The sequence below is a fragment of the Polypterus senegalus genome, chromosome 4, assembly GCF_016835505.1.
Source record: "Polypterus senegalus isolate Bchr_013 chromosome 4, ASM1683550v1, whole genome shotgun sequence".
Lineage (NCBI taxonomy): Eukaryota > Metazoa > Chordata > Cladistia > Polypteriformes > Polypteridae > Polypterus > Polypterus senegalus.
This window is the reverse complement of record NC_053157.1, coordinates 80,993,442-81,137,620: the sequence shown is the minus strand read 5'-3', so window position 1 is coordinate 81,137,620 and position 144,179 is coordinate 80,993,442. Positions and strand designations below refer to the sequence as shown.

Below are 144,179 nucleotides of genomic sequence, written 5' to 3'. Positions count from 1 at the left end.
GGAGTCGGAAAAGCACACTAGAATAATAAATCTCATGATGAAATCTCAATCCCAAAATGGTGACAACACATCTATTCTGATACCGTGAAAGTGAAAGAGATTTTTTCATGTAAAGTACCAGAAGAAGAGACATGACAATTTAGCATTGGTATCTAGCGAAAATCAAAACCCTAAATCGTTGCTAAAAAAATGTAGAGCAGAAGTTGTTTACTTGAAGCACTAACTAAATAAACATATGTTAATCTTTTGTTATTTGCCCCGTGGTCAAGTAAAGATTTCCATGGGGAAATGTTGGGGCACCAACCCGGTCATCCCTGTTTAACCAAACCAAACAAAATAAACAAAAATGGCTGCTATGGGCACAAAATGGAGCATAAAGGTCTAAAACTAAAAGGGGAAACTGTCAGGCTTTGTAATCCCCAAAATTTCAGTCACAAGGTAGAAGCTCCATTCCGAAGTGAGTTTTGCTCACTGGCGTTACTTCTAAACTTTGCCTAATGCAGTTCAAAGTCACCATGTGTTGGAGCCTTTGAATAATGGGTGCAAGTCAGGAGTCAATTCTGCACAGTCTGTTCTCTGTATTATGGGGTGACAAACAGGCAAATATAATAATTTATACTGTATATGTTTTGGATAGCACAATGGTGCAGTTGTTATTGGTGCTGTTTCCTGGAATCATCCATCCATTTTCCAACCCACTGAAGCGGAACATAGGGACACGGGAGCCAATCCCAGCCAACACAGGGCAAGAACCAATCCTGGGCAGGGTGCCAACCCACCGCAGGAAACACACAAACACTAGGACCAATTTACAATCACCAATACACCTGACCTGCATGTCTTTGGACTGTGGGAGGAAACCCACACAGACACGGGGAGAACATGCAAACTCCACGCAGGGAGGACCCGGGAAGCGAACCCAGGTCTCCTAACTGCAAGGCAGCAGCGCTACCACTGCGCCACCGTGCCACCCATCATGGAATCAGTATTTCAGAATCAAATTCTATGCCTAGTCATTGATTTTATGGAGTTGGCATCTTCTTCCCATGTTTTCATCAGGATTTCCTCAATACGCTGTAGTGGAACTGAGTCTTCAGCATGCCCCAAATCCCCAAACACGAACACAAAAAGAGTCTCACGTTCAAATAATGGAAGGTTTATTACAAAATACCTGCAAAAGTAGCACAAGCACAGGTTTTCTTTCTCTCTCTCTCCACAATAAACTCTCCTCTCACCATCTCAATGCCTTCTTCCATTTGAATGTTGCACATCCTCCCAGCTCTGACTCGCCTGGATACGAGAGTGCAGTCCCTTTTATTAAATGCCCAATGAAAGCACTTCCATGTCATACGAAAGTCCCATAAATTGGGGCATGCATCTCCCAAGAGCGCCCCCTTGAAGCACTCATGGTCCCCAACAGGGCTGTGTTGCTGGATTACATCTCCCATCATTTCCTGTTGTTTCCAAATGGGCACTGGTATGGAGGGCTGCTACCATCTCTTATCCTGGGGGAATAACTTATCCCCTGATGCATCTTTTACAATTGATGGGCTGTCTGAACATCCCTTCTGGTCATCTCTTCTAAGTCTGACTCCTTTCTCTGTCCTGGATGGCCGGGATGCCCATCTGCCTGCTCGGAGCCTCCAGTCTGAATAAGGAACCATCCCTTTTCTGGACAGGATGCCCATCCAACCCATGTGGCACTGTCAACACCCATTTTCACCCCACACCCCAAAGATATGCATGTTGGGTTAATTGCCAGCTTTAAACTGGACCTGTATCGGTGTGTGTCTGAGTGTGTCCCATGACAAAATTGCACCATCCATAAAGTTTGTTCTTGCTTTGGACCTAATGTTGCCAGAATAACTTCCAGTAGTCAGTGTCCCTGAACTGAATCAAGGAGGATGTAATGTTTTATTTATTAAACGGTTGTACAGATATTTCACATTTAACTGCTGTTATAGATTTAAGTTCATTTGCATTCAATTCAGACCAACCTTTCATTGGGTGTACTCATACACACATCCACAGGGTGTGCTGAGAACTGTAGTCCTCTGGGGCAGCCCTGCTGGGTCACATCGGTGTTGCAAGGAGGAATATTTTGTTTTATTTTGTGGGGCTTCCACCTGACCCAGGGATTGCTTCCTCTGTGCAATGGTGTAAAAAGGAGCCACCTCACATTTTTCAGGGAGTCAGAGAGGAAGATGACAAAACTTGCCTGGAGGAGACTGGAGGAGGATAAAAATATTAAGAACTGTGAATGTGTTGTGGAAAAAGAATCTGTGAAAGGCATTCTGTATAATAAAAGAATACTTATTTGAACGCAGGGCTGTTGACTGCATGATGGTATCTGAGGTTTGGTGGTCAAATGCCCCTTAGTAGTCACAGGCATATCTCTCTAAAACAGGTTATTTAATTTCAGAATTGGCATGTGTACCTGAACAGTTCAAAAGAAACAATGTTATTCATAACACATTTGCTAAAAAATATAGTTAGTCTTCATATTCAAATGATACCTGAAGCAGTAGTGTGGTGGAGCAGTGGACTGTGTAGCTGCCTCAAAGCTCAAATGTTTGATTCCCAGCATTGAGTTGCCAGTACTCCCCTACATGTTTGGATGAGTTCATCCTCTAGACCAAGAGTTCCCAAACTTTTTTCGGCTGCAGACCCCTTTACCAAAAACCTTTAAAACCGTCTACCCCCTAGTCATTTACTTTATTTACTCAAATTAATACATTTGTACAGTACTCGATATTAAATATTTCACTAGATATCAAACTTTTCATTTTAACCACTTGTAATTAATGATTGAAAAAGATAAAAGGACTAAGGAATATGGTATTATCTTGTGCAACATTTAATATTGAAACCTGCACTAACGAAAATGAAAGCAAAAAAATATGAGCAGAGTTTTCTTTACATTTTTGACATTTATGAAATAAATATGTAAATTCAAAATAAGTACAAATAGTCCAAGCTGTACTGTCTGCATTTCTTTTTTGGTTCAGTCATATTATTATCTGAAGAAATAAAAACTTTTATTAACAAACAATTTCGACAGCCCCATGATAAAAAAAAAACAATAAAGTATGTACTTACTTGATACAGAAGATTTTTGTTCAAACTCGAATAAATAAACTGTGTCCTCTGATTTTCTTTTTCGTAGTACTGCTCCTCAATAAATAATTATATTCAAAGTTCAAATCACAAATAAGTACTGTACATGTCACATCAAATAAACCAATTTATAGTATTTTATGAAAGCATGACTGTACAAGACTGATAGATTCTGCTAAAATCGAATATCCGTCGTCTCATCCCACCACGAACAAGTGCGGACATGCAACAGTTTTTCATCTCCGCACTTGCTTTAATACGTTCGATAAGACAATGCACGGACATGTTTGTGCTGCATGTATTTTCATGGATTCTTACGTGTGGGTCTTTTAATGACACATTTTACCTTTTCATTCGCAAGTTTGGTATGTAATGTGTTTTTATCAAAAAAGTGTTTTTTTGAATTATTTTACTTCTTAATTGGATACCTATTGGAATCATAGATATTTTGAAGTAACAAACAAATAGCAGTAGTAAAGGGGTCTATTTTTGCTGTTGACGACCCCCACATTTTTTATTGAAACTATCAACCCCTAGAAAGTTCAAATCGACCCCAGGGGGTCGATATTGACCACTTTGGGAACTCTTGCTCTAGACACTCTCTTTATTCTCCAACTTCTCAAAAATGTGCAGGTTAAGGTAACTAATAACTGTTAGAGTAGTTGTTTATCTGCCTTGAACCTGAAGCTATTGGGAGCAGTTTTAGAATTCATTTTGTTCAGTCTTTACAATTTTCAATTCTTGAATGTGCCTGTCATCAAGACCACCTAATCTAATTCCGGGTCACGGGGCCTCACACAAGAATAATCCACAAAGGGCTGATTTTTTTTTAACCCACTCTCACATGAAGATACAGGGCAGTTTGGTACTGGCAAGTAACCTAACCTGAACATCTTTGCAGATGTGGGAAGAAACCCACCCAGCCCTGAGGAGAACATGCAAGCTCCACGTGGACAACATTTCGGTGTAGGATTCAAATGCAGAGTGCTGTATCTGTGAAGTATAAGCTCTCCCCTTTGCACCACCAGGCTGCCATCAGCCAAATCTGCACTTTTAAATTAAATTTGCTATTTTATAATTCTACTGTATATGCAGTATCTTTTATAGAGTGTTAAGCATTAAATAATAGGGAACAGGAAAATCATGGCAGGAGAACTAAATGATAGATGGACAAATAATTTTTTAATTTTTAGTTGATATTCAGGGCCTGATATTTTCACTTATATCTCTTGGCACCAGAAGGTGGCAGCAAACACTAAATCACAACCCGTGAAATCTGTCAGGGTAGAGCTCGCTCTGTTTTTTTTTTTTATTTTGGGAGATAAATTCCTGTGCGATGAAGTCATTAACTTGCAGTTATTAAGGCAGCCATATGTGTCGGTACACTTCAGTTCACATGTTGCTACAGAAATTTAAGTCTGTGAAAATGCCTCGACACAGACAGATACCGACTCACAATTCCTGAAAGAACACATGTTTAATTTCTTCTAGGCTTTACAGCACTACACAAATCACTACAACTGCTCACAGTCCTTTTCTTTTCTCTCTCTCTCTTCCTTTCCTCTATTCTTCTGCCGCCTCCACTCTTCTCCTTGCAAGCTCTGTCCTCTACCTCCTGACTCCAGCTCACTGAATGGAGTGAGGTGGCCCCTTTTATACTGCACCCAGAAGTACTCCAGGTGACCCAGATCTTCTTCTGGTAGCATTTCTGAATCTGAGTGTGGCGGAAGTGCTGCCGTCCAGGGTTCTGCAATTGTACAGGCACCCCCTGGTGGTGTCCATGGTCCAAAACAGGGTTGAGCGTCCAAGCTCCAATCCCGTGGCCCCAATGCAAACCACTGGGGTTGCCCTCTGGTGTCCTGGGGGACGTATTGTCTCTTTTGGTCTTTCCATTCCTCAGGTGTCCCAGCTGGGGTCTGCCACAAGTCCTTAAGAGCTCCCACTTTATTTTTACAAAATGATATGTCATTAATGAAAGATGCTAAACACTTTTAAAACACTCTTCATAAGCTCATCTCTGGCTTTCCAACTTTATCACCTGTAAGATATTTGCTTAACTTTGGTCATTTGTGCTCACTATTTTGAATACCCCATTCCACTATCTACTTCTTTTTAGCTCACATATCCAAATAAACAACCTTTATTTTATTTGGGACCTTTCCAAAGGTCCAAAGGCATTTTATATAGATTTAAAGTGTGTAAAGAGGGAAAACTTTCTAAGGTCACCTTAGATAGACCTATAAAATTATAAAAAAAGAAGGAAATCAAAACAACACTATAGAACATAACGTAAAATAATAGAAAGGCAATTCTTTGCTCATGGAAAAAAGCAGAGATTTTCAAAGCCTTCAGGAGAAACATCAATGATGCTGATGGTCTTTTCTGAGACTTAATCCACTAGTACTCATGTTGTAGAAATATAAAAAAGACACATTTTGCATTTATAATTTGGAAATTGTTTTTCATACAAAAATTCAGATATAAAAAATAATACCAAATGGTGTTCTTAAGTAGTGAATATGAAGAAATAGACCTAAAAAGAATAAACTGGATGAGATTAGGCTTGATTTTTAGCAGTCTCACCACATGAATCACTTACCCTGCATTAAAATCCCGTGCCTCATTGTCGGTGTGAACTTTATATGTTCTGTCACTGTCTGAAATAATTTTTCTTCCTTGTTCCCAAAGATGTGAGCATCAGGTTAACTGATGACTCTGAACGGCCAATACAGTTACTGTATTTGGTTGAGTAGACCGTGTGATGGACTGACATTCTGTCCAGGTGTATTTCGCTGTCTTGCACCCAGTGTAGACAGGACAGACTCTGATAGCCTGAGAGTGCTATCTACTACTGTATATAATAAAACACTAATAGTCTACTGTGGTGGGTTGGCACCCTGCCCGGGATTGGTTCCTGCCTTGTGTCCTGTGTTGGCTGGGATTGGCTCCAGCAGACCCCTGTGACCCTGTGTTCAGATTCAGCGGGTTGGAAAATGGATGGATGGACTAATAGTCTATGTGTGTGTGTCTGGTCCCTCTGAGCTGTCTGATTGGTCAGTTTGGCTTTGGTGTGAATGGTCAGTTTGGCATTAGTGATGTAATCGAAAAGGGAAATGCGAGTTTGAGACCTACGAGGATGAGTAGAAACTTAGAAGAGATGCCAAGAGTCACCTTCAAAGACAAGAAGTACAAAAGTGGACAGGACGTAAGCAAGGCACCTCGAAATGAGTCTGAGAAGTGTAGGAAAGAGTGTGATGTATGGTGTCCACTCAGAGGAACACCAATAAATAAAGGATATGGAAAGATTAACTTGGTTAATTAATCATCAGTTTTGCTTTTGGCAATACTGGTAATTAATCAAATGATTTGGCAAAAGCTCCTACTTTATTTACCTACAGTACTTTCTCTGTTGTACGAGGCAGGCCTTTAGACTTACAGCATATCAAGGTAACTGGAACATAACTAATTTTAAAAAACAGAATAATACAATCTATTGATCAAACACAAGGATTATAGAAATATGATAAATGTATATATACAGTGCTTCCAGAAAGTATTCATAGCTAATCACTTTTTCCACATTTTGTTATGTTACAGTCTTATTCCAAAATTGATTAAATTCATTTATTTCCTCAGAATTCTACACACAACACCCCATAATGACAACGTGAAAAAAGTTTACTTGAGGTTTTTGAAAATTTATTAAAAATAAAAAAACTGAGAAATCACATGTACATAAGTATTCACAGCCTTTGCTCAATACTTTTTTGATGCACCTTTGGCAGCAATTACAGTCTCAAGTCTTTTTGAATATGATGCCACAAGCTTGGCACACCTATCCTTGGCCAGTTTCACCCATTCCTCTTTACAACACTTCTCAAGCTCCATCAGGTTGGATGGGAAGCGTCGGTGCACAGCCATTTTAAGATCTCTCCAGAGATGTTCAATTGGATTCAAGTCTGGGCTCTGGCTGGGCCACTCAAGGACATTTACAGAGTTGTCTTGAAGGCACTCCTTTGATATCTTGGCTGTGTGCTCAGGGTCGTTGTCCTGCTGAAAGATGAACCGTCGCCCCAGTCTGAGGTCAAGAGCGCTCTGGAGCAGTTTTTCATCCAGGATGTCTCTGTACATTGCTGCAGTCATCTTTCCCTTTATCCTGACTAGTCTCCCAATTCCTACCGCTGAAAAACATCCCCACAGTATGATGCTGCCACCACCATGCTTCACTGTAGGGATGGTATTGGCCTGGTGATGAGTGGTGCCTGGTTTCCTCCAAACGTGACGCCTGGCATTCACACCAAAGAGTTTAATCTTTGTCTCATCAGACCAGAGAATTTTGTTTCTCATGGTCTGAGAGTCCTTCAGGTGCCTTTTGGCAAACTCCAGGTGGGCTGCCATGTGCCTTTTACTAAGGAGTTGCTTCCGTCTGGCCACTCTACCATACAGGCCTGATTGGTGGATTGCTGCAGAGATGGTTTTCTTTCTGGAAGGTTCTCCTCTCTCCACAGAGGAACTCTGGAGCCCTGACAGAGTGACCATCGGGTTCTTGTTTACCTCCCTGACTAAGGCCCTTCTCCCCTGATCGCTCAGTTTAGATGGCCAGCCAGCTCTAGGAAGAGTCCTGGTGGTTTCGAAGTCCTTCCACTTACGGATGATGGAGGCCACTTTGCTCATTGGGACCTCCAAAGCATTTTTTCTGTAACCTTCCCCAGATTTGTGCCTTGAGACAATCCTGTCTCGGAGGTCTACAGGTACATGTGTTTTCTCAATTTTTTTATTTTTAATAAATTTGCAAAAACCTCAAGTAAACTTTTTTCACATTGTCATTATGGGGTGTTGTGTGTAGAATTCTGAGGAAAAAATTAATTTAATCCATTTTGGAATAAGGCTGTCACATAACAAAATGTGGAAAAAGTGATGCACTGCGAATACTTTCCGGATGCACTTTATGTTGACATATAAGACAGAATGCAGGCAGACTAGACAGACAAAAATATCACACAGAGAGGCTATTTACTAGCTCTTTAGAGTTCTAATTTAGTCTCTAAAGGTCATGTCCTATGTTGTGTGGAGTTGTTGCTTTGTTGCTGCTATGAGTACAAGTGGAGCATTGTTTTCGAGAGACCGAGAGAGGAGTCTGAGTGTCTGGACTTGCAAGTATCCTGGATAAAAATTAAGATCCAGGAATTTGATGACCTCTTGGGCACAGCCATCAGTAGTATGTCTGTCTGCGGAGAGAGTGTCAACCTTTTTGAGAGGTTTACTTACCTTGGCAGTGACATTCATGTCTCTGGCGACTCTTCCTATGAAGTCAGTAGATGGATTGGGAGAGCATGGGGAGGTCATGAGGTCACTGGGAAGGGGTGTGTGGCGTTCCCGATATCTATGCAAAAGGATGAAGGTCCAAGTCTTTAGAGTCCTGGTGCTTCCTGTCTTGCTATATGGTTGCGAGACATGGACACTATCTAGTGATCTAAGACGAAGACTGGAGTCTTTTGGTACTGTGTCTCTCCAGAAAATCCTTGGGTACCATTGGTTTGACTTTTGTCAAATGAGCGGTTGCTCATGGAGCTCCGAATGAGGCACATTACCTGCATTCTGAGAGAGCGTCAGTTACGGCACTATGGCCATGTGGCGTGCTTCCCACAGAGTGATCCAGCTTATAAGATCCTCATTTTTGGGGACCAGGCCAAGGGGTCGTCCACGTAACACCTGGCTGTGGCAGATAGAGGGTCATTTCTGGAGGGTGGAAATGGACCATGTGTCTGCCTGGGGGGATTCCGAGATGTTTCTTCGTGTAGTGGGTGTGGCAACGCACTGTACCAGTGCATGCTACCGAACCTGACTTAATTCTGCTTGCATTGAAACACACTCTTTCACTTTGCTGCATGATCCTTTATTTGAGGAGTTCTGTGATACTGCTTTCTCACCTTGCTATATGATGTTAGGCCATTTGGTGTGTCTTCTGCAAGTTCATAAGAAAATCATTACTCTTTCAGAATACAACAGTTTAGATGCTGAAGTTCCCATCTTGAAGTGATGGACGCTTCTCAGCATTTTCATCCCACTGGCCCATAGCTTTGGTTTGGCAAACTGGATCTCAGCTTTCAGGTTCACAAAGAGAAGAGTGTCAGCTTTAGCTCCTCAAGGAAGAGCGGCTCATAGCTTTTTATTTTTAGGAACAGGTTTCAGAGGTTTTCAGTCATTTTGTAAAGTGAGAGCAGAGCTACCGGAAGTTCCCTCAGAGTTTTCTTGAGAGAGCCACCTGAAAGAGCCAGAGAGTGTCCAACATTCTCCAGAGAATATTCCCAGGTGGGATGAGTGTTTCTAGTTTTAACGAAATATGTCACTTCTCCTGAGTGGATTAAAGTCACTTCCAACTACAAAATCAGTGTTTCCTCAGAGGTTGGTTATACTGTTCAGCAGAGTTGTCATTCATTGATTTACAGCTCTTTGTTATTTTTTGTCCATTTCACGTCTTTTGGCTCAAAATCTGGATGTTTTACCACACTATCATCTTAAATATTGATTACATGATGGTGTCATACGTGGCATCAACACTTGAATACATGCCAAGAACAGGCTGTAGTTGCAGTATAGACAACAAATCATAAAATAGCAGTGACCAAAATAACAGTAAAAGGAGCAAACATAATTCAAATAAAAAATAATAATGTACAAATCCACATACTGTACTAACTAACATCACAGACATACCACTAATTAAATCCAGGGCTCCATCCATTTTACTGAAGCATAGAGGCTGCTAATTTCTTATATGATGATGACACAATGTTATTGCCAGTGGCCAACCCTTTAGGGTGTCTTACAACCCCACTCTTCCCTTCCACTACATTAAATCATTTCTATCTGCAGTCTGTACAAGTCCCTCCATTGCAATAGCAAAACAAAAAACAGAACATTTATGTCAATAAAACCAAGAGTAAATCACAGTGACAATCTCATCTCTGACTGCACATGTCTTTAGTATAAGGAATGAAAGGCAGGATGTCTGGAGAAAATTAAATGTTGACTCATCTGCTTGAGGATACCAGTGAAAATTAAGGGGAAGTGATCCAGGATTGAAAATGGGAACCATTTCTTAATAAAAAGGTTATTTGAATAATTTACAAAATGACATAGCTAAAGCGCATTCTGCAATGGCTTTTTAAAATGCCTTGAAGTGATATTGTGATGGCTCAGCTAATGTACTAGCTAATCAAATGAGCCTAATGTATTAAACAGCCCTCTTTTATATATAAAATTCCCCATTTTATTTTAGTCTTTCCCCTACCATTGAAACTAATGTGAAAGTCTCTATAATCTCAATTACCTTGATCAGTAAAACTGCAATAATTTTTATTGTGTGTGCTTTTGCCTGGAGCTCATGTTCTTATGTCTTATGTTGACTGGCTGCTGGGGAGGCAGGCTAAGGGCTTAACTGAGGGCAGAAAACAAGGAAAGGGATTGACGAAGTGCAGTAACCTGTCTTCTGCAGATCACCTGAACAGAAACCTGCCAAAAACTCCTCCAGCTTTCTACACTCCCTCTTGAAGGGCCACAGTGGCTGCAGATTTTCATTCTAACCCTTTTCTAAATCAGTGGTCAGTTTTCACTGTGTGACAGAGCCACTAGGGGGCATGCCAGCCACCCAACCCGACACAGACAGATGCAAGAGGCACACTTATAAAAACACAAATGTTTTTTTACTTCACTCCGCTCATGTGGAACGTCTTCCCCATCCCCACGAGCCCACAACATAGTCCCACAAGCAAAATAGCACACAATAGAATTAATTCCTCTTCTTAGTCTTTTTTCTTCTCCACTCCTCCTTAGCAAGCTTCATCCACCTTTCACCTGACTCTGGCTCCCTGAGTAGTCTCTGCTGGCCCCTTATATAAGCCACCCAGAAGTGCTCCAGGTGCTTGTTACCCCACTTCCAGCTGCACTTCCGGGTATGGCAGAATAACCGCCTAGAAGGGCTCAGGAACAGCTGCAGCACCCCCTGGTGGCACCCCTGGATCCCAAAACTACATGCATCTCCCATGAAGCCCTGCGGGAGTTGGAGGCACCACCCATGGGGGCCACCATCTAGCATCCTGGGGGAGGTATTGTGCTGCCCATGCTTGCTCCCCCGGTCCTCTCTGTGAAGAGGCATCCCAGTCGAGCAAGGACCCCGGTTGTCTGTGACAATTGCTATTTAACTTCTTTTCCCTTCATTTTAATAGCCATGTTTTTAAGGATTCAGTCCACTGAATTGATTCTTTTCTTCATTAAATGGAAGCCAAACAGAAATGAGATGTGAACAGAGACACCAGACGATCAGCTAAATTGAGCATCAAACTCCAACCAGATTCAGTCCAACCAGTTTCTTAATCAGAAACAGATTTGTGTTGTTAATTAAACCTGTTATTTAATTCCATGTCTTATTGCTGCCACAGCAGACATTTCCAGAAGTGTTGATTTTCTGTTTTTCCTAAGAACACCATCAAAATGTTTTGTTGACCTGATCAGATCAACCTTACTGAGACCTTCACTTTTTTTTTATTTTCAGATACTGTGTGATGGGCACAGGTAGCTGGTCATATGGTTTTGTGTTTCCTTATTGTTTGGCTGCTAATTAAGGAAAAAGAAACAACTACAGGGTCTGAGTCAATTCAAGAATAAATAAAGCAAAATAATTTAATTAGCAGCAAAAACTGGTCACTAATTCAGAAGATGGTTAGAATGAAAACCTGCAGCCACTGTGGCCCTGAACGACTGGAGTTGGACACCCCTGACTTAAGCTAACAGCTCAAGGACTTACTTTGAGATGTAAATCTGACACTGCCTTTCAGTAATAACATGATTCCCACTCTCCCAGCAAATTCATTCCTACAATTTTCACTCTCTTTCAATGATTTACCTCTTTGCGCAAAGCAAATAACAGTATTCTGACCAGCTACTTATTATAAAAAGTTAAGAGTTGTGATTCAATTAAATATGTGTTTAATTCTTTAATAAACCGTAGAATTCCTCTTGTAAATGTGAATTTAAAGGTGGTATGTATACCTTTTTGTGGATCCATCCATCCATCCTCTTCTGCTTTTCCGAGGTTGGGTCGCGGAGGAAGCAGCTTGAGCAGAGATGCCCAGACATCCCTCTCCCCAGCCTCTTCCCGGGGAATCCCGAGGCGTTCCCAGGCCAGCCGGGAGACATAGTTCCCCCAGCGTGTCCTGGGTCTTCCCAGGACTTTTTATGGATATGCTTTTATAAAACCCAGAAGCACTTCCGGTGTCCTGATTCTGTGACTCATGCAGAACAGAGATATAGTGTATTGATTATATATGTCTTAACCAAGCATTTATTCAGATGTTTATGGTGATACCAAAAATGCAAAATAATCTGAAATTCCACCTTTCTTGATTTTCCATTTTGACTGATTAAACAGAATCAACTTGAAAAAGGTATTGCTTTGTTGTTAACTAAAATGAGAATGTTTGCACAAACAAGTGTTATCAGGTGTGGCGGATGGCCAGGACCCATGCCCAGCCAGGACAGCCCTTTGGCACTGGATCTGGGGGAGCAGCCATGGGATGCACATGACGTCCCCCGGAACACTTGGTGGCAGCCCCTCTGGGTTGCATCAGGGCCATAATTATGTTACACTGGAGCTCATCCCTGTTGGGCTCCATGGCCACCGCCAGGGGGAGCTGCATGGCTTAATGAGCCTGTGTGGGCGGAAGTGCAGCCTAATTAGGCCAATTACCACCTGGAGTACTTCTGGGTGGGCTATAAAAGAAGCCTGCAGCCACTAATCAAGGCGCCAGAGTCGGGAGGAGGAGGACGACGACGACAACGAAGTTGCCTGGGAGAAGTGGAGGATATTTCTTTGGTTTTGGGTTGGTGTTCTTGGGACTGTGTTGTGCCTGTGGGGGTCACGGGGAAAATGTGCCCCACAGGTGAAGAAAAATAAAAGTTTATTTAATTTTATACATGCCTCCGGTGTGAGTCTGTGTCGTATCAGGTGCCTATATAGCTCCTTTGTTACACAGGATAAATCTTATACAGTGCCCTCCATATTGTTTGGCACATTTTTCCTTGATTTAGCCCTCTGCTTTGCAGTTTACAAGTACAAACCAAACAATTCAACCGTGATTAAATTGCACAATGCTGACTTTAATTTAATGGTATTTATTCTGTCACATCATATAGAAATTGCAACACTCTTTATGTGTGGTCCCCCATTTCAGGGCACCATAATGTTTGGAAGAATTGGCATCACAGGTGTGTTTCATTGCTTCATAAGATACCTGGGCTTACATTTTCCCTTTGGAGTCTGTAGTTGTTCTAAATGAGGACAAGAGCTGTGCCAATGAAAGTCAAAGAAGACATTATGAGGCTGAAGTTCAAGAATAAAATCAACAGAGACATCTGTGAAATCTTAGGATTACCTAATTCAACTGCCTGTATTATTATCAAGAAGAAAAAAAACATTGCAAAGGGACTGGTAGGCCAAGGAAGACCCCCACTGCTGATGAAAGATCAGAGACATTGTTCAGGAGGCAGATGTGTATGTGTTAAAGACTACTAAGTGCAGAAGATTTCATGACCAGAAATAACAGGCCATACTGCAAGATGCAAACCACTAGTTAGCCACAAAAACAGGATGGCCACATTACAGTTTGCGAAAAAGTACTTAAAAGAGACTGCAGAATTCTGGAAAGGGTTTTGTGGACAGATCCTGTATCAGAGTGATGGAAAGAGCAAAGTGTAGAGATGAAAAGGAAGCATACCACCTCATCTGTTAAACAAGGGGATGTTATGGCTTGGGCATGTATGGCTGCCACAGGTACTGGCATATTTATCTTCATTGATGAGCTCTAAGGTGTATAGAGACATCTGATCTACTCAAGTTCCTGTAAATACACCCAAACTCAGTGGATAGTGCGTCATCCTACACCACTATAATGATACGAAACATACTGTTAAGACAACACAGGAGATTTTCAAAGCCAAAAAATTGGAAAATTAATGTCAAATTCAACTGAACATGCCTGCCATATGCTGAAGAGAAAACCTAAGGGGACAACCCTTGAAACAACCAGGAGCTGAAGATGGCTGCATTAGAGGCTTGGCAGAGCATCAACAGAGAAGATACTCAGCACCTGGGGCCTCATGTATAAACGGTGCGTACGCATAGAAATGTTGCGTAAGAACTTTACCACGTTCAAATCGTGATGTATAAAACCTACACTTAGCGTAAAGCCACGCACTTTTCCACGGTACCTCATACCTTGTTGTACGCAAGTTCTCCACTCGGTTTTGCAGACTGGCGGCACCCAGTGTCAAAGCAGTGCCACTGTTCCTGTGTGGTCACACCTTATTTTCCTGATGCGTCTTTATAAATACACTGAAACTAACCACTGTGGAGAATGGCCGTTTATCCCGGCCAATACCCCCAAGCCGCCAGGTGGAGTCCTCCTTGCAGTATGGAGGTCCCCAGAAGACCAGCAGGGCATCATGAACAATGTAATTTTTAACGCAGCCCTGCTGGATGCCGTGGGGGCCACTAGGGGATGCTGCAGGGAGGAACAATGGCTATTTTCTCACGACCGGAAGTTCGTCATAGGAAGAGCGACGGGCTTCCGGGATGAAGAAAAGAACTTGTACCTGACCTGGAAGTGATTGAGAGTCACATGGACTGGGGATTAGGAACACTTCCGGGTCAGGGAATATAAAAGGACTGTGAGAGCTCCCAGACGGCGAGCTGAGCTGGGTGGAAGGGTGGCAACGCGTCTGGGAGCTGGAGGATTGGTTTATTGTGATTAGTATTTGTATTTATGAGTATTGTGGTGGAGAGTGTACTTTGTGCACTGTGGAAGATTAATAAAGTCAGAATTTGGACTTTTATTTGGTGTCTGGAGTCGTGGACAGGGGTTCAAGGGAGCGAGAGCGCCCCCAATCTACCACACCACATATTGTTTATTAGTGTAACGCTTCTGATTGTAATTACGGTAACTTGTAACAATTTAATGGTCCAGGGAATAGCCATAGTATTCCAAATACCATAACTGCTTTAGCGTTGTTACTCTAACTGCACCTTCTTCTTCTTTCAGCTGCTCCCGTTAGGAGTTGCCACAGTGGATCATCTTTTTCCATATTACTCTCACTGCACCACTCGGAGTATTTATATCACTGTATCTGAGTGTGAATCTCAGCAGCAGCTGATCGGAAAGAGAATTATCGGTATACAGTTTCAAGGACACGCTGTCTCAGCCACTGCAAAACGTTTCAAAGCCTTTCCTGTACAGACCTCGCGGTTCAAAAACAGTTTCATCCCAAGAACTTTAAATGCACTCAATCAATTGCACCTTGTAGAACTGTTAGTACTTATAAGTACAATCACCCCGCTGTAAACTTGCACTACAGTTAAAATATCTCACAACCGGAGCCACTTTATAAAGCGCGTATTTACATATGATGACAATATCATTTTTAAGGTGAAATGCAGCAAAATATGTTTATTATATTATACAGATAAAACTTTAACTTCATTTAAATAATCAATATTCTTCACTGGGACTGTCGTGAAGGATAGAATAATTAAACATGTACTACGAAGATATTTCAATGTTCCTTAAACGTTTTGAAGAAGGCTTAACTTCTATTACAGAGCGGCTTAACTTCTATTACAGAGCTGATTGTATGGTGATTGGGTATTTGGGGAAAGAAAAGCAAGGACTGCAGTGGCGGCTACGCCAATATATATTAAATATAAAACAGAAAGAGAAAATAACAACACAGCTAAAAACGCAGCGACAAATTTCGGCAAAAGTTAAATGCTTGTGTCATGAGCACGAGGCGGCTATGCAGTGTCTGCAACTGACGTAGCCTTCCACCATGCATAAGCTACCTTACTGACATTGGTGGGCGAAGGAGCCATCAATTCTTCCTCTACCCAGTGCCACCACAAGCCTAGAGATGCCCCTGAGTACTGCTGCAATAAATTATTTCATCGAAGGTCGCACACAATCACTGCGCCGTGAAACTCATGTTTAATGACGTGCTTTAACTCCTATCATCATAAAAATGATATCACGTATACATCTCAGTATTTTAGTTATTCAGAGAGCTGTAATATCACAAATGTAATGGATTCTGTGTCCAGTTGGAGGAAGAGAGCCGGTTTAAGAAGCAAGTAGTGATTCACACACATAGAGCACATAGACGATCAAATACAAAACAAAGCATTTAACGTGCTACTTTAATTACGATGTGATTTGAGAAACTGGTTAGTTAATCGATTTTAATATGAAGTTTATGATGTTCTACTTTAATGACAAAATAAACTACGTGATTAAAGTGGAAATGTCGAGATTGAAGTTGACATTTCGTGCTTTTTCCCCACTGTGTGCCTTTTTTTTCTCTGTACCCTAATAAGCTTTCATATGACACTCAGACAGTGAGCTACAACTCGCCTTTTCACGGCGACTTTGATATGTGACTTCTTTTTTATTTCAGGTGAACGTGAGCTTTCAAGTTTCTCCAGCACGCTATGTCACTCGATCAACTTCATTTTGTTGATTATACCACGGTTTATTTGAACAAATAGTATGTTTTTCCTTTGCCTCCACTTGGTATTCGCTGAAATTCTTATATTTTCCCCCGTGCTTTTCCCATTGTCTTTTCACAGAAGGCTGAGCTTAAGGGCGATTTATATTCATTTGCATATTCAAAGAGGCATAATTTTATGAGGAGTTGGGGCGTTACATAAAGCGTGTGCACGAGCGTTACTGTTCACGCTGATCGGGATTTATGTAGCGGAAGAACGTGGAAGTTGGAGTATGCACAGATTTCTGCATCTGGATTTTTCTGTGCGTAAGTTTTTGTGCTTACGCCATGTTATAGTGCAAGTTCTACGCACGCCGTTATACATGAGGCCCCTGGTGATGTCAATAAATTGGACACTTCAAGCAGGCAGCACATGCAAGGGATGTGCCACAAAGTATATATAAATTCAACAGCTACTGTATAATGGAACTATCATTGCTACGATCCAAACATTATGGTGCCCTGAATAGCGAGAACAATGAAAAAAAGGTGTTGTCATTACTACATGGTGTGACCGAAATGTATGCAAATACCCTTAAGTGAAAGTTTGCAATGTGCACTTTAATCACGTCTGAATTGTGTGATTTGTAATTTTAAACTGTGAGGCAGAAGGGTAAATCAAAGAAAAATGTGTCTTCGTCCTAAACATTATGGAGGTAGTATAACGTTGTACATAACATTCTCAAACTGGCTTAATCTATTTCAGGGTCACAGGGAACCTGAGCCTATCCTGGCAACTTTTGGCACAAGGCAGGAATCAGTGCTAAAGAGAGGTATTAATGTAATTGCATCTGGGTCTGTGTGTGGGCTATGTTGATACTTTAACATAAACAAACCTCTTCAAAATAAAAAAGAAATAAAAGTCTTGGCACACTTCATTTTATCAATAAAAAAGCAGACATGCAGTATGCTGACTCTTTGAATCCTTCAGAATTTTTGATCTTCCATATAGTCTCCACACTGAGATTAAAGTCTTCCCACACACAAAGAAATCCTGACAAGTGCACACATGACTCTGCTTAAATTCTTCAGGGAATTTCCAAATAGCTCTCACTTTATTTCTATCTGTGATCTAATTAGTCTAAGCAAATAAAGACAAACTCCTGAAAAGAGTTGACAACAACCAAAATGCTTTCATGCTCTGAGATCTTAAATATCATAAAAAATATAGACTGTTCTCAGAAAATACCAGCACCTAGAATCTGTTTGATTTTTCCAGATAAAACTTCATCAGGGACAAAGTAGCATGTCGGGACAAATTTGAGCCATAAGATCACTGAGACTAAAGCTTCAGTGGTAAGCTTATGGTTTGAGGTCAGAAACAGCACCATTGAAACAATGAAAGATATTTTACACTTCTCATTTATCATATTCAATTTCAAAGTATAATATATTATGTGCTACAAAAAAGACATTACTCTCTTTGGAGGCAATGAGGGTATCCATGCTAACATGAAATGACTGTGGTTGTACTGTTTTAACATTTAACATTTTGTAAGAGACACTGCACCCACACTGCTGGAAGCAATCAATCTGCTCTGATATTACCTTACATGACTGACTTGTCTTGTTTTACAGTTTATTCATGCATGTGATATTTTGCAGTGAATAAAGATACAAATACATGCACTCCTTTAAACACACCCATATCACCCACACAGAGGCAAGCCAAGCTCAAAATTAGCCAAACAAGCCCAATTAGACCTAAACTTCACAGAAAATGATGCTTACTAACAAAAGAAGCTTCAAGGTTCAAAGTTGCTTTATTTGGTCATCTTTACACAAGAAAGCATGAAATTTGCCTTCAGGTTTTCTGTGGTGGCGACAAAGCACCGTGATGTCCCTACACTGATGGAGTAAAGGCCAGAAGTCCACACGACCGTCATCATCAAGTCCTTCCATGAGACCCCTGAATACAATGAGGACTGATTGAGGTCATTTATGTTAGGTAGAATGCCTAGAGGGGGCTGGTGGTCTCGTGGCCTGGAACCCCTGCAGATTTTATTTTTTTTCCAGCCATCTGGAGTTTTTTTGTTTTTTCTGTCCTCCCTGGCCATCGGACCTTACTTTTATTCTACGGTATGTTAATTAGTGTTCTCTGATTGTAATTCTTACTTTGTCTCTTTTCTCTTTCTTCATCATGTAAAGAAATTTGAGCTACATTATGTGTATGAACATGTGCTATATAAATAAATGTTGTTGTTGTTGTTCTCAGTTACATCTAATAACAGGACAGAAAGAAATGAAACAAAACAAACAGACAAGACAGGTTAAAGTACACAGTCTAGAAATAAAACAGTAGAAACAAAAAGAATGGAACAGAGCAAATATATCCCTATAGACAATATGGCTTCCTTACTGTGACCACTGAGCCCCAAACAGCACAACACAATGACTCCTAGACACTGCAGGTTTAAAAATAAGTGGTTTAATTACCTCAGAATACCTTGGCAGGTTAGATCCTTCAGTGTACTGCCTCATCCAAGAAAGTTGGAGCCAGGAGAGGAGACAGGCAACACTCGCCTGGGAGGAGCAGAGGAGAAGAGAAAGAAAAAGATGTAATGATATTGCTGAATATTATTCTGTTGAATAAAACTTTGTGTTTTGAATCTGGGACTGTATTGGTGCAATCGTGTCTGGGGTTTGGGGCTCTGTAGTGCGCCATGTTGATCACTATCTATCTATCTATCTATCTATCTATCTATCTATCTATCTATCTATCTATCTATCTATCTATCTATCTATCAGAAAATGACTCCAGACAAATGCAAAGGTTTAGGGCAGCCACACACATATTATGTCCTGGCTGCAAAAAGGTTGAAATAGAGTAAGTTGTTCAGAAGTCTATCTATCTATCTATCTATCTATCTATCTATCTATCTATCTATCTATCTATCTATCTATCTATCTATCTATTGTGGACTATGGCCAATACCCCCAGACCGCCAGATGGAGCCCTCCCTGCAGCATGGAGGTGCCCGGAATGCCAGCAGGGAACTATGGACATTGGAGTTTTCATCCACAGCCCTGGTGGATACCACAGGAGCCCCTAGAAGGCGCAGTGAGACTTTTGCATACAACTCGGAAGTGCGTCATAGTCACATGAACAAAAAGACCGACGTACTTCCGGGATGAAAAGAAGACTTTTGGATCTGACCCGGAAGTGCTAAGAAGTCACATGGACAGAGGTTCAGGAGCACTTCTGGGTCACAGACTATATAAAGAACTGCGGGAGATTCCAGAGTTGAGCTGAGCTGGGTGGAAGGGTGGCAACACATCTGGGAGTGGAGGATTGTATTGATTTGTGATTATTGGTATTTGTATGAGTATTGTTGAAAGGAGGGGGCATTGTGCACATTATTATTATAATAAATCCATTATTTGGACTTTTATTTGGTGTCTGGCGTATAGTCTGAGGGTTCAAGGGGACGACAGCACCCCCTATCTATCTATCTATCTATCTATCTATCTATCTATCTATCACACAACTGATTATGTGGAGGTAAGATGGAAGTTTTAAAGGCTGGTGGAGGAAATTATGTTGTTTATGCCAGAACCAGTGATGTCATCAGAGGCCCTGGAACCTGACGGGATTTCCCAGGAATGGTCTGCAAGGAACTGAGAAAGACAGTCAGCACACTCCTCCACCCCCTGGTCTGATGTAGCATTACAGTTACGCCCTTTAGCTGCCTCCCATTCACACATGTGTGACACTATCTATCTATCTATCTATCTATCTATCTATCTATCTATCTATCTATCTATCTATCTATCTATCTATCTATCTATCTATCTATCTATCTATCTATCTATCTATCTATCTATCTATCTATCTATCTATCTTGTTTCCACAACAAACATTGGCTGTATTAGAGTCATTTCCATTTATAGGCAATTGCTCTGCTGGTCAATTATATTTAGCATCTCAGTTTCAGTTTACTGCTGCATAAACATCATTTTTATCATAAATGTTTATATGTGAGAAATTCATACCTATCAGGTATTATTTTTAAAATAGTACTGGTTGGGGGTCTTCATTTTCATTTACATAATAATTCTCTTTCATTCATACTTTAAAAAGCACTCAGATTCCTGTCCTTCCTTTCCATTCTGCCTCGCTTCATTCCTTTCACTTACAGATCCTTAAGTTGCTATTGCCCAGACATCCATCCATTATCCAACCCATTATATCCTAACACAGGGTCACAGCGTGGGTCTGTTGGAGCCAATCCCAGCCAACACAGGGAGCAATGCAGGAACAAATCCCTGGGCAGAGCGCCAGCAAACCGCAGGACACACACACACACACACACCAAGCACACACTAGGGACAATTTAGGATCAGCAATGCACCTATACATATCTTTGGACTGTGGGAGGAAACTGGAGAACCCGGAGGAAACCCACGCAGACACAGGTAGAACATGCAAACCACGCAGGGAGGACCCAATGATGAAATAACAGCAAGCCAAATTATTGAACTAACACAATCAAAAAAGTAATCCCAGTTCAAAATACTTAAACAGAGATAAAAGGTCAAAGAACCAAAAAATCTTAAACAAGACGGTTATAAAAACACAAGGGCAAAGTGCACTGACACACATGAAACACAGTTAATGTCACTTTGGTCTTATAGGAGCAACCAGTGATTCATGTAGTCATCATGTTCTTCCTCAAGGATTTAATGGGAGCACTTGGGACAATTAAATTATCAGGGCTCTAGTACCACAACAAGAAAGAAAGACCAAGATAAGTAACTGCAAAACTGAAAAAAGTCAGTCATCCACACTACTATGTTTTTATTTATAAACACAGATATAGCGTGTTGGACGATGACTGACTGACTGACAGATATTTATCTCCGTTTTTCGCCTTTTGTCCACACTACACCAGCATTTCCAAATGACAAAAATGAATACTACTGAAAACATTCTCCTGATGCAGGTACTTTTAAAAAATGCTGACACGGCATTTCAATGTTCATGGGCGAAAACAAAGATTTCTAAAAGCATTGATTCCATCTTGCTCTTGTTAGTCTGTGCTTATTACATGACTTTTTCCTGGCTGGATTCTGGTCACTGAAAAATCTAATTCCCTAACTGGTCACTCTTCACAGATGGAAAGCACATTCTGACATAGCAGGCATAGAAAAGCTGCTTTCTATGGCATTGGCCTTGTTGCTTACCTGAATGCCTCTAAATACAGTAGTGTTTTGTGTAATTTTCAGAAATCGTGTTCAAGTGGCCAGTCACAGTGCAGGATGGAGTCACCATTTGAATATGTGCTCAAATTACATGAGCACATTTGGTCCGATTGACATGTCAAAAAGTGGTGCTCAGACTATACACGTACAATGTACTGCAGTTGCTACAAAATGAATTTTGGAAAATTTGATGGTGACAACAGAAAATCGTCTCATGAGACTCTACAAGACAGCTGATTTGAAAATTCTGACATGACAGAAATTCTTCTGATCATGCAGCAGGTCAAACGTAAGAAGCAATCACAACTACAAGCAATCACAAGCTAAAATTCAGGCCAACTCACAAATGAAGTTGCCAAAAGCGTCCAGTGTCTGCGCGTGGGTGTATTGTTGTTCAGCATCCACAAGAGGGCTATAATGTCAGATTACAAAAGGCAACAACAAGCACAAATAAAGATGGTTGTAAGGGCTGGAATGGCTGATGAACAAAGGCAACAGGATGCAAAAAGAAAAGCGGAAGTAAAAGATAGCGTATTCAGTGAAGGGGGGGTTCCTATATGCACGATGTGATTGAAACAGATGGACTTACCGTTGTACGTTTCGTGTTTTCCTCCATGTGCCTTTCGACGTGCTATTAAATATATATTATGCAGGCTTGCCCACTTGCCCACAGTCTAGCAAGTAGAAAGGCATCATATAATTGAACTGAACTGAACAGAGTGTCCACAGTGCCTATGATGTCACACTTGATATGCCCGTTCTTGACGTGCCCATTTCAAGCAGTTTGCCACGTGTACAAATTAAATCACTTGTATTTTTCATTTCGCTAGTTGGCATGTACAACATAATGAAGAAAAATTTTAACAGAATCAGGAAAGAAGCTGACAGAGGGGGAATCAAACTCGGGTCCTGGGAGGCTAGCAAACCCTCTTTATAGCTGTTAAGGGAAATTCTTTTTTTATTTGACTCATATTATTCCTGCTCCCATTTTGCTGTATTAAGGCAGATTATTCAAATGTTTAATGGACTCGAATGAGACTAGTGTTCCCTCTATCATTCCTTTTTATTTACTATATTTTTGTTTTCAGTTATACTTTGTCTGTTGCAATGTTATATGGCATTTTGCTATAGGATTCACAACAGCAGTGCTAAAGCGTGTGATGGTTCATCTATTGGAATGAAAAACACATTGCATATTATTACTAATGCATTGCATTTTCATTCCAACAGATGGCACATTGTAAGAATTAATGACAAACATGCCCAAAAGAATGCAACTGCCTAATTGGACAGAAACCAGTTTATATTATGGAGATTTTACATTGGCAGAAGCGTGAGTATGGGAAGCATTTTGTAAGCTTTGAAAAAAAAGGAAAATATGGGTAATGGATAAGATTGTGCCATCTTTACTAACATCTGTTCTCAGAACTGAAAAGAAATCCCTAGAAGAACTTTGACGTCAGAAGGGCAAATGCTGCTATAACAGAAGAACTTATCCATTGTGTAATCTGCACACTTATGTTTCTCCCTCCTCCATGATAAAGAACCGATAACACCATATGAATGAATATTTTGGACAAAATACACAAATATAAAAATGCAAATACTTAAATGTATTGCAAAATGTGACAATAAATAAATGATATATAACAATACAAGAATGATATGTGTACATAAATTAAATGAGTTATGAAATATATGTTACGTGTTTCTTATTTATTCATGCATTTTTGAATTCATTCTTCATTTATTTATTTATTACAATGACACCACGTGCAATATCAAATACTTTTAATGCATCTCACTGTGGGCTCCAGTCATTGTTTTGCTGAAATTCTGTTTTGGTGTTTTCTATCATCTTTTTAGGACAAATCCAAAGACATTCCTTTTGAGTGACTCACAATCACAGCAGCGAGGCTAAATACTGAAGGATTTAAGAGGGTCAAGTCAGACTTAACTGTTAACAGGTTCTCTCGACACTGAAGTTAAAAGATCCACTGCAGCTCTGGGGTGAAGGCTTCTTTGAGGTATGTGAAGTAATGTTCAGTCAACCAAAATGAAAGACAGGAATTTTGAAGCAAATCAAGCAAACATTTCATTATTTTTCTCTTCTGCTTTTCAGGGAAAGTGATAATTAAGCAAAATGAAAATCATTGGGGCTGTTGCCATTGTTTGCTTTCTGGATTTCTGTGGCTCTGTAAGTTTTTTGGTGTGTTGTTAATATATTTGTTGTTTAAATAAAATGCCTGTGAAGCTGCAACATGTAGTAGATTTGATCAAATAGTAGTAAATTTCATAGATGTTGTGCTTTAAAACGAATAAGGCCAAAATCTGTAGGTTATATTTCTAAACTCCTCCGTTAAAACAACGACTGGAATTAGCTCCTCAGCCAGGGTCACAGAGTTGTGTAAATGGTTAGTGCTGCTTTATCACGGTTTAATTCCCAGGCTGGTATCTTTGTCTGTGTTCCATGCCATTCTGAGTTTACTGGTGTTTTCTTGTAAAGCTCTTGGTGCAGGTTGTATGGTGCTGTGATGGCCTGGCATTCCTTCCGGGGGTGCATTCCACCTTGTGCTGGATGTTGTTGGAATTGTTTTATTGACAGCTTGATCTTCAGACAGTTTCACTCCATTGTGTTGCAATGCTTTACTTTAACATATACTGTATTGCTGTATCTTGCGTAATGTTGCTTTCTCTAATACAGTTAATCCAATTGAAGGTCACAGTGCTGGGTGCCAGTTCATCTCAGTGTCCACTCACATAAAAACCCATTGGACAAATTTAAAAGCAATAATTAATTTAACCAGCATGTCTTTTTGGGCTGTGGGGGAGAAACTGGGGTATCTAAACGAATTTAAAAGAATGTGTAAACTCCACACAGATGGCACAAACTAAGGATTTTGGATCCTGGAGGCAGAACCGCTGCACTATGCTATTTTACATTTTACTAAACAGAAGATCAAGCTGGCTATGGACACAAAGTTTATTTATTTCATGGTAAATGTAAACAGAGCGTTCAAAGGAGGAAATTAAATGATATAAGTCTGAAAAAACACATCCATAATTATATTAAAGCTTCACTCTACAGAAGGCAATTTACTTCTGTTAAGAATACAAATGGATGGTCAATAATTACTCATACTGTTAAGTGTTTTGTGGACATAAAATCAGAACGGTTTACTATTGCCTTAAAAATAATCAGAACGGTTTACTATTGCCTTAAAAATATGGCCACTGGGTTCAGTTCCTGGTCTGATTACCATATTTGTGGAGATTTCATGTTCTCCTTGTATCCAAAAGAGCTCATTTTGAATACTATAATTTCCATTCATATGCCAGGCTATGCATTTTAAGTTACCTGATTACTTTAAAATGGCAATGAATGAATACAGCCATTGAAAGGTGTCCCATTTAGGACTGGTTTCTGCCTTGCACTTTGCCTTTCTAGGGTTGGCTTTAACTTTTCATGACCCAGTACTGATAAAAGTAGATTTATCAAATGTGTACGTGGTCATTTCTCAAACAGGATATTCACTTGCTCACTCACTTCCAGTATATTTTTCCTGGTAGTATAGTGATAGCATGCTGAGCTGCATTGATTAGCCCAAAATCTTTTTGGAGAATTTCCAGTTACAAACAGGTCAGTCAAGAGATATAATCTCTAAATTCTTGGTCTACTCCTCTGTCTGCTCCCAGTGGGCTGTAATAAGTACAACCCTTGTGGAAAGTGAGCTTGTTAAATACTAACTAACAATGATCAAACCATCTCAGTTGGCTCTTCTTGATTGTGTGTGGACATAGACTAGACTCCTTCAGCACTGTGTCTCTTTGGAGAATCCTTGTTGCTGGTTTGATTTTGTGTCTAATGAGTGGTTGATCACAGAATCCCAAATGAGACACACTACCTGCATTGTGAGGGGGCATCAGCTGCAGCACTATGGCCATGTGCCGTGATTCCCCAAGGGTGATCTGGCTCACAGGAACCTCATTGTTGAGGTCCCAAGTGGCTGGACCAGGCCAAGGGGACACCCACATAACACTTGGCTGAGGCAGATAGAAAATCATTTCTATGGGGTGGCCAACTGGGATCCCAAGCTGTTTCGTCATGTAGTGGGTGCGGCAACATGCTGCACATCCAATAAAAAAGGATGAGTCCAACAAATATGTAGAGAACTTTTGGGAACTTGAACTTGTCGTCTCATTAGTTCAAGCATTGTGAAGAGCTCATGAATCCAGTTGAAGATGAGATTAGAGAGTATTAGATTCAAAGGATTGTCAGAGGACTTAGCTCCTACTTCTTCACCACCAACTGCTATGATATCCATAGATATTGTTGGTTAATCGCATGATCAACTGTACTCTCACTCATGATCAATACCCTTTGGTACCTGAACTCCTTCACTGGAGAAAGTAAGCCACAATTTTCAGGAGAGTGCCACGACCTATGATTAACAGAGGCATATTCTCAAAATAACTGGCATTCAGCTTTGAGCATCTCTAGTATGCATCTTCTCCAAAGTCTCTTACAATTGTAACAGATGAAATTTTAGATGTTGGATATCATTTGGTAATGGACTTATCCAACACTTAGATGTAGAAGTTGTTTCCCAAAAGATGGTACATTTAAAGGCTTTTGATACACCTGCTATGGTGGTTAATGGGATGGTCCAGTTGTTAGCAGTGTTGCCACACAGATCCAGTGATTTCAGTTCAAAATTTGTTGTCTGTTTGGACGTTTCATGTTCTCCCCATGTCTGCAGTGTTTTTTCTCTGAGACCCTTTGAGGTTCTCCCAAATCTAAATGTGCATGTTAGATTAACTGCTGATAATAAATTGGTCCCTTGTGAGTGTGTGTTTTTGTTTGGGCCTTGTGATAGACTGGCATCCCTCCAACATTAGTTGGTTTCTGACTTGAGCCCAATGCCTCCAGGATAGACTGCAAATCTCACTTGGATTAAATAAGTTTGAGAATGTTATGCTATGATATCAACTATAGACAAACCACAAAAGAAACAAAGAAAATTCATAATTAAAAAACTTACAATAGCACTCACTTTATTCTGCCTTTAGATAGCAGAGGTAGTTTTTAGATAGATAGATAGATAGATAGATAGATAGATAGATAGATAGATAGATAGATAGATAGATAGATAGATAGAAATTTTTATGAGACTGATCAGAAATAAAACGGTCAAAAAATAGCAAAAAAAAACTGGGAGATTGGCAACTGAAGCTTAGATGCGAGTCAAAACTCAAGGTCAAAAAGTTCAGAAAACTAGATTGATACCAAGAATTTCAAAATAATTTCTTAAACAGCAAAAATGCATGCAAAGATAGAGTTTATCCACAACAGGGATACATACAGTAAGTGTAGAAACGGAGACTTTTTAACCCATTGAGAATTAGCACAGGGATCACAGATTATGTAACCATGCCCTCAGCAATCATGATGGTATCCCAGATGACAGGTACACAGAATAGCAAGTTCCACAAAAGGCAAACTACAACAACAACAACATTTATTTATATAGCACATTTTCATACAAAAAATGTAGCTCAAAGTGCTTTACATAATGAAGAATAGAAAAATAAAAGACACAGTATGAAAATAAAATAAGTCAACATTAATTAACATAGAATAAGAGTAAAGTCCGATGGCCAGGGAGGACAGAAAAAACAAACAAAATCTCCAGACGGCTGGAGAAAAAAATAAAATCTGCAGGGGTTCCAGATCATGAGACCACCCAGTCCCCTCTGGGCATTCTACCTAACATCAATGAAACAGTCCTCTTTGGATTTAGGGTTCTCACGGAAGGACTTGATGATGAGCAGCAGTAATGGTTCAAAATAAAATGATAAAATCCAAGTAAAATGTTGAAACATAATATTGATAAGAGAAATAGATTCCTTGGTGTGGTAGAAATTCAATATCTTATTAAAGAAAGAAACGTCCGCTCACAGGACAAATCAATTATCAGGCAGGAGAAAAGCTGTTCAATGTGTCTTTTACTATAATATCTAATAATTTTATTTAAATAGTTATAATTTAATATTAATTACTCCTCAGCAAAATGCCGTAGAGGGAGTATTCTTCAAAAGCAGTCTGTTACAGCATGATCATAATGGTCAGAGAAACAAAGAATAGAGATTTATTTTATAAACTGTTGAATTTACATACAGTGTCAATCAATGCATTCATTTTACTCTGGTTGGTTCATTGGTTTACACCCAAATGATTTATATAAAATAAAAGTCTGTTATATTATATTCTTCTTATACCCTTTGAGATGAGCCATCACCTTTGAAATTTCTGTGCATACAAAAACTGTCCATTTTCTTTTATAGGACATCTGTTGATTTCTTAGTCATCTCTTAGTCATCCTTCAGTATATTTTGTATATTACATCAATCTTTCTTCTGGTACATTCTTTATTTACTTGACCATCCCAGTATTTTTCCTAAACCAATACTTATATTTCAGTGTACATTTTGTAGTTCACTTGACCTATATCTGGTTTCCTGGTGTGTTGTAATAGGTTACTGATATTTATTAAATAAATATTTAATATCTATTAACTCTTTATGCTATTTCTTTAAGATGAATGCCATGTTACCCTAAAATTATTCTTCCACATTGGTAAAAAAACAAATCTGGAAAAGATTTTGATTATACACTATTATCAATAAACAGAGGATGAAAAAAAAATTAACTCCGGATACACTGGAGGCATCAATGACTGTTATGAGCACTCAGAGTCCCAAACATGACAGATACAAAAATGCCCACTGGGAGAAAACCTAATCATAAAGCCCAGGCTAGACAAAAAGGGCTTTGATGAATCTTTAAAAAAAAACATGTTTGAAAAAATGCTCTAAAACAAAGGCAAGATTCGTAGAGCACAAAGGGCAAAGGAACTGCCTGAAACAGTGTGGCAAACCAAAATGAACAAAGTCCTAAAACAGTACTGTATATCCAAAGCAAAGTCAAAAAGCAGAGCAGAATCAAAATACATTAACTAGAATAAGCACAGAAGAATCACTGGACTCAAAGAAACACTTGCAAGCACATTCAAAATGAACCGCCAGGATCTGCAGGAGACCCCTTGGGGGACTACCCATAAAGACACATGGAACATTGCACAGGCATAGAGAACAAAGCCATAATAAAATTAAAGCAACATTAATATAAAACAAAGACTCAAAAGTGAAATTAAAAATGCACAAAAGAAAAATTTGAACCCCAGCCAGGGGAAGATACCTGGCTGAAATAGAACACTGGCTTTTAAAATAGGCCTACACAAGCAGTCAGCTTAGCTGCACTATCAGGAGGTTACCAGGAACTCAAAATTAAAAAAAAATGAAAATAGGATAAATAGCAAATAAGTTTGATATGATAAAAACACCAGAAGAGCATTTCAAAACTTAAACAGAAAATATTTAATGAAAAACAATTAAAGACAAAAAGAAAGAAATCAACAAAAACACTTTCATTAACAAAAATATCATATTTAATAACTTTAAATTCTTTAAAAAAAATCCTCTTATTTTGGTCATTGCTATTCCTAACAATGACCTTATACTTCCTTAGAAGGCTGGCATCCTTCAACATCTGCAATAAGATGCTGCAGATGTTCTATCAGACGGTTGTGGCGTGCGCCCTCTTCTACACGGTGGTGTGCTCGGGAGGCAGCATAGAGAAGAAGGACGCCTCACGCCTGAACAAACTGGTGAGGAAGGCAGGCTCTATTGTAGGCACGGAGTTGGACAGTTTGACATCGGTGGCAGAGTGACGGGCACTGAGCAGGCTCCTGTCAATCATGGAGAATCCACTGCATCCACTGAACAGGATCATCTCCAGACAGAGGAGCAGCTTCAGCGACAGACAGCTGTCACTGTCCTGCTCCACTGACAGACTGAGGAGGTCGTTCCTCCCCCCACTATGCGACTCTCAATTCCACCCTGGGGGGTAAACGTTAACATTATACAAAGTTATTGTCTGTTATACCTGCATTTTTATCACTCTTTAATATTGTTTTTAATCAGTATGCTGCTGCTGGAGTATGTGAATTTCCCATTGGGATTAATAAAGTATCTATCTATCTATCTATCTATCTATCTATCTATCTATCTATCTATCTATCTATCTATCTATCTATCTATCTATCTATCTAAACTCTTCCCTCTTTCTTTACTCTGGGGATAAGAGGAATTGTTAAAGTATCTGAAGTATACAGAATTTAAATATAGTCTATCTATCTATCTATCTATCTATCTATCTATCTATCTATCTATCTATCTATCTATCTATCCATCTGATGTATTTTTGTTTTCCCTTTGCAATTTGTCTCTGGTCATTTTCTAGGCTGGTTTGCTACTGTATGATGTTCTTCTATAACCTGCTTTGAGGTGGTTGTGCTCTGTTAAAGATTTGGAAGATGACACAGGCTTTGAATGTCAAGAGTGTGCCTCACCCCAGCTGTATTTGTATGCTTTCTCCCTTTTTTTGTTAAATATTTTCAATTTAAACCAGAGCTAGCAGGATTAGGACTGTAAGTACAGTCAGGCTCTGAGGTGGTGTAGGTGTTTGGGGTGGTCCATAGCTCTTGACTGTGGCATTTGTAAGCTTACTTTCTGTACTTTCTGCCTCTTTCTTTGCACTTGTCTCTTTTAGACTTGAATTCTGGAGAGATTTTGTAAAACTGAAGTTAATTGAGCTTTTCTCTTTGAAATACCTTATATTAGGATTTCTCCTTTGGTCTTTACTCTTGTATCTTGGTTTATGTTGTTGGGATCAATGTTTTGGCTTTTGTTAATTCATTATTTCTTTGTTTTATTCTGTGATGTATTTTGGTCTTAACGTTTTCATGAAAAGAGTGGTGCACCTAAAAATGATCCTTTTTGCATCATTCGTGAAGAATGGACATAACAAAATTCCTGACAGCATGAGTTTGAATGAATACCCAACTTGAACAACAGCAAATAATATTAAATTGCCAAAATTAATCAAGCTGCATAGTCCAAAATATTAGATATTCAGTAATATGGTTTTAGTAAAATATTGTTTTTTTTTCCTGCCAACAGTGTGGCTCTAGGGAGCTTAAGCAACTTGGCACATCCATGATAGAATAAAAAGGGTGAGATTTCTTGAAAGACTTTATTGGATGTGCCTTGTTGTAAACTGAAATATGCACAAAGGAAACTTACAGGTGTAAAATCAAGACAATAAATAAGAAGTAATGATTTACAAAACAGTTCAGAGCAGACAGTATGCATTTAACAATAAGACACTTACAAAGATTTCCAGGGATGGACCGTGACGAGAGAGAGAGTTGTGCATAAACAGAGATTCAGATTGCTGCGTACCACGACTAAACGGACCCAGGGGTAAACATCCATCCATCATCCAACCCGCTATATACTAATTACAGGGCCACGGGGGTTTGCTGGGGCCAATCCCAGCCAACACAGAGCGCAAGGCAGGAAACAAACCCTGGGCAGGGTGCCAGCCCACCACAGGGCACACACACACACACACACACACCAAGCACAAACTAGGGATAATTTAGAATCGCCAATGCACCTAACCTGCATGTCTTTGGAGTATGGAGGAAACAGGAGCACCAGGAGGGAACCCACGCAGACACGAGGAGAACATACAAACTCTACGCAGGGAAGGGGTAAACATACCTTAAAAATACGTTTTGGACGTGACTGAAATAGAAGATAAAGGGGGTGCCTAAGTGAGACACAAGGGGTGCATTTTATTTAAATGTTAATTATGGGACCTACATACTTTATATGTTCTTTATCGGCATTTATAACACCACTATGAGTGTGGGATGTGACTGATAGGTGTGTTAGTAAATGACAAGACAAAGGGGGGGCACAGTTCAAGAAATAACAGTAGGGCAGAACATTGTTAAGTAAAGTTCTCACATGCACAGCCGTGAAAAACAGAAAAAACAGTACTTGCCTTTTTTGGGTGGGACATTCCTTTCATTTTTCCTTGCACAGGTATTAATTGGTTTAATTAGCATCATATTATTGATCATTTGCTGTATTAGTTATTTTAGTTTTTATTGTTTCATTTTGAAGAACCTTCCGTGCTTAATTTTTAATTCCATGCAAATTGAACTTTGATAATGGGTTCAAACATTTGCTGTCAGATTCTGATTCTATGATGTTCAAAACATTGAGAAAAGTTGATTTTAGCATGGTGTGTGCGCCTGTCGAAACTTATGAACAATGATAACTTCTGAAAAAATGGACCTACCTTTTTCAAACATGTCTGTCTTGTTACAGGCTCCAGACCTGTTGTTTTTGGTCCTGTCTGGTCCCGTACTTATCTCTCTATCCTTCAAAAATGTCAAATGATACCTGACAAAGAAATTGTTTAATTTAACCAGGATTTTATAATTCTTTTCTGCTCAATCATAAGACTAGGCCTATTGATTTGCAAACTTTTTGCACAAGTAGTTTTTGAGATACATAGTTTATTTCAATTACGTGTACACACACACAGAGGCACACAAAGGCACACGCGCTCACACATTGAAAACATATTATAAGTGAAGATAGCTGACCTGGACACCAATCCATCTGTTCAAACATTTACAGTGGAAAACAAGGAATAATGCTCAAAAAGTAAATAATACATACCAGAATTATTAAACGAAAAAGAAAATGTCTGTCTTGGCTTTAGGTAAAAAGATCAGTCACCATCTAAGTATTGCCTTTAATATAAAATAGCCCAAGCAGTGTTTCTTGTCACACTTCCACTCAATAATTTGATGGCTAGAAGTACTCAAGGATAGTGTGTCACAGAGAAATTCTGCAGCATTATTCTTAATTGTTCATACTGTTCATTGTGTATTGCAGTGAAATATCCAAATTCCATGGAATCCAATTGCTGAATAAGGTGTATTTTTGCTTAACGTCTCAGTACATCCATAATGGCTAACACGATACAACACCCTAGTACTAAAACCACACAGAAGTAGGCAAGTAACTGTGAAACATCCTGGCATTCTGTGGCTTTGGGCAGCCTGGACATGGGCAGTGTAGTGCTTGGGCAATAATAGGCCTTCGATCTACAGTGTGGTATCAGCAAAAGTTGAGCCCAGAGCATTGTCCTGGCAAAACTCCATAACCACTTGTTTTTAGCAGAACTAGTTTTCAGGTTGTCTGCTTCAGACATTCAGGTCCTATACTGGCCATTTTAATCACTGATTTTGTGATTATGGTCACTTAACCTGAAGCTGTTGTAAACATAGAAATTACATGTAAACAGGAGCTGTTGGAATGTTTTTTGTGATATAAATGTGATATCTTTATACACAGTATAATACACTACCATTTCTGTTTGCTTGTCTGTCCAGGATTTTAAATCACCTATAACTCACAAACCGTTTGACTTGAAATACAAATATACTACGTGACGTCTACTATCCGCTTTCGAGGTGATGATTGACCTCCAAGGTTATTCCTCTTTTTTATTTTTAGTTTTTTTATTGTAGAATCAACTTTTGGCAGTGGCCAGCAGGGCAGCCATGCAGCGCATGTGTATGGGTGCCGTTCTCATCCCTACCACCTTCCTCTACCTCTTCATATCTTAAATCATTCTTGAGGCAGATTGGAGACTTCAGCGCCAGCTTAAGTGAAAAATTTAAGAAAACATATTAAGTAATTGCAACAGAAACACTGACTTAATCAATTTTAACGCGAAAAGATGTCGACGAAAGAAGAGAAGAAGTGGGCTGCTAGGGTGGAGAAAAGAGGAGCTGCTCAGGAAGCAGCAAGCGCATCAGCCGCTGAGCAAACGAATGCTAAACGACGGAGAAAGAGTATGAAAAGTATGAGTGTTCAAGTCAAGTGTATTCACTGCACGTTATCATGCAGTGCGCTGTTACTGGTATGACATAAAGGGTGTTTGTTTTATATTGTAGATCACAGTTTGTCCTCACAATAAAATATTTTTAATTAAACACAACATTATTGTCTGACTTCAATCTGCACACTCAAAAATACTCACTTGTATACTTCTGCTTTATTTTTTAGCAAATACAGAATGTATTACTAACAATAGTTTTAATGTCAATAAATCTATTTCCACCTTGGATTATTTTCTACCTTTAGTTTTTTTTTTTTCTTGTGTTTGCTAATCTGGTTAAATATTATTCAAGCTCAGATTCAGGTGTCATTACTAGTGAAAAGAATGGGACAATACAAAGCGTTTAATAATAAACAGAAGCAGGCCTAATTTTATTACTGATTTCATGGAAGTGCATGACCCACAACAGTTCTCCAGGCACACATTGGCACACAAGTTGGTACAAAGATGTGTTAGCTAGCACTGCCACATTATATCTCCAAGAGACAAGGTTTGAATCATGACCTGGACACTGCAGAGAGTTTGCATGTTCTTCCCTTTTTCCACATAGGTTTTCTCCAGAAATATATTGTTTCCTAGCACATCATAAATGCAGATCAGTTAACTCATTAACTCTTGAGCCTTGACTTTCATTAAGAAAATGGATGGTATAGGTACTGAAACTGTTGCAGTATACAGCCTTATACTTTCAACAAAAATGCTTAAGCAATGTTTCTGTAGTAATCATAATGCATACTGCGGCCACTGTGTCCTGGGGTTACAATAAGGTCGAACTCCATCCTACATGTTTAAAAAGAACCTAATTTCTACTCCAATACTCCCTTTGATGAGTGGTGCAAACCCCAATACCACATGCCCATCCTTACCTGCTTACTTAAACAGGAAATTATGGGAAACCCAATTTATGATCGTCATAGAACTAATTAACTAGGTTGTGGTCTGTGATTGGGCATATTAGGGGGCATGACATGAAAACTGAGTGAAGCGGTGGAAGTACTGAATAGAAGGAGGCTGTTGCTAATTCAGATTTTGATGTTGTAAGGAATAATTCTGCCACATTATTTTTGATTTATGGGTAAGAACTAATATTCTTATTTTCTTTGATGACCTTATTCTTGTGTTTTTTAGATTCACAATGTTCTTGTGAACAAGGTTTTTGATGTCTTTAATGTCACAACTATTTAAGATGTTGATGCATAAACACATCTTTCTGTGGATTTAGTCAAGGGACCTCCACGTAGCCAGGGTTGTGCTTGTTTCTATGACTCTCGGTTTTTGCCAGATTTGTAACATCTTGATTATTGTTTTTTTTTTTGTTTCTTTTCTAGTTTTGACCACTGCCCACTTTTAACCTCCCTTTGTTTTGTGACTAAAGGATCCATTTCCTGGTTTTACCTTCTTGGTGTTTACCCTCTCAGACTTGGAATTCTATGTAAATGTGGTTAGGTCCAAGTGCCTCACAGGCTAACCTGTATTGATTGCATGCATGGTGTTAAGCTTGAACAACACTCAGGACAGTATCCTGCTGCCATCTATTGGATACAATAACATCATCCTGCAAAAACAATCATGAATGTTGTTACTTATTTTGCCATTCTACGGTAACTCATCAATATTAATGAATGATTTAGATCCTTCAACCAAAATACACAATGGTAAGTAAATGAAAAAATGTAAAGCCAGTTTTAGAACAAACTTAAACTGAACTATTAGTTGAATCAAGTGATAGTGATGAGAAAGTGATGTTTTGGCAAAAAATTGTCCCCAAAAGGTTTTTACCTGAAATGAAGGCTATTAGGATTCAGAGGATAGGCAAACAGAGTATATAGCTTTATTGCAATAAAACAATAACACAGACTCAACCCAATTCAGCCAAATCAGACTGAGCCCCGAACAGTTCAGAAATCAAAGTTTATATAATTATTCCTTATCAACTTGACCTTGCTCAAATGAGCTAATTCGCTGTTCTCTCTGACTCCCCTCTGTACCTGTCCAGCCAATATTTTAAGTTCTCATGGGAACCATTATTATCTCCTGACTTCCTTCTGCAGCTGGTCACTGGTATTTTTACTGCCTATTGTTCATCTTTATTTTCTGTTTTGCTTATTTTGATTGGTCTCGGCCAGGCAGATGTTCTCTTCTTCCATTTTTGGGCTTTCTCTTATCATTTCCTTTTCCTTGGCCTTCAAGCTATTTTATATTTGGTGGCTAAAGCTAAGCTTTAACACTAGAATTACCAGAGCCTACGAAAAAACTCGTAGATCCGTCCCACCTTAAATCGCTTCTTAAAACCGTTCTCACCTCTCCGCCAGCCTCCTTTGTCCTGTAAATGTGCCGATAAAAACAAACTGGAAGCAGCCGGCTATTCCATCCCCCCACCGATATGGCTTGTGCCTTTATTTAAGCATTTGCTTGGCAGGCCTGACTTGCATTAATATCTGCACTAAGGTTAATGCTTATATATATTTTTTTCTACATTTATTTATGCTAATACATGAATATACTAATTTGATTTTTCATATATTACATCATCTTGACCTTGTTGTTATCAATGCCTTTGTGGTTCTGCTGACTCACTATTCCAGCTGGCTTCTCACGGGCCTACCATGAGCATTTTTCTGTATTATGTCATTGGTATGTTCCTTGCTTCCTAGCCTTCAAACAACAGGTGTTCTTATTCCCCCTTCTTCTGTCCTTGATAGTTTCTGTGTGTCATTCTCTTCTTATTTTGTCCTTCCTTTCCCAATATTGATAATTTAGCTTCAAGCCTAAACTAGAAATCCAATATGACTAACATTTTTTATTTAACTATTTGCTTGACATATCTTATTTGCTTAACATGTCTAATTTATGTTAAATCTAATGCTTCAGAAGCTGTTAATTACTTTTATGCTAATACATAGATTTTTATTTTCCATAATTGGTCATCAGATGTTGACACAGATTGTCAAATTGATGCATACAACGTAATATGCCTGGTGAATTTGGTCACATGAAACTTAAATGTGGTAGAAAAGCAAAATTGACTGCAATCAAATAGAATGACAACAAGTACAACAAATTGTCAATGTTTGTGTTAGGGGAAATGTGGAAGTGATTAAATCTTGCACTATGGTAGTGTACAATAACACAATAGGCATGGCATCATGTGGATCAGGCACTGGCATTCTACCCTCTCATGCGCAACCAACAGAAAAAATGTTATAAGTAAAGTGTGCAAAGAAATGTGTCTACTGTCCCAATTATGACGTTGAGCTATGCATTGTCGACTGTTTCAAAACTTGAAGGACATGTACTAAACCTGTATCAGTACAACACTGGACGATAGACTTCTTACTGTATTTATGTTGATATTTTGGTAAGTACAACATGGTGTCTTTACAGTGGTCATCTCAGATAAAGTAAATATGTGCACCATATAAGCAAACTCTTCTGCTACACATTCTATTTGTCTACCATCTTTCCTTCAGTTTTTTAATTTACTGTTGTTTTTCCAATTTGTTATGATATTTGAGTCCCCAATCTAAAAAAAAAAAACCTTCAAAGTCAAAATTAGGCCTCAAAACTCCAGTGAAACAAAGTAGAAATAAAGTAGATCAGGCTATAAAACTTAGGAACAGGCTTTGCTGCCTGCACATCCAAAAACAGCCAAAATCCTACATTCCAGAAGAGGTATCTGGGAGCCTATGAAAACCCATGGACCAAAATAAAAACTACATATATAAGAATAAATATAAACAGATGGTAAACAAAGGAATGGGGAAATTTGCAAAAAATAGAAAACACAAAAATGGAGATGCAATTGTAACAGGTGGGATTTGCTCCTTAGCAAATCCTAGCCTTAGTAATAAGCTAGAATTAATAATAAAGATAATTTCAAAATCAAAAATAAGTAAAATGTTGGAGACATGATATTCAGGCTGTTAAGCCTTCATGCTACTTCTTTTCTGTAAACCTCCTTCTGAGATTCATCATAACTTCACCCAGTTTTTCTGTTTGATTAACTTGTTAATTAACAGCATTTTCCAAAAACATCATGGCAGTCTGTTATTACATTTGTTAACACTGAAGTTATACCATAGTTATCTATTATCCTATCATAGAATACAGCATTTCAGAGGCTGCATTTGTATGGAAATCGAAATGGGAGATCATCATGGACACAGATAAACACAGTTAGGGTTGCACATTTATTATAGTCTCAATCATCAGTAAAAGGCTTGGTCTTTCTATAAAATGCAGTACCTGGACAGGTTCAGGTCATGGTATGTTTAGGGTGTTCATACTGCCACAACAAAACACCAAGAATGCTGAAGTTCTGTGTTTGTCATTCTTGTGAACAATAAAGGTTTATTAGGGCCTGAAATATCTGTCATCACAAGGTTGAGTGGCCAATTTGAGGTGTCATGACACAATACTGCTCAGAGAATAAGTGAGTGCATGTTAGAGAAGCTAATAAGTAGAAGCAATTGCGGCATGACTAATGAGGGTTAAAAGTTCATATACATATAGAAAACCGCATGTTGGGTGATTTCCTATACTAACAATATGTCACTAAGTTTTAGGCTTTTGAAAAGATCAGGGACCTCATTTATAAATCTTTGCTTGGATTCCAGAGTGAATATATGTACATGCCAAAAATCCATGAAAATGTATACGCTGATAAAAGTCACATTTATAAAACCTGACACATTCACATTTTTACACAACTTACCCTTTAGAAATCACAGTCACAATGTAAATATGCTTAAGGGAATGCTCCTCAAATGCCACTCAGAAACATCCATACATGGAGCATGCTAATCACCTCATACATATGCAATCACAATGCTGCAGAACTTCATTGGCTGGTAGAACAGCCAGCCACCTGATGCATCAAAATTAAAAAATTTCTGGCTGTGCTCTGCAACTTAAAGCACAAGATCATACACAGTACTATAGCACCTCTTCTCTGCATTCTGCAGGTCAGGGAAATGCTTTAGCGGGTAGCCAGTATAACCTGGCTCATATAATGAGATGATCACTGTTAAAATTAATAGAACACGTGTGGAAGAATAATTTTAGGGTAACTTTGCATTCACTTTTAAGAAATAGCATAATGGGTTATTAATGTCAGAAACCAGATAAAGGTCAAGTGAACAACAAAATATACACTGAAATACAAGAATTGGTTTAGGAAAAATACTGAGATGGCGAAGTAAATAAAGAATGTACCAGAAATAAAATGTACTGACGAATGACTAAGAAATCAGCAGATATCCTATAAATGAGAATAGACAATTGTTATATGCAGAGAAATTTCAAGGGTGGTGGTGCAACTCAAATGTATAAGAAGAGCCAGAATATAATATAATAGACTTTCATTTTAAATAAATCATTTGGTTATAAACCAATGAACCAACCAGAGTAAAATGTGTACATTGATTGACATTGTATGTAAATTTAGCAGTTTATAAAATGAACCTCTATTCTTTGTTTCTCCGACCATTCTGACCATGCTGTAACAGACTGAATTTGAAGAATGCTCCCTCTTAAGACATTTTGCTGAGGAGTAAACAAAAGATACAATGAACAGCTTTTCTCCTGCCTGATTACTAATTTGTCCTGTTACAGGATATTTCTTTCTTTAATAAGATGTTAAATTTCTACCACACACCCCATAAGTAAGGGTTCAGTCAGTTACCTTTGCAACAAGCCAGCCACTGCTTACAATACCATCATGTCTATTAAAGCTACTGTCCCTCAAACTAAATGAATCATGGGCTGACCCAAGCCATAGTGCCACAATGATTGTTGGTCTCATCTTGGCATAATATATGACTTGTGCATTAATGGAATGTCACTGTTCACGGTTAGCAAAAGCAGCTTCATTCTCGATAGGTGCTCTTATTGCAATTTCTTCTTCTTCTTCTTTCGGCTGCTCCAGTTATGGGTTGCCACAGCAGATCATCTTTTTCCATATCTTCTGCATCTTGTTCTGTTACACCCATCACCTGCATGTCCTCTCTCACCCCATCTATAAACCTTGTCTTAGGCTTTCCTCTTTTTCTCTTTTCTATCGTTAACATCCTTCTCCCAATATACTCAGCACCTCTCCTCTGCACATGTCCAAACCAATGTAATCTCATCTCTCTGACTTTGTCTCCCAACCGTCCAACTTGAGCTGACCCTCTAATGTACTCATTTCTAATCCTATTCATCCTTGTCACACCCAGTGCAAATCTTAGCATCTTTAACTCTGCCACCTCCTGCTTTCTTGTCATTGCCACCGTCTCCAACCCGTATAACATTTGAGCACAGTAAATTCCTCCGATTACATTAGGAGAACTGGATACTGCTGCAAATTGCCTATTTTTGTTGGAAAAAACATGTTTGATCTTCATGCATCCACTTCGTACGAAAACTAGATGCAGTGCCTTGCTGTTTGGTTAATGACTTCCAGCACTTGCGAGTACTCCATTATTGTGAATTACAAGTTATCAAGTTGTATATATTTCTAGCCATCACAAAAAAAACATTATAACAGGAAACTGTGAAAATAAAGATGAAAACAAAGAATCATGTTTGCAGTTCCAGGGGACTCCCTGTTTAATTTCCAGGTTGTAAAAACTGAAAAGAAACAAAAACAGGTATTGTACTTTTGTGGAGAAATCTTCAGTAAAAAACCAAAGGCAGAAAGGCAGTCAGAATTTAGACTTTATTGCACAGCATAGGAAACAATTGCAGAGCACATAAAGCCTGTCTCAGTTCATGAAGTGAGACCTGAACATTCGGTGAGACCCAAATTTATTACAATTCTTATCACAAAATGCCCCCCTTTTCATGCCAGTTTCCCAACATCTACTGTATAGGTTTTCTCATGATGATGACCTCGCTCAGCACCTTTTCTCATAACAATCACCTGGTGGTGCAGACCTTCTAATAACAATACCCTTGCCTCTATGGATTTCTCCACAACAATCTTCTTCCCAGTAGACCTTCTCATAACAACTACATTGGCCCGAAGGACATATTTTTCGCCTGGAGGTGAGCATCACTTGCTTACCCCACCCTCCAGTGGAGTCAATCAGATCTTACAATCAAATTGGAATCAGAAGGACCCACATGAAAACCGAACTGCTCAAGTAATATTTCAATTAATGATTACTTGTTGCACTAGCATCCCTTATGGCTAGAACAATAGGCAGCTGTGCCAGTAAGTGGCAGGGCACTGCTTCACTGATAAGGGTCAAGCTGCGGAGACCCCTGACATGGTGCTTTCTGGCTACTTGAAAGAATCGAAAAAGACAAGCCTTTAACAATTGATTCTATTAGCTAACTAATGTGTTCTGCTGCAACGTTATTATTTTTAGAATATGCAAAGAAGCATTGACATATAAACTTAATGTAAAAACCTGCGAATGCAGACAGCAGTGCTGTTAAGTCGTGGTGTGCAGCTGTGCACTTGTCTGACAGAGGCTAAACTACTGCTTACTTCATGGCATCTATGCACAGGGAAAGGTCCCTAACCTTCAACAATCAACTCATTAGCCCCTCTATAGCTCAGACTAGATATCGTAATGCATGTTATTTTAACTTTATTGCTTTATTGCACAAAGTATTGATGAGCCCTAATAAATCTAAATGCCATTTAAGTGCTTATATGTTTTATGCACTAGCCTAAGAACATGCCTAGTACTCACACAGGCAAAGGCCCTGAATGCAGTTTGTTCAGTCTTCTGTCAGTGAGAAGCTCAGTACTTGCATTCTCAAAGCAAAATCTGCCTGCTTGCCTCTTCAGAGAACATAATGACCTTGAATCACAGAAATTCAAAACAAAGCAAGCAAAAAGACAGGCAAGCTAGGCTTTTCGGCTAAAATAAATGGTGTTGCTTTAAAGTGGCCTTAGGCCTAGACTTTTCATAGCTAATAGCACTAAAACTAATAATTAAGCATATTGACCCTGTGACAGTGAGGCTCTGATCCACCTCTTGAACCCTCAGGTATCACGCTGGACTCTAGGTGCAGATATTACTAGTTTTCTTTTACGTGCACCAAGCACCCTCCTCTGCACACTATTCATACCTCAAATAAACTATTAAACACAATTTCAGTTATCACTCCTCCTCAAACTGAAACTTCACCCCTCTACCTCCCAGCTCAGCTCAGCATCTGGATTTTCTCTGTGTCCTTTTATATCCCCTGACCCGGAGGTGTTCCTTCTCAACAGTCCACAAGTCCTTATTCCTTCTGGGTCAGGGTAAACAATCCATATCTTCACCCCGGAAGCACGCCGTCTCTTCCTGTCCTGGGATTGTGACACACTTCCGAGGTATAGGGCACATACAAGTCCACGGGCCCTCCTATAGCGACTCCCAGTGGCCTCCACGGTATCCAGCAGGGCTGTGCATAAAGACTACAAAGTCCATAAGGCCCTACTGGAATTTGGGGCCCTTCCACACTGTCGGGAGAGCTCCTCCTGGCGGCCTGGGGGTGAGGACCGGAACTTGAAGCCGGCCATCCACCACAGTTCTCCCCCCTAAGCGAAGCCCACTCGGGCGGAGCGTCCAGCCCTGTGAGGGCCATTCTCCTCCAGGAGAATGCGTTGGTTGGAGCTTGGCTCTTCTGTCTAGGTCCCCCAGAGAACCGTGGGGGAACGGTGCACCTTCTGTCCCCCCAAACTCCTATCCTCTGAGGACAGCATCGCCACACGTGTCCCATCTGACGACAATTGTAGCACCGACGCAGCCCTCCTGGTGGCCTTCCTCCACAAAGCTGAAAACACCGGGGAAACTCCGTCATCTCCACCCTTTCCTCCGCCAAGGGAGGTTTACTGGCCGTCTCTGCCCTTTTGTCCATCTTGTCAGAAGACCCTCGATGTCTTTTGGGGATCTCCTGCTTATTCTGGGGCCGGTGCACAGCTTCAGTCTCTTTATTGGGAAAAGAGAGCCCCTTTGCCGTTTGCACGCCCGTTGATTCACATTTATTAGGAGACGGTGTCATTAGCACCGCATCGCTCCAATGAACAGTACTGTTCAGCTGCACCGGTATGAACGGCGATTCCCCCGGCCCTCCTGTCACCAGAGACAATCCGCACCTAAGACCGGTCGGGGTCTTGAGGTCTGCACCGCTCCAGAAAGCCATGTCACACACATGCCCCGGGTCGATTGCTCCTTAAATAGGCGGCTGATTGTCGACAACACCCAGCCACCTGTGACAACCCTTAATCGAAATTCTCAACAGTACCAGGTTCAAGGTGTAGGTTACAGCTCCAGCAGATGTCAAAGTGCTATGATTTGATAAGAGTTGTGTCTTCCTGGAAAGCAAGGTCCAGAATAAACAAGGATTTCTATTTTCTGCGAGAGGTTTTATAGTTCAGGAAGCAGAGGGGGCGGAGCCAGTGATGTTGGGCGCAGACATTACATCATTAATCTTCTTGGGTGTTCTTTTTCATTCAAAACAAAACGGAAATTGTGTCAGTGGCAGTGTCCTGTATTTTTATACAAAGCAAAGCCTGTGAGGAACTCCCAACGCTCATGCGCATGGCAACATAAATGAAATGAATTCAGTTTTAGTAATGTTTATTCACTTTGCTGTGCCCAGTTTGATTTAGACAGATGGAGTTATCCGATTGGATGAATATCCTGTTTTTAGAGTGTGTGCGGTTAGTGAAAATTTAATTAAAGGAACTGGAAAAGGGAGGTTCAGGAAACAAACCAGGGTCTGTTACATGTAAAGTCCATACAGTTTTTCATTTATGCCAAGAAAGACCTAGAAGAAAGTCAGAAAGTCAAAAAATGATTAGAAGTCAGGTGTTCCCTAAAATATTTCTTTTTTGCCATTAGTTGAGACATTAATTTGCTAGTAATGTTCAGAGTGCAGTTAGGAGCAGTATCAAATGGAAAGTGCTCCTAGGGCCTTAAAAAAAGAGCAGAAGTATGTGAGATGAAAGCACAGTGTGGGATAAGGCAAATTCAGAGTTGAAGGTAAATTGAAAAGGGTTGATAAGGGAGAAAGGGAACTAGCAAAAAAATCAAAGGACAATAATTACCTCTTTAGTCTTGTTTTATTTTTTATTTATAATTTTCATGTTCCATTATTATAATTGTGTTCCTTTGCATTGTTTTCAGCACTTATTCAGCTTATCCAAACTGATATCTGTTGTTACCATGGCCTTGATGGAAATGCTTATCCATGCTTTAATCTCATCACATTTGGATGATCGCAATTCCCTTTTTACATGTCTGAATAAAGCTGGTTTGCCTTGTCTTCAGACTGTTCCAAAATTCAGCTAAAGGGCTTTTAACATGTTCATGCCAAATGGAACCACACCTCCCCAATTTTACACTCTCTACATTGGATACCGGTGGAATTTAGGATCCGGTTCCAAATTTTGCTACTCACTTTTTCTGCATGGTCAGGATCCTCAATATATCACCAACCTCTTTAAGCACTACACCTTAGGTCATGCTTTGGGATCTGCTCAATTAATTCTCCTTTCGGTTCCTTGTACCACACTAAAGACATGTGGGGGTCGGACTTTCCAGTCCATTGCTCCAAGGTTATGGAACAGTTTTCCACCGACAATCAGATCAGTAGAATGTATTGAATTGTTTAAGTGTCAACCTAAATGTCAATCTAAGATGCATCTCAAGAAAAATAATCTGGACTCCTCTGTTTTTGACAATTTTAGACCAATATCTAAACTACCTTTTTTAAGTACAATTCTAGAAAAGAAATAGAGACAGCAACAAATAGAATTCTGGAGCTGGAAGGTGGAAGTGGTGTGTTTTAGTTTTAGTCTTATAAATATACACTACAGGTATTATCAAAGCAAAACACAGTGGCTAGCTCAGCTATCTCACACCGCTCTAGATTTCTGGGTTTCAATCCTAGGCCAATCACTGTTTATGAAAAGTTCAGATGTTTTCTTCAGGCGTGCACCATATATACCTGCATATAAGTCGGGTCTTGAACAGAGGCGTAGCTAGGGTTTTCAGCGCCCGGGGACAACTGAAGATTTTGCGCCCCCTTCTGTTTGCCAAAATGCAATGGGGAAGGGAAAGAAAATTTTACAAAATGTATTTAAAATGATAGCATTTTAAGAAAAAAATTTCATATAAGTCTCCGAAAATGATAACGCTGCCTAATGTTCTTTAAAATCTAAATCTGTCAGTTTTTGTAAGAAAAAAATTGTTTTCCACATTTAAAAATGATTTTAAAGAAAGTATATAGCAAATTATAAAGCAAAATAATTATCTATACTAATAAAAGGCAGTTCAGTGTGAGTTGGGTGGTGGTCGAAGGCGGGGACCTTGGCGGTCTGATCCTCGGCTACAGAAACTGGCTCTTGGGACGTGGAATGTCACCTCTCTGAAGGGGAAGGAGCCTGAGCTAGTGCGTGAGGTCAAGAGGTTCTGGCTAGATATAGTCGGACTCACCTCGATGCACTCCAATGAGGAAGCAGAGCCTGGGGATTCTGAGGTGGGCTCTCCCATCTCTGGGACTGAAGTTACCGAGGTGGTCAAAAAACTCCTTGGTGGCAGGGCCCCGGGGGTGGATGAGATACGCCCGGAGTTCCTTAAGTCTCTGGATGTTGTAGGACTGTCTTGGTTGATACGTCTCTACAACATCGCATGGACATCGGGAACAGTGCCTCTGGATTGGCAGACCGGGGTGGTGGTCCCCATCTTTAAAAAGGGGGACCGGAGGGTGTGTTCCAACTATAGAGGGATCACACTCCTCAGCCTCCCTGGAAAAGTCTATTCGGGGGTTCTGGAGAGGAGGGTCCGTCGGATAGTCGAACCTCGGATTCAGGAGGAACAGTGTGGGTTTCGTCCTGGTAGCGGAACAGCGGACCAGCTCTTCACCATTAGCAGAGTCCTGGAAGGTGCATGGGAGTTTGCCCAACCAGTCTACATGTGTTTTGTGGACCTGGAAAAGGCGTTCGACCGTGTCCCTCGGGGAATCCTGTGGGTGGTGCTCCAGGAGTATGGGGTACCGGACCCCCTGATAAGGGCTGTTCGGTACCTGTACAACCGGTGTCAGAGCTTGGTCCGCATTGCCGGCAGTAAGTCGAGCCCGTTTCCAGTGAAAACTGGACTCCGCCAGGGCTGCCCTTTGTCACCGATTCTGTTCAGAACTTTTATGGACAGAATTTCTAGGCGCAGCCAGGGTGTTGAAGGGGTCCGGTTTGGTGGACTCAGGATTGGGTCACTGCTTTTTGCAGATGATGTTGTCCTGTTTGCTTCATCAGGCTGTGATCTTCAGCTCTCTCTGGATCGGTTTGCAGCTGAGTGTTGAAGCGGCTGGAATGAGAATCAGCACCTCCAAATCCGAGACCATGGTCCTCAGCCAGAAAAGGGTGGAGTGCCCTCTTAGGGTTGGGGGAGAAATCCTGCCCCAAGTGGAGGAGTTCAAGTATCTCGGGGTCTTGTTCACGAGTGAGGGAAGAATAGAGCGTGAGATCGACAGGCGGATCGGTGCGGCATCTGCAGTGATGCGGGCTCTGCATCGGTCTGTCGTGGTGAAAAAGGAACTGAGCCGTAAGGCAAAGCTCTCAATTTACCAGTCAATCTACGCTCCTACCCTCACCTATGGTCATGAGCTATGGGTAGTGAGATCGTGAATACAAGCGACTGAAATGAGTTTTCTCCGCAGGGTGTATGGGCTTTCCCTTAAAGATAGGGTGAGAAGCTCAGTCATCCGGGAGGGGCTCAGAGTAGAGCCGTTGCTCCTCCGCATCGAGAGGAGTCAGATGAGGTGGCTCGGGCAGCTGATCAGGATGCCTCCTGGGCACCTCCCTGGTGAGGTGTTCTGGGCATGTCCAACCGGGAGGAGGCTCCAGGGAAGACCCAGGACACACTGGAGGGACTATGTCTCCCAGCTGGCCTGGGAACACCTTGGGATTCTCCCGGAAGAGCTGGAAGAAGTGGCCGGGGAGAGGGAAGTCTGGGCCTCTCTGCTTAAGCTGCTGCCCCCGCGACCCGACCTCGGATAAGCGGAAGAGGATGGATGGATGGAATAAAAGGCAAAGCCCTCACTGACTGACTGACTCACTCACTGACTCATCACTAATTCTCTAACTTCCCATGTAGGTAGAAAGCTGAAATTTGGCAGGCTTATTTCTTACAGCTTACTTACAAAAGTTAAGCAGGTTTCATTTCGAAATTCTACATGTAACGGTCATAACGGTCAATAACGGTCGACAACGTCCGCCATGTTGAACTTTCTTATTTATGGCCCTATCTTCACGAAATTTGGTAGGCGGCTTCCCTGCGCTAACCGAAATCGATGTACTTATTTATTTCGATGGTATGACGCCACTGTCGGCTGCCATATTGAACTTTCCAACGTCACCAATTTTCCAACTTCCTGTGTAGGTAGAAGGCTGACCCCATCTTCACGAAATTTGGTAGGTGGCTTCCCTGCGCTAACCAAAACCGATGTACGTACTTATTTCGGGGGTATGACGCCACTGTCGGCCGCCATATTAAATTTTCCAAACATCACTAATTCTACAACTTCCCGTGTAGGTAGAAGGCTGAAATTTGACAGGCCCATTCCTTACAGCTTACTTAAAAAAGTTAAGCAGGTTTCATTTCGAAATTCTACGTGTAACGGTCATAACGGTCAACAATGTCCGCCATATTGAACTTTATTATTCATGGCCCCATCTTCACGAAATTTGGTAGGCGGCTTCCCTGCACTAACCGAAACCAATGTATATACTTATTTCGGTGATATGACGCCACTGTCAGCTGCCATATTGAACTTTCCAACAGTCATTAATTCTCCAACTTCCCGTGTAGGTAGAAGGCTGAAATTTGGTACTTATTTCGGTGGTATAATGCCACTGTCGGCCGCCATATTGAACTTTTAACGGAAAGCGATGTACGTACTTATTTCGTTGGTATGACACCACTGTCGGCCGCCATATTGAACTTTCCAACGTCACTAATTCTCCAACTGCCTGTGTAGGTAGAAGGCTGAAATTTGGCAGGCTCATCCCTTACAGCTTACTTACAAAAGTTAAGCAGGTTTCATTTTGAAATTCTACGCGTAATGGTCATAACGGTCAACAACATCCGCCATGTTGAACTTTCTTATTTATGGCCCGATCTTCTCGATATTTGGTAGGTGGCTTCCCTGCACTAACCGAAACCAATGTACGTACTTATTTCAGTGGTATGATGCCACTGTCGGCCGCCATATCAAACTTTTCAACAGTCTTTGTTACTTATGGGCCCATCTTCAAGAAATTTGGTACACAGGTTCCCAACGCTAACTGAATCCTACTTACGTACATATATACGTCCATAGCCTGCAGCTCGGTCACTGTGTGAGGTGGCGTTGGGTCACCCATCCCAACGCTTCCCACGTTGTTGGCTGCTTGCCTATATAAGACCGTCCTTCGCTCCGGTCTCTACATTCCCTTCCTTGCTTCGCCACGGGATTCACGTCTCCCTACTGATAACTATAGCCTTTTTTATTAATCCACGGCTTCTCCGCTGTTTTATTGTTTGTTTATTACAATTATAGTTATTGTGTAGGTATTTTAGACTTACTTTACATTGTTCAGGTACCCATTTCCTTTATCGTTCCAACCGTACCCCCATTAACATGTCTATCAAGGTGATCACAATCGATCAAAGAACTGTCACTTACTGAGTGGTTTCCATGCCCGGAGATGGCACCTACCTTTTCCATTCTCTTTGTTACATATTGCACGGCCATATCAGGCTCACTTTTGATATCCGGAGGAACATTGTGTCTTATGTATTGAATGACTGGGACAGGTTCAAGGTGTGGACTGATGACGGTACAGGAGATAATTATACTACACAGGAACACTATGAAATGTTTAAGTTCTTCACCTATGGTTCTGCATGTGAGTTGACGGCTGAATTGTTCGGTTGTCGCTTTCAAGTGTACCGAAATGGCCAAATATTTTACACCTTTCGACAACCGCCAATGCCTCTTAAACATCTTAGATTCACAGGTGACGATTTCAGTAGTGGACACTTTGATGTTTATGAATGTTTAAACTCTTAAAAGCTGGATGTGATTTTATCGATGAAACCGGTTGTGTGTTTACAGCGCTTGACAGATGCCGAATGTCACTTCAACACAACAAATCCTGCAAATACTGTCGTAATTGAAACAAACCATGAAACTCAAACCGATTATGACAGCAGCAATCCAAGCTGTGAGATTACTGTTCACATGGCCAACTGTACATTGCATGCTCAAGAGTAAGCTCAGCGCACAGCTTGGTCATGTTACAATCAGAGGGCCGAACTGACAACATGGTATACAAAGAGATCCTTAACAAATAATTATTGGCATATTTCCCCTCAGTTTAAAAAGATTTAATTTTCTTCTTAATAAAAATTTTAATGCAGTACTTCGCCGATGCGAAGCGCGGGTATTTTGCTAGTATATTTATAAAAACTGGATTACTTACAATTTATTCATACAAAAATATGATGTGGAAACGTCTAGACTTTTGCAGCCATCTACTAGAATACTTCACCACAGCCCAATCAATTTTCTATCAAACACATAAACATAAATCACTTGGCACACAGAAATGGCGTTTGCAACAACTTAGACAATGATACATTAATGCCTTATGTCAGTCGCACAACCTGTTTAATAACGTCAAAAATCTTTTTGGGTGGGAGTCAAGCATGTTAGAGTAGTGGAGGGGATAAATTATTGTCTGTTGAGTATATAGAACTAATACGTGCTTCGAAATCAGAAAGAGACAAAAAACATAGGAAAAAGATATCCTTATACTGATGGAGTGATGGACTGAGTATGCAAATGTTTTTTATTTACTTTTTAGTGCATTTAAGAATGGAAAACATTTAATTCTAAAATATCATATCATCAATTTGGCGCCCCCTGGATGCTGCGCCCGGGGACAGATGTCCCCCCTTGCTCCCCCCTAGCTATGCCACTGGTCTTGATACCCGAAATATCAACTTATATGCCTGTTCAAAAATACACTTTTTTTTCTTCTTGCTTCCTCCAATCTCACTCCAGTTTCTCAGACACATCGAATTTTGTTACAGCAGGGCAGTTACGAATTTCTTTCGCCACTTCAACGACTTCAAAACCAGCTTCATATTTTCTTCTGATCGAATGCTCCATCGTAGATAAAGGATGCTCTTACGATAAAGGTGTATGAGGGTGTGAGATACAAAAAACACAAAACAGTGCAAACATCGCTTTGGAATAGTTTGGGTATTACCGTGTGGTCACGTAGGCTCAATACATAGAAAAAAGGCAGTGTGCTCTGTGGTTACTCTCTCAGCATATCATAATCTCTTGGACTAAATAGAGTGAGTCTTCCGCATTCGACTTATACGACCAACATTATAAAATGCTGGAAATTATACAGTAAAATCAAGCCATGACTTATCCGCGGGAGAACTTAAATGTGAGTATATATGGTTTGTGTTTTTCTCAAGGATTTCCAAAACACATGCATGGTGGACCAACAACTGCAAACTGACTTTATGTGGTTGAATCATTTGGTGCCACGTCAAAGACTGTTTGATACTGCCTGAATAGAAAAATCTTGAATTACGTAGATCTGGACTTGAGCAGTCAAACAGGTCAGTGAATGTTGTATTTTCTTGTACTTTATAGGTTCCAGATGATTGTCAGGCAGAGAAAGAAAGGCTGCAATCTCAGGTGAGAACTCTAGAAGACAAAATTCTAAAGCAACAAGCTGAAATTGACCAGATCCGAAGCGATAAGACAAATCAGATACCTGGAGCAGAAACCACCGACAGCTTCATTGATCTTGGAGGCAGAGCACAGTTTACAGGTTGGAATGTCAACTTGCAAGCAGAAAAAATGTACTTTGACAAAGTGGTGAAAAATTAAAGAAAGGATATGAAAAATATCTGTACACATTCTGTTTGGGAGAATGAGTAGAATTTGTGTCCTCTTAGTTAAAGCCTGAATTATACTGTATAAGCCGCTAAAGGATTTAACGTACAAGTTTAGTTTGAACAGTCCAATTTTTTACAATTTGGTTATGACTAAAAATAGTTCAACAACAGTTAATCTGACAAAAAACATAAACATTTACAAAAAACATTCCAACTCATATTTACTGGTCTAGATATTAATATTTAGATTAGAATGAGAAAAACAAATAAAAAAGAAGTCCCAAATGGGCCTACAATATACCCCACTCCTAACTAGTGAACTGATGTGAAAGATAGCTACTAGCACATTTTAAGATAGGTCTGAATTTATCAACATCATTGCTTCCCCTGAGAAAGGAAAATTCCCAGGAATTTCTGTTTTGGCTTCTAAGGAGAGCTCAGTTTGAAATGTCAGCAGGAATCAAAATACATTCCAGACTATAGATGTGAAAAACAGAATGGTTCCAATTAAAAACAGCAGTTTAGTATTATTAGTTTTCTTTACTAAATTGTGAATTTTCGTGGTCATTTCTGATTATAGAAGTAAAGACATGAGCACATGTGCATTTCCCAGTATTATCGTTCAGTGTATTTAACCATTACAGGGGCAATGAAAAAGATGTGGGTGGCACGGTGGTGCAGTGGGTAGCGCTGCTGCCTCGCAGTTAGGAGCCCCCAGGTCCTCCCTGTGTAGAGTTTGCATGTTCTCCCCGTGTCTGCGTGGGTTTCCTCCGGGTACTCCGGTTTCCTCCCACAGTCCAAAGACATTCAGGTTAGGTGCATTGGCAATCCTAAATTGTCCCTAGTTTGTGCTTGGTGTGTGTGCCCTGTGGTAGGCTGGCGCCCTGCCCGGGTTTTGTTTCCTGCCTTGTGTCCTGTGTTGGCTGGGATTGGATTCAACAGACCCCCGTGACCCTGTAGTTAGGATATAGCGGGTTGGATAATGGATGGATGGATGGATGGATAAAAAAGATGTTAAATCTCTATAAATACTAAACAACGTTCAGCTATTTGTTTTTAAATGTGAGAGGCAGAGGTGAACATTCAATGTCATACCTTAATGCACAGACACTGAATTTCTAGCCTAGTGGTCTTGTAAGATCCCCTGCACCCAACATCTTGTTCTTTTTGAACCAATGTTGAGTTTCCACTACTTGTCTGTTTTTGGGGGCAGGCACTGTTAACATTGGCTTTAATAGATGGCTTTTTGAGGTTATTTTCTGGAACACATTCAATGTTTTCTGGGCTGCTTTTCTGGCAAAAAGTTTTAATTGTGTGATGGGCGGCCATGGCCCATGCCCAGGCGGGACGCCCCTGCTGCATATGTTCCAGGGGAGCAACCATGGGCAGCTCAATATCTCCCCGGGACGCTTGGTGGCAGCCTCCCAGGCCGATGGTGATTCCCCAACCTCCCGCAGGGCTCCATGGGAGATGGTGTCCTCCACAGCCTGGTTGGGAGCTGGGGTGGCTGCTAGGAGGTTCTGCCTGGAATCAACAGCCCGGCTGGCTGAACAAGTCTTCAGCCCCACCTGGAAGGGCATTTGGGACCAGGTGGTCAAGCACCTGGAACACTTCTATAAAAGGGGCCAGCCACCACCACTCGGTAGCCAGAGTCGGGAGGAGGAGGACTAAGCTAGAGGAGGAGTGGTGGCAAGAAGAGAGAACTGTTGTGGGTCTTGTGTGCTTTGGGACTGTGTATTGCCTGTGGGGTTCACGGGGAAGACGTGCCCCACAGGTGAAGAAAATAAAAGTTGGTTTATTTTTATACGTGCCTCTGTGTCCATCTGTGTCAGGTCAGGCTCCTATATAGCGCCTTTGTTACAATTGAAAAATATCTAATTTGCATAAAAACATGTTGCAAAGGACCCCCGTTATTCCTTTGCTTTATCATATATACTAGTTACCCATTTCATTTAGCTTTAATAAGATGGTACTCGCTGTCCCTTGTTTTTGGAGCGTACATTAATTTTTTTTGGGTGTAGCTGGTTTTATGTCCTGTGGTGGGCTGGCACCCTGCCCGGGGTTTGTTTCCTGCCTTGCACCCTGTGTTGGCTGGGATTGGCTCCAGCAGACCCCCGTGACCCTGTAGTTAGGTTATAGCGGGTTGGATAATGGATGGATGAATGGATGGGTTTATGTCTTTTTTCAAAAGCCCTTATGGATAACTTGTCTTTAACAATCAAGTAGCAGTGGTCAAGAGGTCAAGCATTGTTAACTTTCGATTACTTCTGATTCAGATTCTGTTGTCCTTCTCCAATTTTATTTTCAGAGCTGATGATTTGAAGCCCACTGGATTACTGGGGGGTGGGTATTTACTAAGTAACACTTGTCAAGCTAAGTGACTGCATTAAAAATTAAATCCTTTTGTACATTGTGATGTAGCCTATGAGTCACTGTCTTGCACCCAAAAACATGAGGCTGAGTCTCAGTACTTTAGCAAAACCAGCTTTATTCAGCTTGAAACAGGAACAGCACGGTTATTTATTCTCCTATACACATACACAGCAATCAGGTAGTGTCGTGGCCAGGTTAGTGGCCAAGTATTACTGTCCCCTGCATTTATAATGTTCCTTCCATCACCCATTAATGGCAGGCAAAGCGCGAACGAGATCGGCTCAGATTTCCTTTTGCTGCAAGCCACTACAGCGTTGGGAGCTAACTGATAGGCTGTCTTCCACAGACATAGTAATCGTGCTTTGGGACGCTCTTCAGCGTGTCTTCCCGTTGGGGGGAGTCCCAAAAGAGTTCAGGAACCTTAAAATATATTGTAATAAAGAAAAAATAAACAGGCTTTCATTCCAACTTTTATTGACTACTAGCCAAAACACCTGCCATTGCCTGAGTGTATCTGTAGAAAGAATTAAAGGAAGAAGGTAAAGGTTTATAATTTTTTCTGTATGTTGACTCTGTTGTTGTTATTGCTGGCTGTCCCATCCTTTATTAACACTGCCTCTCTATCAATGAATCTACTCTTGTGAGTTGAGAATTTGTTCTTTTTGGGTCCAATTAGATCCCAGAATTGCAGCAACTCCTTGCCTGGTTGTATCAATGAATGTTGTTATGTCCTTAAAATTGAAGGTAGACAGTTTATAGTGCTTAAATCATGAAGAAAAACAGATAAAGCAGGACTTAAACGACTAGCCCTTGATTCTTCTTTGTGTTGAGCTGCAGTTCCACTCTCAATTATGCCTCACCAAACACACTCTCTGCAAAAGCGCACAATATTTTTTTTATATTATAGTAGATAGAAGTATCACATGGTGTTTTGAGAATGTGTTCTTTTCAGGTCTAACTGGATTCCAGAATTGCGGTAACTCCTTGCCTGGATGTAACTATGAATAATGTCAAATCTGACTCATCCTCATCCTCTTAGCTCAGGATGGACAGTTTGTACAATACATCATGAAGACAAGGTGACAAAGCAGAAGTTAAACAACCGCCCTTTGATTCTCCATTGTTTGATTCTCCACTTTTAATCAGGCCTCACCCAAAACTCCCTTTGCAAAAGCGCATGATACTTGCTTGTATTTTACAATAGATAGAAGTAGCCTGTGGTGTTGACCGAGTAAGTAATGTTAAGCTCTTGTCATTTTGTTTGCTAGTCTGGCTTTAGTCTGTTCAGATGCTTCACTTTCTCTAAGCCAGCAGGAGACACTGGTGTGAAAACTGTAGCACACAGGAAAAAAAAAAAAAACTACCGGGACCCTCACTGTCAACATTTTAGGTTCTAAAGAGAGCAACTATTCAAAATCTGGTCCGGTTCAGTCAAAGGCTGAAGGATTGTATAGGTAACATACAGAAAGACAGACATCCTGTTCTTTTATAGATAGGTGGATAGAGAGAGAGAGAGACAGACAGACAGACAGACAGCGGTAGATAGACAGAGAGAGACAGACAGACAGAGAGAGAGAGAGATTGATAGATAGAAAGAGACAGAGAGAGACAGACAGACAGATATATATAGAGAGAGAGACAGACAGACAGACAGAGAGTGAGAGAGAGAGATAGATTGATAGAAAGAGACAGACAGATAGATAGATAGATAGATAGATAGATAGATAGATAGATAGATAGATAGATAGATAGACTATATTTAAATTCTGTTATTGTCTTTGTGAAAAATGTACACAAGTATAAAGTACAAGCTGGGACTCTGTAGCTAAGCTTTTAAAATAACTGTCACCCACACACTTCATTGGTCCAAAATCTGCACACCTCCATCCAAGAGTGCCGTTTGGGGGTGGCAATTGGGGCGACCACCCTAGGCCCTCACGCGCATAAGGGGCCCCCTTTTGATGTCTCATTCGAGCAGATTTGTCAAGTTATATTCTCCAATTATATTTTGATAAACTCCACGTTATCTTGCAGAAATTTAGCTGAATACTGTAATGAGAAAATCCGGTGTATGTTATCATTATTTTTATTAAATTCGCACACAAGTTTGTAGTCCACACATACCGGTAACAGCATTTGACGTAACCGGCCCTGCTTGGTGGGGTTGATCAGCCCTAGGCCCTGCACACCCCTAAGGCCGTCTCTGCCTCCATCTTAAACTGGAGTGACACAGTGAAGTCAAATGAGTGGCCAGCCCCTGCCCTGAAATGCAAACATCAAAATGACAGAAATCTCTATAAAAATGGTGTCACAAGGACACCACAGTAATCAATATAAGTAATAAGAAAAACATGATTAATAAAGTGTAAAAATTGAGAAGAACAACATCAGCAGATTGCAAAGTTCATTTTCTCATCTCCACTGCTATCCTAACACAGTAAGTCTTCACTATTACTTTTGTCAGGTTAATTACCCTATAAGCCCATACCTTAAAGAAACACTTAATCAGAAGTTGCCTCTCCTTCAGCCCCCCCATTGATCGTTTATCTTATATAATGATTAAATTTTTACCATTTTCTTATGCTTGCAACACCAGAATATTTTTTTTTTTCTGTTTCAGACTGTTCTCAGATTTTCAATGAAGGGAATACAAAAAGTGGATTTTACAAGATTCGGCCTTTCCAGTCAACAACTGACTTCACTGTGTATTGTGATATGACGGAAGGAGGAGGATGGACAGTCATCCAGCGACGAGCCGATGGCTCTGAGAGGTTTGATAGGTCTGTATCATGATATATGACCCTGAGATGTAAAACTGTAAATTAAAAGGGATGAAAACATCCATCCATCCATTATCCAACCCGCTATATCCTAACTACAGGGTCACGGGGGTCTGCTGGAGCCAATCTAAAAGGGATAATAATAATAATAATAATAAATGTTATTTATATTGCACTTTATATTTAACAATCTCAAAGTGCTACAAAATAAGAATAAATTAACAAACAAGATAATCTATAGAAATAATTTAACAAAATGCCTTTCTAAAAAGATAAGTTTTTAGGTTTCGTTTGAAAGCATCAGCCGACTGTGGGGCTCCCAGGTAGTCAGGGAGAGAATTCCACAGCCTCGGCTCCACCGAAGAAAAGGCCCTATCACCCATAATGCTAAGCTTAGTTCTGGGAACTTGAAGAGTGTTAGTATGCACAGAGCGGAGGATGCCTGAGGAAGTATGAGGGATAAGGAGTTCCTGTAGATACAGGGGAGCAGATCCATAGCCTCTCTGCATCTGCCAGGGTAAGTGTTGGACGAAGTTTAGCAATGTTCCTGAGATGGTAAAAAGATGACTTACAGAGATGTTTAATGTGGGTGTCAAAAGTGAGTTGAGAGTCCATTTTAACACCCGAATTGGTAACAGTTGTAGAAAGAAGAATGTTTTGACCAGAAAAAGTGATACTGGTGATGGTAGAAGAACGAAGATGGTGTGGTGTGCCAACTAAAATGGCTTCTGTTTTAGATCTGTTTAGCTGAAGGAAGTTGAGCCTCATCCATGCCTCTATTTCCTCCAAACAAATAGTCAGTGTATATGTTGGCAGAGGAGCAGTAGAGGAGGTGGGAGTAGTCCTAAGATAAAGCTGAGTGTCATCGGCATAACAATGAAAAGAAAAACCATGTCTGCTAATCACACTTCCAAGGGGGAGCATGTAAATGATGAAAAGGATGGGGCGCAACACAGAGCCCTGTGGAACACCACAGGTAACATTATGGGTGTGAGATTTTGCGCTGCCAAGTGCGACATACTCAGTTCTACCGGTCAAATAGGATGTAAACCAATTTTGAACATTTCCTGAAAGCCCAATGGTGTATTGCAGACGGTGAAGAAGAATATTATGATCAATTGTATCAAAAGCAGCTGTCAGGTCAAGGAGAATGAGTAAAGAAGGAGAACCAGTATCTGGTGACATCAGAAGGTCATTTGTGACCCTGACCAGGGCTGTTTCGGTGCTATGGCCAGGGCGATGAAAACATTCTTGGCATTAAATGTTTTTTGACTACTCAGAATAAGACCAGGGGTGTTTAAATGGATAGGCTGGGATGGGCAGTGCATTGAGGACTCATTGTAGGTAAGGTCTAAAATGTTGATGTTTATGTGTATAGTCTGCCTAAATCTGCATTTCAAGTGCCATGTCACATCAGTAGAAAATGCAAGGGGTTTTACTGGGGTCATAGAATCAGGCACAAATTAGTAAGACTAGAATGTGGTCAACATTCTGCACAGCTCAGCTCACTACGATCCTCTTAGCCTTTTAAATTTCTGTCTTCCTTTTAGCTGATTTCCAGATGTCTAACCCATTTGTCATGGCTGGGCTGCATTAAGCGAGCTCAGTGATTTACTGCAGCTCACCGAGACAGATGACAGCTCAGGCAGGGCTGCCTTGTTCTAATGAAACTCAACACATTCCAAACAGGATAAAAAAAATAATAACACTCTTACGTGAGGACACACCTGGCTTGATGACTGAATAAGTGCAAATTCCAAAGATCTACTGTATATCTTAAAATAGAACAGATTACACCATTCCTACATATTTGAAATGAGTACTTTGACAGGCTGCTGTCTTTAATTTTATTAATTGCCAACATAAAGTACTTGATAGACTCCCCCTTTTAAATACATGTGCTATATAATGCTTACAGCTTATATAAAATAAAACAAAGTTTCATACTCATCCTGACCTTAAACCCATAGGTTTAAAATACATCTCTGACGGGTAAATTGATTGCTACTACTACTTAGAAGAGCTTCCCAGAATTCCTGTAAACACAGCTTTGTATAATTCATCCATCCATCCATCCCCACTATATTCCAACTACAGGGTCACAGGGATCTGCCGGAGCCAATCCCAGCCAACACAGGGTGCAAGGCAGGAAACAAACCCCAGGCACGGCGCCAGCCCACCGCAGGGCGTGCACACACACACACACCAAGCACACACTAGGGACAATTTAGAATCGCCAATGCACCTAACCTGCATGTTCATGTCATGCTTATTGTGCTTGCCTGGACAAGCCTTATGCTATTTTCTTAATATTTGGCATTTTTTAATATGTAACCTCATCTAAATAGAGTAGGACTAATGAACAATGGTAGAAAAGCAAACCATGCCTGTTGTATTTATAACTTTTATCCCAATTTACAACATTTAGTTCAAATTTGAAGGGTCAGTTTTATTTCACTGGTAGTAGTTGCAAGGAAGCAGGTGCCCGCCAGTAAATTACTAGATGTCTGAATTTAGCTGCAATGTGTAGAAATAAGTGGAAAATGATCATCAAGTATTTCAAAAGAAGTTTGGACTTCTTTTTAACATAGAATATCTACTGACATGTGAGTCACCGTCTTGCAACCCAAAACACAAGGCTGAGTCTCATTACTTTAGCAAAACCAGCTTTATTCAGCTTGAAACAGGAACAGCACGTTTAGTTATTCTAGCAGGATCTACCACTCTCCTATACTCAGACACAGCAGTTAGTGGCCAAGTAATACTGTTCCCTGGATTTGTAATATTCCTTGCATCCCCCATCAACGGAAGGTGCTCATAGTGGGACTGCAATCTTTTAGGATTTGTTTTCAAGGTGAGTTGCTATGGTGCTGGGAGCCCACGGTTGCCCCAGCAACTGATAGGCTGTGTTCCACTGACGCGGTGATCACGCTTTGGGATGCACTTTGGCATGTTGTCCTGTTGGGGAAGTCCAAAAAGAGTTTAGAAACCTTACAATCTAATGGTTCTGCCACTATTGTAGTTTTTGCACATAGAGAAAAAAGTTTTCACTTTACTGATTTTCCAGAAATTAGTTAATGTGTAGGAGACTGGGGTTCACCTCTCTGCATGGAGTTTGCATGTTCTACACGTGTCTGCATGGGTTTCCTCCAGGTGCTCTGGTTTCCTCCCACAGTCCAAAAACATGCAGGTTAGGTGTATTGGTGATTCTAAACTGTCCCTAGTGTGCACTTGGTGTGTGTGCCCTGCATTGGGCTGGCACCCTGCCCAGGTTTTGTTTCCTGCCTTGCGCCCTGTGTTGGCTGGGATTGGCTCCAGCAGACCCCCGTGACCCTGTAGTTAGTGGGATATAGCGGGTTGGATAATGGATGGATAGTTAATGCGAACAACTGGAAACTCATTAATAATGTTTAATTTTGTATGCTTCTTTTAACTTGTCAGAAGCTGTAAGCATGATGTGTGTTTGTGGCTCTTGTAATACACATTCTTTTAGTGTAAAAGCCATAGGGCCTATTCATTTAACTTGCCTTAAAAACTTAATACAGACTGGCCCTTGATAGTATTGGCCTATGTAACATAAAAACACTACATTTTAGTAGAACATTGAGATTCCTTTTCCTTTACTCTGTCATAATCAGAGCTCTAGAATGTTGTGAAAGATAGTGACTTGGATAATGTAAATATAGAATGTCCTGATAGGCTGGGTGGTCATTTAGCCTGGTTGACATAACTTTGTATTCTTGAACTACAGAAAAATGTGGGATTCTAGAGGTGCATTTTCCACATAAAATCTTTTCTTGGAGTTTTCTCCTCCTGTCATCTGTAACTGTCCAGCAATAGAATAGGAAATGGAATCAGGAACATTTTAGTGGCTCTCTTTTACTGTGACATGGTGGTGTGGCGGCTACTCGCAGCGGCCTCTCCGGACTGAGATAGTGTTTTTATGTAGTATTTATTATTTTTTTTTCCACTTTTTCAGTAGTACATGGATTTCAGAACAACTAATGTCCATGTATATCAAGGTGAGATGCTTCTCTGCTACCGATATTCATATAAAAACATAAAGAATGATATGCGGGATAAACTGTGCGACCTCAGTCTGCTCCAAGAACTGGACCTTCAGCCCCCGGCGTCGCCTGATACAAATGGCTGAGGGAGAGGCACGCAGAGGCAGTGCATGAGGAGGCGGAAACGCGGGAAGCGAGCAGGAGTCGGTGTGAGGCTAAAAGCTAATCCCAGCCGACCGGCATTCCTGTCCATATTACTTCATAATATCTGCTCCCTGGACAAAAAACGGGACTGCATTCGACTTCAGCGAACTACCCAGCGTAGTGTGACCAGATGGGTTCAGCTATAAAGGAGGACACCAACTGTCAAAAAGGAGGACAAAAATTACAAAATATATTTTCCAACTCCAATCAACTGCTAACCGCTGTCCGTTGTGCCGTTGGGCGGAAACAGAATATAAAACAGTGTTGTGGCTACTTGATGTTACAATTGTTGATAATGTGATAATGTAACATAATGTCACGCGGTGATGCATATGAATGGAGGATGTCCGAAGGCTGCTCATTCTCGGTATATATCATATATAATTAGTCAAAAACGGTTAACTCTGTTCGTGATTCTGTGAAAGGAGGACATTTTAATTAATTTTTGGAATGCCTGGTGGACGGAGGAAACCATGTTAAAAAAGAGGACATGTCTTCCTTTTGGAGGACGTCTGGTCACCCTAACCCAAAGTGAGTTTAAAAACTGTTGCGTCTTTGTTTTCACTGAGACGTGGCTTAGTGACAGAGTTCCGGACACCGCCATTCAGCTAGATGGGCTAGCTGTGTTACGAGTGGACAGGAATGCTACTCTGTGCGGTAAGACTCGCAGTGGTGGACTGTGTGTTTATATCAACACGGAATGGTGTAGTAACTCTGTGCTTGTTTCTAGCTACTGCTCACCGCTAGTGGAGTTTGTGATTGTTAAATATAGACCTTTTTATTTGCCTCAAGAATTCAACACCATCCACATAATCGGAATTTACATACCTCCCAGTGCTAAGGAAGCACTCTGGGAACTGTACAGCGTCATCACAGACATACAGAACACACACCTGGATGGACTGGCTATTGTCACTGGAGATTTCAATCATGAGAATCTCAAGTCAGTGCTCCCTAAATTCCATCAGTTTGTGGACTTTGCAACGAGAGGGATGAACACGCTGCATACGAACATTCCTGCTGTGTACCAGGCACAGGCCTGCCCCCACTTTGGAAACTCAGATCACATCTCTGTCATGTTAATTCCAACATACAGACCGCTCATCAGACGTACCAAACTGGTTCTGAAGCAGGTGAGAACCTGGTCAGCAGAAGGCATCTCTGCTCTTCAGGACTGTTTTAAGTGCACTGACTGGGACATGTTTAGAGAGGCTGCAACCAACAGAAACTGTATCAACTTGGAGGAGTACACATCATCGGTGACCAGCTACATCTATAAGTGCATTGATGATGTTACTGTCTCCAAGTACATCGCTGCATGCCGCAACCAGAAACCGTGGATTACAAAGGACGTGCGTGTGCTACTAAAGACCCGGGACTCTGCCTTCAAGGAAGGTGATGAAATCCCAAACTGCGCCATCAGAGTGGCAAAGCGCGCACGTACCCAGAGAATCCAGGGATTTTTTCTATACGACAAAGACGCACGGAGAATGTGGAAAGGCATCCAGGCTATCACTAATTACAGGACAACACCACCCACCTGTGACAGTGATGCCTCCCTTCCAGATGAGCTGAATAAATTATATGCACGGTTTGAAGCACAGAACAACATGGTAATGAGGAAGACCACTTCTCCTCCTAGCAACCAAGCATTAAACCTGACTGTGGCCGATGTGAGAAATACTCTACAAAGAGTCAACCCACGGAAGGCTGCAGGACCAGACAATATTTCTGGCAGAGTACTAAGGGAATGTTCAGACCAGCTGACAGATGTTTTTACTGACATCTTCAACATCTCCCTGAGCACCACCATTGTCCCAAACTGCTTCAAAACCATCACCATAGTTCCCGTGCCAAAAAAGTTACAAGTGTCCAACCTCAATGACTACCGTCCCGTTGCACTCACTCCCATTATCATGAAGTGCTTCGAGAGGCTTGTCATGAGGCACATCATAATCCTGCTGTCCCCCTCACTGGACCCCCTGTAGTTTGCTTATCACCGGTACCGTTCAACAGATGATGCAGTAGCCACCACTCTCCATCTGGCTGTTGCTCATCTGAACAATAAGGACACATACGTTCGAATGCTGTTTATCAGCTCAGCATTCAACACGATTATTCCTCAGCAGCTGACAGAAAAGCTGAGCCTGCTGGGACTGAACACCTCCCTCTGTAACTGGATTCTGGACTTCCGTCAGTCAGGATTGGAAGCAACATCTCCAGAACCACCACACTGAGCACGGGAGCCCCTCAAGGCTGTGTTGAGTCAATTATTGTTCACACTGCTGACTCATGACTGTGCAGCAACGCACAGCTCTAATCACATAATAAAATTCACCAATGACACGACTATGCTGGGTATCATCAGCAACAAAAATGAGTCAGCATACAGAGAGGAGGTGCAGCGGTTAACGGACTGGTGTAAAGCCAATAACCTGTCTCTGAATGTAGACAAAACAAAGGAGATGATTGTTGACTTTAGGAAGACTAAGAGTGATCATCTGCCACTTAACGTTGACGGCTTAACTGTGGAGGTCATCAATAGCACCAAAGTCCTGGGTGTCCACCTAGCAGAGAACCTCACCTGGTCTTACAACAACAGCTCTTTAGCCAAGAAAGCCAAGCAGTGGCTCTACTTCCTGCGCAGGCTGTGAAAAGCCCATCTTCCACCAGCTATTCTAACAATATTCTACAGAGGAACCATAGAGAGCATCCTGAGCAACTGCATCACTGTCTGGTTTGGAAATTGCACTGTCAGGGATCGCAAAGCCCTACAACAAATAGTGAAGACAGCTGAGAAGATCATCAGAGTCTCTCTTCCTTCCATCATGGACATTTATACCATACGCTGCACCCACAAATCCACCAACATTGTGAATGACCCAACACACCCTTCACACTCACTGTTTACACTCCTGCCATTGGGAAAAGGTACCGAAGCATTCAGACCCTTACCACCAGAATGTGTAACAGGTTTTTACCCCAAGATTCCTGAGCACTCAAGGACCGATCTGATATCTGATATATGTGTTCTGCTCTGCAATGTTGCACATGGTTGCACATGTTTGCACATCTGACTCACATGCACCTTGTTATACATCATGTGTCTTTATGTTATGTGTTGTGGATTCTTCATTGTCCTGTGTTCTATGTAGCCCCATGGTCCTGGAGGAACGTTGTTTTGTTTCACTGTATGCTGTACTACTGTATATGGATGAAACGACAATAAATACTCTTGAATCTTGAATCTTGAAACTGTACTGTTATGGCCTGCCAAAAGGCCTAGGGGTGTATAAATAGGCTGCACACAAGTGAGAGAGTGAGGGAGACAAAACACAGAAAAAAACTAAACCAGCTAAATAAAAACAGACTCCATTTATTGTCAAAAAGAAAAAAAAAACTCACAATATGTAGAAACTTACACAAAAGAGAAACAAGGCAGGAGGACAACATTAACTTAGCTATCTAGCTGCACAAAGTTTACCCAGCTAAATAAATACTATCTACATTTATCACATATATGGCTAGCTTACAACAATTACATTTATTTAATAATAATAAGAAAAAAAAACCCAAAGCCAGGCCAGCCAACCCTAACTCTTCATATTTTGCTCTGTCCTTCTCCTCTCACACTCTTTCTCTAACCTAAAACTCAAACAAGCTTTTATAATGTACACCTCACCAACAACCCAGGTGATTTATTAACAATGGGCAATTAGGGCAGAACTCAGTTAAGTCATCAGCACCAAATTAGAGTGTAACAAAAAGATCTAGAGTAGGGCGTAACAGTACTTACTAGTATCTGTGTTTATATATATTGTGATGTGTGAATCCCTGTCTTGCACCCCAAAACACGAGTCTGAATCTCAGTACTTTAGCAAAACCAGCTTTATTCAGTTTGTAACAGGAACAGCACGTTATTTGTTGTAGCGGGATCTACCACTCTCCCATACACAGACACAGCAATCAGGCAGGGTCATGGCCAAATAATACTGCTTCCTGCATCTATAACATTCCTTCCATCACCCATCGACGACAGGCACTTATAGCGTGAATGCAATCGACTCGGATTTGCGTTTTTCTGCGTGTCATCTCGTTAGGCGGAGTCCCAAAACAGTTTAGAAATCTTACAGTAAATTCATAAAGTACATATTTAGACCCTTTCACAATTTTTAATAATTTTGTTATTTTGGAGCCTTTTGATAAAATCATTGAAATTAATATTTTCCCCGCATTAAGCAACACTTATTATCCCAGAATGACAAAGTGACAATAGGAATTTTTATGTTTTGTAAATTAATTAAAAATAAAAACTGAAATATCATATTAACACAAGTATTCAAACCCTTTACTCAGTACTTAGTTGAAGCCTGTTCAGCAGCGATTATAAGTCTTTTCAGGTGTGACGCAATGAACTTGGCACACCTAGATTTAGGGATTTTTCTGCCATTTGTCTCTCTAGATCCTCTGAAGTTCAGACAGGTTAGATGAGTACCGTCAAAGGGCGTTGTAACCACAAGGGGGTGCTAGAGAGCCCCAAACCACAGACACAGCAATACAACTCACAATGTATAAATAAAACAAAGGGTTTTTATTCCACAATACACCTTCCAATGAACACCGCTCCAACCATTAGCCACAATTATACAATACAGTAACCCAACGATAAATCACCAATCCTTCCCCTTTCTCTCCATTGCTGAGTGTTGTTCTCTGCCTCCCAGCTTCCTTTTAAACCAGACCAGGGATCCGCTTCTGGTCTCCTGTCCAGGTTGTCCAGAGCATTTCCATCATGTTTGGAAACCAGTGCAGTCCTCCCCTGGCAGTTCCCTCTAGTGGTGCCCAACAACCTCAACAGGGCTGCATTTCCGGACTCCAACTCCCATGCAACCATGGAAGTGTCCTGATCAGGTTTAGGTCAGAGGGACACTGCCACAAGTCATGTGGGGGGATGATCTGCTTGCTGTGCGCCTGGTCTCCTCTTCCTTCCTTTATCCTGGCCAGGATGCCTGTCCTTCCTCTCTGGCATTTACAACAGTTATTTTTGTGGTATCTCCAGAAATGTTCGATTAATTTCCAGTGTGGGTTCTGGCTGGGCGACTCAGGCACATTCCCAGAGTTGTCCCAAAACCACTCCTATGTTGTATCAGTATCAGAATCAGTGAAGTGTTTATTCATCTCTGCAACAACAAAAACAACATTTATTTATATAGCACATTTTCATACAAATGATGTAGCTCAAAGTGCTTTACAGGATGAAGAAAGAGAAAAATGACAAAATACTGAAATAAAATTAGGCAATACTAATTAACATAGAATAAAAGTAAGATCTGATGGCTAGGGAGGACAGAAAAAAACAAAAAAACTCCAGACGCCTGGGGAAACAAAATCAAAATCTGCAGGGGGTCCAAGGCCACAAGACTGACCAGCTCCATCTAGGCATTCTACCTAATATAAATGATCTCAATCAGTCCTCATTGTATTCAGGCTTCACATGGAATAACTTGATGATGACGGTCATGTGGAGTTCTGGCCTTTAATCCATCAATGTAGGGACATCATGGTGCTTTGATCAGGAGGTGGTTGCGCAGATCACCATGGCATAAAACTGGAAAAAGAACAGCAGAGAAAGTAGGGGTCAGTATGGATTTCGGAGCCACCATGAATGATAATGATAATTAAATGCATGTACAGAATATCAGGATTAAACTAAAATGAAGCTATGAGAAAGCCATGTTAAAATAATGAGTTTTTAGCAGTTTTTTAAAGTGCTCCACTGTATTCGCCTGGTGAATTTCTATTGGCAAGCTATTCCATATTTTAGGTGCATAACAGAAGAAAGTCGCCTCACCACTTCATTTAAGTTTAGCTCTTGGAATAATAAGCAGACACTCATTTGAAGATCTAAGGTTACGATTTGGAGTGTAAGGTAAAAGGCATTCTGAGATAAAAGATGGAGTGAGATTATTTAAGGCTTTGTACACCATAAGCAGTATTTTAAAGTCAATTCTGAATGACACAGGTAACCAGTGTAGTGACATCAAAACTGGGGTGATGTGCGCGGAATTTCCATTTCCTAGTTTAGATTCTGGCAGCTGCATTCTGCACTCGTTGCAATCGAGTCCTGAGAGGAGTGCGTTACAGTAATCTAGTCAACTGAAAAGAAAAGCATGAACTAATTTTTCAGCATCTTGCAATGTTATAAGGTGTCTAACTTTTGCTATATTTCTTAAGTGAAAAAATGCTGTCCTAGTAATCTCATTAATATGTGATTTAAAATTCAGGACAGAGTCAATAATTACCACCTAAATTCTTTACCTTCATCTTGACTTTTAATCCTAATGTATCAAGCTTATTTCCAATACCCTCATTATATCAATTTGTGACAATCAATAAAATTATTATTTATTTATTTGGTTTGAGAAAATTACTACTCATCCATTCAGTGATCTACTAATAAAACTTCACTTTGGAGTGGTCCAAGGTGACTTAACCGAGACACATCTTTCTTGACATTACATATTTAGCAGAAGACCGGTGAATCCTTCATATTAACAAGGATTTTTACCATCATGGCAACATGGCACACTGCATAAAGATGAATAACTGATCTACTTTTGTTTTGTAAGTGTTATGAAGACCCAAAGAAGTGTTTGTTAAGGACGTTTTATATAAAAGTAACTATGTAATACTGTAGATGCATTACTGTGCTATTCCAGTCTGTGTGCTCTTTTGTATTGGCAGGTTTCTTTTCTTCAAGTATTTTAATTAATTTAGTGATGAGGGCATTTCAGAAGCTCCACTGTAAGATACTACTCCAGCTGGTCTCTTTTGATTTGCAGCTTTTTAACTACATATTACTATCTTTATTGTGTATGGTTTTAAAACTCACTTGTCATATTTAAATTCTATGAACCACGTAAATGAATGTTTAGTCCATGCACTAGATAAAATGCAGAGCAGACATAAATAAGAAACTATTTAAAAAAATACAAACAACAAAGAGAGTGTCCAACCTAATAAACTGTAACTCTGTTTCCCAAATTGCTTGAGGCAATCACAGTAAAATATTTGATTGGTGTAATTAGAGGAAATCATTAAAATATTCCACTGCCCTACTAATCCTGAGGGCACATTTCCAGTAACTAAATTACTAAAAGTACTCTTTGTTATATTGTGACATCATTGCAAAAGCAGGCACAACAAAAATGGTCAGTATCTCTGTAGTGTATTTCTGCAAGGACTCAGAGCATACACAATGATTCACAAATGCTGAACCGTAACAGAAAAATACAAAGAATTCCAAATCTACAGACGGGAACAAATTTGTTGGTACCTGTTTTATCTTGGTAGAGTAATATATGTGTTGCTCTACTTTCCCCTATTGTATTATTAATATGTAGCCTTAGAATGCCTAATCTCACAGACTTACCACTGTTTATAAGATATTATTTTATATAACTTATCCCCACCTTCCCTTCTATATCTATAACCTCAGGCAATTAGATGTAGTAAAAAGACAAGCAGGAGTTAAGTTACACATAAAATAATGTATTACTGATAATATTCATAAATAATAACAAAATGCAAAGTACATTTGAATATTGGCAACCATACAACCTGATTAAATGGTGATGTGTAATTCAGGTGGCACACAGACTTGCAGTTACTTAAAATGTCTCTAGTTAAGGCATCGTTGGTGCTCAGCTTTCAGCCACATGTCTGTTCAATATGGCTGCTGAGCTGTGCTCTTCATTGTGTTGTCTTCATCATCACAGGTTAGCAAGAGAGATGCTTCTTCATCATATGTGGGTCAGAGAGAGAGAATGTGGTTGAGCAAGCAAATTTATAGGTTTTCTGTCCAACTACCTACAGCCAATAGGATATCATGGTACTTGAAGGCCTCTGAGACAAGCCAATTCCAAACAGCCATACCTCAGACCAATGGGTGAAATAGAACATCTTATCTCCTGCCACCCCCAAGACCATATATTACGCTAACCTGGCTTTGTGTGGGGGATGGGGGAAAAGACTTTAGCAAAGAAATGCTCATCAAACTGGTTTAAGACACATCCCCCAAATCCTGTCGTAAAATTACAAATAAAAGTCGTAAACATGGGGGGGATAAACAAGAATGCCTCTCACCAAGGTACCACTAAATTACATTGGGTTTGCCTAAATTATAAATAAAGACATACAAAACATTTATCAAGTTATATGTAAAATCTCACATCACAACAGTACCCTCCATGAAAAACAAAGAAGCCATAATTGTCTCTGAAATAACATAAAACTGACAGAAGTAATTGACACCCATCATTGTTTATTCCATTTTTCACAAAAAGCAGACTTTGTTTGCTTTAGACTTTTTGATTCACCAGAATATCGTTATATATAATACGCTACCCCGGCTATTCGTTTGTCTGTCCAGGATTTTAAATCACCTGTAGCTTGTAAACTGTTTGAACTATTGACCTGAAATTCGGTACACGTATATTACATGATGTCTACTATCCGCTTTCAGGGTGATGATGATTGACCTCCAAGGTTATTCCTCTTTTTTATGTTATTTTGTTATAGAATCAACTCTTGGCAGCAGCTAGCAGGACGGCCATGTGGCGCATGCGTATGGGCGTCCTTCTCATTCCCCACCTCCTTAGCCGTCATAACCCTTACTTCTTCATATCTTAAATCATTCTTAAGGCAGGTTGGAGACTTTAGTGACAGCTTAAGTGAAAAATTAAGTAATTGCAACACAAACACTGACTTTTTTATGTGAAAACGCGAAAAGAAGCTGACGAAAGAAGAGAAGAAGTGGACTGATAGAGTGGACAAAAGAAGAGCTGCTCAGGAAGCAGCAAGTGCATCAACCTCTGAGCAAGCAAATGCTAAACGTACAGAGAACGGTCAAGTCAAGTGTATTCACTGCACGTTATCATGCGGTGCGCCGTTACTGGGTTCAAATAATAACAAACATGAAAATGGCATTGACAAAATGGGACCCTTAACCCAATATTTTGTTGCACAACCTCTTAATGAGACTTCTGCGTCTGTTAACTGGGAGTTTGGTGCTCTCTTCCTGAGTAACCTACTCCATCTGTGTCAGTTTTGAAGGGTGCCTTCTGGAGACTGCATGTTTCAGGTTTTTTCATAGATGTTTGATAGGCTTCAAAGCAGGGCTCATAGAATAGTCCAATGTTTTGTTATTCTCCATTCTTGGGTGATTTTGGCTGCGTGTTTTGGGTCATTATCCTGTTGGAGGATCCATGACCTGCGACTGAGACTGAGCTTTCTAAAACTGGGCAGTACATTTCACCCCAGAATGTCCTGATAGTCTTGAGATTTCATTGTTCCCTGCACAGACTCAATGCCAGGTATAGCAAAACAATCCTAAAATATAACCAAGCCTCAAGCACCAGTAGGTATGGTGTTCTTTTTTTGAAAGCTTCATTTTTTCATCAGAGGACATAGAGCTAATGTGACTTGTCCTAAAGCTTCACTTATGTCTTATCGGTCCAAAAGACATTCTTTCAGAAGCATCGCAGCTTGTCATTTCAGCAAATTTCAGTCTGGCTTCTTGATGTTTTTCTTTTAGCAGTGGAGTCATCCAGGATCTTCTTCCACTGAGCCCACTGTCACTCAAAAAGCAATAGATGGTGAGATCAGACTCTTATGGACCTAGATCTTGGAGTTCAGCTTGTAATTCTTTTGATGTTGTCCTTTAATGTTTATCTACCATTCTCACTTCCTTTCTGCGCTGTTGAACACCATACTACTTTAGGATGGTCTTAGCTTGTCTATCATTTTCTTTCTGGTCTCCTCAGACAACTCTCTCATTTGCTTTCTCTGGTCCATGTTCAGTGTGGGACACACAATGACACCAAAGAGCAGAGTGGCTACTTTTCCCACATTTAAATAGGCTGAGCGACTGATTGCACAATTGGAAACATGTGTGGTGCTAATTAAAGAAAGCAGCTAGTTTGAAAAATCACTCTAATCCAATTATTTTTGATCTTTTATAGGGGTACCAAGACATGTGTCCAGGCCATATTAGAATAAACAATACTTTACCTCTTTTCATTCTTTAATTTACTTGATGAGGTTTACATGGGACAATCTCTTTAATGACTTTTCACGTCTGCATAAGCATACATGGACTCTCATATCCATACCAATAAACAATCAAGGAAGGTAAAGTTCTGAAGGATAAATATCTGAGGCATACATGTGAATATCTAAATATCAAGGCCAATCTCTTTTGAAATGAGTGAAAGTCATTTAGACATTTCTGCAAGTATCTGGACCTTGACTGAGATTCCTTCTTTAAATAAAGTATAACTTGTGTCTCTCTGCAACACAGGTCCTGGAATGAATATAAGGAAGGCTTCGGAAATCAGCGCAGTACCCGAGGTGAATTCTGGTTAGGAAATGAAAAACTGCACCATCTAACAAAGCAAAGTGAGTACCTGCATGGGTTGTGTCTACCTTTACCAAGCTGATATTTCATTTTGAAATAATGTACTTCTGGTGAGCTTGCAGTCAGGCACCATCCTTAGTATTGTGGAATCATTGTTTCCAGATACACTGCGGTGGGCTGGCGCTCTGCCCAGGGTATGTTTCCTGCCTTGCACGCTGTGTTGGCTGGGATTGGCTCCAGCAGACTCCTGTGACCCTGTAGTTAGGATATAGCAGGTTGGATAATGGATGGATGGATAGATGTTTCCAGATATCAAGGCAGAAGCTCAGAGTTTGGTTTCCAGTACTCTGAGAGATGTCTCTGTCTGCACGTTCAGCCTTAGCAAAGTGCAGCTTGATGGCTGGGATTCCTATTTTATTGACTGTAGTTTTTCAATAAGACAATATAAGGATCACAAAGTGCCCAGATGCTACCAGGAAGTAGTGGCATCGGATAATCAGAAGACTTTTAAGATGATTTCTAATGGCAAAAATGAAATAGTGAAAGAATAAATGCTGTATGCTACTCTTGTGAAGAAATATCAGTTAAAGTGGGAGATAGTGTGGGTTAAACCTAAGCTGAAGGAAAGTGAGGCTATGAAAGAAGTAATTCAAGGTGTATGAAGTTGAAGTTTAGCAAGTAATGGGGTTAAAATTTTGTTCCAAAGCCCAAAGAGCTAATCTTTTTGGTTTTATTTGTTTCTCCATCATTGTGAACTTTGCTTCTGGTGTAAGGTCACATAGTGATCACATTTTCTCCTTTATACACTTTATTGTGTATATCTTAATAAAATGTCTAAAATCCCATACACACTCTGTGATCAGATACTTTAACAATTCCTCTTATCCCCCACATCTGTAACCTTAAGCAACTAGACAGAGTAAAGAAACAGGGAAGAGTTTAGATAGATAGATAGATAGATAGATAGATAGATAGATAGATAGATAGATAGATAGATAGATAGATAGATAGATAGATAGATAGATAGATAGATAGATAGATAGATAGATAGATAGATAGATAGATAGATAGATAGATAGATAGATAGATAGATAGATAGATAGATAGATAGATAGATAGATAGATAGATAGATACTTTATTAATCGCAAGAGGAAATTCCCATACTCCAGCAGCAGCATACTGATAAAAAACAATATTAAATTAAAGAGTGATAAAAATGCAGGTATAACAGACAATAACTTTGTATAGTGTTAACGTTTACCCCCCCGGGTGGAACTGAAGAGTCACATAGTGTGGGGGAGGAACGATCTCCTCAGTCTGTCACTGAAGCTGCTCTTCTGTCTGGAGATGATTCTATTCAGTGGATGCAGTGGATTCTCCATGATTGTCAGGAGCCTGCTCAGGGCCCGTCGCTCTGCCACGGATGTCAAACTGTCCAGCTCCATGCCTATAACAGAGCCTGCCTTCCTCACCAGTTTGTCCAGGCATGAGGCATCCTTCTTCTTTATGCTGCCTCCCCAACACACCACCGCGTAGAAGAGGGCACTCGCCACAACCATCTGATAGAACATCTGCAGCATCTTATTGCAGATGTTGAAGGACGCCAGCCTTCTAAGGAAGTATATTTGGCTCTGTCCTCTCTTACACAGAGCATCAGTATTGGCAGTTCAGTCCAATTTATCATCCTGCTGCACTCCCAGGTATTTATAGGTCTGCACACTCTCCACACAGTCACCTCTGATGATTACAGGGTTCAGGAGGTGCCTGGGCCTCCTAAAATCCAACACCAGCTAATTGGTTTTGCTGGTGTTCAGTTGTAGGTGGTTTGAGTCGCACCATTTAACAAAGTCTTTGATTAGGTTCCTATACTCCTCCTCCTGCCCACTCGTGATACAGCCTACGATAGCAGTGTCATCATCAACTTTTGCACATGGCAGGACTCCGAGTTGTATTGGAAGTCCGATGTATATAGGCTGAACAGGACCGGAGAAAGTAAAGTCCTCTGCGGTGCTCCTGTGTTGCTGACCACAACGTCAGACCTGCAGTTCCCGAGACGCACATACCGAGGTCTGTCTGTAAGATAGTCCATGATCCATGCCACCAGATATGAATCTACTCTCTGTCTGCTGTATCCTAACTACAGGGTCACGGGGGTCTGCTGGAGCCAATCCCAGCCAACACAGGGCACAAGGCAGGAAACAAACCCCAGGCACGGTGCCAGCCCACTGCAGGGCACACACACACCCACAAACCAAGCACACACTAGGGACAATTTAGAATCGCCAATGCACCTAACCTGCATGTCTTTGGACTGTGGGAGTAAACTGGAGTAGCTGGAGGAAACCCACACAGACATGGGGAGAACATGCAAACTCCATGCAGGGAGGACCCGGGAAATGAACCCAGGTCTCCTAACTGTGAGTCGGCAGTGCTACTCACTGCGGCACCGTGCCACCCATCATAGGGATATCATATCAGCTTTATCTTTAATAAAATAATAACAGGAATATAATTGTAACATCTGGGCCGGGGTGAAGCCTTGAGGAAAATGGACTGTTGAGTCTAGCGGAGATCGTGGAGAGCATCATGAAGGACTGCCTTCTGAGATATGATTGACAATAAAAGGAAGAGAAGGGGTGGTACCCTGAACAGGGGACTGAGGAGGGTATCACTGCAGCCTGGGAGAAAGGTATCGCTGCACACAGGAGCTGAATGTCAAGTAGTAGGAGCAATGTTAAGTGGGAGGGACTACAGTGTTGAGTAGGAGGGGCTTATTTTCTGTCACCAAAGTGCCTACATGAACCAAATGAACTATTACTTACGAATAGTGTTGTAAACCCTTTTTGAAGCTATTTACAAAAGGTAAGTTATCATTTAAAGGTATAAGGCTTTCAAATCTTTGCAATGTAATGTTTTAGAAAACTAGTGTGATTTGATGTGGTTTGACAATCATTTTGTGATTATTTCTATATTATTCTAGGCATCATTGTATTAGCTAACATAATTAGGAAAGGTGAATGAAGCTAGCTTATTCACACAGTTTGGTATCATTTGGAGGGACTGGGAATGGAGGTAGGGATTTCTGGACAGTCCGGAGGATGACGGACAGGTGTGCAAGATGGATGGATGTGTAAGGAACCAGAGTTTTTCTTTGATGGAGTTTCTCAGGGCCATAACAATGATGGGTTTATGGATAATTGTAAGTAGTTTGCTTTACATTCATGCATTTTTCTTAGAGTGTGTGGTCCCCGGCCGGGGACGCCCAGGAGGACCGGAGGAGGGCTTGTGCCTCCTCCAGACTGTGAGGGGGCGTCCGTCCTGGTTATGTAAGGGGCCTCGGGTAAAGGGCTTGGAAGCCCAGCCCTGTAGGGACCCGTGGCCAAATGCCTGCATATCCCTGGAGCCTAGCACTTCCGCCACACCAGGAAGTGCTGGGGGGATGACGACAGGGGACACCCGGACGGCTTCCGGGTGTGCAGCCGGCACTTCCGCCACACTGGGGTGTGGCTAAGACTGATTGCCGGGAAGCAGCTGGAGCCCATCCGGGTTCCCATATAAGGGGCCGTCTCCCTCCAGTCAGCAGTGGATGTCGGGTGGAAGAGGACAGAGCTGGAGAGAGGACGGGAGGCGGCCAGGAGAGAGGCATAGAGACTGTGTGGCCTGGACAGTTGGGGGAACAGTGCAGAGGCACTGGGGGTGCACGTGAGCCAAATTGTACATATTCTTGTAAATAAACGGTGTGTGGTGAAACTATGATGTCCGTCTGCCTGTGTCCGGGTCCCAGTTCACAAGTGTTACAAGTAAGTTGTTCTGTAATCACTTCTTCGTCCTACGTGTCTTCTTTTTCCTTCCTTATGGTGAGGTCACTACAATACATTTTAGTTTAATGCAGAACTGAATCACAATACTAAATTATGCAATTGTAAGTTTCAGATAAGATAGTTATTTCAGGTAAGGAGTAAGTTATGAGGTAAGGAAGATTTGAAGGTAAGGTAGTAATAGTTACTGATCATGGTGCCAGAGAGTGGTGACGTGTTGTGTGTTGATTAGCACATGCAAGTAAGAATTTCTTTGTACTCTAGAAACAACAATGACTCTATAAACCTATGACTTAGATCAATGGACTCTTTTATAATGCTGAAAGCTTTGATATGATATCTCAGTTCTCGCATTCTAACCATTTTCCTTAGCTCTTGTGTTTTAATGTACATGTAATCCATGAGCCAAACTATTACTTTATGGCAAAGTTTTCAGTCTGCTTTATCACATTCTTTTTAAACTACACTACAGTTGTCTGTTATTGTGTATGTAGTCTTCATGCTCATGCAGTTGCTGTATGTGTGTGTTGCTGGTGAAGGTGTTGTGGATCTGGTGATGAGCAGCATTTAGTAATTTGCATGAGAGATCATTTATGAATGTGAATTGTGAAGTGGTGGAAAATGCTCAAGAATGAAGGTGAAAATGAATTGATAGGGTGAGGCTGTAGGATGCTTTTTGTGCTAGTTCTTTTATAATTAAATTAGACAAATACACTCAGATATAATGCTGAAATTTCTAAATTTGAGGTAATTCCAAAAATTGGGAGGGATAACATATACTGTAGCAAATAAAAGCAAGAAAAGAAAAAAATGCAAAAATTAGAAGTGCAAAATGCAATGTGCAGATAAAATGGTTAATTAATAAATGCCAAATGGGAAATGACAAACAAGCCGTTCTATCTAAAATGTATTTTTAGTAGACTTTGGTTAATATTAAAGGGATAATTTGGAATTCCAGATCATCATCTTCACAGATCCTTCCCCTTCCTGACAAAAGTGATCACAATTGTATGAAAAGCCTTAATACTGTCTTTCCTTTCTAGGAAATTACAACCTGAGAATTAATCTGGCGGATTTTGAAGGAGAGCAGCGGTATGCTGTTTATAGTGATTTTAAAGTTGGAGATGAAAAGGTAAGATGGCAACTAAAGTGATTGTTTAGAATTTAGAATTTCTTGGCCCTGATAGACTTGTGATGTAGTTGTTGTAGTGTAAGTGTATCTTAAATTAGAATAATCTGCCATTCAATTTTAAGGCACGCTGATTTGTATAATTTTGTATAATGCAATGCCTTTGGAACATGAAATATTTCAAATGGTTCATCAAATGTGTTAAAAACATCTCAGGTAAGTGGCTACAATGGAAATAGCTGTTTGCTGTTTACTTCAGCTGTTGTCAGGGTGCTGCTAAACGTAGAAAGCAAAGATGAACTTTATGAGTGCATTTGGGAGAAATTCAGTATTTACTGAACTGAAAGGTCAAATGAAGTTTCTTTGCTGATTAGTTGGCCACAACCTAATTCTGAAGGATTAGGAAATGCAAGATGGTGTTTATACTACATGTACATATTAAAAGGACAATTGGGATGCCTCGTTTTAATTGTATTTGTGTGACTAGTTTTCAGTTCTCGTATGTGCTCAGGTCACAAGTGACTACAAGTGCCTCTGGATTCCTCATCAGAATATCATGCATCTGTCACTCAATGCTTATATAGCAGCAGGTCCAGAGGTGGCCTTAGGGGTGTGTGGAGCCTAGGACTTACCAACCCTACGCGGGCCCGGTTGCCTCAAAAGCTGTTGCCGGTATGTGTGGACTGTATAAACTTGCGTGCAAATTTAATAAAAATAATGTTAACATACACCGGATTTTCTCATTACAGTATTCAGCTACTTTTTTGCAAGATAACACACAGACTTTATGAAAATATAATAATATAATCTATTAAAAAAGTGCACCATGATCTCTTACACTCATGGCGTCGACAGCAATACAGCTAAACCAGTAATAAAACGTTGCTGTGCGTTCCACTACCAAACAGTTCCCGCACTATTTCAACTAGGCCTACTGTAGCAAACTGAACCAAAGACTCAACTAAGAAACGATGGTAGGCTCTCTGGACACAACTGAGTTATAAGCAACAAGCCATCAGTTGTTCCCAAGTCAAAACAGAAGCAAACCCAGCGACTAATGGGCTATGCCTATTTTAGGAAGGCATTATACTGGCGACCCTTTTCAGGCAATGAAGGTGGACTATGGAATGTTTTCAAAGACGTACATGTACGGAATTTGAACTTGAAGAGGGATTTTAAAAGGGTTCCTCTTAGAAGCATCTCAAATATATATATGCTGGAGAATATAACTTGACAAATACACTCGAACCGGGCACATGGACCTCAAATGCGGGGCCCCCCACTTGCCACGCCCAAACGCCGCTCTTGAGCAGGACCATGAGTTTTGGGCATAGAGGTGAGGTTGCATGCTCATGGGCCTATGATGGTAAGGCAGGCAGCAATTTAAACCTAAAAGCAAGTAAAGGAACAACCTCACAAGAAAATTCTGTTCTTGAGCAATCTAGAATGGAAAAGAAACAAAACCAGAAATGTAAGCCTTCACTAGGGCTAGCTTTGTAATTATAGTTTTTATTTTGCAGATGAATTTCTGAGCTTATTCTGTGGATCGGTGCCTAAAGAAAATGGCGTTCAAAGTTACTGTTGTGTAAAAATCTCCAAATTGTTTAGTTTGAATCAGACGAGACCCAAGGCCAATTTACTAAAACATGTACCAATTAACAAGCAATCAATAACAAAAATTTAATTTTACCGCAAGAAAAGCAGTACAACAATTAGCTATAAGGCTAGATGAAAACCTGTACTCAAGTATACAGTATACCGCTGTGTGGCGGTTGATTTTTTCAGTGGTGCTGATTAAGTCCAGGAGGAGAACAGAGAGTTATAAAGTCCAAGCAATACCAAAAGTTGTTTGTAAAGAAATGTCTTTCGAAGACAAGCCTGCATTTCAGTAAATAGGGGTAGACCTGTACACCAAATTTCCACTTGCATCTAAAGGATGTACCTGTTAGGCTAATTGGTAATTGTAAACTGGACTTCTGTGAATGAATGGGAGTTTGTGCATGAGGGTGCCATGTGATGGCAGCCATTGTCATCTCTCATTGCTGGAGCCTGAGGCTCAATTGTCTGTAATCTGAAGTAATTTGTGGCTCAGTCTAAGAGAGTGCTGGTCCTGCCAAGGCACAACAAATTTATGGCTATAGAAATATAAATGAGTGAATATTATAGGAATGCACAGTATAAGTACACGATGGGAGACTCTGCTTTAAAGGATGCAAGTTGTAACAAGGATTTATTTAGGGGTATTATGCTCAGACTGTATATGCATTAGTGAGACCACATCTTCAGTATTGTGTGCAGTTCTGGTCACCATACTCTAAAAAGACATAATAGCAGAGGACAGCAAACAAGGTGCCTCTCAGGACTTAAGGACATGTCCTACTCTGACAGACTCAGAGAATTCAACTAGCTTAGTCTTGAGCAGAGGAGATTACGTGGGCACTTAATTCGGGTCTTCAGAATCCTCAAACGCACCGATCAAGTGGATCCAGCAGAATTTTTCAACTCAAAGGTGAATCACATACTTGAGGACACCAGTGGAAATTAAGGGGCAGTGAATTTAAGACAACTGATGAACGAACATTTCGGAGTTCACTTTGGCATGAGTTCGGCGAAATCATGTGAATGTTTGTAATATTCGCTCAACTTGATGAAATGCATTAAAATCAATTCAGAACCATTTTTGAGTAAATTATAGTGGTGCGACGGTATTTAAAGTGTCTCTGGGGGCTAGGCAAAAGTCTGCTAGCTATGCTGGACTGATATAAATTTTATTTTCTTATTGTTAGTTTATGGCCATTTGTTGTATTTTATTTATGATATTTATTCCATCTGCGTCTTTTGGTGTTTGAGGCACAGTGGTGCAGTGGTTATACCTGCTTCTCACAACTCAGATTATATATTTGGCCATAATAATAGGTCCAAAATAGTAGGCAAACTTTTCCCTAGCCCTCATGGACACTTAAAAGACCACTCAAGACCAGTTCAGTTCCTTGTTCCCTGTTGATTTTAATTCATTTCGCCAAGTTCAGCAAATATTGTGAATATTTCTGTGATTTCACCAAACTCACTGCCAAGCAAACTCTTCAATTTTCATTCATCACTATTTAATGACTGAACCCAGGAAACATTTCTTTACGAAAAAAGTGCTGGGAATCTGGAACAAACTACCCAGAGATGTAGTTGAGGCTGAAAACTTGATATCTGGACGAGATATTGAGAGAGCTTAGTTATTTGTCAAACAAATGGGTTTAATGGACTGTACGGTCTCCTGTCATTGGTCACATTTCTTATGTTCTTATGCTTTATTTTAAGATTTCTATAAAAGATTTAAATGGGTTGTACTGATGATGCATTATGACAAGTAGCACTGATGCCAGTGAGTGTGGCAGGTTATTAATGAACTTTTGTTGTTTCCATGCTACAGTCATGCATGCATAATGAATGCCAGATTAGATCAGACGCTCAATGTTTTTAAAAATGCAGTCTTTGCTTTTAATTTGCTACTTTTTCCTTCTATTGGCAACTTTCAAAATATAAGTACTATCAGATTTTAAACCGATATAAATCTTAGCTGATAAACAAACAATAAACATCAGAAGTGTGTTTTTGACTTCTCGGTGATATCACAATATGTAATAGCTACTTATATAATCATTATGCTCATGAGGCAGTGGGAAAAACCTTTTCCACGATATGGTGAATACAAAGCCATTTTATGACCTTTAATTAGTTGGATGTTTTCCTGTTTCTAACTAGTCTGTAACTTTACATGTTTATTAATTATGAAATTAGTCATTTGTAAAATTTTCAGTTACATTTTTGTATGTGAACTTGCCCCAGCTGGAGCTTTGTATTCTGAGCTTGTAGTCAGGGAAGCCATTACACAAAAATATCCTGAATGAAACTGAACCTTTGATAATGTTTCACCCTGTTATATTTTCTAACTTTACAGCTTTATTTTGCCTTTCTCTGTCATGATGTTTATATCGTGAGCATGGCTAGCACAGTGCTGCTGCCTCACTGCTCCAGAGTCCCAGTTCAAATCCTGGCCAAGACGCTATGTTAGTTAAGTACAAGCATTCTCCCTATGTCTGAATGCCTTTGTCTCTGGATATTCTGTTTTTAATCTCATATCCAAAAGGTATACATGGTAGTGGGGTAGACCCCTACTCTCTTTTCTGTTTCTTTTTCCGGTTTCTTTGTGGTGGTGGCCTGCACCACCTCCACTTACTCAAAGCTTCATGATGCTCCAACAATGATGGATGGATTAAAAGGCAGAAGTCTACGTGACCATCATCATCAAGTCCTTCCGTGAGAACCCTAAATCCAAAGAGGACTGTTTCATTTATGTTAGGTAGAATGCCCAGAGGGGACTGGGTGGTCTCATGGTCTGGAATCCCTACAGATTTTATTTTTTCTTCAGCCGTCTGGAGTTTTTTTCTTTTTTCTGTCCCCCCTGGCCATTGAACCTTACTCTTATTCGACGTTAATTAATGTTGATTTATTTTGTTTTCTTATTGTGTCTTTTATTTTTCTATTCTTTATTATGTAAAGCACTTTGAGCTACTGCTTGTATGAAAATGTGCCATATAAATAAATGTTGTTGTTGTTGTTGTAGTGTCAGGATGATTGATCTGCAGGTAAAATTATTGTTTTCAGCTGCACTGTTTCAATTAGGCCTACTGTAGCAAACTGAATCAAAGACTCAGCTAAGAAATGATGTTAGGCTCTTTGGACACAAACGAGTCATAAGCGACAAGCCATCAGTTGTTCCCAAGTCAAAACAGAAGCCAACCCAGTGACTAAAGGGCTTATATTGTTCATGACGTCATTTTGTATGCACTCTTCTTCTTGCCTCTGCAAATGCTTTCCTGTCATAACTTAAAAGATATGAGTCAGTTGATGAGATGTTAGATGCTATCAGGAGCTGCAGGAATTAAGTCTCTGTACTAAATATTGTAATGGCACTGACAAGTTATAACAGCCAAGGATGAGCCATTAGCATGAGCTGACATTACATAACCAGCGTCAGGGGCACCTATATAAGTGGCAAGCCTGCAAAGTTGCATGCCTTTCCAACTAGTGTGGCAAAAGGTGAGCAGTCCTTTTAATGATACTGAGCCACCTCAAAGAACAACAACAACATTTATTTATATAGCACATTTTCATACAAAAATGTAGCTCAAAGTGCTTTACATAATGAAGAATAGAAAAATACAAGACACAGTAAGAAAAGAAAATAAGTCAACATGAATTAAAAAAGAATAAGAGTAAGGTCCAATGGCCAGGGTGGACAGAAAAAAAAAAACTCCAGATGGCTGGAGAAAAAAATAAAATCTGCAGGGATTCCAGACCATAAGACCGCCCAGTCCCCTTCGGGCAGATGGATGGCATCACACAACCTCAACTTTAAAAGGAGCACTGTTGGCTGCCCACTCAAGATGGCCGACATGCTAGACTGGGGGTCCGGCTCTCCTGTGGTGCCCAACACCCAGCTGTTTTCTGTGCCAATCCCCACACTGGGGTGGGGGAGTCCCAGTTCTTTATAGCACCAGACTGTCTAAACCCCCCATGAGGGGGCGATGGCATCTCAAGCCTCAATCACCACACCTTCCATTCCCGGGCTGTGAACCTGCAGTGTCCCCTTTGTCATCCTGGGACTTCTGTCACCTGTCTGGTGACCACTGAAGTGCGGAGACTGGTGGACAGACATACACGATTGCATTTCCGCCTGTGGCTGTCAAAGAGCCATGTAAAGAGCAGAGAATCCCTCCACTGCGCAAAATAAATTTAATGGGAAAACTCTCTTAATGTAAAAGAATAAAAGTTTTTTTCATCTGTTTAGGGCTTTTTTGGTTGTGTAGCATAATATAATGATGACCCTTATTTGAACATTAAATGAGAACATTAGAATTATCTAAATGAGAACATTACATTCAGCCCAACAAAGCTCAACAGACCCTTCCATTTAGTTCTTCTAAAAAGAAACATCAAGTCTAGTTTTAAAAGTCCCTGAAGTCTTACTGTCCAAGACTACTTGGTAGCTTATCCTATTGTGATGTGTGAGTCCCTGTTTTGCATCCCAAAACACGAGGCTGAGTCTCAGCACTTTAGAAAAAACCAGCTTTACTCAACTTGAAACAGGAACAGCAATCAGGCAGGGTCGTGACCAGGTTAATGGCCAAGTAATACTGTTCCCTGCATTTACAATATTCCTTGCATAACCCATCGACAGCAGGTGCTTACATCGTGAACGTGATCTTTTAGGATTTGTTTTGCCTGTGGTTGCCCCAGTGACCAATATGTTATCTCCCACAGACGCGGCGATCACGCTTTGGGATGCTCTTTGGTGTATCGTCCCACTCGGGGAGCCCCAAAAGAGTTTAGAAACCTTAGACTAGGTGTCTATTGTTCACTGTGTAAAGAAAAACTTCCTATTGTGTATTCAAACCCTAACATTTCTACTTCCTATATGTAATACTTTACATTTACTGACATTCATCTGCCACAAATCTGCCCAAGCCTTGCATGCTGTCCACGTCCCTCTGTAGTAATTCAACAGATTCTTGATTATCTGCAATCCACCTAGCTTGGTTTCATCTGCAAACTTAACCATCTTGATAATTATATTCCTATTCAAATCATTTAAATATATTAAAAATAGCAGCAGCTCTAGCACTGCCCCCTGTGGAACACTACTCTTAACAACAGCTAATTCTGATAAGGTTCACCCTCTGCTTCCTGTGTCTGAGCAAATTTTACATCCATTTACAAACATTACCCTGAACTCCCAATTCTTTAAGTTTGATGCCCAAACTCTCATGTGGCACCTTATCAAAAGCTTTCTGAAAATCAAGATAAATAATATCAAATGCTCCACTTTGCTGATTCTCCTTTGTTGCTTCCTCATAGAATTCTAGTATGTTAGTAAAAACATGACATTCCTCTTCTGAACCAATGCTGATAGCTCAGTAAAACTCCAGGTTTTGCCATGTGCTGCTCAATCTTAAAAAATAATTCCTTTAATTAATTTTCCTGTGATGCATGTTAAGCTTACTGATTCGTTTTAACATCTATCCATCTTCCTAACCACCTTATCCAGGGCAGGGTCATGGAAGCCTGTCCCAATTTCAAAGTAAGTGTTCTTAATTTTCCCACTAGTGAAATAAAAATAAAACCCACCAGTGTCATGCTTTTCTATCTCAGAAAGACGCTCTCGTTTGTCACCAGTAGGTTGATGGATAGTCCAAATTTACCTAAACCCATAAGTGAATATGGGTGTGTGAGTAAATGAATTAGCCCTGAAATGTATTGCCATTCTGTCTACATTCATTTCTTAATTGTGTCAGGTGTGGCAGTAGGGGGCGCTAGTGCTCCCTTGAACCCTCAGGTACCACGCTAGACACTGGATAAAAGTCCCAGACTTTTTATTAATTAATAATACTGTGCACAAAGCACCCTCCACACTACTCATAAATTACAAAACAACACAATGAAAATACTCTCTCCTCCTCACCCAGACACTTCACCCTCCTACCTCCCAGCTCAGCTCAGTGTCTGGACTGGCCCGTAGTCCTTTAATAGCCCCTGACCCGGAGGTGTTCCTGCCCAATTAGTCCACAGTTCTTTATTACTTCCGGGTCAGGTTAAACAGTCCTTTTCTTCAACCCAGGAGCACGTCGTTCCTTCCTGTCACGTGACCGTGACGTAGTCCCGGGTTATAGGGCACACAAGAGCCCACGAGCCCCCCTACAGCGACTCCCAGTGGCCCCCAAGGTATCCAGCAGGGCTGTGTAAAAACACTACATAGTCCATGAGGCCCTGCTGGAACTCGGGGCACGATCCTGCTGTTGGGAGAGCTCCTCCTGGCGGCCTGGGGGTGAGGGCCGGAACACAAAGCCGGCAGTCCTCCACACAGGATAGACTCCAGCCTCCTAGAATTAGTGGATTTGGAAGCGGCATTTTTGTACATTTGGTGACGTTACTTTCCTGATATTTTCAGAACTGTTTTTTATTTGGCTTATCTTTCACATTTTTAAAACGGCACACTAAATATTACCCTATTTTTGATAAATTCATTAACTTCTAGGAAGATTTTTTCATACGACTAATCCTAATCCTGTTAACACTCCAGTCAACCACAGAAACAGCTCAATTAATTATGAACATATGGGTATGAATTGTAACTGAGGTTGGGTGCTTAGACAACTAGACAGCAATCTTGAACCACAACCTTTCCATTGTAATAAAAAAAGTTATTGATTTGCAGATGGAAAAGAATATTATTTTTCGGACTCAAATCAAGTCTTTCTTAAGCTTTCTTGTAAACTCTTTAGCTCTTGTGACACTAGGGGTCACTGTTGCCCCGTGAAACCCCACAGACAAACGTCCAGAACACCAAGTAAAAGTACTAGAAATAATTTTACTTTCTTTTCATTTTGATATTGTGCCACAGTAGACACCACACACGCCACAATAACCAATAATCCCATGCAATAACAATAAATCAATCTTCCTCTCCACCCAGCAGCTCCGTCACACCTCCTCCCAACTCCAGCTCCGCTTGCTGGGCATCCCAAAGTCCTTTAAATAGGTGCTCCTGTCCTTCAGTCCATATGATCCAATAGCACTTCTGGGTCAGATGAAGATTTTCTTCAGCCCGGAAGTACTTCTGTCCTTCTATCTGCATGACTTGGGAGTACTTCCGGGTTATAATAGAAACAACAATCTTCGTTTCTCCCCGCAGCGTCCTTTTGCGACACCCACGGTATTCAGCAGGGCTGTGAAGCCAAAGTCCAGTTTCCTTGATTCCCTGCGGGAATCCAGAGCACCTCCATGTTGTAGGAAGGACTCCATCTACCGGCCTGGATGTGTTGGCCGGGGTAAACTGCTGGCCATCTCTCACAATCTTCAGTGCATACAGTCTGTTTGCCTTGATGGAACAGGTTTTGTTAAAAGCTGACATCCTTTGCAGGCCTGAGTTTCTTGCCTACTTTTCTAGAAGTGAACTGGTACTTGACCTCTAGCCATCCCTTTTAAAGGCATTATCCAAGCCACATGACTAGAAGTCAGCGAATGGCCAAACTGACCTTACTGGGTGTCTTGTACTTCTGGTGTTCCTCATGGCATGTTCTTCTTTTGGCTTCTGTTCCTGCCTTTGAGAAAAGCAAAACATGTTCTGAGGCAGTAAGCATTCTACATTCTGGACTTCTCCTGTGCTTTCAATCCCTAGACCACAAATAAAAGGGAGAACCAAGACAAGCTGTGGAACATTTCTCACTTATATATTTTCTCTAAAGATTGCAACACATCTCCACTTCACTGATACCTCTTCCAGTTCACAATTTTGGAAATCTCCCATTTTCAGCTCTGCAAATTGACTGACATGATTGTGAACAGGGAGATGTCTAACTGTGGAGTTCTAGAGTTCGTAACCCATAGGGTGAAAATGGAACCTAGAGAATTGGTTTGAGGACAGAAGAAGAAGAGGCTCAAACAGCACAAAGACATTTAACTTCTTCTTCTTCTTTCAGCTGCTCCCGTTAGGGGTTGCCACAGTGGATCAACTTTTTCCATGTCTTCCTACCTTCATGTTCTCTCTCAGCACATCCATAAACCTTCTTTAAGGCCTTCTTCTTTTCTTCATGCCTGGCAGCTCTATTCCTAACATCCTTCTTCCAATATACCCAGTATCTCTCCTCTACACTTGTCCAAACCAATGCAATCTCGCCTCACTGACTTTGTCTCCCAACCATCCAACTTAGAGCTGATCCTCTAATGTACTCACATTTCTAATCCTGTCCATCCTCATCACACCCAATGCAAATCTTAGCATTTTTAACTCTACCACCTCCAGCAACAGCAGTGTGGTTTGTTTTAAAGGAGCCACTTTCTAACACAATGGGTTACAGGACAGGGAAGGTTAACTTGTGAAGCCTGCTCATATTACTTATTGATTCCATTGCTTGTATTCATTAATTCACTCCAGCAGTGAGTATGGCTTTAACAGAGAAATGCTCCTTTGGCAAAAGCTGACAAACTTAGGACCAAAAGGGGTTGATTAGTGTACTATTTTTTGTGCATAGCATTTTCTCTTTGTTTAATAAAGAAGTTTATTTGGAAAATTGTTTTGTGATACAGAACTTTATTGTTCCTCGTTTCAAGTTCTGGATAGCACCAATAGGTGGCACTATTACAACAGATTTTAAATATCTGTCTTGGCTTTGACAAAAATAACTCTATGGTAGTTTGTTACTCAAGCACTTGCCAGAAAGTAGCTGGCAGATGCAAACATAATTTTCTTTCTCTCTGGTACATATGCATGCACTGACAGCTCTCCACAACTGCACATCAAAGAGAAGACTTCAGGATTGTAAACTGAAGAGTTTGGCAATGCCAGTTAAAGACTGAGGCACTGAGCTCAGGTGATAAATCTAACCTGTCGACAGGGAGAAGCAGGCATTAGTGCTGCCACCTCAAATCTCAGAAATCCTGTGTTCAGATTCCGTCCATGTGAAGTTTAACATGTTCTTGAATGTTTCAACTTACATCTAAATGGGAACTGGGTAGATTAAATTAATCTGGTAAGAGTGAGAATGAGAGTGCCCTGGTATGCCGCTGGGATGAGTTTCAGCTCCCTGTGACATTTTATTAGAATTATTAGACTCATGAGATATATGGACCTTTTTGTATCGCAATAAAAAGGATATGAGTTCATCAGAAGTAATATTTTTGTACTGGTTTACCATGAAATGTACAGGCATCTTGATTATGGATGGTGTCTGGCTTGTGGTTATTACTGCTGGACCGTCTTTGCTCTACCAGTAACCAGGAATAACAAAATGCTCCAGTGAAAATGAGTGAATGGGTATAAGAAGTGGTGCGATTTAGTTGTATAAAGGTTTTTATAAAATTACAATTACATAAATTATTATTTATATTGTTTAGAATATTAGAACATTAGAACACTCTAGACAAGAACAGGCCATTCAGCCCAACAAAGCTCGCCAGTCCTATCCACTTACAGTGGTGTGAAAAACTATTTGCCCCCTTCCTGATTTCTTATTCTTTTGCATGTTTGTCACACAAAATGTTTCTGATCATCAAACACATTTAACCATTAGTCAAATATAACACAAGTAAACACAAAATGCAGTTTTTAAATGATGGTTTTATTATTTAGGGAGAAAAAATCCAAACCTACATGGCCCTGTGTGAAAAAGGAATTGCCCCTTGTTAAAAAATAACCTAACTGTGGTGTATCACACCTGAGTTCAATTTCCGTAGCCACCCCCAGGCCTGATTACTGCCACACCTGTTTCAATCAAGAAATCACTTAAATAGGAGCTGCCTGACACAGAGAAGTAGACCAAAAGCACGTCAAAAGCTACACATCATGCCAAGATCCAAAGAAATTCAGGAACAAATGAGAACAGAAGTAATTGAGATCTATCAGTCTGGTAAAGGTTATAAAGCCATTTCTAAAGCTTTGGGACTCCAGCGAACCACAGTGAGAGCCATTATCCACAAATGGCAAAACATGGAACAGTGGTGAACCTTCCCAGGTGTGGCTGGCCGACCAAAATTACCCCAAGAGCGCAGAGACGACTCATCCGAGAGGTCACAAAAGACCCCAGGACAACGTCTAAAGAACTGCAGGCCTCACTTGCCTCAATTAAGGTCAGTCTTCACGACTCCACCATAAGAAAGAGACTGGGCAAAAGCGGCCTGCATGGCAGATTTCCAAGACGCAAACCACTGTTAAGCAAAAGAACATTAGGGCTCGTCTCAATTTTGCTAAGAAACATCTCAGTGATTGCCAAGACGTTTGGGAAAATACCTTGTGGACTGATGAGACAAAAGTTGAACTTTTTGGAAGGCAAATGTTCCGTTACATCTGGCGTAAAAGGAACACAGCATTTCAGAAAAAGAACATCATACCAACAGTAAAATATGGTGGTGGTAGTGTGATGGTCTGGGGTTGTTTTGCTGCTTCAGGACCTGGAAGGCTTGCTGGGATAGATGGAACCATGAATTCTACTGTCTACCAAAAAATCCTGAAGAAGAATGTCCGGCCATCTGTTCGTCAACTCAAGCTGAAGCGATCTTGGGTGCTGCAACAGGACAATGACACAAAACACACCAGCAAATCCACCTCTGAATGGCTGAAGAAAAACAAAATGAAGACTTTGGAGTGGCCTAGTCAAAGTCCTGACCTGAATCCAATTGAGATGCTATGGCATGACCTTAAAAAGGCGGTTCATGCTAGAAAACCCTCAAATAAAGCTGAATTACAACAATTCTGCAAAGATGAGTGGGCCAAAATTCCTCCAGAGCACTGTAAAAGACTCATTGCAAGTTATCGCAAACGCTTGATTGCAGTTATTGCTGCTAAGGGTGGCCCAACCAGTTATTAGGTTCAGGGGGCAATTACTTTTTCACACAGGGCCATGTAGGTTTGGATTTTTTCTCCCTAAATAATAAAAACATCATTTAAAAACTGCATTTTGTGTTTACTTGTGTTATATTTGACTAATGGTTAAATGTGTTTGATGATCAGAAACATTTTCTGTGACAAACATGCAAAAGAATAAGAAATCAGGAAGGGGGCAAATAGTTTTTCACACCACTGTATTTCTTTCAAGAAAACCTCAAGTCGAGTTTCGAAAGTCCCTAACGTCTTAATGTCTACCACACTACTTGGTAGCTTATTCCAAGTGTCTATCGTTCTTTGTGTAAAGAAAAACTTCCTAATGTTTGTGTGAAATTTACCCTTAACAAGTTTCCAACTGTGTCCCTGTGTTCTTGATGAACTCATTTTAAAATACAAGTCTCGATCCACTGTACTAATTTCCTTCATAATTTTAAACACTTCAATCATGTCACCTCTTAATCTTCTTTTGCTTAAACTGTAAAGGCTCAGCTCTTTTAATCTTTCCTCATAATTCAACCCCTGTAGCCCTGGAATCAGCCTGGTCGCTCTTCTCTGGGCCTTTTCTAGCACTGCTATGTCGTTTTTGTGCGTGGAGACCAAAACTGCACACAGTACTCAAGATGAGGCCCCACCTATATTATTATATATATTATATATAATCTAATTTATTATAATATTATATCATTATAAAGGCTGAGCATAACCTCCTTGGACTTGTACTCCACACATTGTGCTATATAACCTAACATTCTGTTAACCTTCTTAATGACTTCTGAACACTGTCAGGAAGTTGATGGCGTAAAGTACACTATGACTCCTAAATCCTTCTCATAAGGTGTACTCTCGATTTTCCGACCGCCCATTGTGTATTCAAACCTAACATTTTTACTTCCTACGTGTAATACTTTACATTCACTGACATTAAATTTCATCTGCCACAAATCTGCCCAAGCCTGTATGCTATCCAAGTCTTTCTGTAATGATATAATGGATTCCAAATTATCTGCTAATCCATCTTGGTATCATCTGCAAACTTAACCAGCTTGTTACTTATATTCCTATCTAAATCCTATCTAAATCATTTATAATGTTTAAAGTTGCTTGTGTTAGAAAAAGCAAGTAGGAACACAACTCCTCTAACACGAGGTGGTGCAGTTCACTTACTTCTCACAGCTCCTCTCTTCTCTTGATCTGAAGAGCATGCCAGCAATAATAAAAGAGGGGCAGGTCTCGTAATTGTCTGGTATGTTCGCTCTGACTCACCTCGCCTTTTTCCAAATGTTCTTGTTTCAAGCTCAAAGAACCATTGAAAAGATTCCAGAATTAAGATTAACATTTAAGTCACTTCCTGTTCACAATTCTTAGTAACAAAATGCCAGTAACTCTTCGAACTTATTAAGCAATTAACTTGTCAAGGATGAGCTGAAAGTGAAAAGAGGCCTGGTACAAAAAAAGTATAGCTTTATGGTTCATGTGTTAATGTAATCATTTTAAACTATGGGAGACAGTAGAATAATCCCCCCACCCATCTTAAACATATTAGTCCAGAGACTGACATGAGGCCTGGGCAGAAGCATATAACATTTCCACAGAATCGTGCAATGCAGGCAACCCTAGCTTAAGCAATGATAAAACCCTGTGTCCCTGAGATGTATTTATTTTACAGTTAAAACACAGAAACATCTCCAGCCCGGTCCAACCCACACAGTCTTCTCACTGAAACACAAAACCATTGGTCATAACGTAATGATCAGAAGAATTTTTTAAAAACTGAAAGAAAAGGAGGAAAATATATGCACTATTTATATAAATATGCCAGCACAATAAGGATAAAAGAGCAATAAATAAATGAAGAAACACAAGGGTAATGTTTTTTTTATGTTGATGCGGTGCTGATTTGTGAGAAGTTTAAAGAATTCAACATAAGCCACATCAGTCCTGCCATTTTGTATGTTTCGGAGCGGTTCTGGATGGGACATATGCTTACTCTGCACAGATGAAAAATCCAGACACAAAAGGAAAGAAAACAACAGGTAACTAAGGAGTAAACTATAATTTAAAATGAGCCTGACATGAAAGATGATAGTGTTGATAGGGTTGTCCAGAATAAAAAAATGGGGTTTTCCTCTCTCATCCTCCTTCCTTCTTTTTAACTCTGTGCTCTCCCACTGTCCAATCTCAGAAGCTCTTTGCTGAAACTTCAGCAGGCCCTTGGAATCAAGTTCCACAGTCAGTGTTTGATGGGAGCAGTGGGTCCACTGCGTGGTGAAAGCCATGTCAAATATACATCATCTTATTTATAGAAAAATGCTAAAGGACTGGAAGGAAGCAAAGAGACCACCAGCCCAATGGAGAGCTGCTCATGATTCCCAGTCTGGGGTTGGGACAAAAAGGACTTAGTTGCCTATTGTGAAGTTTTGGTGACATAACCCTCTTAAAAAAAAAAAATTGAAGTGTCTGGGGCTTCTAGAGGGAGGTTTAGCTGTGAAAAGAGGAGTAATTAATGCTTTCAATTAGAACAGAAAATAAATCGAAGTCAGAAGCCAGACAAAATGTCGACAAACCAAAATGTAATCCAAAGTCAAAAAAGGAATAGCAATACAATTCAAGACCAGGAAAAGTTATCATGAATTACATAAAAGGTCTTTGGTTATCCGCAATCTTGTATGAAGAGAGATCTGTCACACCTATATTTGAAGCCCTTGTGTGGTATAGCGGGTCCACGGCTTCCAATAAATAAAGGCTGGGTTTTAAATCCGTATAGCTGTGCCCTTCTCCGTGGGCGCGATTTTACGACCGTGGGGAGTTAATGAGGTGGTTGGAGCGAGTTGCACCTGCATGTGTGAGTACGGTCGTTCGCAATCGCCTAATTGGCTTCTTGCTGTGTGTGATTAAGGGGTTGTGCCCACGGAGGTACACGGGGGGTATATATGCGGGTCGAACCAAGAGAAAAGGGGAAGCAATAGAAATGAGAGGAGAGGAGAGATATGAACAGAGAGATCGAGCAAGGTGAAGAAAAGAAGAGGTTAAAGGACGTGAGAAAGGCAGTCTAAGCAGGAGGATCTGGCCACCTGAAAAGAGGAGACAGAACGAGTTGGGGCCCCGCTAAAGAGGGTTAAGCTGTTGTGCTCTGGGGGCTAGTTCACCCCACTGAATGTTCAGGTGAGTGGGGTGAGTAAGGCAGGTGTCCCTCCCGAGGGATCCAAGGAACAAGTATGGGTTTGCAAAGGACGAAAGGAGGAGAGCTGACCTCGGGCAGTCTGGCGGTGACGTCCTCAAGGAGGTGCGGGTCTACAACTGCAGTGACGTATGGTGCTGTGGCTCTGCAAGTGGATAGTATTGGCGTGGCTGTAGAGATCTCCACCGGCTGCAGAAGTAATGGGTGAGCCAGGGAGAAAGAAGGGTGTGCTGAGATCGGAATGATAGAGACTGCATTTTAACCTTGTATTTTAAAAAATTTATTTGATTTTTATCCCCACTGGACACTTGTTTTATGGATTATTTGTTGAAACCTGATGCACTGCACTTTAGACACTGATTATCTTCACTAATAAAAAGCAAAACCCTCACACTGACTGACTGACTGACTGACTCAATCACTCAATCACTCAATCACTCAATCACTCACTCACTCACTCACTCATCACTAATTCTCCAACTTCCCATGTAGAAGGCTGAAATTTGGGAGGCTCGTTCCTTACAGCTTTCTACATGTAACGGTCATAACGGTCGACAACATCCACCATGTTGAACTTTCTTATTTATGGCCCCATCTTCACGAAATTTGGTAGGCGGGTTCCCTGTGCTAACCAAAACTGATGTACGTACTTATTTCTGTGGTATGACGCCACTGTCGGCCGCCATATTAAACTTTCCAACGTCACTAATTCTCCAACTTCCCGTGTAGGTAAAAGGCTGACATTTAGCAGGCTCATTCCTTACAGCTTACTTACAAAAGTTAAGCAGGTTTCATTTAGAAATTCTACGCGTAACGGTCATAACGGTCGACAATGTCCGCCATGTTGAACTTTCTTATTTGTGGCCCCATCTTCATGAAATTTGGTAGGCGGCTTCCCTGCGCTAACCAATGTACGTACTGATTTCGGTGGTATGACACCACTGTCGGCCGCCATATTGAACTTTCCAACGGTCTTTGTTACTTATAGTCCCATCTTCAAGAAATCTGGTACGCGGGTTCCCAACGCTAACTGAATCCTACTTATGTACATATATACGTCCATAGCCTGCAGCTCGGTCACCGTGTGAGGCGGCATTGGGTCCCCCATCCCAACGCATCCCACGTTGTTGGCTGCCTGCCTATATAAGGCCGTCCATCGCTCCGGTCTCTACTTTCCCTTCCTTGCTTCGCCACAGGATTCACATCTCCCTGCTGATAACTACAGCCTTTTTATTTAATCCACGGCTTCTCCGCTGTTTTGTTGTTCGTTTATTATGATTATAGTTATTTTGTAAGTATTTTAGACTTAGTTTACATTGTTCAGGTACCCATTTCCTTTATTGTTCCAACCGTACCCCCATTAACATGTCTATCGAGGTGATCACCATCGATCAAAGAACTGTCACTTACTGAGTGATTTCCATGCCTGGAGATGGCACCAGCCTTTTCCATTCTCTGTGTTACATATTGCACGGCCACATTGTGTCTTATGTATTGAATGACTGGGACAGGTTCAAGGTGTGGACTAATGATGGTACAGGAGATAATTATACTACACAGGAGCACTAGAAGAGTGAAATGCTTAAGCCCTTCACCTATGGTTCTGCATGTGAGTTGATGGCTGCCGCTGAATTGTTCGGTTTCTCGCTTTCAAGTGTACCGAAATGGTCAAATATTTTACACCTTTTGACAACCACCAATGCCTCTTAAACATCTTAGATTCACAGGTGACCATTTTAGTAGTGGACACTTTGATGTTTATGAATGTTTAAACTCTCAAAAGCTGGATGTGAAGTTATCGATGAAACCGGTTGTATGCTTACAGCACTTGACAGATGCTGAATGTCACTTCAACACAAGTCCTGCAAATACTGTCGTACTTGAAATAAACCATGAAACTCAAACCGATTATGACAGCAGCAATCCAAGCTGTAAGATTTGAAACAAGATTACTTTTCACATGGCCAACTGTACGTTGCATGCTCAAGAGTAAGCTCAGCACACAGCTTGGTCATATTACAACTGGAGGGCCGAACTCACAATGTGGTATACAAAGAGATCCTTAACAAATAATTATTGGTATATTTTCCCTCAGTTTAAAAAGGTTTAATTTTCTTCTTAATAAAAATTTTAAGGCAGTACTTCGCCACTGCGAAGCATGGGTATTTTGCTAGTTGTTTAATAAAAGCACTTATGCACTTTTTGGAGATATCCCCTGGCTTCATGTAAGATTTCTCCTCATTTGCCAGCTCATCTCAGTGACATTACCAATGGTGTTGGGTTTAAGGCTCCCATAAGGACGTTGAGTGTACGGAGAGAACCTGCATTGTCACACTCTGACATTGAAAACGTTTAACTCTACACATTATTTCCCAGAAATGCAATTCAATTACATTTTCTGTAGTCTGATGACACAAATAATTGAGCTTTTTGGCTATCACACTAAACACTATTTTTGGAATAAGTTACACATTGCACATTAGCAAAAAAAACACCATCCCCACCTTGAAGCATGGTGGTAGCAACTTCTTGGTGTAGGGATATCTCTGTGCAGAAGGACCTGAAAGGCTTGTGAGAGTAAAAGGTAAAACGAATGCAGCAAAATAAAGGGAAATCCTCATGCAGTTTGGGAGAAACTTGCACCTTTGAACAAGATTTTCTTACCAGCAACACAGCACCCCCAAGCATAAAGCCAAAGCTGCACAGAAATTGCTTAAACATAAATTTCGAGTCCAGGGTCTGTATTTATCAAGTGTCTCAAAGTGGGAAAACAGTCCTTACTGGCTCAAAAATCTCAGATTGATGCACATTTGGTCCAACTCTTATTAGAAGGACCCAACAGGGATTAACAAAGTGTACCATAAAAGCATTTTAGCAATTTTCCTAATTTAGCAAACTACTCCTAAGAGAGCTCATGAGCTGTCCTGACTTGCTAGAAGTTGCCAGATGATGGTGTTCAGGCAGAGATCGTCATGCACAGCCCCTGAAAAACTGAATGTTATGAAATGCTGAACTACAATGAAATCATTAAAAGATATAAATTTTTAAAAAATGGCACGGTGGTGATGTGGATAGCGCTGCTGCCTCGCAGTTCGGAGACCTGGGTTCGCTTCCCGGGTCATCCCTGCATGGAGTTTGCATGTTCTCCCTGTGTCTGCATGGGTTTCCTCCGGGTACTCCGGTTTCCTCCCACAGTCCAAAGACATGCAGGTTAGGTATATTGGCGATCCTAAATTGTCCCTAGTGTGTGCTTGAAGTTTGTGTGTACGCGCCCTGCCCGGGGTTTGTTTCCTGCCTTGCTCCCTGTGTTGGCTGGGATTGGCTCCAGCAGACCCCCGTGACCCTGTAGTTAGGATATAGCGGGTGAGCTGATGGATGGATATATGTTACAGAATTAGTCCATCTATGCGGAGAAGCCATATACTGTCAGCCGATATGAAAATGTTGGTAACGTTGCTCTTTTGGCAATAGGGAAAATGCAGTTTGCAATAGTGATAATTTGGGAATGTCGTAACCATCCATTTCTCAAATTTTGCCCCAAACTTTGAGCACCTTAATGATGCATTAGGTAATATGCCAATTTATACAGTTGGCTCCACGTGAGGTAATCTTAAACCAGAATGTAGTTGGGCAGATCAGTACTAACTTAAAAGATCATTGCCCCAAATGCAGATGAGCATGTAAATGTGAACTGCAAGCAATATCACAGTATCAACAAAGAGGTGGTCACGTATGCAAAACGTATTGTAGTAGTCAGCATATTACTCTGTAGATAAGCGGGGATAGATGGGTGACTGACAGAGAAATGTCACACTGGTATTATGAGGTCTGCAGTCCATGAGCCCCTGAAACATTTGCATTACACTTTATAAGCCCAGAAAGGTTGAAGATGGCATGCAAAGATTCCTGGGGTGTTAGATAAGTAGAGTTACGCAGAAGATAAGGGGGTTCACAAAGAGGTAAACAGCATGTGCGATCAGGTACACTGAAAGAGCAAAACTGACTTATAGCTACTGTAAGGCTAATTTCAGTAACTGTTTCTTTAAGAAGCGTTTCCCATGGCCATAACAACGGGAATGGGATTCTTCTGAAAGTATGGAAGTGGATCGTTTCTTGTGAAATAAACATGTTTGTTATTGGGCTTTGCCCTCATTTTGTTTGTGTGTCTTGGTCTTTCCGTCTCGCTGCTTGTTACAGTTTTATTCTTGAAGATGTTGAGAATCGGTAACAACAACATGCAGCTTAGCCCAATCTTCCACCTTATTTTTGCGTTCATGGTGACATTTTTTCTCTAAGATGACCTCCTACTCCTTGCTGAGAGTGTGAATAGGATGCTTTGCAGTTCTCAAGTCCTCCTCAGAGACATGATAAATTCTCATCTTAGTCAGACTTTCAGGGCAACTCCTAGGAGGAATTCTGAGATGCTTGATAAATACTGGCACAGATCTCAATCCAATTTTTTGTAAAGAGCTGTTCACTCACAATCCCCATGAATCCTGAGACAGCATGAACTTTGCAAAGAAGAATGGAGGAAATTGTAGTATCCAGATGTGCAAAGCTGACAGAGACCTATTCACACACATTCAAGGCCTTCATGACTGCCAAACGTCCATCTACTAAATGCTGATTTGAATGGCATGAATGCTTATGATCAATGATCAATGATTTTGTGTTTATATTTGTAATTAATTTGAACCACTTTGCAGAGATCTGTTTATCACCTTTCTCTGTTGATCAACATTAAAAAAGGCAAATTAAATCCACTTTGATTCAATGTTTTATAACAATAAAACGTGAAAAGGGAGTTATTACTGGGCAGGCCTGTCTGGGACCTATAAGAACTTTTATCTGACCTAAAAGTCAAAGTTCACAGGTCTGCTGGTAACATGCCAAACGTTCTGCTGAGTGTGCTTTTAAAAGAAGTCCCTCTTGCTGAGCCAGCTGAATCTTGAGCTGGTAATCGAGTAATGCTGTACTCATATGGAGTGAGGGCAGAAAAGGAAGAATTATTATAAGAATGATCCATCCATTATCCAACCCGCTATATTCTATCTACAGGGTCACAGGGGTCTGCTGGATCCAATCCTTGCCAACACAGGGTGCAAGGCAGGAAACAAACCCTGGGTAGGGCACCAGCGCACCACAGGGCACACACACACACACACACACACACACTAGGGACAATTTAGGATTGCCAGTTCACCTAACCTGCATGTCTTTGGGAGGAAACCCACACAGACACGGGGAAACTCCACGCAGGGAGAATCCAGGAAGCGAACCCATGTCTCCTAACTTGGCAGCAGTGCTACCCACTGCGCCACCGTGATTACAAGAATCAGTTATTTGAAAATGATAAAATCTTTTGTGCACCAGAGAATTGTCTTTGGGAGTTGCATTCTGGGTTTGTTGGCAACACTCCCCCTCTCATCCACAATATACTGTACATTATTTAAAGCATCAGGACCTTTTGCAAAAATCAGTGTATGATTAATTAACTGAGTAACTGGGTTATGAAACAGCAGCAAAGTTATTGAGTGTAATAAATTCATCCAGAAAGAAGTCTACTAATGCTAAAAACGTTCAGATTTATTATAACATGATAGTAACTCAATAAATTATCACTAACAGAAAAGAAGACATTAAACAATATTTCAGCCTGCGACCCCTAGAAATTAGACCTTATTAAATAAGGTGTTCCAAGACATACCTTTCTGCTGGTAAATTAACTTTTTATAGGACTGACATTATAAAATACCCAAAATTATACAGTAAAATCAAATCCCAAATTATCCATGGGAGAACGTATCCATGAGTACATATGGTATATCTATCAATTCCAAACATGCTTTACCCCGAGTAGATTTGTTGAGAGAATTAATATTGCATTGAATAAAACCACTTTTTTCTGGTATTTTAGCATTATTTTTGGTTTGGAGACATTTTAAGAACACTCCCATCAAAACATCTACGTATGCAAAGACCAAAGGCAGAAGGTGGCATGGCTCTACCTAACTTTCAGTTTTATTGCTGGGTGGCAAATATACAAGCTACAGTATAAAAACCTGGACATTGACACAAATAAATGAACAGACACAGGCTTGGTCTGCAATAGAAATAAAATCCTGCAGTACTTCCTTACAGTATATGCCTTGCTTTATACCCCACTAAGTACAAGTTATCGCCAATATACTAATAACCCAATTGTGCTTCAATCGCTCAGAATATGGAGCCAATGTAGGAAGCTTTTATCTGTGGCACCTCTGTACGAGAACCATCTTTTTACACATGCAGTTTTTAATGTTTGGAAAACATTTGGGATGAAATCACTTAGAGATCTGTACATACAACGTCTTTGCATCATACGAACAATTACACTCCAAATGTAACTTTCCAACAACACATTTATTTCACTACCTTCAAATTAAAAACATTATTAAACAAAACCTGCCCAATTTCCCTCACCTCCCACCTGCCTCTATTACGGTTATTGATCAGTCTTGAGGACTCAAACAGCATTTCTGCAATATATAAAAACATTTTACAGTCCCTCCCTTTGAAAAATCCCTGAGTACAATGGGAAAAAGATTTCTCCCTCAACATCTGAGAACAGGAGTGGAAGGTAGCAATTCACACAATCCACTTGAGCTCCATATGTGCAAAGCATAGAATTATTCAACTCAAAATTATATATCGAGCACATCTGTCTCGACTAAAACTCTCCAAAATGTTTCCAGTGCAAGATCCAACGGGTGAACGTTGCAATCAAGTCCCAGCCTCACTAGGTCACATGTTCTGGTCCTGCACCAAATTAACATCATTCTGGACCAAAATTTTTAATTACCTTTCAGACAGCCTTGGACTCACAATCCCTCCTAACCCATTAACAGCTGTGTTTGGGGTTCTTCCAGAGGGGCTTAAAGTGGAGAAGGACAAACAAACTGTGATTGCCTTTACTACATTATTGGCACACAGACTTATCTTGCTCAACTGGAAGAATCCTAACTCTCCTCTTTTAAGTCAGAGGGTAACTTATGTTTTATATTATTTGAAATTGGAAAAAGTCAAATTCTCAGTTAGAGGATCTCTGCAGAATTTTTTCAAAACCAGGCAGGATCTAATTAATAACATTTTAGAATAAGCATTTAAATTAAGGAAGCAAATTCTCTCCCCTTTTTTTATTCTATTTATTTTTTTTGGATTAATTTATTTATTTACATATTTTTACTATTATTAAAGTTTTACTCTGCTGGCTTTGTTCTCTTTCTCATGTATGGGGGTTGATTTGTTTCGAACCTAGTTTTGTTAAACTTGACTTTGCTTGTATGGAATGTTATTTGATTTTAATAAAATTAATAAAATGTTTAAAAAAAAAGAATACTCCCTTATCTTTTACTAATCTTCCCTCAGTCAAGTAAATCTCCCAGGTCTCATCTGAGATACACAGTATATATTTTTTTTCCAACCAATGTACGTTAAAACAAGGCAATGTTTTTTTTTCCTACTAATTTCTAGGTAATAAAGCATAGAAAAAGAAATAAAGATTAATTCAGATAAGCTGATTTTCTATTAATTAAAATGAATTTAGCATGGCAACGGAGTGTGCCAATCTGTGACATGTTGGTCAAAGCCTGCACTAAGGGAAAAGCGTTATACACAAATAAATTGACTTGAAACAGCTTGACACACACGCAGCCTTTGCATAGACTCCTTTCATGGCCAACTTCTCAGAATAGCTTTGCCACTTCTGACAGCGTGTGTGTGTGTTTGTGTGGACCCACCAGAATTGTTTTGGAAAAAAAACCAAAACTGAGTAGAAAAAAATAATGCAAGAAAAACATATTAATTGTACTACATTTATAAAATTAAGTTATAAAGACTTAATTCTAAAGACTAAATAATATCAGAGGACTTTGTTTTAACTTATAACCTAGATGTTTACCTCAAAGAGAACAGTTCTAAATATTTAACCTTTTACTCCATATTACTTCAGCTAAATTTGCTGTTACAATTCTACTGAGAGACATATAGAAAGGGCTGCAGTGCCTGCTGGAATCCATCCATCCATTATCTAACCTGCTATATCTTAATTACAGGGTCATGGGGGTCTCCTGGAGCCGATCCCAGCCAACACAGGGTGCAAGGCAGGAAATAAACCCTGGGCAGGGTGCCAGCCCACCACAGGGTGCGCACAAACACACACACACACACACACACTAGGGACAATTTAGGATCGCCAATGCACCTAACCTGCATGTCTTTGGACTGTGGGAGGAAACCGGAGTACCCGGAGGAAACCCACACAGACACGGGGAGTACATGCAAACTCCACACAGGGAGGACCCGGGAAGCAAACCCGGCTCTCCTAACTGTGAGGCAGCAGTGCTACCCACATCGCTACCGTGCCGCCCACCTGCTGAAATTAAACACTGTATTTTATACTGATGAAGGTTATATTAATTTGTATATTTTAACAACTTGTTACCAAATTCATGCTTGGAAGACTGTTTGTTTTTGAATGACAGGACTTGGTGACATGCAAGTAGAAAGTTAGTTGCTTAAGAAGTTAATAGGTACAGCCTAAAGGATAGCGGTTATGCAGGGCATGTGGTGTAATGGTTAAGCGTTACAATACAATACAATACAGTTTATTTTTGTATACTGTAGCCCAAAATCACACAGGAAGTGCCACAATGGGCTTTAACAGGCCCTGCCTCTTGACAGCCCCCCAGCCTTGACTCTCTAAGAAGACAAGAAAAAACTCCCAAAAAAACCTTGTAGGAAAAAATGGAAGAAACCTTGGGAAAGGCAGTTCAAAGAGAGACCCCTTCTTTCTGAACTGGTGATATATTTTTTGTTTTAATTTGAAGTAAATTTCTATTACAGATGTCCCTGGTGGAGGGTCTGGTTTTATCCCTTGGTCTAATTATACAGCTTATTTTTTGGTTAACAATTAATTTAAGGTTTGTATCAAGACTGAATTTACTGGATGCCCCATGACAAGGGTTTTGGGTAACAGCTTGAGAATAGTAACAGGTGGGATAAACAACAGCCTGTGATTTAAGATCACATGACTGCGGCCTGGATGGTGCTCTAATCAGTCAACCAGCGTTAACGTTTTAAATCCTGGGGATGCATGTTTAAATCCTGCTACTGACACTGTGTGACCCTGAGCAAGTCACTTCACCTACTTATGTTCCAAAAGGAAAAACAAAAGCAATGTAACCTATTGTATTTTAATCCACTTTGGATCAAAGCATAAGCCACATGCTAGTAGAGATAACTCCCCTTGTCATGTCCCCTTTTTGTTATATTTCCTTCCTGTTTTGTGGTGTAAAAGTGACCACGAAAGCTACTTTAACCTCTTAGGATCTTTCTATACTGGTGAACAAGTAAATACTGGAAATGCCTAAACTGTTAACCTTGATTTGCACATACATCCTGCAAAAGTTACGTATTCAACATTCACTCAGCACAGAGAAGATCAAATTCAAAGCAAGATTATGTCAACACGGTTCACCGACAAAAGCGCGATAGACATATGCGCCCCGACAAAACTGCGACGGACAAATGAGCACCGACAAACCCGCTAACTGGTTTACGACAAATGCACGCCAACAAAATCGACACGACAAAATCGCGAGAGAGGCCAAGAGAGTGGGACGCGTATCTGCCCATTATGTACACATTATGTGCCTGGTTATAACTGTTATAACTGCTGATGGCATGCCGCGAACAAATAACTCCGTCGAGGGTTGGCATAACACGTCGTATACAAAGCAGAATTACCAGCAGTCAGGCAGCCAGCAAGTCTAAATACGCTCAACTATCAAGATGTCTTGCTGCAATTCTTCCTACATATGCAGGGCGTGATCTTAAGGACTATCTGTGTGCCGTGCTGATGGCATGCCGCATCTCATAATATTGACTTCTAAAATAAACATTATTATATATGCTTTAAACTAGTAATTTATATGTAATGAAATTTTTGCGATTTTGTCAGGGCAATTTTGTCTGCACGTTTTTGACGCCGCGTTTTAATCTGCGCTATTTTGTCTGCGCTTATATGTCTATCACACAAATGTCGGGTCACAGTCAACACTGGTCAACGCTAGCTTCTTCAACTTCAATGAATTACCAAGAGCTAGAAGCTGCTTGCTCAAGAGGCATTCCTACTGGGACTCACTCACGTGTCAATTCATCTTCAGATTGCTTCCTCTGCAAGGACTACACTTCAGAATACCCTAGCAAAAGACTGCAACCACTACTCCTGTCGGATAGGGCTTCTTTATCCCAATGGCTACCTTCGAAATGGCTAACACAATCTAAAAGAAGCCAAGTGCTGATCACTACCCTGTGAGTACGTAACAGAAATGGACACAGTTTGTTTCATTAAGTATCTCCGGTTATTGCTAAGGACAACTTCAGCAAAACAATACTCAAACTATTTCAATCATTACTCATATTTATTTGAAGGAGAAACCAGATGTAAATGTTAGATATGAACACTTTGTGACGTGTGAGTCCCAGTCTTGAACCCCAAAACACAAGGATGAGTCTTAGTACTTTAGCAAAACCAACTCTATTCAGCTTGAAACAGGAACAGCACAGATATTTATTATAGCAGGACCTACCACTCTCCAATACACAGACACAGCATTCCGGCAGGGTCATGGCCAGGTTAGTGGCCAAGTAATACCATCCATCCATCCATCCATCCATCCATTATCCAACCTGCTATATCCTAACTACAGGGTCATGGGGTCTGCTGGAGCCAATTCCAGCCAACACAGGGTGCAAGGCAGGAAACAAACCCTGGGCAGGACACCAGCCCACCACATGCCAAGTAATACTGTTACCTGCATTTATAATGTTCCTTGCATCTCCCATTGATGGTCGGATCGCGGTCGACTCAGATTTGCTTTCGTGACGAACCGCTGCAGAGCTGGGAGCTGTCTGCCACACACGTGACAATCGAGTTTCGGGACGCTCTCATGCTTCGGGATGTTCTTTGGTGTGTCCTTCCATTGGTGGAAGTCCCAAAAGAGTTTAGAAAACTTACAACATATAACCTGAACAATTCAAATCAGGGTCACACAGCAACCTTGATTTCAGGTGGCTATAGGTTTGGTTGTTGACGCCGATGTTTTGTTGAACCAGGTGTGAGGCTTGGAAGCGAAGGTGGTCTGTAGGTTGCAAAGTCTGACCAAGTTGTTTCTCTCTCTCCTCCTAGTCTTTGCAGTTTTAATGTCTCTCTGTTGGTGCCTTTTAAAATCATTTGACTGCCTCTTTTCACTTTAAAAGACTGCCTTACGTAAGATATTGCATCAGTCAAAAATTTGGGACAACCCATTAAGCTCCTATGGTCTGGTTGGTTGTCGATTATGTTACTTTTGGCTAGACATGAAATATGCTAATCTTAAAGTCCCAGGCCCCCATTTCACATATTCTTACAAGAATGCACACACTGGTCAGTTTATTTAAGCTTAAACATATACATCTCTCTTTTATAAAACAAAATTTTGGAAGGCGGCGAGACATGATTTTCTCGGAGAAACACTTATACATCCTGCGAGAATGTTGGCGCGGTACATATGCTAAGCGGGTTAGAGATAATGGAAGTACGAAAATTCGAAAGTCTCAAAAAAAGGATAGGAAAGATCGCATTAGCGTGAACAAATGGAAGTTGTTACTCGGTGAAATAACGGAACGTCGAATTGTTCAGATTTAAACTTTAAGTCAGAGACTTGTAGATCGTCTAATTCGTGTTACCATCAGGGAAAAAAAAATTAGCGTTTCTTCCCAATAAAGAGGCGTATCCACAAGAATTAAAAGATTCCAAAAATGTTGCCACAGTATGCGTGCAGAGCAGGATAGAGATAATGGAAGTACGAAAATTCGAAAATCTCAAAAAAAAGGACAGTAAAGATCGTATTAACGCAAACAAATGGAGATTATTAGTGTAACGGAACAGTAAAAATTGTTCCGATTGTCTAATTTGTGTTGCCAGTGAGAGTTAAAAGATTTCAAAAACGTTGGCGCGGTATGAAGTCCAATGAAACAGACTTTTAACATGAGATTCTTTCAAGTCACGCCCTACTTACAACTATTTTCAAACAAGACCACGGTCATTTAACCTCAGTTGTGTGAATGCTTTTGTCAGACACAGTTCCTGTGCTCTCAGGTCTTAGTTGTTTGAATGCTTTTGGCAGACACACTTCCTGTGTTTTATCTGGACAATAATTTTATATTATTCTAGATGTCACGTCAACGACTAAGCGAAGAAGAAAGAGCATGGACAAGCATTCAAGAAAGTCATTTTATTTACAGTATTAGAGAGAAAGAAATGATATTCACTTGCAGGCAGGTTATACGTTGTGTTGTCACGATGTAAGTCCAAACACGGAATCAAAATTCAATGTGATCTTGAAGAAAAGTTAATTCAAAATATTGTTTGTACTAAAGTTTTAAAGTAAAAGTGAAAATTATGTATATGTAACAATTCCCATGAAAAAAACAATCTCTTTAAATTGTATATTCGGGTAACCAAACCCGGGACTGGGCGAGCAAAACGAACAATGTCACTTTCTAACGATGTATACTTATTTTCCCAGAATTCCAGTCTATGCCTATTTTGCATAAACTCCACAATTTTATCTACTTCCAAAATCTGACACTTGGAAAACCACTTCATGAATATTAATGTTCTATTGAGGCCATTTGTGCCTGTCTGCTATTTCAGTTGCAGAATATTTTGATATCAAAATGTCAGTTTATGAGCTTTAAGACATTGTCTTGGTCACACAGTTTAATAGCAAATATCTAAAGAATACTGAAATAAAAACACACAAACTAAATACTACAAATCATATTTAGTCTACTGTAAAAACACAACTTTCCAACAGCATTACAGGAGGCACACGTGATGGACAGGCATGGAAGTCAGGAAGACCCCCTACAAGGTCGGGTGGCCCCAAGAGTACAGAAAGGCATCCCAACCAAGAGAGAGAAGGAGGTCGCACCCAGACAAGGCTCCCCTGAGGGATGGATGAACACTCCAACCAGAGGAGATGATTCCTTACCTGGGCAGGGGGCCCCAAAGAAGTTGACAGGCATCTCGACCAGATGTGTACTAAATATCTTCCCTGGCCGGGATAAAAGAAGAGGACACGGAAAGACAGTCACAGAGGGATATCTAGTTCCTCCAGACACTAGATGGCAGCAGCCCTCCATGACGGCACTCATTTGGAAACCAGCAGAGCATGCTGTGAGATGCAGTCCGGCAACATAGCCCTACTGGGGTCCATGGGTGCTGCAAGGGGAAGATGTACTCTCCAATTTAAGGGAGTTCTACAGGTATATGACCTGGTAGTGCTTCGATCAGGTAGTCACCCTGGCACCGAAAGTACTCCTGGATGCTTATAGAAAGAGATCATACTGCCTTATCCAGGCGAGTCAGAGCTGGGAGGAAGGAAGGCAACACTCAAATGGAGGAGTGTAGTGTGGCGGTGAGAGGAGAGGAGAGAAGTTGTGAGAAGTGAATTGTGGAGATGGAGAAAACCTGTGGCTTTGCTTACTTTTTGGAAGTATTGTGTACTAAAACACACCTTTATGTGAACCCGGGATTCTGTGTGTGTTTGTGTTGGGGTTTGGGGCTCGCTGATGCCCCAGTTTCCTCCATGGGAGGTTGCTGATGTCTCCATTTAAGACAACAATTACGTTACACATTTCCAGCCTCTGATTCCAGTGTTAGGAAGGTGAATGCTGTGCACTTTTTTCCAGTAAGTGCTCCCTCAACATGTAAAGCAGATTTATTATATGTACGGTCTTTGGAATGGAAATGCTCTTCTGAAAGAGAAAATGCAACCACGTACATATTATCATCAGATTTCTGTTCCTGAAATCCAGCTTGGTATTGCAGGATAGCCATTACCTTCAGGCAATCAGATTTAAAGGTGGGCTCTGGCATCATGAAGCACAGACTACATGAAAAGGGAAGCAATATGGTTTACTGAAAGAAAAACAACCTATCTTTCTTCATTCACCAAAATTTGCAGAAAAAAATGTCATGTTTTTTATTTCTAAGGCACATTTTTAAAGCTTTATTAAAGCATGTGAAATCATGTGCCTTTGTGTATGCAATCCCTACTTTATGGTGTCAGAGGTTAACTTTAAAGCTTGACTGGTGGAGCGTGAGCAGCTGTCTTAGACTACTAACCTTGATACAATTCCAGGAATAACAGGAACCTGACAATATCAGATCCGCCAGATGTTACTGTGAATGTAATGGTCAAGGTTAAGGGGGCGGGTTAGGGCAGTGTGCATGGACTGCAAGAAACACAACAATTGAGCAGTACATCTGTTTACAGTATAGTTACTTTAATTAGCAAAAAGAACAAGTTTTAAAAGAAAGTGCCTACTTAAACACATCCAGCACTCCAGGAATTTAACTAGCTTGCCTGCAATGGAGTTTTTAGTTGTGTTTTAGAATTGAAAGTCAACTACTTAATCACTTGGTCACACTCCAGCTCACATTACAGAGCTGGTCCTACTGAAGTTTTGGTTTTGTTCACCACTTAAAAGAAAGTTTTGGGCTTAGATTCCCCCATGAGCTGTCTGTGGTAAAATGTGATTTGCTTTGAATTCTTTTTGCTCCAAATTATACATTGTAAGTGCCATGGAGGAAGAAGAGACATCTTTCCCAGGATGGACAATGATTTCTTGCCTGGTCAGGAGGCTATAATAGAAGGATGGCGGGAATAAAGTCTTAATCTGGCCGGAATGCCTTGCAGTCTTCATCCCATAATAGATTGGCTGGGCGAATGTGAATACCTGGAGCAATTCATTCCCCTACATGACAGGTGCCAGAGTTCCTCTGGGCTGAACAGAGGTGAACACAGGCAGGGTGGCATGGGAATTGGAGTCCAGAAGTGTCCTTGGGTTCCACCAGAGGGGGCTGCTGGGGGAGGACTGCCCTGGTTTTCACAGGACCTAGAACTGCTTCATATGACCAGTGCCATGTCGCCCAATGCAGTCCTGGGTTCAGATTAACTCTCTGAGGGCTGAATATTTTTTCCAAAAAACTCTGCTTTCTGAAAATCAGACATAGCAACAGTTTTACACAGAAATCAACATAAAACGTCTGTTGCTGCATGCTGTGGCTGATGACACTGCATGTTTGCCATCTCTGATATAGTGGCAGCCCAACAGCCAGCAGGAATGTGCGGCAGGCCTGCTGCCAGGCTGGTGGCGGGTGAGCAGTGATGACAGTCACAATGTGCCACTAGCACATTTGTTCCTCTTTTCATTGTAAGTGGCAGTCCTCCCAGGTGAACGTTGCCGTAGGTGCATCAGCTACAAGAACGTGTTCAGCACCACGATCAGCTGGGGACTGACCAGCCAATGCCGGTACCTCACTTTCGTTTTTGATCTCCAGAGCACTTGCATTAAAATTGAGGTCTGGCAAATCAAGAGTCCGATTCACCGATAAAACACAAAATGTTGTCCACAGAGTATTTTGTTTTGTGCCTTCGCTTTGGTCCTTTGCTGGTCATCGATGCCATTTTAGAGGTTGTTTCCTCTTTGCCACTCATGCACATGTGAGGAATCGAGGTCTAACCAACAAAGCTAACTTTCCTTCTAGCAAAGAGAGTCAAACTAAAACCTAATGGTGAGTTTTGTGGCCGTTTACAGCGGATTACTGTCCTCTACCCCAGAATTTCGACAAAAGTCCACATCTGCCCTGAAAGAATTAAAACACATCCACTGCCTCAGGGAGTCAGAGTCAGGAGGCAGTGAGACAGAAGGAGAAGAAGAGCATTGTGATGTTGTGCATTTATTGGCTAAGCTCACTTCTGCACGTTGGAGACAAATAAAAATCCTGTATTTTTGCTGGATTGGGTGACATTTTGTTTGTGATTTGTTGCTCAGTGGCACCCCTTGTGGTTACAACATTAATAATTAATAAAAAATCATGAAAATATTCTATTTTATTTGCATCTTTGTAATACTGTTATCTTCTTCACCCTTGCAACTTTTTTAAGGATCCTGTTTATTTTTTTTCCCAGAGTTCCTACCAGCTAACTTTTGGATCTTACTCCGGCACAGCAGGAGATTCCCTTTCTGGAAGTTTTCATCCAGAGGTCCAGTGGTGGGCAAGTCACAATGGAATGAAATTCAGCACTTACGACAGGGACAATGACCGCTATGAAGGCAACTGTGCTAAGGAGGATACATCTGGCTGGTGGTTTAATAGGTGAGAATCTTTTTTATCATAATTTGTTATGGATAAGGCTATATGTAGAATGGGGCAGCACGGTGGTGCAGTGGTAGCGCTGCTGCCTCGAAGTTAGGAGACCTGGGTTTGCTTCCCGGGTTCTCCCTGCGTGGAGTTTGCATGTTCTCCCCATGTCTGCGTGGGTTTCCTCCAGGTGCTCCGGTTTCTTCCCACACTCCAAAGACATGCAGGTTAGGTGCCCTAGTGTGTGCTTGATGTTTGTGTGTGTCCTGCGGTGGATTGGCACCCTGCCCAGGATTGGTTCCTGCCCTGTGTTGGCTGGGATTGGCTCCAGCAGACCCCCCATGAACCTGTGTTTGGATTCAGTGGGTTGGAAAATGGATGGATGGATATATGTAGAACTCACAGCTATTTCATGGATGAGATGTTTATTTGATTGGATAAGTTAGATGAACCTCATTGATTTTCTAAAGCCAATTAGTCAGTTACAGAGTGACAGAAAACCAGAGATGGTTGTGGTATTACTGAGAGCAAGACAGCAATATTTCCTGGATGGGCTGTAGTGCATCACAGGGCACACTTAAATGCACACCCATTTACATATTTGGGACATGAGAAGAAACCAAAGAACTCAAGCGATCATTAAGAAAACACACCGACGTTACACAGACAGCGACTGAATTGAAAATTGAAACCAAACCCAGGAAACAATGGAGCAGCAACCTTAATCACTAAGTCACCCTGCTTCATATTTAATGAGCTCCATAATGAAAATCTATAAAGTCAACAGAAAATTTGAAATGAACACCAGAGAATGTTTCCTGCCTCATATGAATGAATTGAACAGACCTTCTATAGAAACAGAAATGATTTTAAGGAAAGAAAACAAGAACTCCCTTTGAAATATGAGGAAATATGTACTTGTAGATAATTTAAATGCTTTGGCCTGAAAATTCTGGTGGGACACACAGACCTGTGAAAGAGATAGAGAGACATAGTCAGAGTTTAATGAGCCATACTAAGAAGATGTCTATAAACAGAGCTTGTGTGCGTGTGTGTGTGTGCGTGTGTGTGTGCATGTTTGTGTGTGTGTGTGTGTTTGAAAGTGTGAATGTGTGAAAGAGAGGGAAAAAGATGATTAAGCCCTTAAAGAACAGCACTGGTGGCAACACATGCCTTTCTGCCTAAATCTATTAGTCTGCATATATGGCTGCCAAAGAGTCTTGGTAAGGATCCTGGCTTGGCTTGGCTTGGCTTGGCTCAAAGAGCTAGGTAAAAGTGAGTGCAGATGATGCCTCTGACCCCAAGCGAGTGGAATAAAGCATGACATTAATGTGCAAGCAGTTGACACGCCAGAAAAAAGATCATTGTAGCAGCACAGATGCCATCATGAAAACCTGGATTGGTGGGAACAGTGCTGAAGAGCAGCTAAGGAAGGAGATGACCTCTGGTAAACACTAGAGGCAGAAACAGAAATAAATATTTTTGAATTTTCAATGTATTTTTAATGGACAAAGTACTAAATCATATTTTACATAAATATTTTGATGTCACTATTTTTAAAATAGTGAGACGTGAAAGTTCATGTGCACTTTAAATTTTGTTACAAAATATAAATCAGTGGGTTTCTTTAAAGGACTCTGACCTTCAAGCCTCCAAGTGAAATTAGAAAGTTCAGACTGCACGAGTGCACACATAAGAAAATTTATGTTAAGAACACTGAGGGGTTGAAGTGCATTGAGCATATCAAGGAAAACTACAAAAATTTGACTATGATATCTAAAACTTATCTGACATCGAAGGAGAGGATATATCAAACTTGCTGACCGTGGTTGCTGATCTTGTCACTGGATCATGTCAGTTTACACAACTGAAAGTCACTGGGCATGTCAAATTGAGTGACTCCCTGACAACTTTCCAGTACAGTCATGCTCGTCCCTTTTTCTGACAGCCAATAGTGTGCTGCCTAATGGAGCTGGTGCCATATGGAAGATTAACAGATTTAGTTTCAATCTCATCCCCTTTCTCTTTTTTCCACTCTGTCATGGAATGTAAAACACAAAACATCAGGCAGATGAGCCTCTCTTCTATTTGTGAGGTCTAAAACACCCAAATTCCTTACTCCTCATCACTGCTTTTTATGCAGTGTACTTCCGGATGAGCATTCATTGGTTGTCAGCTCTCATGCACACCACATATAATCTGAATTGTGCATTACAAATGGACTAGATAGATAGAGGGGAAATTCACATAATCCAGCAGCAGTGTACTGATACAAAGAAACAATATTAAATTAAATAGTAATAAAAATGAAAAAAAATTAAAATAAAATTAATGTTCGCATTTACTCCCCTGGGTGGAATTGAAGAGTCGCATAGTGTGGGGGAGGAACGATCTCCTCAGTCTGTCAGTGGAGCAGGACAGTGACAAAAGTCTGTCACTGAAGCTACTCCTCTGCCTGGAGATGACACTGTTAAGTGAATGCAGTGGATTATTTATGATTGACAGGAGTTTGCTTAGTGCCCGTCGCTCTGCCAGACTATCAGCCAGTGCTATCTATGCGTGAATGGCAAGTGTCCCCAAGCAGATGGCACTGTTGTGCAAAAATTAAATAAGTAGTAAACTCACTTCAGTAACAACATATTCACAAAACGTTTAAAGCAAACTCAACTAAAACCATGTCACATTTGAAGACTTTTCCATTGATTTTTACCCTTCGTGAACATAATCTTCGCCACTCAGAGGTAGTTGGTGGAACAATCCTCTGAAGTTTACCTGCGTAGTTTGACATACCCAGCTACTCACTCCAATTTTTTTCCCAGGATTCCCTGGAAATGTGTGACACATGATGTCATCAATGCAACCAGATTAATTGTCATCACAAACGTTTCTTGCTTATCTGGATTGATCTCACGTTTGCTGTGCAATTCTATATGTAAGTTATCTTAACTGTTCCATGACTAACGTACATACTCGTGTATAAGTCGGGCCTTGAAACCTGAAAAATCAGTCATAAAATCAGACCCCGACTTATACTCCCATTCAAAAATACGACCCTTTAAATCATAAAATGTTAGTGTTGATGTACCTTTCAAGTACCTTGCAGTACTTATTCAAAGAGTATCTCACTCTCTCATATTGACCATTTATCGTCCTCCAAAATATGATGTGTTATTATTCCCAAATTTATTATTTATAATAATACTAGCAGAATACCCGCGCTTCGCAGCGGAGAAGTAGTGTGTTAAAGAAGGTACGAAAAAGAAAAGGAAAAATTTTAAAAATAACGTAACATGGTTGTTAATGTAATTGTTTTGTCATTGATATGAGTGTTGTTCTCATATCTATCTATATATATATATATATATATATATCTATATACAGTATATATATCTCTATCTATATATATATATAGCAAAATACCCGTGCTTGGCAGCAGAGAAGTAGTGTGTTAAAGAAGTAATGAAAAAGAAAAGGAAACATTTTAATAATAACGTAACATGATTGACATTGTCATGAGTGTTGTTGTCATATATATGCCTGCCTAAATAAGTCACCCTCGCTTTGCTCTTATTTTTTTACCGTTCATTTAATCATGGCTAGTGGTGGAAAAATTATAAAATGGAAGGAGTATGGCTTTACCAAAACAATTATTGATGGCGAATCGATTATTCATAAAGCTTGAATTGGTGATCTGTTTTTCTGTGTTAACCTCATATTTTTCATACTTCTTCTCAAACTAAGGTGGTGCGAGGGTAAAATGAATCGGGATGCTGATCAATGTAATCGGTGTACCAGGAAATCATGCATTGACAAAAGCTCCCCTTTGCTTGAAATGCAAAGTGTGATTAAATGCATTATTTTTGAACGCGTTATGGAGCACATGCATCGAAGCTTCTCAGCTGTGCTTGTGCTAAGAAAAGGAAAGATTTTAAAAATAACGTAACACGATTGTCAATGTAACCTTTTGTAAGTAGTGCCTGGAGGATTCAGTGTGGAGAAACTCTAGAGACAGCGTGCGTTAACTTGTGGATTTTTCTGTGAGTATTTGGTGGCAGTGTGACCAAGTTGCTTCGGAAGACGGCGTTAGCCGCGGAGCTCAGCTCAGAGCGAAATGAGGTAAATGGGAGGGGTGATGATGACGTGACTCCCCCACCCGCCTTAACTGTCAATCCCCCACAAAGACAGTCTCGGAATTTGCATAAGCACACCCCTTCACCTACAATTTTAACTTAGTTACAAAGTGATCAAAACTCTCATTTATATCCTGCGTCCTCTTATTAAACTTGTATCCCGCATTCCCGTGGGCATGTGAAACGCCAGCAGTAGCCTGTCTATGAACTTAATTTAAAGTTTAGGTTTACACCTTGCTTTCTTTCCGAGGTAGCAGCACTCATGAATATGGTAGTATATGTCACTCGCTCGCTTCTTATTGTTTCGCTGCCTTCTCAATTATATAATGCAAGTTTTCTTAAGCGCTTTTTGGAGGTCTTCCTGGTTTTCTACACCCTGCGTTGACAGTAAGTTCACATGATTACGTGGGAGGCGTGATGATGTCACACGAAACTCCGCCCCCACGTCTTTCCAGCTCAACTCCATTACAGTTAATGGAGAAAAATACCTTCCAGTTATGACCATTAGGTGTAGAATTTCGAAATGAAACCTGCCCAACTTTTGTAAGTAAGCTGTAAGGAATGAGCCTGCCAAATTTCAGCCTTCTACCCACACGTGAACTTGGAGAATTAGTGATGAGTGAGTGAGTGAGTGAGTGAGTGAGTGAGTGAGGGCTTCGCCTATTATTAGTATATATTTAATTATGGAAGATTTTTAATAGTAGGCAATTTCACATTTCATGTTAAAAACAACTGTGAATTCAAAGCAAGAGAATTTATATGACTGTTCCACATTTACATCTTCTTGCCTCCTTCTTCTTGCACCAGTTTCTCAGACACATTGAATTTTTTGGAGGAGGACAGTTACCAATTTCTTTTGCTACGTCAACAACTTTTAATTTAAAATGAGCTTCATATTTTCTTCTGATTGAACACTCCATTGTAGATAAGGGATGCTCTCACGATAAAGGTGTATGAGGGTGTGAGAAAACACAAAACAGTGGAAACGTTGCTTCGGAATAGTTTGGGTATTACCGTGTGGTCACGTACATAGAAAAAAAAGGCAGTGTGCTCCGTGGTTACTCACTCAGGTGGGTGTTAGCATATCTCTTGGACCAATAGCGTGAGTTTTCTGCATTTGACTTAAACGGCTGACTATATAAAATACCAGAAATCATACAGTAAAATTAAGTCCCGACTTATCCATGGGAGAATTTAAACGTGAGTATATACAGTATATATATACCTGTATATGCACTTGTCAGCATGAACTGCTACTGAATAACCTCATGACCAGTGGATAAAATCTCTATGTGATGCAACTGGTGTGACTGCTAATGATCCTGTACAATTTGCCAGAGTTTAGGACAGAGAAAAGTGTTTGTGTAGGATGACCGAGATCTTTAATAAAGCTGTTTACTTTTTTAAGCCGATGCATTTTTTATACAGTATGTCCTGAATAGAGGGGTGTACACTAGTAATATAACAAATAATAAAACAGCCAATCAGTACAAATTCCACTGTGCACCTGTAGAAAGTGTAGAAGTAGACAACTGGACTTTTAAAAGATATTTGTGCAAGAATAAGTATGTGTCTTCCTGTTGATATATGAAATGTGTTTTGCATAACAACAGGCTGTTATTAATACTGACTCGAAAAAATCTTAAAGCTACTGACCTTCTCCACAGCATCCTCTGCTGTGTGGTCTTCCCTCTGCTTCCTCAAGTCTATGACCAGCTCCTTAGTTTTACTGATATTAAGGATAACATTGTTGTTCTGACACCACCATGTCGTAATGCAAATGTGTTCTCTATAAGCTGTCTCGTCATGGTTGGTGATCAGGCCTAGACAGATGGCATCAACAACAAATTGAATAATGAAGGATGGAGGTGTGTTTCACCACAGAATTATTAATAAATAATGAACATAGAAGGGGGTTACTGGGTTGAGCATCAGCATGAAGGAAGTGTGCTACCAATGCAATATACTGAGGTCTGCCAGATAGGAAGTTGAAAGTCCAGTTGCTGGTGGTTGCAAAGTCCCATAAACACTGTGAAATAATACTTCTCATACCTATTGAAAGAATGTATATAGTAAAGTAGTCTTTTTTTCATTTTTGTATGGTATATAGTGTACATTTGTGACCATTATTTATAAAAGAACTGAGCAATATGTGATTTTAAATGACCATGATAAGACCAAGAATAGATGGAAAGAAAAGGTACTTTGAAAAGTTGTTGAATGAATAAACTCTGAAGATAGTATTTGCATATGGAGTCCCAAATGAAGGGCTAGTACCAGGAATAAGTACAGAGAAAGTAAAGGCAGCACTGATAAGAATAGATGGAAAGACAACAGAACTGGATGAAATATCAGCAGAAGAGTTTAGGAGAAGAGGGATGTGTTGTGGGATGCCGAAGACCTATGAATAGGAGAGAATATGAGAGGAGTGAAGGAACAGTCTGATTGTACCCATTTATAATGAGAAGGGTGATATTCAGGATTGTGGAAACTATAGTGGGATAAAGTTGATGTCACACACAATAAATATTTAAGAAAGGATTATAGAAAGAAGGATTAGGGAAGAGACTACCATAGGGGAGGAGCATTTCGTTTTATGCCAGGCAGAGGAACAACTGCTGCATCTTTGCATTGAGTCAGCACATAGAGAAGCATCGAGAAAAATATAGTTTTGCATAAGGTGTTTACTGATTTGGTGAAGGCTTATGATAGAGTGCCACATCAAGAGGTCTAGAGGTGCATGAGAGAGAAAGAAGTACCAGAGAGGTATGTGAGGTTTGTCCAGGATACATATGATGGATTGAGAACACTGGATAAAAGCAGCTTTGTGGTAAAAGACAAGATCCTAGTTAGACTAGGTCTGCACCAGGGGTCTTCTTTAAGTACTTACCTCTTTGATCTGGTTATAGAGGTACAGAGTTATACTATATGTATTAAAGACCAATCCTGATGGTGGCACTGTGTTGTATAGCATCAGAAAAGAGGAAGTGGAGAGGAAGCTGGAAGAATGGTGCAGGTCTTTGTAAGATAGAGGATTGAAGATAAATAAGAAGAAGACAGAATGTATGAGGTTTAATGATGATCAGGATTCAAAAGTTAGCCTACAGGAAGAGTTAATGAAATGAGTTGATAAATCTAAATATATAGGGTCAGTGGTAGCTTGAGATGGAAAACTGGATGCAGAGATAACCCATAGAGTGAAGTGAGGTTGGATCAATAGGAAGAAGGTATCAGGAGTATTGTGTAATCGAAGAGTTAAGGCGAATGTTAAAGGTAAGGTTTTTAAAACAGTGGTAAGACCAGCAATAATGTATGGAACTGAGACATGGGCAGTTAAGTGCACAAGAAGATGAATATGACAGAAACGAGAATTTTTAGACAAATGATCTACTCCAGGCAGCTGACATGGGACTTTTATCAATTCTTGTACTTCTTGATCTGAGCTCCGCACTTGACACCATATCTCATCAGATACTTTTGAAACAACTAAAGAGTTTTGGAGCCTGTGGTCTTTTCCTCCAGTGGTTTTCTTACTGCCTCACTGGTAGGGTGCAATTTGTTCAATTAAAGGGCTTTAAATCTGAGAATGCAGTCGTTACTCAGGGAGTTCTGCAGGGTTCTGTTTTGGGGCTGCTTCTTTTACTCGTTTATATCTTCCCAATAGGTAATATCTTTCACCACCATGGTATTAGATTTCATTGTTACAGCTACATCTACCCACTAAATACACTTCTGTAAATGACCCACAACTTTCTCCAATTAAATAGCAATAAAACTCAGGTGCTGCTCATTGGTTCTAAATCTACACTCGCTAAGGTTGATCATTCTTCTATTAATTAACAACAGTAACACAAACATCTCTTCTCAGATTAGGAGCCTGGGTGTCATCCTAGACAGTACTCTCTCTTTTTCTTCCCATATAAGTAATGTTTCTCAGACTGCCTTCTTCCATCTCTGAAACATTTCTAGACTTCGTCCTGTTCTTACGCAACACAGTACTGAAGTATTGGTTAATGCCCTAGTCATCTCACATATAGATTACTGTAATACCGTTCTATCTGGCATCCAACAAAAACATATCCATCGCTTACAACCTCTTCAAAATTCTGCTGCCATGATGATAACCTGCTGTTCAAAATACACTGAACATATTACACCTATTCTTTCTCAACTTCACTGGCTCACTGTTAACTACTGAATACAATACAAAATACTGTTCTTAACATTTAAAGCTCTGCACAACCTCGCTCCTCCCTACCTTACTGATCTCCTTCTGACTTACACTCCCTCTCGCTCACTCAGATCCTCATCTGCAGCTCTACTTTCTGTACCACACATCAAACTCTGTTCTATGGGAGCTCAAGCGTCCTCTCATAGTGCTCCTCAACTCGGGAATCCTCTTCCCTTTCATATCCAGCAACTAGACTCAATAACATATTTTAAAACTGTCCTCAAAACTTATCTTTTCAAACTGCCATACCAATTATGAATTTAACATTGTTACTGCCTGTTATCTTTGTGTGTTTGCTACTACTTCTGTACCTTATTGCTATTTGATTTTATCATCCTCTTTGTTTTTATATTTTATTAATGTCATTTAATTTCATTGTAAGGTAATCTTGAGTCCTAAGAAAGGTGCCTATTAAATAAAATTATTATTATTATTATTATTATTATTATTATTATTACAATCAGAGGTACAACAAAAGTGGGAGAGATATCTAAGAAAGTACAGGAGAGCAGGTTGAAGTGGTATGAATTGTGAAGAAGGGAGATAACAACAACATTTATTTCTATAGCACATTTTCATACAAAAAATGTAGCTCAAAGTGCTTTACATAATGAAGAATCAATCAATCAATCAACATTTATTTATATAGCACATATTCATACAAAAAAAAATGTAGCTCAAAGTGCTTTACAAAATGAATAGAGTAATAGAAGACACAATAAAAGATAAACATAAGTCAACATTAATTAACATAGAATAAGAGTAAGGTCCGATGGCCAGGGTGGACAGAAAAACAAAAAACTCCAACAGCTGGAGAAAAAATAAAATCTGTAGGGGTTCCAGACCAAGAGACCGCCCAGTCCCCTCTGGGCATTCTACCTAACATAAATCATCATATTTTCATGGAAGGACCTGATGATGATGGTCACGTAGACTTCTGGCTTTCAGTCCATCATTGTTGGAGCAGTAGTAGAAGAATAGAAAAATAAAAGACACAGTAAGAAAATAAAATAAGTCAACATTAATTAACATAGAATAAGTATGGTCCGATGGCCAGGGGTGACAGAAAAAACAAAAAAAACTCCAGACGGCTGAAGAAAAAAAATAAAATCTGCAGGGGTTCCAGACCACCATGAGTCCGCCCAGTCCCCTAATGGCATTCTACCTCACATAAATGAAACAGTCCTCTTTGTATTTAGGGTTCTCGTGGAAGGACTTGATGATGATGGTCATGTAGACTTCTGGCTTTCAGTCCATCAATGTTGGTGCATCATGATGCTTTGAGTAGGTGGTGGTGGTGCAGGCTGCCACCACAAAGAAACCGGAAAAAGAAACAGAAGAGAGAGTAGGGGTCAACGGATTTTAGAGCCACTGTGAATAGTTATTGTGATGAATTGAACATACAGAGTATCAGTATTAAGTTAAAGTGAAGTTATGAGAAGGCCATGTTAAAGTAATGTGTTTTCAGCAGTGTTTTAAAGTGCTCTACTGTATTAGCCTGGCGAATTCCTATTGGCAGGCTATTCCAGATTTTAGGTGCATAACAGCAGAAGGCCGCCTCACCACTTCTTTTAAGTTTAGGTTTTGGAATTGTAAGGAGACACTCATTTGAGGATCTAAGGTTACGATTTGGGATATAGGGTGTCAGACATTCCGATACATAAGATGGAGCGAGATTATTTAAGGCTTTATAAACCATAAGCAGAATTTTAAAGTCAATTCTGAAAGACACAGGTAACCAGTGTAGTGACATCAAAACTGGAGAAATGTGTTCGGATTTTCTTTTCCTTGTTAGGATTCTAGCAGCTGCATTCTGCACAGATGATAAATATGTAGGAAAAAGTGTGGTGAGAATGAAAGTACAGGGAGAGAGAAAGTGAGGAAGGCCAAAGAGGAGGTTGATGGATAAAATGAAAGAAGAACTGAAGGAAGAGGTTCTGACCGAGGAGGAAGTGCACGACTGAGCTGTAAAGAGAAGGTAGATCAAGCATATAGACCCCACATAGAATTGAGAAAGATGTAGAAAAAGAAAGACTTATAAAAGAACTTCACCTATCTGAATGTTTTTAACACATTGCAAATATCTCATTATGTTACATCACTCTAGAAACCAAGTAATGCACAGCAACTCAAACAACAGCATGAATAACATCGCCATTACACTTACTTGTTTGTCTGCTGAAAATGTTCTGTGCATTTCTTCCAGATGTCACTCTGCCAATCTAAATGGCTACTACTACAATGGGCCCTATGCTGCAAAGACAGACAATGGAGTCGTTTGGTACACATGGCATGGATGGTGGTACTCCATTAAGTCGGTCGTTATGAAGATAAGGCCAGCAGAATTTGAATCAAAGGCCTAAACATGACCGTGATGGACAGTAACAACTTAACACAAGCAAGTGACATTCTACAAGTCTGCACTCAACCTTGGTGGTGGAACTGAAAAGCCGAAACATGATTAATGTACACTTATATCTGTGAAAAAAATGATAAAGGTGAACTTATGTCTTTGCATTATTATCAGCTGATTTAACTATATGAAATCAGTATTTAATATCTGTTAAAAGAATACGGCAAGATTATGGAAAAATGTATAATGTAGCAAAATTATCATTTTTTCTCCATGTCCATTTTCCAAATGTTTAATCAGTGTTAACAAGAAAATAAAGTTATTACTGTTCAGCATTATTCAGTCCTAGTGAATCATTTATTTCTGTCTTTTCCTACTTGTATATTTAGTGTACATAGCTGCTTGTGACTCCATAAACATATGAAATTTCTCTGATGCATTCAGTATTATGCCAGCCTCCTTACTGCAATGATGCCAAGGCAAGAAGAAATAAAGATTTTAAAAAATCTATTTATCCATCTCTCCAATATATGTTAGATCTGCTTGATACAATTCTGGGATCCAGGAAGGAAAAAAATATAACAATTGCAGTTTAAAACCTTAATGAACTCTCCAGTTTCCACCTCTCAGTAACCTCAAGTTCAATCTTTCATATAGGTTTTCAGTTTTTTTCTGTGGCTGTGTAGCTTGCCTGATGTCCTCAACACACACAATGCTTTTTTTCACCTTCTAAAATGTGTTCTTTTAGCTGAGTATCCCGATTTAAGTGGATGGGAAGAACTAATCCCAGTGTAGAAAGATGAGATCTTTTCATGTAGTATAATTTATTTCAAAATAACTACATCAGGACTGAAAGAAAAGTTGGCAAACTGACTGGTCAAATAAACAGTGAAAAAACAGTAAATGGAGAAGGTGAAGTATTTTAGAAGTCAGAACTTTGTTTTGGTCAAGTGTCAAGAGTAAAAGGGCCTGTAAACTACAGGGATGCTCTCCGACAGACCCAAACCTAACACCATACACATACACATACACCAGAGACAATTACAAATTACAAATGTTACTAAACTACATTAAATATGTGCTTATTAACAGAACTTTACAGTTGAGTTAAAAACAGAGCACAAACAGGCTTGTGGTGGCTCAATAGATGTAGACCTATAAATACTTGGGAGTGCAGCTGGATGATAAATTGGACTGGCCTGCCAATGCTGATGCTCTTTGTAACGAAGTTTAGAGCTGACTATACTTCCTTAGAAGGTTGGCGTCCTTCAACATCTGCAATAAGATGCTGCAGATGTTCTACCAGACGGTTGTGGCGAGTGCCCTCTTCTACGCAGTGGTGTGCTCGGGAGGCAGCATAAAGATGAAGGACGCCTCACACCTGGACAAACTGGTGAGGAAGGCAGGCTCTATTGTAGGAATGAAGCTGGACAGTTTAACATCTGTGGCAGAGCGACGGGCATTAAGCAAGTTACTGTCAATCATGGAGAATCCACTGCATCCACTGAACAGTGTCATCTCCAGGCAGAGGAGTAGCTCCACTGACAGACTGAGGAGATCGTTCCTCCCCCACACTATGCGAGTCTTCAATTCCACCGGGGGGAATAAATGCTAACATTATTCAAAGTTATTGTCTGTTTTTACCTGCATTTTTATTACTCTTTAATTTAATAATGTTTTTTGTATCAGTATACTTGCTGCTGGATTATGTGAATTTCCCCTTGGGGATTAATAAAGTATCTATCTATCTATCTATCTATCTATCTATCTATCTATCTATCTATCTATCTATCTATCTATCTGTCTGTCTGTCTGTCTGTCTGTCTAGATTTCACACACAGCAGATTGCAATTCAGTGATGTGAAAATGGTGTGGAAGAATAATTTTAGGGTAACATGGCATTCATCTTAAAGAAATAGCATAAAGGGATCATAAATGTCAGAAACCTGTTCAGGCACACCAGAAAGTCAAGTGAACAGCAAAATGTACACTGAAATATAAGAATTGGTTTAGGAAAATACTGAGATGATTAAGTAAATAAAGAATGTACCAGAAGAAAGGCTAATGTAATATATAAAATGTACTGAAGGATGACTAAGAGATGACTAAGAAATTAGCAGATGTACTATAAAGGAGAATGGACAGTTGTTATATGCACAGTAATTGGTGGGAAAGTGTGGTGACACAACGCAAAGGTATAAGAAGAACCAGAATATAATATAACAGACTTTTATTTTATACTAGCTGTGTTGATTGACACGGTATGCAAATACAGTAGTTTATAAAATGAACCTTTATTCTTCGTTTCTCTGAACATTCTGACCATGACTGACTGACTGCTTCTGAAGAATACTCCCTCCAAGGACTTTAGCTGAAGAGTAATTGAAAGACACAATGAACAGCTTTTCTCCTGTCTGATTACTAAATTGTCCTGTTAGGGGAAGTTTCTTTCTTTAATAAGATGTTAAATTTCTACCACAATGGTATTGATTGCTGTGTTTTAGTGGAGGAGGGTCTGTAACTAATAATTCCATTTTCTTAAACATAACTTGTTTGAGAGTAAAACCAATACAGTAGTATCCAATAATTAGCAAATGAAAAATATTTATTGTATTAATACAAAATGACCAATACTAGCATAAAATCAATATCAACATTAACCTATGAATGAAGAAAATGAACTTAAATAAGTTCCCCAGCTAGCTATTAATATTAGTTAAAACACACAAATACTGCGGTGGGCTGGTGCCCTGCCTGGGGTTTGTTTCCTGCCTTGCGCCCTGTGTTGGCTGGGATTGGCTCCAGCAGACTCCGTGACCCTGTAGTTAGGATATAGCGGGTGGGATGATGGATGGATGGATGGACACACAAATAAGGTCTTAGAAAATAACTGATTATTTTGTATAATGGTAATATGAATTGTACATGATGGGCAAAAAAAATCAGGGACTTGCCACGAATGACAATGTAATTCTGGGACTGAAAGATCAGTGGCTAGGCCACTGAAGCCCCCCCATCTTCCATTGCCTTAAACCTGACCTATGTTTATTTCAGTTGGGGCAACTGCACCTTTCCTGTGTTATTAGTTAGTTCAAACACCATTAGCGGCAGGTTGATAATGTCAGTTCTTTACAATAATATTCTGCACATTCTTCAGTCTATTCAGTCTAAAATATGCTCACACAATTTGATTCCCCTTCCATTTATTCCCATAGAAGTAACTTTTTTGTATTCTATTAGTTAACTTACCTAAGGTACCAGGAAGAAGGTGATGCTGTGTGAGCTGTTTATATGTTCATGTGCTCTGACTGAGTTGCATTGAGCATCTGAGTAGCAGTCACATGAGTAAAACAGGAAAATGTATAAAATATATAAGTTCAAGCAACCGCTCTTAAGGTAAAATTGAAACAATGAACTAATTGCTAACTGAAGTTGCTCAAAACATTTATTTGATATAGAATGTATGCGCGTGCAAATTCACCACTGCTTTTCAATGGGAAATCCCTTTTGTGGTGTGATGTGTTCGAGACATCTGGACAAACATTGAACTGACAACAAATTTCTTTGAAAGAATATCATGAAACATCTCATGAAAATTGGTCCCAGGGGATTTTTCATGCAGACAGATTAATGGACAGACAGACGGATAGATTGACAGACGTGTGCTTTCACAGTAGGTACTTTGAACATTATATACAAACATCCCTAAAAAGTAGTCTGCCTTAGCTAAGGCTTGCAGGCATAATATTCCTGATCCCACGTTCGCTCTTTAATAATAACAACATTTATTTCTACAGCACATTTTCATATAAAGAATGTAGCTCAAAGTAATTCACAGAAATATCAAAAAGAAAGTTACAAGAAAAGAAAGAGCAAATAAGATTAAGTAAGAATACAGTAATCCCTCCGCGATCGCGGGGGTTTCGTTCCAGAACCACCCGCGATAGATGAAAATCCGCGAAGTAGAAACCATATGTTTGTATGGTTATTTTTATATATTTTAAGCCCTTATAAACTCTCCCACACTGTTAACATTATTAGAGCCCTCTAGACATGAAATAACACCCTTTAGTCAAAAGTTTAAACTGTGCTTCATGACAAGACAGAGATGACAGTTCTTTATCACAATTAAAAGAATGCAAATAGATCTTCTTCTCTTCAGGAGCAGAGAATTTCAGAGAGAGAGAGAGAGCGACAGAAAAGCAAACAATCAAAAAATCAATACATGCTTTTGGGCTTTTAAGTATGCCGAGGCACCGCGATAAAGCGGCATTTTTTAGAAGAGCGTTCGTATCCTCTAGGCAAACAGCCTCTGTGCAAACAGCCCCTCCGTCAGGCAGAGAGAGTGAGAGAGACAGAGAAAAGCAAACAATCAAGCACCGCGCGGGAAGCATATCGTATATCATTGAGGAGTTTTAGTTAATACGTAATACATGCTCCGATTGGGTAGCTTCTAAGCCATCCGCCAATAGCAACCCTTGTATGAAATCAACTGGGCAAACAAACTGAGGAAGCATGTACCATAAATTAAAAGACCCATTGTACGCAGAAATCTGCAAACCAGCGAAAAATCCATGATATATATTTAGATATGCTTAAATTTAAAATCCGCGATGGAGTGAAGCAGCGAAAGTTGAAGCGCGATATAGCGAGAGATTACTGTATTAATGAAAAAGTAAATAAATAAATCCCTGCAATCTTATAAAACATAGATAATTATTTGTAGAAGGGTAGCATCCATATGTATAATATCATATTATAAGTCTCCAAAGATGAGTCCAGTTAAAAGATAAGATGGCTGGGACGGAATAAAACCAAAAAAAAGGTCTTCAGCTGCAGAAAAAAAACAAAATCTGCAGGGGTTCCAAGACCACCCAGCCCCCAGTGGTTATTCTACCTAACAAAAATGTACTTACATCATTCCTCATTGTTTCCAGGCTTTGTCTAAGAGGATTTGATGCAGTCAGTCTTGTGGACAGCTGGGGCCCATGTCTTAATTCCAGTATCACAGGTGGCTGCATGGCGCCTTGGTCAAGTGAACCTGAAAAGAAAGCAGAGAAAAGCAGAGAATAGTAAATATTGTAAATATTACCTCTATAGTCTATTAGGAGTCCAACTATAATATAGTTACAACAAAACCAATTTAAACAAAATTGTTTTATCAGCAGTTTTTAAAAATGTTCGACAGTATTAGCCTGGCATATCTCTATTGGTAAATTATTCAGATTTTTGGTGCTGAAGGCCATCTCGCCACTTCTTTTAAGCCTAACTCTTGGACTTATAAGCAAACCACCATCAGAAGATCTAAGGTTACGACTTGGAGTGTAGGGTGTGACAGATAGATGGAGCTATCGTCCTCTTGAACCCTCGGACAATACGTCAGACACCAGGTAAAAGTCCAATAATTATTTATTTGAACTATAATACAGTGCACAAACACCCTCCTCTCCACAATACTCATAAATTCTCCACAATACACAAACAATAATCAGTAATACACTCCACCACTCCCAGATGCGTTGCCACCCTTCCACCCGGCTCAGCTCGACGTCTGGGATTTCCCACAGTCCTTTTATAGTCCTTGACATGGAAGTGTTTCTTCTGTCTCCGTCCATGTGACTGGTAACACTTCCGGGTCAGATAAAAACTCCTTTTTCTTCAACCTGGAAGCCTGTCATTCCTCTTGTCCATGTGACTCGGACGTACTTACAGGGTGTAGGGCAAATGGTCGCTGCTCCTCCCTGCAGTGCCTTCTAGCAGCACCCGTGTTATCCAGCAGAGCTGTGGATAAAAACTCCATTGTCCATAAGTCCCTGCTGGCATTCGGGGCACCTCCATGCTGCAGGTGCTCTGGGGGTATTGGCAAGGATGACTGGCCGACCATATTCCACAAGGGAGACAGACACTCCAAAGGATAGGAAGAAGCAAAATTATTTACATAAACTTTATACAATTTAACTTTTGCAATGTCTCTTAAGTAAAAAAAATGCAGTTTTAGTAATCTGGTTAATGTGCGATTTAAACTTTAGGTCAGAATCTATGAAATAAATTCTAAATTCTTTACCTCTGCCTTGACTGTTAATGCAAAGGGATCACATTTATGTCTAATGCCCTTACTATTTTTATTTTGTCAAACACTAAAATTTCTGTTTTTTCCTTATTTTGTTTGAGAAAGGTACTACTCATCCATTCGGAAATACTACTAAGACAGCGGAACAGTGAGCCATGAGCATCAAGATCATTAGGTGCTATAGTTAAATAAAGCTGAGTGTCATCTGCATAAATCTTCATCTGTCATTGTCCTTGACCTTCTCTTCCTATTTTCCAATTCCAAGCTCACCTGGCTGTGCAAATGGAGGTTCTTTTAAAGAAGACCCAAAAAACCACATCTAGGGTCACATCCAACTAAGCATTAAGTAATTTAGAGCCCTTCATCCTCAGGAGACAAGTAGTTGTTTTCTTAGGGGACAAGTGTTCCTGCCTCAGAACAGAACATAGCTGTACCCAACAGCAATGTCTAGCCTTTATGGTCTTCCAGTCATCTTTGCATTTATGATTCTGTTTGGCTGGTGGTCCATCTCAACCCTCCTGATGACAGAAAATCCCTGTAATGCCCTCCCAGGCCCCACAGTTCTTGGCAAACCTATATAAAAATACTTTTTACTGAAAGCAGCAAAGGTCATAACACAGGAAGTAACAAAGCAAATCATGAACAGAACTCAAAGGACTCACAATTGGTGGTAAGGAGTCGGCTTTAAGGTAAACAAATCTGTAGCAACCTTCAGGTATTCTTGAGTCATGGCTAGATTATGCACCAAGCACGTGCCCTTCGGTGCCTGGTGGGCTCAGATGTTTTCAGAGTTTCTCATCCATGATCTATAAAGAAGACCCAAAGAGAATTCATGGTCCCAAGTTTAAGTGATAGAATGGATTTCAGGAGCATCTATCATTGACCATCTATTGGCTATGAAGTAAAGAGCATTTGGACTTTTTGTTTTGAGTATACTGTTAATAATTTAAAGACATCAGAAAAAATAAAAATATATTGCAAGGGCCCTTAAAGTAATTGTGCTGTGGAGTCCTTAGAGGGGAAAATCTGGCCACGGAGTGATTCTGTTTGCCAACCAATAGCAAAACAGGAAGAGCAGCCAGCAGTGAAGATGCAAGTTGGGTATTACTGAAGACTCCAGCACATTCCACACTTCATCACTGAATAGTCTGAGCAGTGCACATTTTTTAAGTAGTTTCAAAATGTAACTGAAAATTCCAAGATACTTTGATAATGTCAAAGGAAGGAATTGCTGTTTGTCAAGTTGGTAACACATGCTTTGCCCACGCAGTCTTTTCCCTGGTCAACAATGAGTCTGTTATATTTACTGTAACAAATGTCATAGCTCAGTCTTTTATAAGTAAATGAGCAGCAAATATTTTAACTATATGTAGGTCATAAATACTTTTTCATCAAAGAGCTGCTTATAGGATTGCATATGCCTTTAATGAGTAACGTCTCAGATCAGATTAAGAAGCAAAATCCAATGAAATATGATATCTGAGTGCAAAGCTCAGGAAACTTGACATAAGAGGATTAAGTGCTATATTTTATGGCTACTTTTTAAGATCAACATTTGCTACATAGTAGACATAAAAATATTTTTTTCCAGCAAGGCACGTTTCATGAAGTTTAGTTAACTGCATCTAGAATGGTGATTTTTTTAAGATGGATTTCATTTTTCATCCATTTAAATGATCAAATATACATGGGTATGATTTATTATTATTACATCTTCCTCATTAATTTTAAACAGCGGCCATCGCAATGCTGCAAAAAGTGCTGTCATTCCCTACCTTGTTGGTTTGCTTTATCGCACAGACAGTACCTAATGTTGAAAAAAGACTTTAACTTCAAACCTAAACAGACTCGTCAGCGCTCCCTTCCCTTTCATCAAAATGGAAATTATCTAATTAAAAGATCAAAACTCAACATTTTCTTTTGAATTTGAGTTGTCGATAGCAAATTTATTTTCATAGTAAAGCTGGGCTGAATTTCAATTCTTGCTTTTTCTTCCATCTGATGGGTTGACTGCATCAAAGCCTAATCCTCTGTATAACATTTCATTAAGTAAAATAATGATTTCCTCCCAACCACACCTCTTTTTGGCAAGTGGTAACTGGTCTGTAGGAGCAATGGATTAGCTCCAGAGCTGCAGGCAGTTTCCATCATGTAGTAACAGAGGTTGGGTGGTATAGAGCACTGATAATGAACGTTTGTGGCCTTGCCTGTGACACATGAACACCGCCAACATGGGGCAGAATAATGGCTGATGATGGAAAGAGTGCTATAAATAGCTACTCCAGAAATGATCACTGGATGGAAGAACAAGGAGATGTTATGTGCTTTTCTTATGGATGGACACAATTTAGTTAGATACAATGGAAAGACACTGAAGAATGCTGGATATAATACTCGGAGCACCTCAGTCTGATGAGAAATAAAAGGGAAGCATGTTTTACACATTATAATGGACAAGTATCCTGTAGGATTTCTGGCTCTTTAATTTTCTGCTGGGCACAGGACAGTAGGGACACCAGGACTGCAAGAAGGAGCTTTAAGGAGGAGAGTTCCCAACCATTCCAGAGGTTAGCTTTAACATCTGGTTTGCTATAATACAAATACTTCATAGGTGGCACTTTAAAGACTCTTCTAGCTACCTGGGGCCTCATGTATAACGGCGTGCGTAGAACTTGCACTATAACATGGCGTAAGCACAAAAGCCGAAATGTGCTTACGCACAGAAAAATCCAGATGCAGGAATCTGTGCGTACTCCAACTTCCACGTTCTTCCGTTACATAAATCCTGATCAGCGTGAAAACTAACGCTCGTGCACGCGCATTATGTAACGCCCCAAATCCTCCCAGAATTACGCCTATTTGAATATGCAAATCAATATAAATCGCCCTTAAGCGCAGCCTTCTGTGAAAAGACAATGGGAAAAGCACGGGGAAAATATACGAATTTCAGCGAATACCAAGTGGAGGCAAAGGAAAAACATACTATTTGTTCAAATAAACCGTGGTATAATCAACAAAAGGAAGTTGATCGAGTGACATAGCGTGTTGGAGAAACTTGAAAGCTCACATTCACAAAATCGCACAGTGCTGGAAATAAAAAAGAAGTCACATATCAAAGTTGCGTGAAAAAAGAGTTGTAAGCCCACTGTCTGAGTGTCATATGAAAGTTTATTAGGGTACAGAGAAAAAAGACACACAGTGGGGAAAAAGCACGAAATGTCAACTTTAATCTCGAATTTTCCACTTTAATCACGTAGTTTATTTTGTCATTTAGTAGAACATTATAAACTTCATCTTAAAATCGTTTAATTAACCAGTTTCTCAAAATTACATCGTAATTAAAGTAGCACGTTAAATGCTTTTTTTGTATTTGATCTTCTACTCGTATGTGATCTATGTGTGTGAATCACTACTTGCTTTTTAAACTGGCTCTCTTCCTCCAACTGGACACAGAGTCCATTACATTTGTGATATTACAGCTCTCTGAATAACTAAAATACTGAGATGTATACGTGATGTCATTTTCATGATGATAGGAGCTAAAACACGTTATTAAACATGTGTTTCATGAGTCTCGCTCATGACAAGCATTTATCTTTTGTCGAAATTTGTCGCTGCTTTTAGCTGTGTTGTTATTTTCTTTCTGTTTTATATTCAATATATATTGCGTGGCGCCCAAGAGTCCTTGCTTTTCTTTCCCCAAGTAACCGATCGCCACACAATCAGCTCTGTAATAGAGCGTTAAGCCATCTGTAAGCTTAGTGCCGATTCTTCAAAACGCTTAAAGAACATTGAAATATCTTCGTAGTACATGTTTAATTATTCTATCCTTCACGACACTCCCAGTGAAGAATATAGATTATTTAAATGAAGTTAAAGTTTTATGTGTATAATTTAACAAACATATTTTGCTGCATTTCACCTTAAAAATGATATCGTCATCATATGTAAATACGCTTTATAAAGTGGCCCAGGTTGTGAGATATTATAACTGTAGTGCAAGTTTACAGTGGGGTGATTGTACTTATAAGTACAAACCGTTCTACAAGGAGCAATTGATTGAGTGCATTTAAAGTTCTTGGGATTAAACTGTTTCTGAACCGCGAGGTCCGTACAGGAAAGGCTTTAAAACATTTTGCAGTGGCTGAGACAGCGTGTCCTTAAAGCTGTATACCGATAATTCTCTTTCCGATCAGCTGCTGCTGTGATTCACACTCAGATACAGTGATATAAATACTCCGAGTCGTGCAGTGAGAGAAGTATGGAAAAAGATGATCCGCTGTGGCAACTCCTAACGGGAGGAGCTGAAAGAAGAAGAAGAAGAAGGAGAAGTGAGAGTAACAACGCTAAAGCAGTTATGGTATTTGGAATACTATGGCTGTTCCCTGGACCATTATATTGTTACAAGTTAATTACAATCAGATGCGTTACACTAATAAACAATATGCGGTTAGTTTCTGTGTATTTATAAAGCCGCGTCATGAAAATAATGAGTAATCACACAAGAACAGTAGCACTGCTTTGCCGCTGGGTGCCGCCAGTTTGCAAAACCGAGCGGAGAACTTGCGTACGACAAGGTATGAGGTACCGTGGAAAAGTGCGTGGCTTTACGCCAAGTGTAGGTTTTATACATCGCGATTTGAACGTGGAAAAGTTCTTACGCAACATTTCTGTGCGTACGCACCGTTTATACATGAGGCCCCTGGTACCTAAACATTGAGTTGTTATGCTCATGTTTTCCAGAAAAAATTCTGATCATCCAAAATTGTTAAGCAAAATTGCAAAGATTTTAAATGACATTACAAGAAAAGAAGCCAAGCGTTGCCAAGGTTTTAATTTATTGAGTGGCAAAGGTTTTAGGGATGTTGTAAGAAGGAGGTTACATGAAAGCTGGTAAGAATTAAAGTTAAAAGATCACATTATTTTAAAATAATAAAAAAAAAATTGGGAAAATCTGAAAACTGTAGCCAGAAGGTTGCTCAAGAAAATACACATATTCCTTAATTATGCAACAAAGTTGGAATGCATCTTAAAGTTAGCATGCATTTATATAATATGGCAGGCATGAAATCACATGTCAGATAACATAAATTATAAGAAGAGGGGTAGGACTTGTTTAGAGTGTCCAGGTACCAGAGTGGTGATGCTATTTAATAAGAAGTTCCTTGCAAGGAACAAAAAAAGGCAAAGAAGTGGGACCATTTGTCCATGACTAAAGCTCTTGACTAGCAAGGCTTATTTAACAAATAGATTGCTCCTTGATGGAGCAAGGTCCAAAACTGGTTTCCAATTGATCATCTTAAGCTGGACCAGAAACAGCCAGACTTACTGTGGAAGTGAGAAAAAGAATTGTGCATATTTTCATCCACCACTCAAGATGAAAAGAGGTATAGGCACTTACCAGCTGTGCTTCACTCTGAACCTTCTCCATCTTACCTACCTGATCAGAGTCAATGAAGTACCCTCCATGGATTGTGACATGTGTGACAGCGGCAAACCCCCCTCATCTCTGAGAAGATGGTGCTGTTCTGCAAAAACTTAATAAGTAGTAAACTTGACTTAGTAAGTTTAACCTTCTTTCTGCCTTCTGGTAACTTCTGGAGATCTATACTTGCAGATGTTAAATTCTTCTTGAAATATGCATAATAAATTCTGCTATGTTCGCTACCTTTCTCAAAAAGAAAAAAGACCTTTTGGACATGCAACATACTCTCCTCTCTCAATACTGACAAAATTTGTTGCAAAACTGTTAGAAAGACATTTACAGAAAGCTGATCTCAACCTAATCCACCTGAACCACAGTAGCATTAACTACCTCCGAATAACATCCACAATTTGTTTTACATCTTCAATGAGTCTCCTACTTTACCAAACCTAACAGTGTCTTAATTTTAGAATTCTTACAAATCTGATCATATCTCTGCCTTTCCAAATTACTAAAAGGTGAGGGTCATGAATACCAACACCTCTATCACTCTTTAATCCCTTACTTGAATGTCTTCATTCTAATGACTCGATCACTCCTGATTCAGTGTATAATTTCCCCTCTTGAATAAATCCTGTTGACAGTTTTTTTTCCCATCATCTATCCCAGTGGCCATTTCAATCAAAGATCTTGGTGCAGACATTACCTCCTAACTTGTAGACATTGTTCTCTCAAACGATCTTTGACATCTAAAAAGTACAATGGATTCAGTATCATAAGGTTCCTTCCCTACTTTGTAATTTCCAGCTAGATTAAATACCAATAAAATTCATATAGTTCCTTTGTTTAACTTTGTTATTGCAATGCCACCCCTACCATTCTATAAGGCCCTCAGGTAAACATTCATCTTTAGAGGATGAGGGTCATCCTTGAAGTGGACCTCTACCACTAGACCTCTGCACTATGACCTAACAAACTGTCTGAACCCAACTCCCAGTAATCATCTATCCTGGCATGTTATGGAACCCATCAAGGTAGTGCTCAGATCTCACAAATCTGTCAAATCTGTCATATGCTCATAAAATTGGACACAAACTGGAGAGTCATTTTAATTCATGGCCAGCATGGCACAATCTCAATCTCATATTTCACAGTTTGGTACTGTGAATTAGTGGCAACACTGTCTCATTTCCCCATGGTTAACTCATGGAATTATAACACTTAGGAACATTTTCAATAACACTGGGTTTGGAATATTTCAGTTTATAAGGTCTAAATTCAGTATCTTTCTCCTTTTTCTATCTCTATCTAAGATCTGTTCTTAAATCAGGTGGGGTTTCACTATCTTCTTCACTCCTCCCACACTCTCTACTTAAATGTTGTCATTCACTCTCTGCCACCCTGAAACATGTGGCAACACTTTACGGGACTCTCTGTAAGGCCCTCACCTATAACTTCGATCTGGTAGTGTGATGTACTTTCTGCACCACCCTTATCATGGAATTCTCTTTTTAAAAATAATCCTTTTTTCTTTCAAAATGCCAATTATCAATAAGTTCAATGTAAATATGTCCATTGCTTATATTTCACATTCCATGAACATCATGCTATTGGCAAAGCTGAGGATCCTCACTGCCATTTCCACTTAAAACCCTTAGGAATTTCCTACAAATATTCTGGAATTGCACAGCCATCTTTAATGTCTGGCCTTTATCATTCTTTCCCTTTCTTGCCACCAATCTTTCTTCTTTTAAATCTATCTTGTCTTCCCCTCTCTTATTTCCAGCAGAGGCTATTTTCTTTGGAAATGATAGTAGTAAAAATTTTGATAGCCTAGGGCGAGTTAATCGAGCCCTCTGTAGAGTGGATTAATAGGTCACCTAGCTCCATCTTTGAAAAATGGATCTTTGTGGCGCATTTGTTACAGGGTCAAATAGTCAGCATTTGGTGAAGCTACCTTCCATCTTAGTTTGAAATATTTTGTTTTCTATCCACGATGTCGACTGAGTGCACTTGTACCTTTTCTATTTTTTTCTTCTCTTTCAGCTCAGGTATATAGAAAGTTTTGGTGGATGGTGGGTGTCACAGGTAAATGTGGTCTTTGACCTACTTACTGTTCTAATTATTTGAAAAAATTGTTAGAAATGATAATTTTGCCTCCCCAAGCTGATCATGTGACGTGCCTATGCTGCATTCAAGCTTAACGTCAATTACATTGAAATTTTGTGCAATCGTAATTAAATTTATATAATATCGTATCGCATGTAGTGTCTCATGATGCGTGGATGGTCTGGTAGCTCTGAGTTAAAATTACTAACAGTAAATGTATCTTTTTATAATGGTTTTATCTATTGTGAAGCCAACCCGGACACAGACAGGCGGACATGTAATCACCACCACACGTTTATTTACACAAACTATTTACAGATATGGTCACTCAGACCCAGTCCATTAGTGCACAAAACCCCAAACACTCTCAGTCCTAGCCACAAATGCCTTTCTTCGGGCCACCTCCACACCTCTCCTGTGCTTCATCCTTCCGCCTCCCAACTCCAGCCTCGAATGAAGGGAGACGGCCCCTTTTATCCAGTTCCTGGATGAGCCCCAAGTGTTCCCGGCATTCCTCCCTTGGCCACGCCCCAGCGTGGCGGAAGTGCCAGCTGTCCTCCCGGCAGTTCTCCAGGTGCCGTCTTAAATCTTCCCCCCAGCACTTCCTGGTGTGGCGGAAGTGCTGGAGTAACAGGTCCCCAAGGCATTGGGGCGCCTCCTGGCGGTGACCTCGGGCCCCTACAGGGTGGAGCTTCCATGCCCTGTACCCATGGCCCCCAGATCAACCAGGAAGGCAGCCCCCACATGATCCAGGGTGGGCTTTGACCCTCTTCCGGTCCCTCACGGCGTCCCGGCCTGGTCGTTGTCCCTGGCATCCATGACAGTGCCCCACAGCAGGCGAAAACCACTCGGGGGAAAGAGCGACCCGTACCGCGAGGGCAGCACAGCCCCAAAGCAGGTCCTACTCCGGGACAGCCAGGGTCCGGTCCCGCTCTTCAAGCAGGGATAGGGGCGGAGACGCGGCCTGAGCACCACCAGTTGGTGCTCCCCTGTGCCTCGCACAGGTTGCGCTCCCCCCTCTTACCGGCACCCCAGGGCCCCCTCGCTCGGCACCCCCTCCGAGGCCTCTGCACCCCTTTGGTCGGAGTCATTCGCTCCATTGCAGTCTCCTCCAGCCGTGGTGGCACCTGCACACCAGCAGAGAGATCCCTCAACAGACGGTCCGACATCTGAGGGCAGGTCCCCAACGAAGGGGGTCCTACTGCTCGCCCGGGGTCCGTCCCTGCAATAGAGAACAACACGGAGGCAGAACCGCTGCCTAGGCACCCTTCCTGTGCCACGCACTGGCAGCGTTCCCCCCTCCATTCGGCACCCTGGCACTTGCCTGTTCGGCACCCTCTCCGCGGCTTCCGTGTCCCTCTTGGTGGTGGAACCGCCGGCACTGCCTGCACTCTCTCCGCCAGCCTCAGGGATTCCCTCTGCCCCCGCAGAGGGCGGGCAGCTCTCTGACGAGTGCACCCAGCACCACGTCCCTTCCTATTGGAGGAATCGGCACCCAGCCTCTCATTCCTCCTTTCACTCTGGGACGCCATGACAGTTTGAGACTCCTTATTACAAAGAAAGAGCCTCTTTCCCATCTGCGTCCCTACAGTGCGGCGCGAGACCGCAGCCGACTTGGGGCGGAGGGCGCTAGGACCTGGGGCACTTAGCAGCCCGTGTCCATTCAGCGTCCTCACGGACTCCCCCCTCGCCGCGCATACAGCCCACGGCGCCACACCTCCTGTCGGAGGGCTGCTTACTCGAAGCTGATCTTTGGCATCACAGCCATGTTCAGCAGACCCTCCTGCATGCTGTACGGAGTCGGCTGTACTCACTGTCTCCGCGTACCACTCCGGCTGGAGATTCCAGCGTCGCGCCATCTCATTGTCGCAGACACCTTTAGCGCCGCGAGCGCCTTCCTCTCCAGTACCTGCACATTAGCCCGGAGGGCACGTAGCATCTACAATAAACTCTGCTCCGCGGGCTGAAGGCACGCCTCCAGCTCCGCCAGAGCAGCCGGCAAAGACAGGAAGTTAACCGACGCAGAGCCTACCTGTCTGTCAGCCTCCAACGCTGGCCACTTCCTGTGGGCCTTCTCCTCCGGCCCAATCGGGTCTCCCCCCTGCCCGTGATGGACATTCCTTGGTCCCTCCTCTCTGCAGTCATCGGCGGGCACACAAGACACACCGTCCAATCGCGTGCCTGTCAGGGGGAGGGACTTCTGGTCCGCAGCCATCTTGCCTCCCCTTCTGCGGTGGCGACGTGCGGTGGCGACGCCCCTTGAGCTGCAGGGTCTCCTTCTCCGCAGCCCTCGCGGCTGCCGCCGTGCTGCCGGAGCCCCGCAGACTGGCATGTGTCCGCCACTGATGTGGATCCGGGAAGTCCCTGCCTGGAAAAGCAAAAACACACGCAGCCCCCAAGTGCTGGCTGCCGTTAGGCAGGGCACTCACCTCCCCGGACTCGTCCAACCGAGGAAACGTCCTCGGCGTAGCCTCTCTGGACGCAATGCCGTCCCGGGCGCCTCCAACAACGGCACGCTCGTCGGGACCGCTGCAGTCATGCCATGCACGCCACCAGCCCGCGACAGGGGAAGACGGCTCTCCTGTGGACCCCTGGCGGTCCGTGGGGTTCCTTTACCCCGCGGGGCTGTGTGCACATAGCACCCGTGGCACGGGGGTGGGGTCCCCTGCTGCGCCAGGCCGTCCACAACAGAATTTTGGTTTACAGGTCCCCGCCTTGTAACAGGCAGAGCATCCTGCTGGCTACGCCAGATGTGGAGCCAACCCGGACACAGACAGGCAAACATGTAATCACCACCACACGTTTATAAATACAACTATTTACAGATATGGTCACTCAGACCCAGTCCATTAGTGCACAAAACCCCAAACACTCTCAGTCCTAGCCACAAATGCCTTTCTTCGGGCCGCCTCCACAACTCTCCTGTGCTTCGTCCTCCCGACTCCAGCCTTGAATGAAGGGAGACGGCCCCTTTTATCCAGTTCCCGGATGAGCCCCAGGTGTTCCCGGCATTCCTCCCTTGGCCACGCCCCAGCATGGCGGAAGTGCCGGCTGTCCTCCCGGCAGTTCTCCGGGTGCCGTCTTAAATCTTCCCCCCAGCACTTCCTGGTGTGGCGGAAGTGCTGAGGTAACAGGTCCCCAAGGCATTGGGGCGCCTCCTGGCGGTGACCACGAGCCCCTACAGGGTGGAGCTTCTATGCCCTGTACCCGTGGCCCCCAGAGCAACCAGGAAGGCAGCCCCCACGTGATCCAGGGTGGGCTTTGACCCTCATCCGGTCCCTCACGGCGTCCCGGCCGGGTCATTGCCCCTGGCATCCATGACACTATATATGTAAAAGCCAAATACCACTGACTCACTCATCACGAAATCTCCCGAACCATGAGGACTTGGGATTTGAAATTTGGAATGTAGGTTACCCTTGACCCGTAGGTGCTTGCTAAGAAATGGTTTTAAAAATTTCGTGGTCCAAGCACAAAATCTGTATGTTTGTCTGGTTTTCATGACAGAATTACATAACGAACTTAGAATTGGTTGTTTTCTATAATTTGCTTGAACTTTCCGGCTGATTTTGTGAATTCTCTCATTGCGCTAAGTACCATAGTCCGTTTGTGGTACCGATGTATTTATGCAAATCCAAGAGCGTGGCTGTGGGCCAAGAGCAGGGGGATGGGGCCTTCCTCATTGACTCACCAGCCTCTGTTTGAGTTGGTCTACGTCTCACGACGAGTTGGAGTGTACCTTGCCTCCACTTAGCTAGCGATACCTCTTTGATCAACAGACATTGTCAGCTACAGTTTGTTAAGGAGTAACAGAGTTCCATGTGTTTTAGAGGGTAGCTGTTGATTGCCAGAGATATCACAGCCATGTGCTTTTCTCCCCACACGGGGAACACTTTCCCATCAGAGCTAAACACGATCAGATATAATGCCAATGTATATTGATCTTTAAGAATTGTCCTGTTTCATTACTATGTGGGTGAAGCCACGGGGTACAGCTAGTTTCTGTATGTGTATCTCATGATATGATATCAACGATCACAGTGCCCATCTTCGGACCTTAACATTTGCGTCTTACACGTTCGTGACGTGAATCACCTCATCTTTCAAATGATGTGACAGATCCTTTGAATACTTTGCATCTAAATTTGCACAAGAGACTGAGATATCCTCTGTGCTCGTGTTCCTAAAGTTTAAAATTGGACAAAAAATGGATACATATGTTGTTTAGGCTTTCAAAACACCCGGAGAATTGTGAAATTAAGGAATCCATCATAACATGAAATGTGCCTCTTCTGAATTTTACTTCTGGATCTTGGGATTCCTGATACACTAGAGGCACTGGGATTTGGCTCCCCTTTGGATACCTGCAGGGCACCATAGGAATTGGAGTTTTGGAACACAGCCCTGTTGAGGATATTTGGTCTGTACTTTGGGGCGACTCATGTCTGACCTGGATGTGTTTCCTGCAGACCATGTCCAAGCCCCAGAAGTACTGCTGGGTTAAAGATAAAAGGAGCTACATCATCTTAAGTGGCAGGCAGAGTTGGGAGAAGGTGGACAAAGCATGATGGGACGGATGTGAAGAAAGAGGATTGTTTTCTGAGCTGTTTACTTTGTTTTTTCTTATTTTGTTCTGTTAAGGTAGTGTTTACTTATAAAAAGGAAACATATTTGAACCCGTGACTGGTCTGGGTGTAATTTTGTCTGGGATCTGGGATTTGAGACTCAGTGGCACCCCTACTGACTACAACACAAACAATGACAACAGTAATACAGTTTTACAGTAATTCAGTCTTTTTTATTTATTGTTCTGAATTTCTCTCCTCATATAAGCCCACCTAGGTTTGTTGTTCTTTTTTATTTCTGTATATCATTACTCTTGTTTTCATGTAGCTGTCGGCTGTGGTGCATGTGCTGACTTGTTAAGCTGTCCAGCTCCTTTTCTAAATGTAAATAGTGCATGCTATTTATAAAAACTTGTAAAGAATGTCTCATACTTTCCAGAGTGCCTGTTGAAAACATGGGCAATCAATAAGGCTCAAGGTTAAAAATAGACCTAATGTTATGTAACTTGATCCTTCAGACATAGTAATGCAATCATAAATGTCCAAGCAGTGCAAGTAAGCTAATTTAAGATAGTAAATGTGCGATCATTTTCATTCTAAATTTGCTTCCCCCTTATCTACCACAAGTTACTGATCTGATTAAAGCGAAGCCAAAGTTCATTTTTTCCTCTAATAATTGTATACTGCCTTGCATGTTCTTCACAACAGAATGGAAGAGTGGCGCCTTAGCAGAGTTATTTTTGAACTTTGCTTTTCATGCTAAGTGCTCTGCAGAGCCACCAGATAGCAGTCAAAGAAAGATACATCACAAGTCATCTTATCCAGCTTTCCAAAATTATTTAAAAGCTTAGTGGCACTTAAAGCTTTGGGGTGTTGCCCAATTAGTAAGGGGCTGTCAGAGCAATATGTGATATGTAGGTGGCACAATACAAAAAGAAAGGTCCACTGACAGCCAGACAAACAGAGAAACCCTATACTGGTACAGTGCAATAAGGAAGTACTAACATTAGAAACATACACCAATCTGAAACTGTTTATCTTAAAATTAAATGTCATTCAAAGGTTTGTAAACTTAATACAGCATCCTCATTTTCCTCTGCTTAGTGTAAGACATGCATTTTGCAGCATTGTTTACATTTTTACCATATATGAAAAGACAGTAAAAGTATATCTTCACCTGCTTCTCTTTTAGATCCAATAATATTGACTTCTTGAGTACTGGGGTGAGGATGCAAAAAATTATGGAATGTAAGATGCACTGTAGTAATGAACAGTCTGATTCACTTTACTGATTTGATCCTTCCTAACTACCTGATTAAGTGAGTCAATTCAGTTGATTTATCAGTAATACAAAACAAACCCTTTCTGTTCCCCCTTGAATGAATTGTTAATTATTATTTGTTTCATTTTAATATATCATTTATATTCATTAAATGTGGTGTTAATTCACGTCATATAATAACCTCTGTTTAAATGCATAATTATAATAAGACAATGAGCTTGAGTATCATGTGAACATCCAGCCATCCATCCATTATCTAACCTGCTATATCCTAACTAAAGGGTCACAGGGGTCCGCTGGAGCCAATCCCAGCCAACACAGGGCACAAGGCAGGGAACAAACCCCGGGCAGGGCGCCAGCCCACCGCAGGGCACACACACACACACACACACACCAAGCACACATAGGGACAATTTAGGATCGCCAATGCACCTAACCTGCATGTCTTTGGACTGTGGGAGGAAACCGGAGCACCCGGAGGAAACCCACGCACACACGGGGAGAACATGCAAACTCCACGCGGGGACATAAGTGAACAAAAGTTATGTAACTCATTCTTGAGTAATGATTCAGTGATTCAGTTCACAAACCAAAGCAACTAAAATTGTGTGAGTCGTTCGTGGATCAACTGAACCAGAATCACATGACTCATAACATTAACCATAATAATTATGTGTGATATTAATATTGAATGCAAATAATAGAAATTAGAATAATATTTTTTATATGGTTCTGTCTAGTGTGACTGACTTGTTGAATGTAGAAAGGGACATAAACTTATTAGTTTAATATTATGTTTCTACAGATGGAATCCCATTATAATGAATCTCACAGGACAATAAAATATTTTGTTAGAATGGAAATTACTTTAAATAGGTAGGGAAAATAGGTATAGTAATGTGACCGGGTCCACCGTCGATTCACTATGTCTAATGGCAGCAGCGAAAGGACAGATCTGTAGCTGCTCTGCTACATCTGGTAAACAATAAACCAATGTTAAAGCAATTGATTGTCCTTTGCAGGATCAGGGTTACTGTATATCGTGCTTGTCATATAATATTTTAAATTCAACACTGGGCTTTGATCTGCTCTTCCTCACAATCTCTTAATCTGTCTTCTCCAGACCACAGCAGTGATTCTGAGCTGCCAGTGTTCTTCTACTCTGATGTTGGGAGATAAAGCAGGACAATCGCACATGCTGCGGCTTCTAACGGCTCCTATTCTGAATGAAGTCTTGAGACTGTACCTGCCTTCTCTATACAGTAATACAGTTCCTGTATTTTCCTTGAAAACCCAGACACCTTCCTGTCTCTCATGAAACTCTGTGACCCAAGCTTGACAATACCTGTATAAAAAACAGCACTTCCTAAACTGCAAGAAATATTTTATTTGAAAATAAGACGTTAGATGTAACCTTTTTAAACAGAAATACATATATGAACACAGAATGAAAATGAAATGTTGTATCTTTTTAAAATAGAAATACGGATATGAAAATGCAGAATGAAAATGAGTCTTTAGATGAAGATGAAGGCTCAATTTCAAAATGCTTTTGCCATGCCATTTTTCTTGATTCCGGAATCAGCTTTTTCTAGGATTGTTATTTTTTCTTCTTGCATAAACAGACACTATTTCTCACATTTTTTTGTTAATCTCAAAGAAAACTTTGAGAAGCCCTGTGAAACTCGAACAGTACAGTGTCCGCACACAACACAACTACCCACACAATTGCCCAGTGGAGCACTGATCAGAATTCAACTATACCTGTATGATGTCGAGCCTACATGCTCGCCGATACTGCCCAAAACCTGAAATTTCTGTGAGACAACCTGTTGCAGGGTTCCTGAGACTCGACGCGGAAAGTATAGGAGTGGCATTAAGTATTTTTTGCATAGCATTATTATCTTCTCTGGACAATTTTCATCGAAAAAACATTTGTTATTCTTAAGTTTACATTTTGTTAAAATGAGATTCTTTTAACATGATGGTCTATGAATATTTGTCCGGACCCACAAAAAGTATTTGTTATTCTGAAAATTTCATTACTTCAGTATTCACTAAAATGGGTTTAACCTCTATATTCTGGTTAAAATAATTCCAATAACAAATTGTACAAAACAAACAACTAAACATAGTTATTTAAATTTATTGTTACTGTATTGCACTTGTATAACAAACAACAGAACAATCAATGACAGAGTTTTTGTTCGGCAATAATGATTTAGCTCTGTAGCAATGCTACTAGTAATTAGAACTGCATCTCCCAGCAGTCCTTGCATGGGCTGTTGGGGTCAAAGGTGGCCAGAGGGGTTTAAAAGAAGGGCAGGTGTCAAAGAAAAAAAAAAGTTTTGTTTGTTTTGGTGCATTGTGTGTTACATTTATCTGTTGGATTGCCTACCGCTAATTCTGCCATACAGTATATCATCATTGTGTCCTGGACTATATTCATTTTTTGGGGTCTGGATCGTCTGTCTACCTGTGCACTGAGGACTGTGTTGCAATTCATTGGTTTTCCGGAAGATTGGAGCGCTCCTGAACCATCTATCTGACTTCATCCTTTCAGTAACTACTGGTAGGACTGAGTTTTCTCTTACCCTTTCAACACATAGATCGCTGGACTTAACTTCATCACTTCTCATTTCATCCGGTTTGGTTTACATGGACTTTGCAGTGTGGTGTTAGTGTTTATTTGTTAAATGTAATATCGCCGAAGGGGTCAGGGTTGGTATTATTGTTTTCATTTAGTTAATTTAATTTCATTATATTCTTTATCGTTTAATGTTCCCAGCGTGCTTTATTTGGTCTCTGTATTGTGTGTGTGTGTTGTTCCAAGGCTGGGGTTGTTCCTGGTAATCCACCACTAAAATAAATAAATCGCCATCACATTGACGGTGTGAATCTTAGCGGCCCCTGACCGCTACAGCTCTAACTAAAAAGAATCATAAATGAAGTGAAAGAGAATCATACATCAGATGGTCGGTAAGTGCACATGCGCTTTATGCATCTAAAGGAAAGAAGCTGATGGCATTACACATGCATTTTAGCATTCCTTTTGATCTCTACTAAATTAATTTGTTGGTGCTCAAAAATTAATTCTCATGATTCACTGAAAAGTGTCATTCAAAAAGCAAAAATCGTTCACGAATCACCCATCACTAATGCCCTGGTGGAGAATATGCTGCTTCTAATAATACATTGTGAGAGCTACTGTATGTTGGACTGACATCTCGACCAGGATGGAGGCAAGTTTCTTGACTTGGCAGGGAACTGTAATGGAAAGACAAGAATGGTCCAGCATTCCAACCAGGATAAGTAACAGTTCCTTGCCAGGATTGGATGCCTTTTGGGAAGGACAGAAGGTGGCTGCTCCCAGGAGTTATGTTTTTCTCCCATTCACACTATTGCAGCATCCCACTGATGGCACTCCCACATGGATACCCACAAAGCAGGCTGGGAATTGTAGTCCCATAGAATAGGCCTGTTGGGGATCTTGGGTACCACTACTGGGAACTGCAGGGGATTGTTGTACCGTCTTTGAAGGGCTTCTACCAGAACGAGAAATGCTTCCAGTGTGCAATGCTGTGGCACTGGAAGTACTCCTGGGTCCAACATAAAAGCAGTTGAGTTTCCTGCATGAGTAGTCAGAGTCGGGAGGAGAGTGGATGAGACTACTTGGGATGGGTGGAAGAAGACAAGAGAGTATATCATATTATACTTAATTTGAAAAGAATTTAAAAGAATTTGGAGATCTGTGAAGGTATTGTTAAATAAAAATATCTTCTGTTTGAACCTAGGATAGTGCCATGTAGTTGTGTCTCTAGATTTAGGGGCTCATTGGCACCCCCTGTTTGTCACAAGATATACTACTAGGTCAGTGTCAGGACTACTATGCCCTATCAGTATATAGGATTCCCTGAAAGGGTCAGGGAACAGGTACACACAGGGTGTTGGTCTAGCGTGTGAAATAAAAAGATGCTGCCAGGAAAATAGTTGGGTCATTTGAAATAATGAGTCCAGTAGGTGGCAGTAGTGATGTCCATTAGGTTACTCATTCTTCCTTACCACTCACTGTAGTAGATAGCTGATTGGAGATTGTCTGAGCAGAAGCTTTTGCTTTGAGTTATAAGGAACTGCAGGGACACCATCAGTTGGATGATAGCATCAGGGCTTCTTAGGCTGGTGTTAGCCCAGGAAACAAACATCAAGAAATAACCAGAAATTATTTCTAGATAAAGCTTAATAGCTACTTCCAGCTATAGCCTTGTTGAGTTGTGAGAATGACAATTTGCAAGAATTCTATTGTCTAGAGGAAGATGGGCCCAAGGCAGAAGACAGGAAGTGAAAGACAGGGCAAAAAAAGTCCTAATCAAGGTACACTTAGACAAACAAGTGGGCAAGCTGCTCTATCACAGAAGAAAGAGCTTAAACCCAAGTCCAAATAGGCTTTTGGGTTTGGTTTGTTTATTTGTTTCTATTATACTTGTACCTTTTGTATCCCACAACCTATTAATTTTTGTTTGTTATTATCAAAAGTTGTTTAATTCCTTTAGCCTCCATAGGCACTGCTTGGGTTTGAGAATTGCCTTTGTATTCACAATTTGATACGTCATCTTTAGCAGCAATAACAGCAACAAGATGTTTCTTCTACGTATTGATCAGACTAACACAGAGCTGCCGAGGAACCGGTTTTGCATAGCTGCTTCAGCGTAATGACATTTGTGAATGTTTGTGCACTAACATATCAGTAATTTTAAATTGTATGACTCATAAATAGTTTACATCTAATTCAAATCAGATTATATACCCCATAACTACCAATGTTATTTCACATAGACATCCTTGCTGCCACGCATAAAATAACTTTAAGCTTATTTACAAAGTACTTAGCTCATTTAAGAACATCCCTTAAACCATTGAAGGAGCTCACAATAAACAATACTGTTATAGTAGATATGATAAGTAATATTAAAAATTCATTATTACTCACAGGTTAAAATTTTTAGCACCAGAAGGCCTCATCTATCATAGTCATAGCTTTTCATTTTGTGACATAGAGGTCATTCAAAATTGGAAGCACCGTGCCAAGAGAAGTAAACAAAACAACATCTCTCTGTACCTTTTGAGGGAGCTGTCAGGGCCGAGAAGGTCACCTTGTGTACTCAATTTTCAGACTATTTCTGCATCTCTTTTGTTATTCTCCTTTGTTGACTGTTTAGCTTTATTTCACTTGCAGGATTAACCTTTCAAGAAGTATTTTCATTTTCTAGATATCTCTGTGAGCTTGCATGACAGACATATTGAAATTGCTCTAAACACCTGGTGCTGCCTTGTAAAGTGTGATCCCCTCGCACTGCTCTGCCTGTCAGAGTCTTCACATAACTGTGCAAAAGGTTAGGGCAATGATGCCATCATTGCTGTCTTTTAATAGTAAACCACCCAAGGTGAACATTTAGACCCTAAAGGGAAAGCTCAGGCTTCTTATAGTAGTGGTGCGCTACTGGCTTTCTTTTTGTATCCCATAAACCCATAACCATTGAGGCTTTCACCGATTAATTGTCCAAAGAATATGCCATAAAAAATACTATTGGGAAAGTTGCAATCTTCTCAGAATTTTAATGAAAAGCCTGATTGGGCTAGCTTCAGTGATTTCACTTTTATACCCATCAATGGTAGATTTCATGAATACATTCAGTTCTTGTTAAATGAAAGGCAAGATGAATGGCAGCTAAAACTGATCACATCAAAGAAGCTTACAACTAAACTATAATTTCTATTCCTATCCTACTACAGCTCTCATTTGTCTGTCAGAGTGATCATCCAGCTGTCAATGTCATGTTAAGCCTCTAAAGTGTATTTCACTCAGTCAGCAAGGTTTCTGTTACACTGCTTCACCATGGTTAGTGCTGCTGCTTCACATATCCCAGATCTGGAGTCACTACTTCTGTAGGGTTTGCACAATCACTTGTGTCTACACAGGTCGTCCCATTCAGTGTGTTCTGGGACTGCTAGCTCCCAGGACAATCTACCATTTTTAACAACACTGTAATGAAACAGGCATGTTTTAAAAAGTGAAGCATTTAATGTGATTTGCAAATGTAAAAAAAATACGCATCTCATATGTAAGAGGAATATTGAAATACATTTATTATCATTTTGCTCAAAAATACTAATTTTACAACACATAAATATAGTGAGAGCAGCCCTGTTAACACATATTCATGCATCATCTCCCATAACACATCCAAGGGACACAGTCATATGGCTTTTGCACACATGTTGACTGGAGTATCACACTCCCATGCACCCTTCACCAACCGTGCCAGGGAGAAGAGCTGGTCTACTGTTCCACAGCAAGGACTGACTCCACGTTGTTTTTTCTGTATCTTTGGCTCAACCATCGGATAGATTCTTCCCTCCAGAACCCTTGCATATGTCTTACTTGGGAGGCTGAGGAGTATGATCCCTATATAGTTGGAAATGACCCTCTGGTCCCATTTCTTAAATATGGCATTCCAAAGGTGCTTTATTTGCCTTCCATGCAACATTAAATAGACACGTTAACCACCCAACAGTGTCTAGCCCTTGTGGAGCCGACCCGGACACAGACAGGCGGACATGTTGTTACTCACCACTACACGTTTATTATGTACAATATTTACAATTAAATGGTCACTCAGACACAGTTCAAATAAGTGCACAAACCCCAAACACAGTCCTGGCCACACAATGCCTTCTCTTCGGGCCGCCTC

At 40.6% G+C, this 144,179-nt stretch overlaps 1 protein-coding gene and 1 long non-coding RNA gene across 3 annotated transcripts; one reads left to right on the top strand and one right to left on the bottom strand.

The window, feature by feature from the left end:
• Positions 1-23,829: 23,829 nt before the first annotated feature.
• fgl1 (fibrinogen-like 1) lies at positions 23,830-118,317 on the top strand. Its single transcript, XM_039750947.1, has 8 exons — positions 23,830-23,939; positions 24,035-24,109; positions 50,441-50,621; positions 55,682-55,841; positions 70,413-70,510; positions 75,332-75,420; positions 107,093-107,280; positions 117,833-118,317. The coding sequence occupies exons 2-8, from the start codon at positions 24,056-24,058 to the stop codon at positions 117,987-117,989; spliced, it is 927 nt and encodes a 308-aa protein (XP_039606881.1). The 5' UTR covers positions 23,830-23,939; positions 24,035-24,055; the 3' UTR covers positions 117,990-118,317.
• On the bottom strand, positions 116,891-129,563 carry LOC120527486. Of its 2 annotated transcripts, XR_005633340.1 has the most exons (4): positions 129,490-129,563; positions 124,712-124,855; positions 122,896-123,020; positions 116,891-116,930 (listed from the first exon to the last, which is right to left on the bottom strand). It is a non-coding gene; the product is annotated as an uncharacterized LOC120527486 (long non-coding RNA). The 2 variants fall into 2 exon arrangements; XR_005633339.1 differs by lacking the exon at positions 129,490-129,563 and having other exon boundaries at positions 124,712-125,241.
• Positions 129,564-144,179: the final 14,616 nt, after the last annotated feature.

Bases quoted from the DNA above. Each gene is read 5' to 3' on its own strand.
- fgl1 (XM_039750947.1), top strand. From the start codon at position 24,056: ATGAAAATCATTGGGGCTGTTGCCATTGTTTGCTTTCTGGATTTCTGT. The intron at 70,511-75,331 runs GTGAGTACCTGC...TTTCCTTTCTAG, and splicing joins GCACCATCTAACAAAGCAAA to GAAATTACAACCTGAGAATT. The intron at 107,281-117,832 runs GTGAGAATCTTT...CATTTCTTCCAG, and splicing joins TCTGGCTGGTGGTTTAATAG to ATGTCACTCTGCCAATCTAA.